The sequence below is a fragment of the Erithacus rubecula genome (genome assembly GCF_903797595.1).
Source record: "Erithacus rubecula genome assembly, chromosome: 1".
NCBI lineage: Eukaryota > Metazoa > Chordata > Aves > Passeriformes > Muscicapidae > Erithacus > Erithacus rubecula.
The window spans coordinates 42,690,500-42,833,756 of record NC_136658.1 but is presented as its reverse complement, the minus strand read 5'-3'; the positions used below and the strand labels follow the sequence as shown (position 1 = coordinate 42,833,756).

The following is a 143,257-nucleotide window of genomic DNA, read 5'->3' as shown; positions in this document are numbered from 1 at the left end:
AATTGTCATTGCACCCAGAGTGAAAGATAAATTATTATTTCTACCAGGGCAGGAATGGTAGGAAGATATTTTGAAATGATGTTATGAACATTCTTCACTTGATTGGGAATGATTGAGAGATTGGCTGATTCAAAGTGACTTCTTGTGTTGAATTTTATGAGATGGATAGTTCTGTGACTGCAGTAGGACAATGCTGACAGAATAACAACTGCAGACATTTCAAGGTAAGTACAACAATGCACAGTTAAGTTGTGATCAATATATCTTTATTTCCTGCAAGAACATATTTTTACCAGATATGATTAGTGTCTAATCTACCTCCCACACTATAGTATACATATAAAAAAAACTGGTACCAAGCTGGAGAGAAGGAAAAAAATAGACTGATGGCTGAGCATTAAATTACAACTTTTGAGAATTTCAAGATGAACCTGAAAGAAAAGTACTGAATGCAAGCATGAACAAAATACCCTTGTGAAAACTATGTTTCTTTACACTATTTCCTCATGTGTTTCAATCAAAGTGCAGGCACTACTGGTCTGCATGGCTTGGGAAGAAATTCACACCTTTTGATTAACTCAGGGAAGGCAATTTGCACAACCAGTTGATCCATTTGACTGACATTGACATTCATCCAAAACAAAGGTCACTCTCCATCCTCTTTGTGTTGAGATAAATTACATTCACTTTTACAGCAGCTGTACTGATTCCCTATTTTTTTTTTTTTTTCAGTTCCTCCCATGCCTTGCCTTTTTACTGATATGTAAACTATCCACAGTCTATCAAAAGCAGGTGAACAGCACCACTGCCCTTTCTGTGTGTGAACTTGTAGTAAATTGGTGCTGGCTAGAGGCCTGGCACCCAGCAAGCCACTCACTCACTCACTCCCTTCCATAAACTGAACAAAGGAGAGAAAATTTAACAAAGGTTCATGAGTTAAGGACCAGAAGAAATCACTTATCAAATGCCATCACAGGCAGAACAGGCTTAGCTTAAAGATTTGCATTGAACATATTACTAACAAAATCAGAGCAGGATCATGAGAAGTGAAATAAACCCTGAGAAAGACCTTTCCCCTACCCCAGTGCACAGGGAGGGAGGGAATGGGGGTTATGGTCAGTCCATCATCTGTGGCTTCTCCTGCTGCTCAGGGAGAGGAGTCGCTCCCTGCTGCACTGTGGGGTCCCTCCCATAGAAAACAGCTCTCTGTGACCTTCTCCAGCCTGGTTCCACCCCCATGAGCAGCAGCTCCCTGTGAACTGCTGCAGTGTGGGTCCATCCCAGGGCAAACAATCCTCCCAAAACTGCTGCAGTGTGGGTCCATCCCAGGGCAAACAGCCCTCCCAAAACTGTTGCAGTGGGTGACCCTTCCCCAGGACACTGCACCCCTCCACAGTGCCTGCAGAATTTTCTCCTCACATCTTCTCGCCCTGCATTCTCTGGCCACAATTAATACTCAGCAACAACTTTTTGTTTTTCTTTCTTCTTAAGTATGTTATCACAGGGGTGTTACCATCATTTCTAATTGGGCCATCTTGGTCAGAGGCAGGTCCATCTTTGGAGTCATTAGGAATTGGCTCTGCCAGACGTGGTGGCAGCTTCCAGCAGCTTCTTGCAGAAGCCACCCCTGTACAGTCCCCACTACCAAAACTGGGTCAATACAGTATTGCATGAAAGAACAAGGCTATTCTAGTAGAGAATCTTGGGGAGTTTGGCCAGAGTTTGGAGGTAAGCACGTGCAAACACCATTTCCTCGGACAACATTTGTATGTAGCTCTGGTGCAGGAGAGAAGCCTCCAAGACATCTGTATAATTACCATTGCCATCACTCAAGTTTGCCTTCGTTCTCCATCTACTTCTGCCTCTGAAAAGTTCCTCAGCTTAAATCCATAGTTGAAATTCCTCTCAGAATTGTGGTATTTCTGTGGCTTATTTTCTGTAAAGCTACTTGCTACAGTTCAAGTATGTTCTGTGCCAGGTTCCAGACTGCACCCACCCAGCCATGGTTCATCAGCCATGGTTCATCACCTGTCCTAATTAATTGTTTCAAGTAATGCCAACCTTAACATTTTTTTTGAAATTATCAGTGGTTTGGGGGCTTTTGTTGTTTTGGGTTTTTTTTTTTTTTATTTTTACAAGACAGGTCTTAATATGAAAGCATTCTGATTAATACAATGTAAAATATTCAGATTCCAGCAAGTTACTTTCCTTCAGTTTTAGAACTTTCCAGGATAGTTTTATTTAGAAACATGTTTAGATCAGTGGTGATCAGAACAGGCTGTACTTTGCACTTATAAGTGGGGCAGAAAGAACTGATAAGAAAAGGTATTTGGGAATTTAACAGGGAATTTTGTATACTCTTCCATCTCTTTTTTTCTTTTTTTTTTTTTTTAAGATAAGCAGAAGCTGTTTTACATTTCTTATAACATGCATTTGTTTTTCATGTTTAGAGAACTAAAGATCAAAGATGTGTTAAAACTTTTGGAGATCAAGCCCACCCCCAGCCTGTTTTTCTTGGGTTACAGCTCTGTATCTTCACCCACTTGATATCTGCTGTGGGGAATGCCCTTTTGAAAGTGGGTGTCTATTTTGAGAGAATAGCCATGGTTACAAAAAGGGCCCTAAATTCTGCATTCAGCACAGTAAAATGGTCTTCCTTCAAGAGCAGATATGTGCAGTGACCTTCCACCTGCAACACCACAACATGACAGTAAGTATTTTAATGTGTCACACTATGAAGAGCCTGTACTCACTAGTGAATTCACATACAACTATAAATTGTGCTAGAAAGGAGACTTCCTTTCCTTCTGTTTATGTTTAAACAAAGGCTGAGGTTTGTGGAGTGGGGAAATCTGTGAAGTTCTGAATCAGGGAGGTAGGCTTTTGTGTAAGAAGTACTGAACCCTTTCACAGAAATCCTTGGCTCCTTACACAGAGAAGAACAAGTGCCTTGCTCAGGCACCTGAAAGCCCTTCTCTCTCCTCCTGCTTTGAAAGCCTAGGCACCTCACCTTGACTTGTTATGACAAAGAGCCTTGCATTCAGCACATCGCCACATCTGTGTCACAGCACAAAATATGTCTGTGTCTTTGCAGATTCTGGTCCTGAAAGTTTTCCCTAAGACAGCTTCCACACTTCTCTGTTATGTTACAACCTTCATTGCCCGACTGAACTCCTACAGCTTCTTTGACTCTCTAAAGGCTATTTTCTCCCTTCTGCTTAATTCAATATCTCTAACATTTGTCTTTTACTCCCTGCTTTTAATTTGGAGGCACTTGGTGCTAAGAGATAAGCCTGTGGCAGATGTAATTATCCAGCAGCGTATTAGTCACTTGTTACTGCCACCTACCTGCCTCTTTTGTACTAGTGTTTCCACTGGGAAGGGAGAGATTGGAAAGCCTTTAATCTTCCTTATAATTATTTCTTCATAAAAAATAACTATGTGGAAGCTAGACTCAAAATTCAGAAGTTTAAACCTGAGACTCATCAGTCCTGTAAATCAATAGATTTTAATTGCAGAACCTACCTCATGTTTTATCTCTATTGCAGGCATCACTATGCTGACTTTTTAAACTGAAAGCAACAAATATAGTCATGTAGCCTAGCTTTTACTATTTCCTGCAGGCCTGTGTCTTCAGCTCGACCCAGGCACATCTTTCAGTAATCCAAAGCTTAAAATGCTTGGAATGCCAGAATATAAATGAAGTATAAGCTTTACTGTTTAGTTTTTGTAATACTTTTGATTCAGTTCTCTAGTTTCAATTTGCAGTCTTTGCAGCCCTTCAGCAGGCTTTTTGTCAGCTGTATCTGAAACTCATGGTGCATTTGGACAAATAGATATGCATCTGAGAACCACTAGCTCTCTTGCATCCAGGGTAATGCAGTGGATTAGGACAGACAGGTAAGCAAGCAGGTGAACCACCCTAGATCATAAGGATGCTTGGCAACACTGTCCAGAGGCTTTCTGACACTCCTGTGTAGACTCCAGTTCACAATAATCACTGAATTACTGGCTGGACCTGAAATTACTCTCACAGTTGCTTCTTTGCACCAAGCTTCTGGTTTCACATACTTCTGATATAGCACTGCTTGTGTGCTGGTTCCATTTTCCTCATTCTGCACCAGAAATAGAAAATTCTATTAGCAAGACTGATGCAAAGTGTTTCTGCAGGATTTCCCTCAGATATCCATGACCTCATTCACCTTCCCTCTGCACCAGCCCATGCTGGATCTGCACTGGCATTATGCAGCATGACTCTGGAGGCTCTGTGTCACTCTTCTCAGAGCTCTCAGTAATGGGAATGAGTGCAGGGAGACCAGGGCATGTAATGGGAATGAGAGCATGGTTTGCATGCAGTAGTTCAGGAGTTTCTGAATGGCAGAGTCACTGACTTGAGTTCCAAACTGTGCAGAGTGAATACTTCCAGACACACAGAGCCTGATTCATATGGCACTGCACTTGAGTTTAGAAGCCCAGCTCACAGAAATTGGCTCTGCACTGAGTTAGCTCACTGTCTTTGCAAGGATTAATGGAGTGATTAATCAGGAACCGGATAAACGACCCGCAGATAATTCACAGTTGATTATAGTTTCTTTTATCTGTCTCTGCTCCTGGATTGAAATTTTATGTAATGCACAAGCCAAGAGTGTTTCTGCGAAATTCATAGTGGGTATTTGCAATCAAGATCCCTTAACACAGCTTGGTATAAATGATAACTCTTGCTCAAGGGAGTATGGAAATGATGGGGTTATTGTAGGTCGGTATAAAATGAAATGATGTCAGAGTAACAGCCCAGCTTCAGCCAAAGCTGACACTGAAATTTTTAAGATCCTGTTCATTGAAGGGAAATCTTGCTCTTTTGGGGATTGCAATTTGCAGTGGTATAGACTTGTTTGGCTTTAAAAAGGAGCCTCTGAGGTGGAAAACGACAAAAAAAGCTTCTCTACTTTGCAATGAAAACACATTGTCTGAGGAAAATATTTCAATTGTGCATACCAATGTCATGAAAGGATAGACATGGCTTAAAAAGAATCTGTGCTCTCAGGTACTCTTGCAGCTCTTTATTATGTCATCCCCTGATGTTAACTCAAACAAAGATCCTATGGGTCCTACCTTTGTGATTTTGAAGCACAACTGATGGCCAACAAATTATTTTGAGAAATATCAAAACCTTAATTAGTTTCTGTGAGAAGAAAAATTACTTTTCTAAATTAACTGATGGTTTTATGTATTTGCAAATAACTGTACAGACTCCAAGAAGATGGCTCAGTTAAAGACCATGCTGTGCTAAACTAATATCACAAGGGGAACAACCTTTAGATATATTATAATAATGTAGTAAATGAGGTCAAAAAGGCCTTTAGAGACTGAAAAATAACCTATAAAAATTCACAAAAGAGCTCAGGCTTGCAGCTGTGCCTATGAGCTGCTCAACAATATGTTTACTGCTTTATCACTCTTGTAGGCATATGAAATGCCATGGTAACTATAATTTTATAGATAAACTTGCCCTAAATATCTGCTGCCAGCTTCACCTAGAATCAACTGCAGCTCAGAAGCTGGTAGACATCTTGCTGATTCTCATGACCCATTAATTATGCTGTCCCTCATCTAACCTCTAGAATCCAGTCTGAAAGATGACATCAAAATTCACCTACCCAAAGGAAAACAGAAAGTAGCTGTGTGGGGGGAGCTGCAGCTAATCACAGCATCTCACACCCAGTAAGGGAAACTTATGTTGGTGTAGGACCATCTAGATTCTAGTCCCAGTGATTTTGGGATTAGACCCAACTGAGTTTAGAGACAGCAGCTTTGGGCCCCTAGTGGACTCTGAAATAGAGATGCTGGAAATTACACTCATCCCAATCTTAGATGGATTATCAGAATTACCAGGTTGCTTTTACATACTTAAATTCCATTTAGATCTTGTTTTAAAGTACTTCATATCAGTCTTTATTCTAAAGGCTGCAGAATTAAGACAGTGGGATTCATGGATGAGGACGACTCTGTAAGAGTTATTTGACTTATTTTTGGTAATATGTCTTAACTTGTCCATAAATGTCCCACAAGAAGTTAGTGCTATAGTCTTGTGGCAGAGAAACACAAAGTGTTGAAGAAAAAGAAGCAATAAATACTCCATTTTCCAATCTACAAGCTCTTAATGCATTTACAGCAGTCGATTTCTTGCCCATTCTACTCATGTTCTTATTAACTAAGCTGCAGTCCTTCTTGGAAGTAAATATTTTATTTTAATAGCACATACTACCACCTGCTGTAAGCAACTGAAATTGCCTTTGCAATTTCAGAGCTTTTAAAGCTGCATTAGGCAGCCAGCCTCAGATTTAAAATACAGCTAGATTGTTGGCATCTCTTTCTGATGCTAATTTAATTAGCTATTCATCCAAATATTTTCTAACCCTGAAAGTTTCTTAGTTATATACAATTTGTAATATCTGGGGTTTGACAGTCTTTAAGAAGCATGGAAATGTAGGAAAAATTGTTGTAAATATGAAACTGATAAAAAATTATTTAAGCAATTATTATGAAGATTAACCATTTCCAAATACAAAAAAAAAATCAGTTCAGAAATCAGCAATTGATTCAAAATGAGCAGATTTTTTTTTAATAAATCAAGCCATGAGGGATCAAACATACTAGTTATTAAAATATTTACCTTTTTTTACCCAGTTGACTTAAAAAAGGTTAAGAAATGTGCAGGAAATCAAGATGTCTGTCACTTGTTAGAATAAGAATTTTTTAGGGACAAGGGATGCATTCTATATGGCTATTTTAGTATGTATTTCTCTGGGGTTTCTGCTCCTGGTATTTTTGTCCAACTCCAAACAAAAAGCTAATTATGAGTAAACAACTCTTTCGCCAAATCCTCAGCAGGTATAAATCCATGTAAGTACTATCAAGGCATTGGCTTATGCTGTTTTCACAATCTGGAAAATGGTTTGCTGTATCCACTCAAGATTTTGGAGGAGGAAAAAAAAAGATTGAGTCTAGAGTAGATGAGAAAAAAGGCTGAAAGGGGTTTATGTTGTATCAATAATTTGCATGTCTATATGTAGTGCTTATGCAACCTTAGAAAGTGCAGAAGGGGATAATAAGAGAAGCCAAACACATTGTCTTGCAGCAAATCCATTTTTCCTTCTAGCTTCTACAGCTTGCTTTTTGTAAAAAAACATCCTAATCATCCTGTCCCTGCTGACAGTCATTCCAGCACACGGCTGTCTTGCAGCCTGTAGGATTTTCTCTTCTCAGTCCACACAGGGAGCCCAAACCCACACCAGCTGTGGGCTGCCAGGTGGTGAAGCAGAGCAGAGTCAGCCCCATGCTGAGATGACCTTGGCTGGACACTTGTGCTGGAGCTGAGGAACACTCTTGTGGTGCTTCCATGGTGCAGGACAGTTTTGCCTGGAATGCAGCAGGAGCCGCCAGAGGCATAAGGACAGCAGGAGGTAATGGCAGCTCCCTCTAAATTCCCCTCTTCTCCCGTCCATGGCAGCAGCTACTTCCCAACAGTGAAACTCAGCAATGAAAACACTTTCCTAACAGCTGGAACATCTGGTGACACATCAGCAGACTGGAGGCAACAGAGGAGTCTGGATGCACACCTGTTAGTACACTTGACATTATAGCACATCTTGCTTCAAGGGATATAGCTGGGCCATGGGGAAATGGTTCTGTGGCTCCAGGTGTAGCATGGGCACACACACACACACACACACACAAGGGAAATTTGGGGTTAAGAGTTGTGCTAGAGCTGGGTACCTTTCTACCTCCTTGTCTCATGGCCTAGGCAGCCCCACGCTGCAGGGCTGAACACCAGTTCCCTCACCAACCCATGCAGATATTCTTTGAGGTTTTACAGTGGTCAGAGCATAACTAAGGCACAATAAGCATCTGGCCAAAAACACAGAAAGGTTTTCCCACCCCAGTGCAACCTACCAATTCGGCCATTGTATGTTTTTTCACTACATGTCCACGGCAATGACAGGAACAATTTGTTTCGTTCAAAGTGCTATTATTAATAGCAACAACAAAAATAACTAATTATTGCTTTTCCTTTTTATTTATTTTGGTTTTATGATAACTGGTCTTGTCACTTTACTTTTTCTTTTCCTTACCAATGCCATTTCCTCCCACTGTTTTACCCATTAACTCCACTAAAACTGCTCCTCTTGCTCTTTTCGCCCTTTGTCCAGGCTGGGCAGCCCCTGGACACATTTCTTGGCAACTTCAGGCATCACTTCAGGCATATCCCTTCCAAAACTGAATGTTTTCTTCTTTCCCTAATACCACTGTTCTGTTTTTCATCTTTTCCCCCCCCATTATATTTATAGACTTCAAATCTTTCAGTCATAACCATTATCTTGCCAGACTTGATTGATTTCCTCATGGTTTAGTAACTCTCAAAGCTCCCTTTTTCTAACTGTTACAATGTCAAAACATTTTGCCATATGTTCATGCATCGCTTTCAAAAGCCCCATTGCCTTCCTCCTTAGAGCAGAGCCTTTTTGTATGAATACCACCTCCAGCGGCAGCACTAGCATATGTCATCCCTGGAACAGCATTGGAACACACCTCACTTGGGACTTGTCTATCCTGAACATTGTGGAAAACTGTACAGGCTGCCTGGGATCCAGTGCACCAGGAAATGTAAAGGTCTCTCCTTCCATCTGTTGGAGGATGGAGAGAGGCAAGGCTATTTCAGTTTGCTTTACTTGCACATTTCTTTCAATGTCATGCTGTGAGTCATCCTCCAGTCAGAATTAGCTTAATAAATCGGAGTAAAGAAAGATTCAAGAATGACTACAAGCAAAGAGTCAGCTGGGGGACCCCAGGTGATCTGTGCTCCTTGTAACCCTCTGAGACAGTTCTATCGATAAGATTTTTGTGAGAGAAGAAATTATGGCTGAAAATTTTAGGGTAACAAATTAGGCTAAGGAGACTTCCCTTGTAGGATAAGATGTAATGGAGTTGCTGGCCATGCCTCCCTTTCCCATTAATGACAGTAATCCTTAACCTTCTGATCTCCTTTTGATGCAGTCTTTCCCCATTTCATTACTGACCTGTCCCTCTGGGCAGGCTGGATAGAGTGGCTGAGACCAACAGCATGAAGTTCAAGTCCAGGTGATTAGATATTGGAATGGGCTGCCCAGGGAGGCAGAGGAGCCATCCTCCCTGGAGACATTTATGGAAAGACTGGACACAGCACTCAGTGCCATGGCATGGTTGACGTGGTGGTGTTTGCTCATAGGTTGGACTCAATGATCTCAGAGGTCTTTTCCAACCTAATTGATTCTGGGTTATTCAGTCCCTAAATTAATTTCCTTCCTTATTTTCTGCTCTCCCCTCCATCTTTAAAACACATGGTTTCCAAAGTTTTTTCCTATCTTAAACATAAAGCCTAAAATTACTTTTTCTCTTAAGACCTGTCCCATATTTTGACTAACTTAATCTGGGAATAAACCACATGTTGTTCCAGGAAACAGCTAGTGCTACAAACTGCACTGTAATAGTAACAGATGCAACAATTAATTATTCAGAGTTTTTGAGCATTAAAAAAAAAAAAAAAATAAATAAAAATTGACAAATTTTGGATTAAGATTCTTTTAAATTAAGAAAAAAAAAAAATAGAAAGAGTTATTGTAAAGCAATGTCCAAGGAATCCCAACATGTCATTTGGGAGATGGAAATTAAGAAAATCCCACTTCTTTAGCAATTCTTCTTTAGCCTCTGCCTTACTCTGAAAAATCCCTGCCTCTCTGAAGAGACGCCATACCTCTTTAATTATATAGCCCATTTCTTGGCATCTTGGTGTCACTTTAGAACTATGATGTTTGTGCAGACACGTGTTTAAGTATTTTCCTTCTCTTTCTGCTCTTTTTACATGTGTCATATAATTTTTGAGGCATAAATATTTTCATATTTATGGGTACACATGTTTGGTAAGACATCATTGGCAGTGTATATGCTTCTGAAGCAAGGACCCTTTCTTCCATTTTCAGACAAATACATATACAAGATTAGTCAAGAGAATCTCTCTAATGACATTCTTTCCATACAAATATTTTTATTTTATGCTGTGTTTTGCTTTGGTTTAGTCAAAACAGAGTGGCAAATAGACTGCATTTCATTTTTATTGCTGCTGTCTCTTTTCTCCTGAACTCTGCGAGCTGTCTCCTAAAATACTGTCTGACAAGGAAATTGTTTCCACACTGTTTTGTGCTTTCACCCACGGAATCTCTCAACCAAATCCACCAAAAATTGACTCTGCTGTAAACTAAGCAGAACAGTTTGATCACAGCTAGCATGAAATAGTATCATTCAATCAAAGTCAAACCATACCAGATTGACTTTTGTAACTTAACAGGTTGGTTCAAAACGTCACTTGTGCCTAAAAGTGCTCAGAGTAATCTGTGCATATCAGATGTGAAAACTAAAATTTAAGTTTTAATCCAGTCCTACACATGCTTAAACACAAACCTTTTAAAAATGAATTAAAAATATGTAAGTCAGTAAAATCACTTCCATGCTTAAAATAAACCATATTTTTAAGCAGTTGGCAGGATAAGAGCAACAAAAATGCTACAAGCCACTGAATTTCTTTGGCTTTTTTGATGGCCTTTGATCTTTCATCTACTATGAGGATGACATGTGAACAAAATTTTTTGCTCTTGATGCACTAACTGACACAGGTTTTTTGCCTGTGTTGATTTGACTTAGCACAAAGAGAAGATGTATTTTCAGCAATAAAAGAACAACATACCTTCAGGTTTTTTAAAAAGTGGAAAGCAGAAAAGGTCAATTCTTACTGCAGATGCCATGCTTCTTCACTGATGGTGTCATCAGAATAAAAGTGATGCTCTTGCCAAGTCAACATTTTGATACAAGCCAACATGCTTCTAATTTCAAAGACATGTTTATACAAGTGTACAAAAACATAAATAACATGATTAACCAGATATATTTCTCTTATCTTTTGATTTTCTTTTTCTTAAAATGCCATTTCTATAAACACAGTCACTTGGCTTTCTTCATGACACTAAGGTAAAGGCAAATTTTAACTCTTGATATATATTTCAAATATTCTGCAACTCTTTCCACACATTAGTAATAGTCAGATGGGGCTTCTCACTGAATACATCTTGAAAGTTCTGAGTATCTGTAATCCCTCTCAGTATTCATACAGGCATAAAGAAACAAAATTATACTCAGGTGCATAAAGAAAAAGGATTGCTTTTCCTGTTTTGAATATGAAGGAGGCATGAGACAGTGAGCAAGGATGTGAGAGGTCACCTACCTCCAGGGCTTAGACACAGAACCCTAGGCTACCCAGAGGCATTTCCAGCTAGTTAAAATGTACAGGTGGAATGTCTTCTGGAGGAGGACACCTGCTTAATATATGTGTACCTATATATACCTTTATACACAAAGCTAATTTGTATATACAAGGCATATAGTGTGTGTGTATATATAAATACATATACATATACATACATATAAATATACATACATATAAATACAGTAACAAATTAATCTGTTTGTTTCATGTTGTTTTAGGATGCAGAAGCTTTAAATTTGAAACTACTTGTGAAGTATTGTTTTGCATTCTGCATTAGGCTGCTATTGGATGAAACAAATAACTGGGTCTTGAAGCAGGGTTGGCAATGCAGTGCTGCTGCACAGCTTCCACAGGTAAGTTAAAGAATGCCTGTAGTATATCAAGGCCTCCAGCCTGCTCTCCTGGGTTTCCTCTGGAAAGTTGGCACAAGTGACCCTGAAGCCTCTCAGTCACAGGATATTTAACACAGGTCACCCACATCCTGCATGTTAACATCTGTTCTAACAACAACCAGCATCACTTTAAAGAAACAGCAAATTTCATTGCATACCAAGCTGAACCACAGCAGCAGGTTTGCTGTCAAGTGATAACTGAGTAGAGCCCTTGTGGAACAGTGGATGGAATATTATCAGCCTTCATCACCAGCAATGCTCAGTGCTGTGAAAACTGACATTCTGCTCTTCATATTCAGAAGCAGGAGACAAAATATTGTTTTTAAGATGAGGTACCAAGGAGCTTAGAATCATAGAATCACAGAGCAGTTTTTGGTGGAAGCTATCTAGTCCAAGCCCCCTGAAATGAAGAGAGATGTTTCCGAATAGATCAGGTTGCTCAGAGCCCAGCACAACCCGACCTTGAATATTACCAGGGATAATTTACAAAGCTTTAGTAGCTTTTAGTTGCAATTAGAGAGGTCTTGCAAATGCTAATTAGAAGTCTAAACTCTGTCTAAGGTTTGTAACAGCTAAATCCTATTTTTGCAACTTTAACAAAATGAAGGTAACAAAGGGCTTTTATGAAACTGAACTTAGAAAACAAGAATGATACAAGGTGAAAATTCTTACAGCATTGGAACTACTGCAAATTAGGAGGTAAAGAACCAGCCTATACAAGCTGATCAGTATCTTTCAAACATGTATTTTCTCATTAAAGGTTTCACTCCAGTGGTTCCATAGTTCTCATCTTGTTCATTTCTGCACTTGGGAATGCTGACTGATGATTCAAGACCTGTGGATTGAGTACTTCATTTATTTAACCTTTACAGAGCCTAGGTAATTTCAAAAACATAGAGTAATATCTTTGCTTTGTTTTTGTGCTCAGGAAGTTAAAGTTATATTACTTCAGCAGAATTTTTCAGTTATATGTCAGCTGAATTTTCATGTACAAATATATTCCCTAGTGTTGAGTGATCATAAGATTTTAAATGTCAACTCAGTATTCATGAGGAATCTTTTATCTGCATTCAGAGCCAGCTGCTGTCAGTGATATTGGGTTACAGAGCACAATAGCCAGCCAAAAAAAAAAAAAAAAGAAAAGAAAAAAGAAGAAAGAAAAAAGAAAAAAGAGAAATCCAAAGTCATTACTTGATTTGATTGTTATTCACTTTTAAGTACTTTCATTCAACTCTGATTGCTGTAGAATTTGTCTGCTTTATGAGTGTCTTTAAATGGAGACATTGATGTTTTATGCTGCTTTAAGTGCTAACAATCATCACTGCTAATGAACACAGAATCATTAATGTCTAAATCATTCACAGCACAAGGGTGTTTCTTTCCCTCTTGAGTTTGCTTTTCCTAGGACAATTAATTTTCACATTAGCTACTATATCTGTTTCCAGTACCATCTATGAATTTTAGTTTATCCTTTGTATTACAACATTAAGTTTTTCTCTGTAAAGGTAGAATTTTTTACTCAGGAAAAGAATTTTTAGAACCTCCCCTCTATCTATAGAAATATACATTTTTATTTTGAATTTTTGTTTAATTCTTAAATCTATAACTTACCACTCTTTCAACTATTCCCTAAATGAAAGCTGATATTATTTTAGTGTAAATAACATAATACTATGAACCATGAAGGAAACAGGACTCATTATTAAAACTGACAATATTACACAATGACATTATCAAATCATGTCGGAACAAGTTAAAGAAGAAATTGTATCATCATACCTGCTTTTTATTTGGATCTTATATTTTGGATCCTGAAGAACAAAACTTTATTTTAAAAATGTTTTTTGGTGACATATTATTGTGACAATTTCAGGAAAAGAACAGCACTGCCAAAAACTTGGACTGAACCATAGCCCTAAAATTTCTAAGGAAGAAACTGCAGTGTTCTGAGAAAAATTAATACTCAGAAACTGCATTACCAACAAAAAGATAAGATTAATAGTTTTCCTGTGGGGTTGGACAGTGCAGCAACCCTTCATCCCACAAACTATCCAGAACTCTGGTGCAGCACTTGGATACCACCTAAACCAAACCATAATCGAATCACATGATTTTGCTGGGATTGTCTATTATCAAATCACTTTCCCTATTCTGTGAGCTTGGCAATTATGTAGTTTATGGAACTAAAAAAGAGCAATCTGTGGAACATTTTTTTGTCTATAGTTTCTTTTCCTCATATTTGGCTCTTTCTGTTCAGGTAGAAATTGCCTTCTTATATGAATTCTCTCCTTTTATTTCCATTCGATTTAGATTCACTGAATATTCATAAAAAGGGTGTGATAGCATTGAATTTTTAGAATCTTTCTCACAAAATAAAAATTACAACCAGCACCATATTACAGCAGACAGCAAGATAGCAGGACTGTGCTAGGTTCTGAGAGTTTGAGTAAAAACACAAATAAAAATCCTGCTCATCAGGACATACATAACACACTGCAGAAATGCTGAACTTACAGGGATCTCTGAGCAACAGAAACAGCTGAGAGTGTCTTCAAAGAGTTTTGCTTAGAGACTTTGATGCCTGATGAAGTGAGATTTTCATGTGATTGGGCATTCACTGTTCCCTCTTCATGTGAGTACTAAGCAGCAGGCTGGAGCTGGCAGTGTCACAACCAAAGAAGCCTGTATTCCTGTTTCTGTGCCTTAGGTGGATTGACTTTATGAGAAAATGAGAAAACTGAGAGAAGTTCTTTTGGCATCTGAAATATTTTCTTTCCAGGATAGGTACAGAGACTCTCTCCCTCATAGAGGCCATTGCCACCTTCTCAGGCATCTCCCACTGGAGCTTGGGCAGAGGTGTGGGCAGACAGAGGGATACCATTATTTCTTTGTGAAATTTGGATAGAACTGGCCTACTGGTTCAGAAGTTACAATATATGAATAGACACAGGCATTCACACTTTGATTGCTCAATGTTCGTTCTTTTCAGGGACCTTGATTGAAAATGTGAAGGGGAAGGAGAGAGAACAAGTAAATAATCTGCTTCCTATGTAATGAGGTCTGACTCCTAACAATCTGCAGTTCCCTTCATTTTGCCCTTGACTTCTCACTTTATGGTTAACACAAAATTCTCATAGAGAGGAAAGAAAAAAAGCAAGTCTCTGGAAAGACAATTTTACTACACACACCACTTAATACATGCAGCTTCTCTCTGAATTCAAAATAAGTTTCTTGCAAGTTCCATTAAATATATATATATATATGTATATATGTTTTAGGAAAGTATCTCCTTCATACAACTTTTCTTCCCTCACAGGATTTCAGCTGACTGTGTTTCAAGAAAGGCTTACCTCTGATAGAGAAGCCTGGCTCAGATTTCTGAGAAAATTTTTAAGTTGGAAGAATGAGTTGTGACAACATCTGCAGAATGGAACCATGTAAGACAAGAAAGGTAAAGCTGACAGTGGAGGTAGAATTAGTGAAACTGGGTTTGTGAGTGGTTCAAAGATTCTGAAGGAAAAAAACACTAAAGTGGAAAAGAAAAAAACTCTGAAGGAAGAAGAAGGAGGTGAAAGAGAACTCAGGAAAATATGAAATCCCGAGAGCATCAAGGGCCAACCTTGGTGCCTTTACCTGACTCAGGATCTTCCTGACCTGACCTCAGTATTCATCTGTGGCTGTCTCTCCCTGGAGTCTCTGAGTGTCACATGGGAAGGGGTGAAGGCTGAGCACACTAACATTTAGCCCAACTCTTCATTAGGTAGCCAACATCTCTATATGCCTAGCAATGAATAATTGTTATATACTTTATAGCTGTATGTATTATGGTGTCACAATCTCTTTACAAATAGCTAAAGGTGTCCAAAGTGTTACAAACAGTTACATCATCTGGGTACACCAAACAGGTAATGACTCAGTCATGATGCATTTCTGTGGATGCCACCAAAATCCAAACAGACCAAAAGCAATTGGTGGCAGAGTTTGAACAAAGAGAGAATTTTCAGGTATAACTTCTAAGAGGAAAGGCATTAAATGACCTGTGCTCTCCACTGCATGGTCTTTGAAATCTGGCTGTTGAAGGGAAAGGTCTAACTGTAACTGCTCAACAGGGTAATTTGTGATTTATTGCTCACAATTAATGATCTGAAATGCAAGGCTAGAAGGCCTAACTGCAAGCAAGGGCTAGCCTCCCTGGAAGCAGGAATGCCAGAGATACATGGACTTCTTGTAAGGTATAAAAGTTCCCTAAGTGATGAGACACAACCTCAGCATTGCCTTATAAACTATCCTGGAATGGGAATATTTAGGGGTGCAAGCTTAGGGAAGACCTTTGGACAGCAGAGCTGGGCTGGGGGACAGACCCACAGCTGGGCTGAGGTGCTACATGGAACCACTACCAGGATTAGTGCTGATGCAAGAGCTCATAAGGAATCTGCTATGACACCACTATGGAGACTCCATGTAGAACTGCATGCACCGGTAGAACTCTGGCCAATGCATTATTCATAAACCATTTCTCTCTTATATTTAAGCACACACACGTGTTTAACGGAGCTCTAGCTATACCATAAAAATTCCTCAACACTGTATATATCCCATTTTCAGACTGCACCCCTGTAGCTTTTGACATTTCCCAATCATTCAGGCAAAATATGGTAGCTGACAGGTAAGCTATTGCCCCAAAATGGAAACTGTGACCTGACACTCTGGAAATTTATAGGTATTTTTAACCAGCAGAAGAACTGTAGTGTGTGAAGTCTCTCTCTTTTAATTGGAGACTTTATTGGAAATACAATATTCACATCAGCCCAAGACTTCTCATTTCATCCTGTGGGCCAATGGCTGGGGCATTTATATAGATTGCTGTATCAGTCCTCTAATGATTTCTCAATGGTGTCAAAAAATAAACAGCTTTGAGAGCAGGGACTGAAACTCCCCATGGCAAATACTTCATCTGTGAATCCAGGTTAAAAAATCATTTAAAAATCTGGATGTTTACCAGTCCTTTTCAAAGAATAGTTTATGTTCACCCAGCTTTAGGATGAATTCAAGTTCTGTGCCAGCCTTGCTTTAGATATCTAACTTTAGAGGAAAAAATAAAGAAGTACATTTCTTTAAGTTAATGAGCTTTTTCTTTGCCCTTAACAGTGTGTTCAGATCCAATTATTAAAATTTTATTAGAGAGATGTCACTGCCTGAAGTAAGGTGCAAATGAGACCATATGCTGAAGTCAATAATACAGATTTTTATTTAACAATAATTGTGAGGTAGAGAGATAGATAGACATATAGATGGAAAGAAATAGGAAAAAAGAAAGTGAAAGAATAAAAGTAGAAAGGTCTATGGTCATGCCCTGTTGGATCCTGCCACAAGACTTGATTGTTGCAGCTTCAAAATCTGTTGGGGAAAGCAATGGTCACTGTCTTGATCTGTCAGGGGTGGGGAAACCCACAAAACAACATCCACACATTCTCAAATTCAGATGAGAATGCCCTGGTACCCTCTCTGGATTACTGGAGTTTCACACTGAAGGATGTAATGCTGTGGATCACAGGACACTTCAGGAGTCTTTGTGGTTTAAGACCTCACAGCTGCCTCTCAGGTCAGCCCAGCTGAGTCAACAATAAACCATCAGAAGGGGCAAATACCTTCAGGCTACTTGTGAATGTCCAGACACTTCTCCAGAGGGGAATAGCCTCCTGTGATGTGCACTGCCCTCTGCACCTGGGAGGTTGAGAGGTTGATTGTTTGAGGCATTAACCAGTCCAGTCTCTCACACAGTGTTTCACCCAGTTTGTGGGGTTTCTAGAAGCCCCTTTTTTTATAATGGTCCATTAGTCAGAGAATCAAGCAGCCAGATGTGTCTGTACAGTACAACAGTAGCATGGTCCTCCTATTCCTGGGAAACACTCAAATCACAGACTGTAAATAAAGTAGGTGGAATATATAGAAGGATGAAAGCTCTTTTATCATGCATAATTAAGAACATCAAGGAAAAAGAGGTGTGAAGAGTGAAAGGGAATCAGATTTCACTTTTATAGATATCTGTGGGACAGGCTTTCTACCTCTCAGTTTCTGGGGCATATGTTGACCTCTTTACAAAGAAGAACTCCTGGGAAGACAACCCTCTTTATCTTAGAATGTCTTCAGAGAGCACTAAGCTTACAGCTGCAGTGAGCAGGCTGAACACTGGAATCAGTGATCTGCATGACACCATGGAAGTGAGGGAAATTTTTGTATGAGTAACAAGAGAGAGGCAGACCTGATTTCCCTCTGCAGATCTCCAGAGGCTGTTTAGGAAATTTAAGCAGTTCTGCTTTGAAGCTAGATGCACATAATACTAATGGGTCAACATTTAAGTTAGAAAGATATATTCACAAAACTTATTTCTTCCTTGTGATCATCTTGAACCTGCTCACAGTATATTCATGTAAGCAAAACAGCCAGTCCAGCCTATTTGTCTTGTACACAAAAATTATTTCACACCATTTTCAGAACAGCACATACTGCTTAATTCTTGTGCATAAACTTCTTTATTTGCATTTAACTAACTTCCAAGTCATCCTGAAAAACATGTTTATTGAAATAGCTTGTCTTTCTTTTTCAACAGCATTTAAAACAAGACCTAGCACAGGATTCTGCAGGGTGCAACCCCACTAAAAGGAGTAAGTAAGGGATAGAAGAGATGCTGGGGTTGGAGGTGGTTGTGGTTTGGAGGGGGGAAATTAGGCTGACTAATAATGCAAAAGCTGTTCCTGCTTGAATACTGATGAGCCAAGTTATCTATGCTGGCCACCTGCCTAAATATTTATTTCCTGCCAATGTTTGATTGCCTGTGCTGATCTTTGGGGAACTGTTATTGTGTGAATGCTGCTAAATGATTTTAAGCTTTATTTTAATTCCTGTAAGCTTTTAATATAATTGTAAAAGATAATATGTGATTTGTGTGTTGTCTGATTGCTAAAACATTTGTGAAAAAATAAATGAGTATTGAAATTCCCAATGGAAATTCTGGAATATAGCCAAAGGGCAGATAACTGTGGGTGAAGGCTTAAGTGAACAGCAGCAAAGTGTTGCCACTGCCCTTGTTGGAGATGCACAGAGAACACTTTGCACTCTTTATCTCTTCTCAGCCTGTGTAAGAGGCAGCTGTGGTCTGTTTCCTTGGCCTCTGGGCACTCATTCTTTTGATGTTGCCTATAACTGCATGGCCAATCATGAACACTTACTATTTTTCCCACAAGCTCAAATTCTCACAGAAGAGCTGTGCCTGTGCTCAGAAACCACAAAACCCAGACACCTCCCCAGGTTTCTTGCCTGCTCCTGAACATAATCCAGAACACAGCATGTATTTTCCATGGTCTCAAGGCTCTTCTTCAAGTCAGATGCTCAGCTCAGGCTCAATTCCTCATCCTGATTAGCCAGATCAGTGGCACAGTCTGCCACTACCATGCTGTTGTCCATAATGCAGCTTGGTTATGATATTCTCCAAAACAGTGATGAAGCAACAGCTAGGATGTCCTGACCAAGGCTAAGTTTTAACATGACCAGACTATTTTAAGAAATGAGAACTTTTGCTGTATTAATGAGGAACAGCTGGTGGTGGTTGACAATATAGTTTAAAGAACTGAAACTAGGAACCTCTTCTGTTTAGTGTAGACAGCAGAATGCAAGAAATTATCTGTGCTGAGTCCTGGGAACTTCTTGTTTCTACTGACCAAGTGAAATTTCCACAGTCCATTTTCTGGATGGGGAGGAAGAGGTCTGTGTGTAAGGCACAGTCATGCCAGTGACCATGCATAGGTATGTTGGCCTGGGACAGTCTGCAGGTACAAATCCTGTCACAAATTTTGTTGTCTAGCCTTCCCATCCACTTCTGGGATCTCTAAAAACATTCCTCAGAGCCATCATAAGCATCACATACCTCTCTCTCAATATTTATATATATATATTCATATATATGTGTGTGCACACATATATAAAGATATACACTTTATATGTGTGTGCACATTTACACACAGGTAAATGCATTTAGCAGGTTTTGGTTACTGTGATTTAGAAATCCCCCTCCCCTCCATGCAATTCCTGGAGCCTGCTCACATGCTGGACAGACAATCATGCAGTTACAGAAGTCCAGAGCAGGGTCATGACCCAGCCAAAAGTCCAGCACACTGAATGAAACACAGAATTGTGTAAGTCAGACCAGAATTTATAAACAAAGACAACCAAGTACAAAACATATAATTATGAAAGCATTTTGCATTGAGAGCAAATGTAAGCATGATTTTGGAAAGATTGGATTGGCCATGTCTTCCAAAAACACAGATCAGGAAGGCAGGTTATCCAAAACACATACAGCAGAATATTTCTCCTATACCATTACATAGTAAGACCCAGGTCTCTTCCTAGTGGAAGAATGTTTCTTTATATCTCCCAGTCACTAAAAAAAGTTAAGTATTTCAGTTCTGAAGATTGAAATATTATCTGTACTGCACCTTAGATGCCTTTACTGAGTGTCTGCCAGGAATCTGTCTGAGATCTGTATGCAGCAGTTTCTCTGTTCATACAGCTCTTAATCACCAAGGGTAAGAATTTAGATAATTGCTATAGAAAAAAATACATTCTTGAGCTACCACATAATTCAGAGAGAAAAAAAGAGAAGATTATGTGTTTTATGAACTCTCTTTTATTTATTAACTTTGTTAATGATGTTAATGCCCATGACCTCATTGCTCTGCCCCAGTTGCTGCTATAGCAGTGTGTCAGGAAGTTTATTCCCAGCACCTGCTGTGTTTCAGTTACAGAGAGATGTAATCAGCAAAACTGGTTATCCTGTTTATTTCTCTTTTCTTCATACAACCATGTTCAGAGACCTGAGCAATGTGATATCTATCATCTTCATATTTATTTTTACCTTGAATAATCTTTTTTATTAGTCTAATAGCACTCAAAGATTTTAAGTAAAATAAAACAAAAAGACAAAAACAAACACAAAACAAAAACAAACAAAACAAAAACAAACAAAAATCAACCAAAAAAAAAAAAAACCTCAACATAAACCCCAAATACAAGATGTACATAACTCTGGTATTACTATATGTGAACATGTTCACAGGGCAGACTGAAGCACAACAGAGAGGTATGCAAACTAGCTGTAAACTGTATGCATAAATTCATTCCACTTTGGCAACACACAGATCTGACATATAAAATATATTATACACTAGTCAAAAGAAGCCAACTCAAGAGAGAAGCTGTGGGAGACCAAGAAGGAAAAAAGCAAGCACAAAAACTTAGCTGAGACTAGCTGTGTTACACATCTATTTGCTGTCTTTTACCTGAATACATGTATTTATGCAGCAACAGGAGCTGCTATCCAACTTCCTTTGACCAAACAGTTATTGCATTAACTGCAGGTGTTAAGATGTGCAGCTTAAAAACACAGATTTCAGAGAACACATTGCCTCTGCTTGCTGCTGTTGCTGCCACAGCAAAGTCTGCTGAGGCTGTAGCATATCAGCTACAAGAGGAAGCTTCCATGTGCAAGAATGCAGAGAAATCCTACCTCCTCCTTGGATCTGCAGTATTTATGTTTGTAAAGTCTACCATCACAAGAAAGAAGCTGTTCCTTTAACACTCCCAGATCAAGACTGGGCAATCAGATGAAAATGGTTAAATTACTGGAGCCTGTTTTCACTTTCACAGTTGGTGCAGTTATATATCATCTCAAATTGAAAACCAGCTCTTCTATTCTCTCAGATATGGCTAGTATTTAAACATTTATACACAACACTTACAGAGTTCTTTCCACTGCTCAGGAGACTGAACAACCTTCATGCTCATTGTAACTCAGTTTGGTTTATGCTGTGGGTTTTCTTGATTTGCTTTGTTTTTTCCTCCAGTTTAATGTGTAGCTTTAAAAGTCAAGCTGATAAAGAGAGTTAGCTATACTAATATCTGTTGTTCTGCAAATTAAAAAAAAAAAAAAAAATCTATTAAACTTGCACTGCATAAGTCACCACTTGACACTTTGACCATACACAAGACACCTAAAATCAGAATGGGAAATTTAGTTCAGACCTGAATCACAGAACAATTGAGGCTGGATGGCACCTCTTGAGTTCATCTAGTCGAACACTCTCTAGCTGAAGGGTCAGGCAGAGCAAGTTGTAGCTGATTGCATATTGAATGTCACCAAGGATGGAGATTCCACAACCCCTCTGAGCAACCTGCTCCTGTGTTTCACCACCTTTACAGTAAGAATTTTCCTAGTTTTAAGCAAAAGTTCCTGTTCCATTTTGTGCCCATTATCTCTTGTCTTGTGCCTCAGCTGCTGATGACAATTCTTCAAGCCTGGTATTCCAACCAGCTTTCAGTCCACTTCCCTGTCCATTCATCTAGCCCATACTTCATAAGCTGTCTGAAAATATTACAGGAAAGTGTCAGAAGGCTTCCAAAGGCTGAGAAAAACAACATCTAGAGATCTACTTTTCTCCATCAAGCTGGCCTTGTGCTATAACAAAGCACAAAATGCTAGGCAAATTATAAGAATTTAAATTAGGACCACAAAGACTTCTATAGAAAATAAAAAACAAACATCCTTCTATCTGAATGTATCTCAAAAGGTAAATTTGAACTTCATAAAAAGCTACAGAAATGCCATAGTTTATATATTCTAACTAGTACAACTCTGTACAGAACCAGACTATGTGAATTCATTCTATTCTGGGAAAGACTGAGGATAAAAGAATGGAACATGCAACACCTCACACCATACCCACTCATTTTCTGTGTAACAATCCTGTTTTTCCTTATGTTACCTTATCTCTGGCATCCTTAAGTCTTGGAAAATGTATTTTACTTTATGCATGACAGGGAGAAAAATGAACTCTGGTTTCATAGATTTGCATAATTTCTCTACCAGTAATATTAACAGAGGAAAAAATTTAAATATATTTTGTCACTAATCTGGTGACAATTATACATGTTGAAGCATTATTATTACATCAGTTTTCAAATATAATCACATATGCTGTGAACATTAATGTCTGTGGTTTGACCTTAAATTCAACTCCCATATACAATCTCTCAAGATAATATTCCCCAAAATTACAAAGAAAGAAAAGCTACATCTGTTAAAAACAACAAAAAATAATGCTAAATGTATTTTTTCTAAAAGAAAATGCTGAGGTTGATGCTTTTAATCTCCTTGCTTCTAGAAAGGAACATAGAGAAACATTATGCCTACAAGCTCCTTCACTGTTAGGTTTGCACAAGTCAAACTTAGAGTTTTCTCACTCCTATCCCGTCAGCAAAAAATAATACAGTAAAATTTTACAGTCCCATCTACTGTCTTGTGGTACAACAGCTGCTACCAGCTGGAGATGCTTTATGCTCAGTTGAACTGTGTTAAAAGGCATTTCCCTAGTCACCTGCAAATAACATTTTTTATTTTTATGACATTTTATAACTTCAAGTCCCTCTTTCGAAATAATTCAAGCTGCAAATACATATAGATTGGAAAGATTAAATGACTTTTGATTGTATTTTAACAGAAAAAATGACACAAAGTATAACAAAAATCCCACAAGCAAGCTACAGAGGTTTTTAAAATCTCTCACCAGATCATTGAGAAGGCAAAAACAGAATAGTACATCTTACCTGTTATTTATTATAGCTGACAGATTTTGACTGATTTCACCTGAATAAGTGGATCTTCTGCTTTTCAAGGATATTAATACAGACTTAAAGCATACAGATGTATTCTTTCAAAAAAGAGTAACTGGAAATTGAGTAACAGGAACCACACAGTTCTTAACTGTTTCACCAAACAGATGTATTACAGTAAAAAGGTGAAAAGCTTTCCACAATTTCTTCATTTAGTTCTGGAAAGGAGTTTGCATCCAAACTAAAGACCAGATGAATAACAGGGGGACACAAGAAAGGTAAGGCTTTCCTTCATTCATTCAAATCCCAGTTGGGTTAAGGGGTGCAACTAAAAATAAATACCAGGCAGACTTTAAAAATAGATTTTATTTAGTAATTGGAAAAATATATATTGAACTGGATATTTGGAAATAATCCTCCAATAACTTAAGAAGCATTTTTAAAAGATAAACTGATGGTTAATTTTAAAAGCCCAATCCTGCCACAATTCACAGTTAAACTGTAATGGGCACAGGAGGTTATTACAATTCTTAAGTAATTGATTTGTATTTCATACATGTTTATTAATTCATTATTAATTCATTATTATCTCAATAAAAAGTTTAGGTTCTTTTGTACAAAGGCTGTTTACACATAGGAACATGGGATCTACACAATATCATACAATCAAAGTGCTTTCAAGGCTGTGTGGTGCTTAATGCTAAAACCAATGTAAGCAAATTAAAACAGTCCAGATGAAGTTTATAAATTACTGAATTCTCTAGCATATGGAATACATACAAAACAAGTTCACAAAAACATGTGTTTACAAATTGATAGCTAAAGAATAGATAAACAGCAGAATCTCCATAAAATAAATTATTGTCTCCACTTCAAACAATGGAGGTAAGCATTATTAAAGCTAGAACAAGACAGCCAGTTTCAAACATATTTTATTCAAATAAAATTTTAGATCTCTCTTGAGACCAGTTTGTGGATTAAAAGGCTTAAATTATTTATATGATTATGTGTTTTTTCCCCCCTCCAGTATAGCTTAGCACCTTCCTGCTTCTGCAACAGTAAAATTAGAAGCCTTCCTCCAATTTCAGCAATTCCGTGTCAAGAGCCAGCTTTAAACAGACATGACAACACACAAAAAATTTAGGACAACCTCACAAAATCCAAGTCCAATCATGCCTTTGCTCCAATCTTAAAAACTGCTTTAAACTAAGTACTGATTTTCATTCTTTGCGACTCCTTCCTCCACTGAGTGTGTTACCCACAGCTCGGACACAATTTTAAATTTTTTCCCAAATGTTCTCCTGAGTGCTTTCATTTCTTCCACCCGTGAACGATCTTCTCCTACAACAACATGGGAGACACCCTCTTCAAGATGAGAAACTACTTTTGCACCATAAAAACGGAGCTCCAAGGCTCTAATTGATAGTGCATTTCCAGGGATTTTGCTTTTGGGCACATTAAAAACAGTGTAACAGTCCACATAAATGGTGCTTCCTCTGAATATCCCGAGCTGACAACTGTTCTCCCAATAACGTTCTTCCAGCTCTGCAATCAAGTCCAGAGGCATTGCCTTATTGTCTTTCATTCTTGAGAACACTTCCCTGAGCTGTGCAACATCTGTGTTTGCTGTGTAACTGTCCCCATAACAATCATACTCACGAGCAAAATGTTCTTTTGTGTCAGGAGACATGTGAATCATAAAGGCTGGTTGCCAAGGCACCAGCATTTTGCTTTGAAAACACTGAAGGAGCCACTCTGCCCTCACCACATCATATTTGTTGGAAGCAATAAGGTTTTTCACTCTGACATTCTCAGCTCCTACAATGACACAGTAAGTCTCTGGCCCCGGGTTCTGTACCACACTACCACCACATTGGGCTATTTTGCTTTCCAGCTCAGACTTTGAGTATTTTCCTGTTCCTGTCATAACACAAAACTCAACGTCTTCAAATACATTTGAAACCTTGCTTACACTAGAAAGATCAGGAGCTTTAAACTGCTCAGCTATTCCAATTGTCTTCCTCACCTTTGAAACAGTTTTCCTTTTTTTCTCATGTGGCTCATCATTCTCATCTATATGAAGGTGTTTAGATGCCAGCTTTCCTTGTGCTTTGCTTCTGAGGTCTTCTAACATGTCTGAAGTCATGCACTCGTACCATTCTTTGTCTTCTCTTATCTTCTCAATTCGGGGGAATCTCAAAGTACAGTCAGTTTTGTACATATCACTGTCAACAATCTCAGCTGCCTTGATCTGAACTATGACAGAGTTGCAAGGTTCAATGTACATTTCTGGTTTTTCACTTCCACACAAGATGTTACCAGGAGGGTCCTTCCTATTGTAGGGCTTCCAGTGTTTAGACAGTTTCAAGCCTAGATCATACAACTCTTTCATAGTATAACCAGATCCAACACGACAAATGGAGTGGAAAATGGTCGGTTTTTCATTTGGAGGGGGAGTCTCTGCAACAGCACACAGAAAATGAGACAACCTTCCACCACGAGCCCCCTTCCCCCAGTAACCACCAACAATTAAAAGGTCCAGTTCATCCATCAGTCCATTGACATATTCTGGCTTGATTTTTAACCAGCCTTCCCCACGTTTGTCAGGCTTGTAGGTGGACGTGGGATCTTTCACCATAATTCCTTCCTCTCTGTTATCTATTGCATCATTTAAAGCATCAATTACTTCTTTTCTTGTTCTGGCACTTCTCTTATGGACAATATGTATCCTGCCCTTTACCGGGGTAAATACACTATTTAAGATTTCGTATCTTTTGCTTAAGACTTCATGCCCCAATTTCTGATCATTAACCATCAATACATCAAATACACAGAAGCAGGTCTGCAGATCAGAGTCCTCCACCATTCTTTTTATGTCAAATTTGTTTCCTTTTTGCATAAAAGTTTGTGTCTCAGGATTGTAAGCCATCATTTCACCATCAAGAATGCAATTTTGTATATTGCTCTTAAATACATTATGAATAAATGGCGTTAATGAACCTTCAAGGGGCGAAGCACCAAACTGCTGAGTATAGTCAAACCCATTTCGGGAAAAATACTTGTACACATCCCCATCTTTGTGCATCTGCATACGTTCACCATCCAGCTTAGTTTCTATGTAGAATGCCTGGTTACCCATTTGTTTCTCAATTTGCTGGACATCTGCAATAGCAGCAAGCATTGGTTTAAAGGCAGAAAACAACATGATAGAAACATCACTAAGTGAGACAGAGGGATCGTGCAGTTCTCTGCAAACTTTTTCCAAATCAGTAGTGACATTGTGCAATTCAGCAGCATCAGGATGAAAAATGGAAAATATAGTTTGTTGACTAACACCAAGCTTTAGATCCTTTATAATCATTCGGATAAGCCATTTCTGTTCCAGCGCTGTACTCTGGCTAATTAACTGAAGAAGACTTTTCTTTAACTGACCCTTGTTTTTAGCAACATTATTATTAGCTATCGCATCTAAATGTTCATTGACTTGCTCTATTGTCAGTCTGCCTTGTTTTGGGCTCCTATGTTTTAGCACAAAGTATGCAATCATTGCAAAATCTCCAGCATCTCCACGTGAGCCCGTAGGCGTTCTGTAATTTAAAAGCCTTGCAGCATCTTTTCCATCTTTTGGTAAATTAAGCAGGTCAATATAGAGCTTTGCAAGCATGGTTTCTTTAATTCCATATGCCATCCTTTCTCTTTCCAACTGTGGGAGTATAAGTCGCATAGCTGGGTAAAAGGAATCTGTGACATCTTTCTCTTTTTGATGAAGCGCATCATGGAATCTCCTCCAGGAATCCAGAAAATCCTTGAAATGCTTGGTTTTCTCTGGACGAGATTTGCACTTCTGCATTCGCTCCAGAGTAATACACAGATGTGCAAAAGGCACTTGAGAGGCCACTGTTTTTTTAGGAGGAGGCTGCGAAGCAGGTGCAGAAGCCATCAGTCTGTTTTTCACTGGGAACAAAATAAAAATATGGGTTTATAAACAAAACACAAGCATGCTATTCTGTCTTAAAAAAATAAAAATAAAAATAAAAAAAATCTCTACTTAGGATTTACAGTTTTTTCTCGTTTTTCTAATTAAGATCTAGCCGCTGTCTCAAAGGTCGCCAGCTGGTTCCTCGTTTAAGGGTCAAACTCAGCAGCGAGGCTGCGGCACTGAAACACCGGCATCAGCCGGACAAAGGGCTGCACGGCAGAAGGCACCGCGCTCCCCTCCCGCCGCTGCCCAGGCAGGATCGCTCAGCGCTCGGACACCGATTTCCCGCTCCACCCTCCCCGAGAACGCAGCCCGCCCCCGACACCACCCGCCTCGGCCCTGTCCCCCGCTGCTCCGTGCCCCCCGGGCGGAGGAACCGCGCCGGGGAGCGGACCCCGCCCGCGGGCACCGGCCGGCCGGAGGACGGAGGCACGGCCACCCCAGGGGAGACTCACGGGAGCGGCGGCCGCCTGCGGAGCCGGGCGGACAGCAGCCTCCCGCCGCCCCGGAAGAGGAGAGCCAGCCCGCTGACGCCGCGGCCCGCGCTCCGCCCCCGGGCCGGGCCGGGGAGCGGCGGCGGGGCCGGGGCGGGGAGAGGCGGCGGGGCCGGGGCGGGGAGAGGCGGGGAGAGGGGGCAGAGCGGCCGGGCTGCGCCCTGGAAGCGGAACCGCGGCCGCGGTGACTTCCTGCCTCGGGAGGAAGGAGCGGCGGCTGGAGTTGCGCGTCGGGGTCCGCGCTGGCCCGAGGCCCCGGCGGCGGCCGCCCGGGAGGATGCGGCGGGTGGGTCCGGGGTGCCTCGGGTCCGCCCCGCCGCGGCACGGCACGGCACGGCACGGAGGGAGCCCCGGCCCCTGAGGCCGGGGGGAGCCAGGGCGGCGGGGGCGGCCGGCGGGGTTCGGGTTCGATGTGGGGCTCGGTCTCGGTGTGCGGTCTCGCCGGGGCTAAACGCGGCTCTTCTCCGGGGCGGCGGCAGGCGGGACATTGTCGCGGGCGGTGTGCGGCTCCTGTGCCCGCGCAGCGGGACGTGGCTGCCCAGGAGCTGCTCGCTTGACAGCACCGGTAAAAGTTCCTGCGGGTGCCTTCCTGCGCAGCCCCGGGAGATCTTTGGCTTCTTGGCAGCAAAGGCTCGCTCCGGTGTTTCGTTTGTCTCCGCTGCCCGATTAGCAATTCCTGCAAATGGGTGCTTGCAGAAGGTGGGGCTGATGGTAGCTGTAGTGTTCGTAATGGGCCAAGTGATTGTTTTGAAAAGGGTGTTTTGAACTGGGTGTTTCTCTGAAGTCAAAAAGGAAGCAATTTAACCAGCTTCGAAATTGCTGTTTTAGGAACCTATGGTCCCTAGAAAGTTCAGGTTCCAAGGTAAGGTACAGCCAGCCTTGGTTTGTTGTTGGTTTGGTTTTTTACACAGTATCAACGTAAATAAAGACCTTGAATGACGATGATACTTTGTACTGTTTGTCAGCTGGGAGGAGAAGTGTCGCTGGAATTCAAGGATAAACATTCTCAGTTATCGATGTGTACACCTTGATGCAGAGCTGTGGAGATTGGCTGTTTGCCAGAGCCAGGAGATGTGTGCCGCTTAAGTTATTCGTACGGTACTTTTTGCTTTGTTAGGAGAAGCTATTTTGTTTGTTTGTTTAAATGAGTGTCTCTGTAGGATTTTAGTACTAAGAAAATGTATTTTTCTGGCTCTCACTAAGCTTGTAGGTTTTCTTTCGGATCAATTTCCCCTCTGAAGCTAATTTTTTGTAGTTGACAGCCTAATATTTCTACTTACAGATGTCTTCTGAATAAATGTAATGGTTGTGCAAATCTTTTCTATATCTGGAGGAGGTAGAGTCTAGGAAAAGGAAGTGGAGATAAACATGTCATTACATATTTCTTAAGAACACAGAAAAATCTTTGATTTCTTTTTTTTGTTTTGAAATCCAAAGGATTGCAGTGAGTGTTGAGACAACTTTTTTTTTAAAGCTCTTTAATGGGGAAGCAGCCATTAAACATGATTGTGCTTCTTAGCACTAACTTTAAATCTACTTATGCACTAAGAGTTAGTTTTAAGGAGAGAATGTAATGTTTGTTTTTATGCACTATGTATATATGCTAAGGTATTATTATAATTATTATAATTATATATGTATATTGTTATAATATTACAGTATTGTCATATACTGTCTCTTGTGTATATAGTCCAGGACATTTCATTGTGATTCTTGAACTTTGTTATAAGATGTTTTCAAGTCATCAAATATTTCAAACAAGCATTCAGCTTGATGGGAAGAGCATGAGATACACAGCTTCATTAGTGAAGCAGTTGTAACTTCTAGGGGGTTTGGCTCTTATCACTTAAACTTCTTTCAAGTAACAAGGTAAATAGTAAATTACATGTGTAACTCAAAACAGTTTTACTCAAAATTTATAAATGGAATTGTCTTTCAGGCAGAGATGAAGCCTGGGAAATCATCACATCTAAAGGTAAATGTTTTATGATATGATTAGTGTATGAAAATAGTACTGTTTAATATTAAAAATGTAGGTAAAGGCAGATCAACAGAACCTGTGGCAGATACAAGAGTAATTTCAGCTGCCATTCAAAATGAACAAAAAACTGTTCCTTAGTACTTTAAATACACACTTGAATTTTTGTGATTTTTTTTTTCAGTTGATAGTGGTGTTAACCACTTTAAAATAGCATTAGCGCAAAATAGAATGTTGCTAAAATGCTTTGATCATAAGAGTTTGGGGTTTTTTCCTCAATTTTTATTATTGTCACTGATTTGAATTTTCAGTAGCTGCCTAGTTTTGGGACTTGTAGCTCATGTGATAGAACATAGAAGTCTGCAATAGTTCTAGGCTGTGGATTCAGCAGTGGACACGTATAGATACAGGAGTGGATATATGTGCATATATCAGCGTATGTGTGTATCCCAACACAAAGCTGAAACTCACCACTTGTAAATTTCCTTTCTGCCTTGAGAGACAATATAGTTCCATGGCAGTTTAACCCAAAGATACAACAGTAGTCTGGCTAAGTCTTATTTTCATTAAGTCTTACTTTCATTAGTGTTGACTTGGGCCTCACTGCTGTTCCTATGTGGCAATGGTGTCCACAGTAAAGCTTTGTATTTCAGCACTGTCTTCTGCTTGGCTTTTTAGCTTACAAGCATCACCAAACAAATACTTGTAGGAAGGTATCAGGATTCCCAAAGTCTGCCCTTTCTAATGCTCATTTCAGAGGAACAAGAGAAAAAAAAAAAATTATGACCTTATGCTTATTTACCTAAATTACCTTACTTACCTTTTGCTTAGTTTAATCAGTGATTATGAAATATTGTGAATGCTGTGAAATGCAATGTGACTCCTTGTTATAGGAAAGTCTTTTTGCAAAGTTACAACAATTATGTGAAACACAGTGCTGTAATACAATATTTCCTCAAAAAAATTTTTTTTTTTTTGTTAGGCAAGAATGCCCTCCAAGAACTCAAAAGGGATGAATGCTTCTAGGTATAACTAAGACATCAGCCAGTTATGGGGCTAGTCTGTGACTAGTAGTTATAGTCTAGGAACAGAAACAGTCCTGTCTAGACAGGAGATCAGGTTTGTCCAGGTGGTGGGTTGATAGGTCTGCTCTGTTTCTCAAGTTGACCACATCAGACAGCAAAGTCTAAATACACTGTGCCTCCACTCTCATACCTTTTCCAGATTATTCTGGCCCCCTAGTAGTGACAAAATTAGAGATGCAAGAGAAATGCAACAGATTCTCTTCATAATTCATGACCGAGTATTTGCATCATAAGATGTTGCATTGTAAACTGCTTGAAAGGTTTATAACTTCCCATCCAGCAAACCAAGACTGGGAAATAAAGACCAAGAAGAGAATTGTGTATGTGTGTTCTCTTCCATTATGTTGAACCATCTCAAGTCTCATACACTTCAAAAAGTGCTGACCTTAGTTCTCTCTGAATATTACTATATTAGTTTACCCTTTTAATTTCTGTCCTTCAAGTGAAAATTTTGTTCTGTTTGTATCATCTTCTGCTGTCCAAGATAGTGTTTGGAAGGTCTGCTGCTTTGAGCTCTGTGGAAAGTGTGGGTTGTAGCCTTATGGAGAATGAGATTTTTATTAGAGTCTCTTCTAGGCCTGTATGCTTGTTTGAGAAACCATCCTTTTCTGCTCTAGTGATCTCTTAATTGGTATTGAAAGGTGGGAGGAACCTAGGAAAAATTATCTTATTTTTCTTGCTAACTAGTCTTGCAACAAGATACGAACGCCTGAAAATTAATGGAACCAGTGAAGTTTCAGCTGGGAACAAAACCTTAGTAGTAATGTAATTGTTCAGAATTGCAGAATGGTCAGCTTTATTTAAACGTGTAGTGAGTGTGAAACATGTGTGGCTGTGGAGTTTGTTCTTCCTGTTAACTACTTACTGTATGTTGAGCTTTAGTTGTAGGATGCACTGGCTTTGCAATTCCAATTGCAAAGTATTTGTATATACCTATATATACACACCTATACATGTAAATATACACATACATGTATCTATGTATATATGTAGAGCAGAAGTAATCACACAGCAGCACTATCTCAGTAGTATAATACTTTGATAATATTAGCCTGCTGAAATAAAAATAGAAGTGGTGCCCTTCTCATGAAACATGGCTTATAAAATCAGCTGTGGGTATCAGTCTCCAAATAATAACCCTTAATGTACATGGGATAGCCACTGCAAAACTTCATCCCTTGAAGTGCGATTTTTTTTTTTAATTCTTTGTCTCAGTAGTTTTGCTGAACAGTGGGTCTCTTACTCTTCTGAATAGCTTGATGAAAAAGCATTTTTGGAGTTTCATTTTGTAAGAAAGCAAAGCGTTGAATAGCGTAGGTAAGGAAAATGGTTTTACTATTATCAATGGTTTTACTCGTTATGTTTCCATAGTCTTGAAATGTAATGCAGGAAATATTTGTTAACTTCTTCAGGAAGTTGTCTTAGAAATTGAAGTAACTACTCTGTATGTATTCTAATCACTGTGAGTTCTTTTCAAGGGAAGTACATCAAAAGAATTAAATTTTCCTGTAGACAGTATTTGTATATACTTGAATATGGGTAATAGACATAAAAATAATATAAGAGAACAAAGCTGAGATAACTGCTCTTTTAGACTACTTTGTATTGCACCAGTTTTATGTATTTGCAGTAGATGCACTATGTAAAAGCTTAATATCTCATTGTGTTTGGTTGATACATGAATCTTAAGATGTGACATACTTATTTTTATTTCTGATTTAATTCTGATTTTTTGCATAAAATAGAGATGGCAGTTTTTCCTGGTCAGATTGGATGCTTATATCTGTGGAATGCAAAGGCTGCACCTTTTATCACTCGAGCCTACCAAGGTGGCTGGTATAAAATGCTTGGATGCATCTCTGCATTTCAGAGTCCTTGGGAGTTTGAATTCAGGTTATTGCTGTTCTGTATCATTTTAGGAGATTATAACTTTGTGTCTAAAGTGTGACTATTTTCTGCTATATAGCTCAGTGTTCTCAAACAAGTGAGTTTGTGTTCTCTCTTCCAGGTAGTGTGATTATTTGATTCAGTGCTGACTGAATGGTTACTATAGTGTTTTGTGGAGGTTTGGCAGGTTTTGCCTGTTTCCATATGAACCAGGAGGGGATACTGTGAGATTTTGCATGGATGCTGTGAGACATAAATTTTGGTTGGAAAGAAGGTTTAATCCTCTGTCATTAGCATCACTCTCCTCATTTTATGCTTCGTGTGTGTTTTTGTCTGTTTTCATGTTTGGTATTTTCAGCAGTGCTTTTCATTGACCAGAGAATAATGCAGTTTGCTGGCTTTTCAGTTGCCTTACATGATGATAAAATCTTCTGTTCGGCTAAAGACTTAATGCAGATTACTGATCTGATAGTGGAAAATTGTAATAAATCAAAAGCAATCAAAATAGAGCAAAAATAGCTGTCATAAATGTACGTTCCATGTGGGATCTTAGTATAGAGGAGAATCTCTTCTGAGCAGTTCAGGTGTTGCTCTGCAATCACGGTTGAGATGCTGAAAGCCTCTGACCCATAGCAGTGCTGGGGTGTGTGGTGAGCTTCCACTGGCTGCAGAGGGATGTGCACAGGCTTACTGCATGCTACTTAGCAGCTTAGAAATAAAGGCTATTTTTGTTTGTGTTCTCTGAATTCTAGAGTGAGTTACATGAGCAGCTTTGACAAACTGGTTCTCTTGCTTAGTAGGAAAGTGAGGGAAAGCAGAAGTTACTCTGATCTCAGTCAAACAGTCTTCTAGTGCTGTTAATGGACTGCCTGCAGAAATACTGTAAATGGAATTTTGAAGAGTCCTAAAGCCTTTCTTTATGATTGCATTTCAGCTTGTTTTACAGAGTCAAATGGTTTCCAAGAGTTCAAAGGGAGTTTGCCAACAAATTTTATTTTAATGCTCCAATACGTTGATTTGTATTATTCTTCTGCAAGTGCAAATGCTTTAGTTGCTACCTTTTTCTTTCTCCTATATTTATATATATACATTTGGGTTCTTTTGCAGGATTTACTTGGAGTAAAAGATCACTGACTTCTACAATGGAAAAATCATGGATGCTTTGGACCTTTGTTAAAAGATGGCTACTAGCTTTGGCTTCCTGGTCTTGGAGTCTCTGCCGTATTTGTCTTTTGCCCTTGATAGTGACCTTTCACTTGTATGGAGGCATTATCCTCCTTATATTAATATTTGTCTCAATAGCAGGTATATTATATAAATTCCAGGATGTCCTGCTTTACTTTCCTGAGCAGCCCTCTTCATCACGCCTTTATGTTCCTATGCCTACTGGTATACCACATGAAAACATCTTCATCAAAACCAAAGATGGAGTTCTTCTCAATCTTATTCTGCTGAGATACACGGGGGACAATGCAGCGTATTCTCCAACCATTATTTACTTTCATGGAAACGCAGGCAACATTGGCCACAGGTTGCCAAATGCTTTGTTAATGCTGGTAAACCTGAAAGTAAACTTAATTCTGGTCGATTATAGAGGGTATGGCAAAAGCGAAGGAGAAGCAAGCGAAGAAGGCTTGTACTTAGATTCTGAGGCTGTCTTAGACTATGTGATGACTCGATCAGATCTTGATAAAACAAAAATTTTTCTTTTTGGCCGTTCCTTGGGGGGAGCAGTAGCTATTCACTTAGCTTCTGAAAATGCCCATAGGATTTCTGCCATCGTGGTGGAGAACACCTTTCTTAGCATCCCATACATGGCCAGCACTTTGTTCTCTTTCTTTCCGATGAGATATCTTCCGTTATGGTGCTACAAAAATAAATTTTTATCCTACAGAAAAATTTCTCAGTGCAGAATGCCTTCACTCTTCATCTCTGGGTTGTCTGACCAGTTAATTCCACCTGTTATGATGAAGCAACTTTATGAGTTATCCCCAGCTCGGACTAAGAGATTGGCAATATTTCCTGATGGAACTCACAATGACACTTGGCAGTGCCAGGGTTATTTCACTGCACTTGAACAGTTCATCAAAGAAGTAATAAAGAGTCACTCCCCTGAAGAAATGGCGAAAACATCATCTAATGTAACAATAATATAATTGATATTCTTCTTTGGTGGTGGGGTGGGGCAAGTACCTGCACTGTACCTTGATTTGTGATAAGTGGTAAAAGAATGTCTGTTTTTAAATGTATGTCATGTCTGTACTTGCCTAAAGAGTGAAATTAAACTTGGGAAGATCTGATATTTTATTAAGGTGTTCCAGATAATTTTTACATTTGCAGCATTGTAAATGAACCATTTTATGTCTTTCTCATACTTTTTTGGTATCTCTGTCCATATATTCCATTTGTTTGATATGTACAACAGATGCTATTAAAGAAACTTGCTACAAAAGTAGTACAGAATGTATTTAGAACATCGGGAGGCTTTTTGGTATTCACTGCTGTATGTGTGAGCTTTTTGGACAGCCATGGTTAGCACAATTATTTGTTTCTTTTAGAGTTTATTTAAAATGTGCCATGCATGAGATTAGTGTTTTATTTCTTGAAATTTTATATTATGCAAAGTGGGAAATCTTTAATGTGCTAAATAATATAAAATATCATAAATGGTAGAGTATACTTGCAGGTATACTATCCTGGGTTATTACTGGTTTCTATGGTTATGCAAACTTACATATGTCAAACTGCAGCTGAAGATGAAAAGATACTTTCCTTATTTTCATTACTATTTGTATTGTAATAGGGCCCAGAAGGTTGTATGTGCCTAACATCATGACTTGAGGGTTTTACCCAGGCAATTTCTTTATAGAAAACAGAAATAACTTTTTCTGAAAGAGATCAGTGCAATCTAAGCTCCTTTCTGCCTCAAGCTCTCCTCACTAATGTACAGGCAAAGTATTTGTTAGTACTATCTTGCTTTTGCATTTGAGGTAGTATTTCTTAAGGCAAAATGGGTGGTCATACAAGGTAAAAGTAGGTTTTTGTGTTCAGACTTTTATGCTTGTATAGTTAAATATTTGTTCACTTTATTTGTACCTCCTAAAGAAACACATTCAAGTAATTAATTACCAGAGATAAATGTGTATAGTTGTTACAGTGGCCATAATGAAAATGAGCAGATAGTCCTAGATGGTCATATCATGAGGTTCAGCAAAGGAAAAGATGGGGTCATAACAACCCCATCAACAGCCCCATCCAGCACTAGAGGCTGGGGAGAGAGGGGCTTGAGAGCTGGTCAGCAGAAAAGAGACTTGGAGGTGCTGGTCAGCCCTGGATGTAATGGATGGATGTAAGCCTGCAGTGTGTCCAAGTGGTCAAGAAGGCCAGTGGCATCTTGGCCTGTGTTAAAAAGTGTGGCCAGCAGGACCAGGGCAGAGACTGTTCCCCTGTCCTTGGCACTGATGAAGCCACACCTCAAATCTTGTGCTGAGTTCTGGGCCCCTCACTGCAAGAACGATATTGAGGTACTGGAGCAAGTCCAGAGATGGGCAACAGTGCTGGGAAGGGTCTGGAGCACAAGTCCTGAGGAGCAACTGAGGGAGCTGGGGGTGTGAAGAAAAGGTGGCTCAGGGGAGACATTGCTCTACAACTACTTGAAAGGAGGCTGTAGCAAAGTGGGCGTCAGCCTCTTCTGCCATGTTTCAAGTGCAAGGATGAAAGGAAATGGCCTTGCATCAAAGAAGGTTCAAATTAGATATTATTAAAAAAAATTGCTGAAAGAGTGTTTAGCCATTGGACTAAGTTGCCCAGGGAGGTGGTGGAATCACCATCTCTGAAATCATTCATGGGTTGTCTGGATGTGGCATTTGGGGATATTGTTTTGGCATGATTGTGGTTGTGGTTAGGTTGATGATTGTACTAGATGACCTTGAAGATCTCTTCCAACCTTGTTGATTCTGTGAACAAAGGCATGCAGTTAGCTCAGTCTCTAATGGAGTGGGAGCTGTCTAGATCTCTTCTGCAGGTTTAATTATTCATCTGCTGCAGCTGAGTTTACCTCTTCAAAGTATTTGCTTTTTAATGTAAAGAACAAATTGGAAAATCTTCCACACAATCTCTAAAGTTTCCCTTTGGATTCAAATTTTTCAGTAAACTTTTCTGCCATGTTGTCCTGATTCAGAAAACCTTCTCAGCACACACTTAAAATCTGTTTCCTGAGGGACATGCTTTAAGTCATATTTTAAGCTTGTGATTAAGGTCTCTGGTTGAATAAAACTGCTTTCCTGAACTGGTGCCTTAATCGTCATGCCTCCTAAAAAAACTATACATCCATTTGGATCTATGGATTTAAAAACATAGAGCGTACTTTTCAATTTGATTAAAACCAAAACTTTTTTCAGCCTTACAGTGATGATTTTTTTTTCCCTTGTCTTTTGGGGGGAGGGGTATTTTGGCTAGGTGTATTGGAGAAGTTTGTCTGGGGGCTAGGAGATGAGGCTGTATTTGTATAGCAGAAAGGAGTTGATAGATACAGCATTGCCTTTCCCTGATGTATTCTACAGTGAGATTTGAGCTGCTTGCATAGATTGTTTCATCTGCTCCACATTGCTTTAGAACAGAGATGGAGGAGGAGAAGGAAAATTAGCGGTCAAATACTGCTTTTCTAAAAATCAATTGATAAAGCCAAAAGAGTAGATTAATTGTTGGAGGCAGAATGAAGAGAAAGTAATTGTTTCAGAAGTTGTCATATATTGACATTAAGTACCATGGGGTGAGGGGGAGGAGTGGCATTCACAAAGCATCAGTTTCTAAAGTAACATGGCATTTACCCTACTTCTCACTAATCAAAACAAAACTCTTAACCCCAGAATAACCCTAGTATTATGTGGTACTTGTATATAAATGAAGTACTCCTATTTGAGCACACAGTTGCTAAGACAAAGTCAAATGTGTGGTGTTAATGTGGATTATGGCAATCTGAAACTTCAAAGTGGGCTGTTTCTTAACATTTCTTTTTATTATCAAGCCATATATCTTTTCACTATATTGTCTGCATGATGTAAAAATTAAACTTTAATTTTGCAGGTATTGGGTGTCAGTTGACACAATTATCATATATGCATCCTTTACACTTATGTGGTTTCTTCCACCTTTCACATATGCACAGTTTTGTTTCTCACTTCATGAGTTGGCCACTTGTGAATTAATGTTATTACTCTATTTTTCATTGCATTGGTTATGAAGTTCACTGAAGGAAAATAGGAGGGAAGTGGTGTTTTCATGAAAATATTCCACTGCTCTGCATACAATTCTTTAAGGGACAGAGGGAGGAACAAAGGGGAGGAAACTTGTTCTGACAAGTGAAGACTTGTTTTTATTTCATGGACTGTGTCATGAAAAGCACAGTTACCTGCTGCTAAAAACTGAACTGCAAGAAACATAGTAATAATAACTTCAAATTGCCAAATGGTGTGTTATGATACTGTTGCATTTATTTTATTTAATACCATTATATGTTTTCCCATAACAGTTATCCATTTGTATACAGATGTTTCCCAAATACTTGTCCTGTAGGTATAAATTCCTAGTTTGGGGAGGAGTAAAATTCTTTTCATAGGTTTGTAAGAAAACCTTAGTTTAAATATCTTCATTAAAGGAATTTTCTGCTTTATAAGAGGAGATTTAAGTTAAAAAAAAAAAATTAAAAAAAAAAAAAAAGTAAAAACAAAGTTCCCAGGGAGGGGTCAGGAGTTGAACAGCTGTAGCAGTACAGTTCCTTGTAAGGAAGAATAAAACCTTGTGTATGCACACATGTGTATGGTTTTAATTAGTGGAAATACTTGAGGCTTCCTACTAACCCAAGTTTACATTCCCAGAATTTGTTTCTGAACTGTGAAACGCAGAGAGATAAGCTGTGCTTTCTTCTGGAGAAATATTAACTGGTTTAGCTGCCCTCATGTCCATTTCTCAGGTAAAATTAGAAATAGAGCACAAATGCATTTGGTAGGCTATGGACAATCTGTCAGCTGAAGGGCAGAAGGATTAAGTATTTATACAAAATATGCATATCAGCATCTCTAAGCTAATAATTGGGTCGTGGTGAATGCTCACAGTGAAGAATGCAAGGCAAAATTGAGAGTCCAAGGTATGGTCTTTTCTGTTAGCAAAAAGATGCAGATGTACCTCCATTTGTATTTCATCAATTCTTGAAAAATAGTTTTATTTTTGTTGATGGCTGGTGATTTTGCTAGGGGCACTTCTGCCAAATATAAAATTGGTGCCCCTTGCATGTAGTGGGGTCAGCCTGATGTATCCCATTAGGTATAATTTGCAATGCCATCCTGCTTGTATAATTCAGAGTAGAACCTAACAGAAGTGTAAATAGAGATAGCATATTAAAGTTCTAAATAACACTTATGTTTTGAATTCAGAAACAGTCACTGATTATGAGATGCAAGCTTTTTATTTTATTTTTCTTTAATATATAGTTAAGGCACAACTGTCTTATAAAATATTCTTAGTTTTTGTAGACAAAGCATAAATGTTATTGTATATGTGCTAATTGTGGCAAAGTTTTACATTATCATTCTAGTTGGTTTTTACAATAAAGTTAATTTTACAAAAAAACACTTTTCTATTTTTATGTACTGACATATGCAATAAATTGATACATTAAAAGTGCTGTTAATGTCTTGTTCTAGTTTGTGGCCTGTCTTCAGTGTGTGTGAAGAGATAGTTTTGTTTGCATGGTAACAGATCTACCCCAAGGTGTCATTTTGATTCACTTACTAAGGTGGGAGCACGTGGACTGGACATCTTCATTGTTAGATGTGGCCTTTGTGGAGAGGTATTACAGCAGGGGAAAAAGCATATTACAAACATGTTTCTAAGCTTTGTCATGTATCCTCCCTTTCAGGAAGTGTTAGTAGGTAAATCTGGTATGTGGTAGCTCTCCATCACTTTCTAACACATCTTGCATTTCAAATTTTCTCTGTTGGCTGAGGGTCTGAGAGATGGTCTAAACGTTATGTCCATGAGGAAATATTTTGAAGTGTTTCTGACTAGTACACCACCCATGCTGGCAGTATTTTAAATCCTACAATGCCACTCAGATTTATAGTTAGTTCATAGAGTTGGAATGGGATACTCAGTCTGAAGCAGTTTCTACTTTCTTACAGAGAAATGCTTTTCTAAACTTATATCACCTCTGCTCCCATTCAGCATGGTTAATATGAATTACCCAGAAAATAAGGGCTTACTGCTGTCTTTTCTAAAGCTGCAAAAAATGTGTCCTCTCCTGAATTACTGCAAGGCTTATAGTTCATTTTTAACTCAGTACCTAGGAAACAGGGTTGTGGGTGTGGGGTGTAGGTGTGGTGCATTTGGACCTATTTGGAATGAAAAAAAAAACCAACCAAAAAAAAAAAAAACCACACACAAAACAAACAAACAAACAAAAAACCCTGTAATGACAGTACAGGAACAATTTCATATTTGGATACTTCATGTGAATATTGCCCCGAATTAGAAACAGGTTGCTGTTTTGTGAATTATGTCACTAAAACTTACTTGCACAGTGCTGTTTTAGAGCCTTGCATTTGCTTTTTCTTACTTGAAAATTAATAAGCAGATAGGCTACAAAGTGTAATACAAACTGTCTTGAAATGTCTCATGATGTTATATTCATTTGCTTAGTAGGTGGGCATAGGCCTTCATATCAGGCAAAACACTGTATTTGAATTTTTCTGTGAATTTGTGAGTACTGATTAAATCATAGTAAACATTCATGAGGGCATATGACCATCTAAACTAAAATTGGAGCAACCCTGCCAAGAAGGACTTGGGGATGCTGGTGCATGAGAGGCTGGACATGACCCAGCAATGTGCACTTAGCCCAGAAAGCCAAACATATCCTGGGCTGCATCCAGAGCAGAGTGGGTAGCAGGGCAAGGCTGGGTAATTCTGCCCCTCTGCTCTGCTGAGACCTCACCTGCAGTGCTGCATCCAGCTCTTGATCCTTCAGCACAGGAAGGACATTAAGGTGTTGGAGGGAATCTAGAAGAGTGCCACCAATCTGATTTGAGGGATGGAGCACCTCTTCTATGAGAAAAAGCTAAGAGAATTGGGCTTTTCCAGCCTGGAAAAGGAAAGGTTTTAGGTGAACTAATTGCAGCTTTACAGTACCTGAGGGAGGCTGCATGACAGACGGGGAGGCTTTTTAACAGGTCATGTAGTGACAGGACAAGAGGGAAAGGCCTAGAATTGAAAGAGAGTAAGTATCTATTAGATATTTGCAGGGAGTTCTTTGCTGTGGAGGTCATCAGGCACTGTAACAGGCTGCCCAGAGAAGTTGTGGATACCCCATCCCTGGAAGTGTTCAAGGCCAGGCTGGATGAAGAGCTCAGCAGCTTGCTTTAGTGGAGGATGTCCGTGGCCACAGCAGAGGTATTGGAATAAGATGATCTTTAAGGTCACTTCCAACCCAGGCCATTCTATGACCCTGTGAAATGAAACTGAGACCAAAAGCTTGCTGTCTGTTAAAAAGATCAAGAACAGACAGATAAGGTTTTGAGAAAATGCTGAACTATTGGCTTAACAAAAATTATTTGCTCCGAAGGTATTGAACATGTCCGAGCTTTACATCTCTTTTTGGACCCTATTCAGGGTATTCATTTTAGATTTTGTAGTGAGTTTTGTCTCCGTAAGTAGATAAGGAAGATACACTGATTATTTTCTGGGTTTGTTTTGAAAACATTGATGTGATTTATTTGTTTTGCTTCAGCTTGGATGGGGCAGAATAACTCTAGTATTTCTTGGAAAAGCAGCAATTTTTCTTTCTCTTAAAGGAAATGCAGCTTAGGAGCAGAATTGGTTTTACTGTATTAAAGAACCTGGTTTCACTCCCAACTTGAGATACATATTTAATAATCTGAAGCAATGAGCTGATTAATTCAAAGCTGCAAGGTGGCCGACAGAAACATAAGTAGGTTCACATACCAGGTTCAGAGAGATGCTGCTGCTAGTTTGACAAATCACTAAGGAACAGATTGTGCTGCTGGAGGACAGAAAGAAAGGAAGTTTTACAGCTGGTTTGAATTCCAGTTAACTTCTGGTGTGGGCTAATTATTTACAAAAGGTCAAAGGGAAAGGTCAGGCAGAAAACCCTTTCCTGTCTGTCCTCTAGGACTCAGGGACGGTGTAGCAAATACGGCCAGGAGGAAATAACATTATGATTTGAAAATCCTTGTCCTGTGCCCTTCATTGAAGGTCTCCAGACTGCAGGAGCAGCAGAGCAGCCACTCCCACGTGAAGGGCCATGTCTCCGTGTTTATCTTGTTACCACACAAAAGCATTTTTAGCCCATCTGTGCAAAATCTAATAAGTTGCCTAGTGTCAAAGAGGTGGAGAAATGCAGTTCTCCGTGTTGCTGCATAGCAAAGCCGGTGAGACTGAAAGAGAAGTGGGCTTCAGCTGTGTGACAGAGCTCCTTTTTCCCTGGGCAGTAAGAAGCAATTGCTGTAACATCACGGGAAGGGGAAAGCAATGGGGAAGGCAAGGGAGGGAGGGGGGTGGTGGGAAGGCTGGCATTAAGGTGTGGTATATAAATCCTGGGTTGTCTTTTTATATTTTATATGTTTTTAAAATTATTTTCTATCTGGTTCTGCTGCATACTTTGAAAGACACCTATAATAATTGCTTTTCCTTTCTGTGTCAGTTCCTTTTCTCTTTGAAAGTACTGTAATAATAATGTAAAATGTGACAGTGGCTGCAAGTCAGATGTTTATTTTGTGTAGTATGCATTTGGACTCAAATTGTCTAGGTATCTAGAGAAATAAAATATTGCAAGGAATAAAACAAGGATGGCATACCTAAAATGTGCAGAGACATTTGTGCTATCCTTGGTAATTTTGAAATGTTGAGGGAAAGAGAAAGATTACCCTTTTTGCATCTGAAAAATCTCATAGAACTTTTTGTTTTCCTTCTAACAAGGTAATTTATCAAATAAGGCTTTAACTGTTTGTATAACACATCCTTTATGTGCAAGGTATTCAACAGCTTCCTAGAAGTTAAAATAGTAGGATGTAAGATATACAGGAGAGGAGTACCCAGATATAGAGTACTTTTTGGATCCATTTATGAGGCAGAACTTGCCTGGATTTGCTACTGTGTAAGTTGTAGTTAATGGCTGAAAGAACTAATTAAGTGTTCTTGAAGGGAATGTGTGCTGTTTCAGAGGGAAATCTGTAGATACTCTTAATACAGATAGATCTCCTTATTAGCAGAAAACTATAATACAGGATTTATTCTGGTCTCCTCCAAAATAGCCCTCCTATTTTGTCCACTTTCCAAAAGGGCTTGAAATTAAATGGAAAATTTCAGAATGGAACCTTTGCTTTTTCTGTGCTCCTCTCTCTGTTCTGCACTGTCTTGTGTTGTAAGATGATACATCATGGTCTCTTTTTTTGTGATAACCACAGGGACCATTCTGTGGCTGCTTCAGAAGTTTGTGAAGCTGGACCCCTGCCACTGAAGGCATACTTTTATTGTGGCCTTCAACATGCTTGCCTGGATCTCTGGGTTGCAGTATCCATACAAGTTCCTTTTTAAAAACAAAGCACTTGTTTTTAAGTAAACTTTCATGTTTCTTCAGTAAATTGGGTTTTTACCCAAGCCTTCACAGTCATATCAAGTTCTCTTTTGTATGCTAAACTTCATTATGGGTTTTTCCTCCCCCACAAAGAAGATGCTTTTGTGGTTAAAGCACATAACTGGATTTCAGGAAATCAAGAATTCAGTTTCTGGTTAAACCACAAATTTCCTGTATGATCAGCTACTATCTCTGTCTGGGTTCCCCACAGATGTCACGTTGATCTTTTATTAGTTTTCAGATTAGCAGGACCCATCTTGATCATTTAATCTGATATACTTCATAATGGAAATGAAAAAAATTAATTACCTGCCTAAAATTACAGGACTTGTTTCTTCTGTAACATCTTGGAAGTTTTAACCAGCCTTAATTTTGTTCACAAATCCATTTTCCTGTCTTGTAAAACATTCTCACCTTTAAGAGTCTTCAGCGGTAATGTGTTAGGGTTTGGTTTTCATTTATTTATTATTTTAAATTTTGCCTAAATGCTTGTTCTTTTTCCTGGAAGTAAAGAACTCGGTTACCCAAGTAGAATTCTTAGACTAGCCAAGGTATTTTTAATAGTTTTCCTTGGCTAAATTAAAGAGGTTTTTTAGTCAGTTAATCTGAGTGTTCAACATAGCTCATCCTTTGTGTTAAGGAGTCACTATGGTGTCTGCATGGATCATGTACTATGCATGCAAATTAAGACCATATTTTCAGAATACCTTCATTATAAGGGTTTATTCTTATTCATTTGCAGAGTTACATAGCCAGGACTGTTTCTCAAGTTTTATGCAATAACATTTTCTTTTGTAGAAACAGTTTGTAAAATGCTGCTTTGAGCTGGTCTTGTGGCAGCCCCTAAGGTTTTCTGACAGCATGTGTGTCTTGTGTCCAAAATTGTTGATGTGGTGCAAACATTTGCAAAAGCATTTTCAGGAAAGCTGTGCAGTAGAAGCAGGCTGCTAACAATAGCCTGAATATAATTTCTGAGATTAGTTCCTTAGGTCTCTTATATTCATTCTGGACTTTTGACAGTTCAGTTTTCTAAGTCAGCTATTTGCAAATATGTTTGTCAATATAAAAGCAGATGCTATTTCCCCCCCAGTGTATATTTCCAAATAGTATACCTCTGTTTCAACTAGAATCTTCCACTGAGAACTTTTGTTCAGCTGAAATCATCACCTTCCCATGTCTGCTGATGAGAGGCTGATCTGAGCACTCCTTAGTCCTCTTTAGTCACACCTTAGTTTAAAACACAGCAGAAACAGCATATACTAATCTTACTGAATTTGCTTTAAGCAGGCTAAGGACTGCTTTGCAGCTCTGCCAACAAGAGGAATCATAAAAAGAGTATGTTATGACAAGACATAGTGGCAAGCATTGAGGCACTGACTCCAGGTTTTAGGCTCTGCAACTAGAATAGGGGTTTTGTTTGGTTTTGGAGTTTTTTTGGGTTTGGTGATTTTTGGGGATTTCTTTTGAAGTAATTTTGTGATTTACTTTGATGTAATTAGCAATCGGCAACAAACTAAAGCTCCCTTTGATTATATTAGAAGTTGCTCAATTAAGTACATTCTCAGGTAATTCATACTGGTTTTCATGATTGACATCTTATTGTCAGTAGTTATTGTTCCTCCGTTTTTGTCATCACAGAAGCTGTCTGAAGTTACATTTTCTTTCTAACCACATAACTGCTTATAAATCACAGAACAGCACAAGGTTGCCAACAGAGAGATCCCTTGGATGCTTACCTACAAATGCCTATTGAATTTAAGAATTTCCCATGTGTGGGCTGTTGTGATTTTCCTCATCTCCCCTGTGAAATTCTCATTGATCAGAATTATAAGCAAGGTGGAGCCAGATGTCTTACAGAAGTCCTCTATCTCACCACAATTACTTTGCCAGCCCAAATAATGACCCCATTTAAAGAGGCTGTGGAGGCTGGGAACAGCCTATTTTCTCTAGAAGTGACTAGAGCACTGCTATTTATATACCAGTCTGTTATATTCTGATACATTAATGACTGCAGAGACCTCACTGGCCAATAGTTTCTTGGTATTCCTGGACAGCCAGTTATAACTTTCATTCTCTCAGTTTCATTTTCTAAAATAGCACTTCTTTTCCAACTGTCACATTATTTTTTTATTTTTGGAACAGTCAGTACTAGGCTGGTAATGTTCTGATGTCTAGGGATACTTGAAGGCATGTCTGCTTCGTTCCAATAATTACTTATTCTGTTAAGAAAACCCTACATTAATTAATATTAAATTTACTTCAAAATGCACCCCCATTTACAGCTTAACTTAGCCTTTAAACCAGGAACAGAAATAGTATGGTATTCTATTTATTTCCACAGCAATTTCTATATAATTTCTTACAGTATGTATGTGGCTTCTAGGCAGAAGATATAGGGTATATTTTTTTCCTTTGCATTTAGGAACAGATTTACTTGTCTGTGCAGGATGTGTGTGGTTGCTAGAGATGGAAAAAATAAAGAAAAGAGTGCCTTGCATCACAACGGAAGATGATAAAGTTTATAATCACACTAAATCTCTCGTAGCCTTAAGAAACAGAAGAGGGAGAGGCTACGGAAGTTGTTACTTTATTGTTGTTCCTTCTTCCTTCTCCTTCCCAACAGAATTAACTTGATCTGAGCTACTCTGGTAGGTGCTGTCATCAGGATTTATTACACAGCGTTTGGACTGACCTGTACAAGTTTTCTCTTTTGCAAAGACAATGTTTGCTTACATGGTAAGAGGGATTGACCTCTTTCATTTTAGCCATAGTTGTGATACTGTTTATTTTTTTTTCTCTGTCCAATGGAACTTTTAACAAAGGGGTAAAGGTTGAATTTTGTGTGAGAAGATAATAAAAAAATCATATGGACATATGTGGGACATCTAGGTAGCCTTGCTGTTGCAAAGAAGTAAATTGCTAATACAGAGTTTTAAGATTAAAAGACTTATATGCTCTTAAAAGATTAATTTAAATTCAGGATTCACCTGAGTGTTTTCAGCATGTGTGTTTAACGTTTTGGTTTGTATTTAGTTTTAAATTCTCTAAATAAATATTTGCTTCTTCACCCTGTTCTTATTTCCCCCTCTCTTATTCTTTTCCATCTTCTAGTTTTCACCTCTTCTAGTTCCACTATGCCAAGTTTCCTCTCCCTGCTTCTTCATGTTCCCTTTTGCATTAATGCAGGTTCTTGAATTCTTTAGAGAGACTGTATTTATTAGCAAAGTTTAGTAAAAATCATCTCTTTTCAAGTTAGTTTGATGAACTGAATTGCAGAATTTGCATCTTTGTACAACTGAGAAACCTGTAATTTGTGACTCATACCTGGGAATGTTTTTCACTATTGTTTTTATGAAAAGACAAAAAATTTATTTTGAATAATTTGTCTCCTCTGTAGGCATATTGGCACTTTAGATATGAATATGAAGGTGTTAATATAGATGATATAATGTATATACAGAGTACATCTATATGCCTTCACACACACAGAGGCACATGCCTGTCATACATGTATATCTTTGAAGTAGCACAGGATGAAATCCTGCCAGGAAACTTTACATGGTTTCTGCACTTCTAGATAAGACTCAAAATTACCGGTGGTACTGGCTGTGCCTGAATTTAAAGATTAAGGGAAATGGCTGTAAAAAGCTGCCACATAAATAACTAGTGGAAAGTGAAAGGAGGAAGGTAGCTTGTGATAAAGTATTCATTTCCAAAATGCTGCACAGAAAGGTGAAATCAAAGGGAAGACAGAATCTTAGATGCTCACTCTGTACATTAAGTTTAATGGTGCTATCAACAGCTTCATATGACAGGAAATGATCTGGGCGTTTTGGTCACTTATTCTGGATGCCCTTAGTTTCAGAGAGCAACTGGTAACATGGATTGCACCTCGGAAGGGGACAGCTGAACTCTCCCTCTGGCTTTAGTAAGGAAAGAGCAGCGATGAAATCCGTGGACTGTGTGCACGTCATCCAACAGAAGGATACCGCCTCCTCTCCCTCTGCCCCCCCTGGTGCTGTTTCAGGCGCCACGGGACTTTTTTCTGTCACATTCCTGTGGCTTGCAATGCTCCTGTCCTCTTGTCTTGCAGCAGTGTCTCTTTACCATGTTATCATCCTGAAAACAGAACTAGAAGCCCTGCGCAGCGAGCTGATCTACAGCATCCAGGCGAGGTCTCCGCCAGACCAGCCGCTCGGGTCCCCCCATGAAAACAAGGCAGGTTCCCCAGTTTCTCCCTTCCTGCAAGTGTCTGCAGCTGGCTCCACACAGGTAAGCTGGGGGAGTGGGTTCTGACTTGCAGGGCATGGACAAATGTGGGGCTGTTCTCACTGACTGCTGCTTCTCCTTGTTAGGAGAGCAGGCTCGCTGGAACTGGCCCAGCTGAGAGTTTCCAAAAGGAAATCTGGAGCGGGAGTAGAAACAGGGGCAGGCGGTCTGCTGCCAACACAGAGGAAAAAGGTAAATACCAGCTATGAGGTGGGTTGGGGTGCTGCAGTTGGATTCTGCCTAGAGAAAATCAGGAGTGTTTGGTTCGTGTTTTCTTTATCCTATCAGTTATCTGTGCTCCTGGAGCCCATTCTGGTTTTCCAAATTATTGGTGGATGAATGGTGTTAACCATAGGCATATTCTCTTAAATGGCAGATTATTGAATCACAGAATGTTTTGCATTTGAAGGGGCCTTTAAGACCATGTAGTCCAATCATCCTGCCATGAGTAGGGACATACTGTTTAAGGTACCAGATATTTATGCTATCTGCAGGTTAAACTTTGAATGCTAGTCCCAAATCTACACGATGTGTTAGAGCTGAGAAAGACAACTTCATTCAGATTTTTAGCTGTTCAATTCTCTCAAATCAAAGTAGGGAGGGAAATCTATTAATAAAAATGCCAATTCAGTTTTCTGGGAAACATGCTCACCCTAAAAGAGAGAAGTAATGAGAACTTTAGGGAAATAAGAGCTTTAAAGAAGAAAGGCAGGCTTGTACCTGACAGAAGAGGTAGACTGCAAGGAATTCAGAAGCTTAGCAGCATTTCTACATTAATACAATCTGTCAATAAATAGTAAAATTAATAAAGGAATGCCTATCCAGTAATTTTTTTTTTTTGTCATAGTTCTCCTTTTTAAAAGGTTCTGCAAAGAACACTGAAGACTGTGCTTCATAAAAGACCTCTGATGTGTATTATAGAGTTGACATTTAATGGGATATATTTGTTTACTTTGAGGATAATGTGCCTACATTTTTCTTTTTTCAAACACGAGGCCTTGTAAGTTGAAATGAAGAATTTTATTATACCAGTTTGCACACATAATCTAGTTCCACTGAGTAACTAAAAATATTCCTGAGTTGCTAAATCAGTTCTCTCTTCTTATGTATACTTTTATATTATTTTAACTGATATCTGAAACTCTTTAGAGATGTTCAAATGGAGTAAATTATAGGCAAAGATTAAATGAAACTTTGTATAAAATGAGTTTCTCAGTGAGCAACTAACATGAAATGTATTTCACTTGAGTTTCAGTAAACTAAATGAAATTAAAGTTCTAGAGTATAATTACTGTACTTACTTCCAATATTCAAAAAAACTCCATTAATTTCGGGCATCATTTAAAACCTACAGGTTTATTCTATTTCATTAGTAGTCTTTGATTCAAGATCTTGGCTAAGAAAGATTTCGCAAACAGGACTGAGGTCATGATTGCTTAAATTGTATTTCTTGTAGCCTGTTTCCTATCACAGGAACCACAAAGCTCCCCTGCCCTCTCCACCCAAGGAACTCCCAAATAAAAACAAGTGATCTGAAGTACAAATATCATAAAAAATAAGATGTCTTCTTGTAAGTAAATTTTAGAACATCAATACTTTGCAAGTGATCCAGTTTCCTTCACAATAGCTTTAGTGTTATTGCTATCTGAGGTGAGCAGGGTTTGGAGCTCCTCAGCTGTGCTTCTGAGTAGACTTTAGACATGTAGCCACCTATGATTATACCTGTTTACCTCTAACATGTAAAATTTCAATTGAGCTACTTTTTTCTGTAAACTTTTTTTTAAGGTACACTGGCTTTAAAGTTACTTGGGATGGATGACAGAAAACACAGAATATGAACATTCATTTTGAAGGGAAAAGCTACATAAGTTGCCCTTACACAAAAATGCTTTCTGACATGAACCTCATATTTTTGTATATAAAAAAATAAGAAAAGTAAATTGCAAATCTTGCATTTATATCAAAGGTTGTCTGCTAGAATTAGCTTTCTACCTACTCTAATTACAAAAAAATGTAGCTTTTCAGAGTTCAGTAACACATTATATTTTCTCAGATCAGATTTCTCTGATGATCATAAACCTCCTAGTCAATGTTAAATTTTGCTTTAGCAGAGAGAGTTAAATAGAAGAACATGGTGTTGTTCATGGTGCTGAATCCAGTCTACTACTTGGTCATGTACACAGGATTACAGTCCCTGCATTTTGATTTTTTGACATTCATATCTGGGTACCAGAAACCATCAGTCTCCAAATTGTCCTGCAGATGTGTGGCATTCATGCTGTTAAAATGGCAAATAAATCAGATTATTGAGTGAGGTACCTGTTCTTGTCCTACTTCTGTTTGCTTCAGCAGAGTCTCAAAGTAGAGTCTGATTTCATAAATGTTGACCCATCATTTTACTTTTATATGGATCAAGTCCTTAGAAAGTTAATATTTGAAAATGTCACTGATACCTAATTGCTGCTCTTGTGCTTCAACAGAGAGCAGAAGAAAAATGTAGAACTAATATTTTGTTTATAAATAAAGTTATTGTTCAGTTCAGGGGGTCTTTAAACTTTAACCATTAAATTCCAGGAATAGATGACCCATCATTCTTTTTTCAGAACCAGCACAGCCTTTCTTGAAAATACTGAATTTATATTTTAATGCACACAAGTGGCCATGATTTAGCATTTTAATTAAAAGGACAACTGAACAGAAGTGGATTTAGCACAATGTTTCTTTTTTTTATGCATCTATGCTAGTTCATAAAACTATTAGTCATCAGTAGTTGCATGGTTTTTTGTGTCTTGTGAAAATTTCCAGCTTGGGTAGGTTGAAGAGAAGTGTTTCAAGCATCAGTTCCAAATAAAGCTGCACAGTTAGCAGTCAGAACCAGAGTTCTTGATGCAGTGAGTAGGAGGTAATGGGTGATTTTGAAATGTACACTTCTGGCTAATGTCATTTCAGGACACATTGCAGCAGATTTACTTTTTATCCTTCTCTTTACAAATTTCATGTGTGGAGGAAAATTGGTGCACAACAAAAGACCTCTCCAGAATTTTATATTCTATTCACAATTATTGATTGCATTGCCCGTGTGTTTCTCCCTAAGCTGCATGTGCACTTGAGTCTAGCAATAAGATTTAGGCCCTGTTGCCTAAGCTAAGTATGAATGTCTGGTATCATTTTAACACTCCTTCTTTGCCTCATTCTGGTGATTATTGTGGGATTCTGGTTCCCATGACCTGGGAGGTGAAAATCAGGTCTTCTGTAAATGCAAATGCAGCTGACCTGCTGGGATCAGACTGCAGCCCCCATGGACTGCTTTTACTTTGGTGTATTGAGGTTGCCCAACTTCTGGCATGTATGAAGGAGCTGAGGAGCTTTTCTATGTAATTCCACAAATCAATGAGGCAGGGTAACCTGGCATGTGACTTGGCAATTGTTTTTTTTTATTAGCAATTCTTAGGTTCTAATCCAATATAATTTGTGTCCATGGGAAGTAACCATTACCTTCCAAGCATGGTGTGAGAATTTTGCCATAGCTCTTGATAAAATTGTTGTACTGGAAAATTGGTACATTTGTTGTGTGGAAGTGTTTTGACTCTGTATGTTGCTGCTTTAGATATGTGACAGAGGGACAGCAAGAGGTTTTACAAGCGGTCCTTGACTTTATTGATCTTTGAATTGAGATGTAAGCTTTTTATATTAACTTAAGAAAACACCACATATAAAATTCCCATACCAAATATTTACAATACTTCGTATTTATTGTTTGAAGAGGTCGAATTTAAAATAAAAATAAAAAGGTAAATGAAATGCCTACTTCTTAAAAGTAAGTGTTATCCTTATTTGTTTCCTGCTGACAAAAGTCTAACTCAAAAGGAAATAGACCCTTCTATACAAGAGCATAGAAAATTGCTTGATGCAATTCCTGCAATTTTACATGAAGAATTTAATTGAATGGATGAGTGAATAAATCAGTGCTGCATGTTACACAAAACACTAAAATGAAAAATACACCAAATAGGCTCTAAGTTTTTAAACCAACATTCTGGTTTATACTGTATAATAGAAGTCTTAATTCCTAGTAAACAATTCCCTTGCTTTTCTAAATGTAACATGTTATTGGCAGTTCTGTGGAGGTCAAAATAATGCTGCTAATTATTTTAAGATATTTGTTAGATCTTAGTCATATGTGCAATTATGATGAAGGCATTTCAATGTAGGAACTGATTGAATCCATAATTAATACCATATAAAGATGTCTCCATTAAAAAGCACCAAATTAACCTGTCATCCTGGTTTCTAATGTGATAGAGTTCTTGTATCCAGTTTGTAAAAATGTACAAGCAAAAACTAGAGTAAGTTCTCTCATGATGAGGAATCAAGAAGTTAAGGGAAGAAGAACTGCAAATGGTTCAAGAAAACGCTTGTCATTTATAAATCTTGCCTGGTGTTTAAATGGGCTTTGGGAAGCCTACAGAGAACAGATCTAAACAAAAAAAGGAACCTAAATAAGCAGGTCTGGGTGGTTTTGTTTTGTTTTTTTTTTCCCAGGGTTAGGGTTTTTCCCAGGTTTTATTTCAGCAAAAATTGGCACAGATGTCTCAGACCTCAGATATCAAAACTTTAAATATTATACATGAGCTCACATATATTAAACTTGAAATTTTGATCATTATGTGAGATTGCAAAATACTGAAATTATTATGCAATTTAAATAATAACAAAATTTGCATATGAGGTAAATTTTTCTTTTACCAATATAAGGCCTTAAGTTATGGCAATATGCAGAAATCTGGATTGCTGTCCTTCAGCAAAAGATATTAGGTTTTTTTAAATGGTGACTACATTGCTGAACTAGTAGAGAACACATAATTTCATGTACTGGCTGTGGTTTGTAAAGGCATCTGGACTGACTAATGTCTTCAGAATTGTCTTCTGTTCATAGAGTAAGACAGACTCTGAAATTCCTGCCAACCCACAGCCTGCAGAGCAATTAAAATCATTGTAAAAAAAGAATGTTCATCAAAGCAAAGCCATTATATAAAGTCTCAAAAGGATGGGACACACTTCTTCTTTCTAGATACACTTTTATAACAGATAGATCTCATGGTGACACTCAGTTTAGATATTTTTTACACATTTTCAAGATATATTTTATTAATCCTGTATTTTTCTTCCATTATTAATCAGAAGTCCTTTAGACTATAAAGATGTTGCTCAGGTTTGATTTGCACTGGGCTGAAAGACATTCAATAGCAACTATTTAATGTGTGTTTTGCAATATATTCATTCTTCTATTTTACTTAAGGTAAGATTAGGGCACTTTTTGGAACAGAATTGCTAGTGTTTCTTAACAACATTTATTTTTTACAGAAAATTCCTGTTAATTTATCCAGAAAATATACTTTGTATATCCACATCTTCTCCTGAATAGTAGTAGTGTTTACTTGGGATTTGTTTCAATGAATTACTTAATTTTAGGCATGTAAGTAGTTCCACTGAAGTCAAAGTACTTGTATATACTGGAAATAATTATTTGTCAGCTTTGGATTCTGAACATATTTTTGAAGTACATTGTTGTTCAATCCTTCAAGCACTTTTTTAGATATTGTCTTTTGTAACTTTAGGGAAAATGGCCACTGTGCCAATTTCTATTGTCATGAAGGACACTACTGCATGCATTTTCTCCAAAAACGTGCTTGCTGTGTTCTATGGAGGCTTGCTCCTATCTGCATATGTCAAAAGAAAAGAGAGAGGTTGCATTTTTATAGAGATTAAGTGCAGATCTGATGTCTGTAGAATAAAGTGAAGTGATATGTTTTTTTAAAAAGTTGGAGATGACCTCAAACTGTACTGATCTTGCAGATTTTAATTACTGTGAGTGATTCTCAGCAATGCTCACTGGAGTTTCAGTGCTGCAACCACATGAAGCAGAAATCTAAACTTGCAAACTGAGAATTAGGATAGTGTGAAAAATGCCCACCAAGTTTGCAGAGCAAGTTTAACAAGAGTTGCTAAAGTTGCCACAGTTTTCACTGCTTGTGGACACTACCCACTGGTACCCAGCTGGATAGCAGCTGGTTAGTGGGAATCATCACAAACCCTCTAATTTGATTAGTGAAAAATCTGACGGCCACACTACTGGGCTCTTTTAAAAACAGGAATTAAAATTTTGTTTTAGCTTACTGAAATACTAGGGAATCAACAAATTCCATTCACTAGGAAGGCATTTTGTTCCAATGAAGAAATATTACCTTGTGAAATTAATTTCTTGATGTGCTGCATTGTGTGTCTCCATAAAATCCCATTTTAATTTTATTTAGAAGTTTATTTTCCAAAAAAACTAATTTGCTCACAAATGTGATAGAAAAATGTATGAAGTATAATATTGTTTTTAATTTTGTGTTGGCTTGAGTTTTTTATTTCTTACCAGAAAGTAGATAAATCAGATGCCTTTAAATTCTTGGTTTGAAAAATCTGTAGACTGTAACACATTATTGATGTGTATAGGAAGGACTCAAGGACACATTTCAGTGTAGGAGGCAGGAGCTTGTATGATAGCATTCCTGTCACCATAAATAGGGCTTGCAGGTTGTGTGACCATTCTGGCATTCCCAGATGTGCACTGGAATCCTTGTGTGCTGCCAGTTGGCACTGCTGACTGCTGGTGAGCATCTGGCCCTCTTCTGCTGTTTTCAAGAAGGACCCCTTAAAAAGGAGACTTAAAAACAGAAAGGGACTGATTTCCCTCCAAATCCTCTTGCTACTTCTGTGCAGCAAGAGGTTTGTGCTACTGGACACTTGGTTGCTCATGTGGGTACCACTGACAGATGCAAAAACAGGATCCCACATATCCATGGCATTCCCCATTATAGCCAAATCTGGATGGCCAAATCTGAACCACAGCCTTCCTGTCTGAAAAGTGATAAACCTAATGGAGCAATCCATGGCAGAATTTTCTTCTCTTGACTCTTAATAAATTCATTTGATCTCTGTCATGTGCAGTAAATATTACTGCCCAGTTTTCCATCCTTCAAAGTGGCAGGAGAACCAGATGTTTTGATTAAAATCTGCTCCGGGAAAATGTAGCTATTCTTTTTTTACTTTTATCCTGTTGCCTGACACTTATGCTTAGCAGGTTTTTTTACAAGAACTTTATTTCACTTGCAGATCTATATTTTAACATTCTGCAGTATTTTTCTCTGAACAAATACCTAATTTCTCATTAGTGTCACCAATCTCTACAATTTTGAGCAACACATTTTGACACACAGCAAGCTATTTGTTATGTGCCCATTAGCTTGCTGGGAGTCATCTATTTTCCCTCTTAGTCTCAGTATAGGTTGATCAAGTGTAGGTATCTGAAAACATACTGAAAGTGCATACTTTGAGAATTTATTGTGAAAGTGTATATGATTAATATTTTACAGCAACTATAAATGGAAAGTAATTTCTCTAAATAATATAGCAAACATAGCTAGAATATCTGCTCTCTATCATAGCTGTTGTGGTTGGGGCTTTATTCAAGCTTTTGCTTAGAAAATTAACAAGGTTAATTGACCTGATGATTTCTAGCTCATTTGAATTACTGCTACATAATTATATTAGGACCAGATATTAAAACAAGTATTACTTTTGCTGCTACTTGAGCCTCCACTTATCTGCATGATCTCTGAAAGTCATCTAGTATGTGCTGTGACAGGAATTTTCATTTTGCACACTTGAGTATGATCTATGTTAAAACCAATATGTTTGTTTTAAAATAAGTGGTGAGACTGCGATATTTCTTTCATGTCCTTTTTACTTCCTTAAAGTAGTTTCATAAATTTACTCTATTACTGATTTATGTTTCTTTGATTTCGAAATGCTTTCACTGTTCAGTGCTGCAGGCCTGCTTGCAACTGATTGCTGACAGCAAGAGTGATATCCAACAGAAAGGTAAGAATATGTGCCATGATTTATCATTAACTATTCCATGGGATAACTGTTTCAACAATCTTTTTTTTAACTAACTTCAAAGCAGTAACTGAGTTTTAACAGCAAATTTAAAACAAAACCCAAAAAAACAAAACAAAAAAAAAAACAAACAAAAAAAAACCCAACAAAAAACAAAATAACAAAATAACAAAAACAATGAAAAAAAATTATAAATAAAATAACAACAAGGAGGTCCCTGTATCTGGATGGCTCTTGTAAATATAATCTTTTCACTGGGGAAAACCACCTAGTAAGACTGGAAGTTCCATCTAGAAGTCAGCTTTGTTAATTTTCAGCAGGTGAAAATGAAGAAAATAACTTTTCTGATCACCCAAAATTATTTTGTCTTTCAGATGATTCAAGCATTGTCCCTTGGCTCCTGAGCTTTAAACGTGGAACAGCTCTGGAAGAACAAGGAAATAAAATAGTGATCAAAGAAACAGGTTATTTTTTCATATATGGCCAGGTGAGAAAGCTCATTTCACTTCAGCACCTGACTTTTGTAAGGATTTTTTAATGCCTCCACGCAATGAGTTTGAGGCTTTCACCTCTTCTTTCTGTAGGTTTTATATACAGATACAACATTTGCTATGGGGCACCTAATACAGAGGAAGAAGGCTCATGTGTTTGGTGATGATCTCAGCTTGGTGACATTGTTTCGCTGCATCCAAAATATGCCACAGTCTTATCCAAACAATTCTTGCTACACTGCTGGTAAATATCTGCATTTTCCTTTCCTTTGTTGGCAAATAAGCTGTATCAAATGGAATCTATAGTGTTGGGCAATTGTATTGCAGCAGTCGTAAAGAACAGGATCTGCTTTCATGGGTCTGGCTAACTGAAAAATTGCAGAATACTTTCAGAAAATACAGTTTTATATAAAGTATCAGCAACTGGAGATTATGCATCTAGCTTGGTGATCTGAACAGTTTTGCTCTCTCCATTGATTCTCTAATGTGATTAGACATTTTGGTCCTTTCAGTTAGATGCCTGAGGCAGGCAAGAGGAGTACCTACCATCCTTATTGAAAATACCAACTTAAGAGTTTAATTCCACTTTAAGTTATCCCAAGAAAATATTAAAGAGCTATACTCTTCTTTGAAGTGTTGTGTATGTATGTTAGCCATCCAATAGTTGCATACCTTACTGTGATATTTCTACTCCTTATAAAGGCATTTTTAGTCCTTGGTTTGATGAAAAAAAATTAATTCTTATAAGGTGCTCTTTATGATTGCACCAATTAGAAACACCACAAGACCAATTAAAATATTTAGTGCAAGTCCTTAAATATTTAGTGCAGGATCAATGATCAGTATATCTGTATACTCCTGCAGTAGCATTTAAGGAATCAGTGTCACAGTCTATAAAACCCCATATATCATCTTTTGTCTGTCTGTCTTTCCCCCTTAATGGTGGATTTGAAGGTTTTCTCTTTGGCAACTTTCCAGTAGGATTTTTTATTCAATGCCTTATGAAAAAGTGGGTGACACTGAGTGATGGAGTTGATTGTTGGCAAGTAGTGACATTAAACAAATGGGATGTGGCAGGAATCTAATTTTTTCTCCAAATAAAAATACATTTCAAATAGCTAACTAACTAGATACTTTGTCCTGGCAATTGAGGCTGTCCAAACATTTCCTTTAATTTTTGCTCCTTCAGTCACACATTCTGTCAACATAACCACCTTCAATTTCTATATTCTGATTTTAACCTTGTATTACTGCTCCACATTCCTAACTAGGATCTTTATCTTGCCACTTCATGATTCCCCTTTCCGAAATTTCCCCACTATTCTGTTTTCACCTGGAAAAAAACAGTCTGAGTGCTCTGTCCCATGCTGTTGATCATGTGTCACAGCAGATATTAGATGAGCTCTCAGCTCAGTGGCTGCAGCCTGAAGGGGACACGATCTTGATTATCATATCAGCTGATGTGCTGATGGCTGGCAGGAAGCAAACTTTTGTGTTCTGCAGTTGCAGTGGATCAGCTGATGTGTGGTAACTTCATTGGGTTGGTAAAGCTCATAAGACTCCTCCAGAAGTGTGGAAACAGAGTGGTCTGGGGCAGTAATGCTCAATGCTGATTATGTCTGTCTCATCAGAACATGAGGAACCTGGGTACACCACTGCTAGAAATTTTTTGCAGAGTCTGCTTAAGTGAACTGTGTTATGCCAAGTGCAGTGTGAAAATTAAGTCCATCTTCACAGAGGATGTTAAATGTCAGTTTAAAAGCACTCATCACAAGAAAAAAGCCATGCTTACATTTGCAAGATGACACATAATGACTTTTGAATGCCATTTATAAAATAGTGTATTTGAATGACTAACTGTAAAATATTCCAAATCTATTGCCAGGCATTGCAAAATTAGAAGAAGGGGATGAACTTCAACTTACAATACCACGGAGAAGGGCTAAAATATCCTTGGATGGAGATGGTACTTTTTTTGGTGCAGTAAGACTCTTCTGAAGCCCTTAATTTCTGTTACTATGCTTAATGCCATTTTCTTCTCTACCTATGCCTTTGTCAGAAAAAACATTGGATTGTAATAAAGCTGCCAATTCCCTCTCCCAATTCACCACAGGCTTTTAAGAATTTTCTTCACTTTAATATGCAAACCCAAAACAGGAAACATACCAGACATGCTTGTGATATAACCACCATGTGATTTACCAGAAAGCCAATTTATTTTAGTCAATGGGAGACTCTGGATAAGAACTATGAAACAATGAGATTTTGGCTTTGAAACAATTTGTTGTCCATATGGTAAATTAAAAGGAGTTGACCAAAATAATAACAGGACCACTGACTAGCAAATTGTTATCGTTTGAAAAGGAAATCTAAAATGAAAGTCTATCTTAGATCTGCATTATTTCATCAATAAAGTATTTAATATATAAAGTGTGGGCAAAAAACAGTGAACAGTAGATTCCTCACCACAGAATGAAATTTTTGGGTGGGTTCTGAGTTTTGGGTTTTTTCTTCTTCCCCCAGAGATACTGGGGAAGAAAAAATCCTAAATGTCTGGGATAATGAAAACAAATAAACAAAATAGTAACCACTGTCTTGCTTCTTCCTTGTGAGCAGAAAGTAAATAAATTACTAAAACCTATTAGCATTTACTAATCAGAAATCATTTTACAGGAAAAAGGACATGTAAAACTCTTTAAGAGGCTCAATCTCCAAACCATTGCTACTGAAGGAATATGTGTACATTTCTATGTAAGCAAGGCTGGCACAGGAAGAAACACAGTGAAATTAGACACAGTACTATGGTTGGAATTGGATTTCTGACTCCATAATTTCTGCAGTCATATACAGTTGTGTTTAGATATATACAGTATATAGGCATACCTGTATATATTTGAAAGCATGTATACATGCATAGGTCTTGGGCATTTGGGCACAGAATTTTATCTTCTTTTGAGCAGTTTATCCAGTGGAAATACTACTTCATATTTTTTTTTATATTTCCCTTGCTTTTTGCTATGATCCATTACATGCAATATAGTAAGAAGAAAATAAATGTGGAACCAGCCATGCAACTAAGAAAATACACTTGTATTTTAGAGGCTTTTTCTGCAGTTTTGAATACAGTGCTTAACTGTGTTTTATAAAAATATTCAGATCTGTAGAAAGAATAAACAGATGTCCTTTTTCCTTTTCTTTTGTCTGGCTGCTTTGTTCAGTAGATAGTATTTATGCCTTTTTTATCCTAAATATCGTATGGTCAAAGGAGTTATTTCACTTCTTCCCCAGTCTTAAAGAAGCATTGAAGTGCTATTGGAATAGATAAAATGTAAAATCCCTAGTAATGAATTGTACTTCATTTGAAAATATTTTTTAGGACCTGAGAATTGTGTTATATGAGATTACTTATTAAAGAAAAGATGCTCTGTCTATTGCAGTCTCCTTGTCTGCTTTTATGAATTGTGATTTGATTGATTTCTCATGGTGATTGATAATAAATAAAAGAGATTTGGAGCTCAGAATTATAAAGCATGGTAAACTAATTATCATCTTCTCTGGGTGTCGGGAAGACATTTCAGCAATAAGCATATGTGTATTGGATTTTTGCCTAACTACAGTTTCAAGATATCTGCAAGCCTCATTTTTTAAAATGTCTTTATTTATGTGTTGTAGAGCTGAAGCTGCTTTTTTTTTTGTCATCATCATCATTATTATTATTATTATACTTTGATGTGCTGAATTTGCCAAAAATGGTATTTTAAATCCTGTACAGGAGCCTTCCATGTAACCAAGGTTGTATAATACTGCATGTAGGTAAAACAACTGCTAGCATGCAGTGAGTGTTATTAGTGAAATACATTAATACATGATGCCCAGAACCTTTCACCAGAAGTCTGTTGATTTTAGTGTTGTCTGTTTATAGGAAAAACTAGGTTGTTACTGTTGCTTTCCCAGAAACTCGATAGCTAAACTTGGAAATTTAACTATTATTGTGTAAGCTTCCCCAGTGGTTTTGGTGGGCTTGTGTGTGCTTAGCTTAAGCCATTTCCTTGGCTGTATTTCTTCCTTCTGTTGCTGACAAATGTGCAAAGCTCAGAAGTTTGGAAGGGGTCTGGCACATGATTTGGCTTGGAGGAAAACTTCTGTCTTCTGAAAGAAAAGTTTTCAAAGGTGTTCCCTTCCTTAGAAGTTTCTTCACAAAACACATGGATCGTGTTTCTGCGAACCACGAGAACTCCCACATGTGTGCAGAGAGCAAGTTGACAGACTGTTCAGATATTTCAGATTTTCTGGCAATTTTGTTGCTGCCAGATTAGCTTTTTACTGGCTTCATGAGAAAGCTTGTCTTCCCAAAATTAACCTGCTTCTACACGAAGTTGAGTTTTAACAGATCAGCATTTTCTGATCAGAGCCTGAAGGAGAATAGTTCATCCCTGATCATTCTGCTAACAAGCTGGTGATACCAGAAGGCAGCAAAGTGCATCCAGACCATCATCACACATATGCTTCAGTGACTGGGAGTAAGTGAAGCATTCTGCATTTGGGAGATATTTAAATAAGTGTGATGGGCAATAATTAGAATTTAGTTGGTTCTACATTTTTATCAAGGCTGTCTAGCGTTTAAGACAGGTTTCTGCAAAAACTATGTGTACACGCTGGTTCTTTTTCATGTGGTGTCAAGCAGCAGTGTGGCAAACATAAGGGACTTTTTCTTTCCAGTACATTTTAACAGAAAGTGTGAAGTTGTATCATTCTTTCCTTTTTAATGTTGTACAGATATACAGCTGCTTTGAATGTAATGTATTAAATGTGATGTGCATCTCATCCCTTTTATATAATGTGCAGTCACCCACTCTGCCAACATATGAGTATATTTGTTACATGACTCTCCTATATCTGACTGTTTCTCAAATTGCTCAGCATCTGCCAATTTAAGACTTCCATTTCAGAGGTCTCACAGTTTTGCCAAGCTTATACTGCTGGAGCTGACAGTTTCTGTATCTCAGGTTTGTGTCTTGGTTTGAGTTATCTTGGGTAATCTTTAGCCCTTACAGTTCTATGCCTCTAAAGACAAGGTTAGGAAAAATATGTTCTTTGGAATTAATTTTAAAAATTTGGTTACTTTTTCTTTTGAAAGGTCTAGAAATTTTGCTTTGAAAGAAGAAATATGTGTAATGTGGGTTTTACTTTATTTTAAATAGAGTTTTCTTTGTTCCTTCCTCTCTTTCTTCTGGACTGTCACAGGGTATATGCTTCTGAAGAATATTTTATGCTCATGTTAAGCATATTCTATCTCTATGGAACTTTCAAAAAGAAGAGGAAAACTTTCCCAGCAGCTTTATGTCTGGATTACATCAGTAAGGTCTAAGCTTGTTTTCCAAAATCAGTCCAAACAGCAATGAGAAGGAAGTTGATGCAAATACAGGGAAGAGGGAAGCTAAATATTTGATGTAGAAAGACTCTCATGGAGTTTCCAGGTTACACAGATCCCAACAGTGATGGGGAATGGATGCTGGATGGCAGGAACAGGGGAGACCCTAGCTGGGATTTGAATGATTGATTTCTAATTCAGAAGCTTTCTTATTCATAGCTCACAACTCATAATTCATGCACCTATGAGCAAAATACAGCTGCTGGGAGAGCTCTTGTTCTTCCTCCTCTGCCATGGCACAGGTGTCACACTGTGAAGCACAAGAGCCTCCAGCTGCTGCTGCAGCCACCTCAAAAACTCTTTGGGTAAGCTGACACCTTCAGCTTGGACATTTGGTCGACACCATCTCTGGGAGTCAGCAGGTTGTGAAGAGACTGCCAGAAAAACAACAGGCAAAGATGATGGTGCAGGAGACAGCAGGCTGCAGGTGACAATGGCTGCATAAGCACCTTTAGCCCTTTCTGGCCACTGTGTCAAGCATACATGGTGCCTTTGCTTTGGCCAAACAGCACTGGCCCCAGCATTCATCAGGGGATAACATACAGCATGTGCCATTTGTTAGCCAAAATCTGAGCAGGGAGTGAGTGAAGAGTCACACCACGGGGAGTTTAGCAAGCCACTGCAGCAGGCTGTTCACAGATTTCCAACACTTTTTTGGATAAATCCTTGAGCAATATAATCTGAATTTTGTGTTGATCCTTCTTTGAGCAGGATTAAGTACAGCCTCCTAAATGATCCCTTTTCCCTGGCTGATTTTCTCTGATAAGAAAGCAGGAGATGTGAGAAATTGGTGGGTCAGAAAAGGTCCTGCTGGGCAAAGGAGTGTTCATTTCCTGAGTGCAAATGAAACACAGGTTCCTCAGTGTGGGCTTCAACAGGATCAGCAAACATTTATCTACTGAGCAGGGCAGGTTCCAGTTAAGCACAGCAAGCTGCTAGTAGTCATCAGTTACTGCATGACCTCAAACCTAAGAGTGTAAATTGAATCAAACCATGTGGCCAAGTAATAACCTTCATTCACTCTCTTGCAAGTTTCCTTTGACTTTTTTTTCCTGCCCCCCTCCCCAGTTCACTCAGTGGATAGAAGGAAGGCACTTCATCCTGTGGAAAATGGGATATTGATGGAAAGTGTTTTAAGCTGAAGGCCAGAAATATATTTCAGAAATGTTGAAAGGAAGTAGTAAATGAGGCAGAACATGCAAGAAGAGAAATTACAGTGTCCTGTTCAAATCAGAATAACATTCCCTTTCTGTCAGTGAGAGTTGGCTGAAAAGTCATGTTTACTTTCCACAGATGTTGGGTTTTTTCTTCTTTTAAGGCTAAAGCTGTTTCAGTTTTGACTTAAAACCATTTCTACAAAAAAATTTTTGGCTAATCTACAGATCCCATCTCTAGTCCTGATGAATGTCATTTATTCCAATGGCTTTGGGAAGTCGTGTATCACACCATGTATGTGAGTTCACCTTCCCAACTGTTCTCAGGGTACTTGCTTTCCAAAGCTTCTCAGCCTAAGGAGAAGTGTTGATGAGCTCCTTTGAATCTGGAGACTTCCACTTTCAATTTCCCTGGCTCAGCATCCAACAGCCCTTTTGGAAATCTAAGATGAGTTCCCTCTAGACATAATTTTCAGTTTCATAACAGTTTGTTCAGTCTGAAATATTTCAAGGAGAACATGCTGGACTCCACAAACTGTGGTTTTGACAAAGCTCTGCTTTGTCTAAAAATTTCCAGACTGCCCTAGCCTTTGCTGTAGAGTTCCTTAAACAAGATTTTTCACAGGTGGTCACTGAGTGAATGTTCCTCATTCTCTGTCTGACTGACTGATGCCCTTGTGGTCTCATTTGCAGAAGTGTTGAAACACCCAGCTGCAACTGAAATTAGCAGGAGCATGCTTTGAATACATGGAGGGCTGTATATTTATGCTGGAATCCTGGTGTGGAAATAGTACAGCAACAAATACTCTGAAAAAGCCCCGGAGGAAATAAATTCTGATCTGGAGGCAAATATAATTAGAATTGTGCAGTCAGCCAAGAAAAAGTATGAGGGAAAGTTCTTAAATCATTGCTTGGGTGCTGGACATTGTGTGCAATGAATGTGACAGGGATCTTAATGGGAAGGGCAATGTGAGAGTATATCAGCTAACTTCTGCTCCAGGTACCAGGACTGAGACTGCAAATACAACTCTGGCCCATCTTCACTATGAGCATTTAGCTTTGCATTGGAACATTTGGTGGAGGTTGGAGACATGATATCCAGGGGCCTGTTTCCATTTCCTCCACTAAAAATGGGAGCTCCATTCTCCAGAAATCTCATAGAAACTAATTAATGTAGCTGTGGAAGGGTTGGTGACAGTTCTACCTGTTCTTAGAAAGTGTTTGTCTTGACATTAAGGGAGCTCAAAAACATAATACCTGGCACCACTGGAGAGCAGACCTAGCATTTTTAAAGGGGGAAGAGTAAGAGGGAAAGTTTTGCCAGAGGAGAGCAGATAAGCACTGTCTAGTGGGAAACTGCTGTCTCAGGATTTCTTACCTAACTTTGTGCATCTTCAGAACAGGAAAGTCACAAAGATGACAGGGATTTGAAAAGCTAAACGAGTCTGTTTTGAAATAAACACTGTTGATTTTTTTTTTTTCTTTCTTCAAAGAGTAGATTTTCCATCTCTCCATGAGCAAGAGCAAAGTGAGTGGATGGGGTGAAGTGCACATCTGACAAGTGACGGCAAGTGGGAGAGGTAACTGAGATGTGGCTGTGTGGAAGGGATGAGTGAAAATGAGACAACAGCAGAAGGACTGTCATGCTGCTGCTGCTGCCTGTCTTCCCCACTGACTCCACTGCTCCGTGCAACCTTTCTGCCCTGTGTTAGGGTGGCATTTAATCACAACTGGTAATTTTTTTGAGAGGAAGTTCATGATGGGTCGTACTTACATCTCTATTCAATTATCAGTCACAAATACCAGCCAAAATTACCAATGCTCAACCTTTAAAGTAACACCAGTGATGCTCTGTTGGGCTGCTGCACTGGAAGTGAGTCAGGGCTGATGCAAACAAGCACAGCAGGCAGATGAGAAATGTGGTTGAGTCTGACATTATTTGTCTGTGAAAGGATGATGGTACAATTCCCTACCTCTTAGGCTGCCAGAAATACATCTTCCACCATCAGTGTATGCAGTGAGCAGTGGAAACAGAACAAGCATGTAGTCTGCTACTTTTTCCATCTCTTATTTTCTTTCTTTCTTTACATGTAGTATCCCTTCATCCAGCTTTATTTCACTCTGTACTCTCTTGCATTTATCCCTACAATACTCAGAACATGGCAGAAAAAAAAAAAAAAAAAAAAAAAAGGATGGGATGAAGATAATTTTGCTGCCTCCATCGTTAGTTTTTGTTGGATATCCTCACACAGTCATCACCACCAGAGAGCAGAGTCCCATAAGGACTGTGGGTGTGAGCAGTCTGTCCCCCCTGAGGGCACTGAGCCACAGCTCCTGTCCCTTTCCATCCCAGCACAATGAGCTGCTCAGGGACATTCCTCTCGCCTGTAAACCCAGTGTACTGACTGCAAACGGAAAATGGGAAAAACAAAATGGGGAAAACAGAAAGAAAAAGAGGAAAAGGAACAAAAAAGGTTCTGGAACACCAGTGCCAGTGAAGTAAGCTTTTCTGCCAGATTCTAGGATTAATTATGAGTTACTTCTAGGAATAATCTTAGAATCATAGAATATCCTGAATTCAAAGGGATTTACAAGGATCATCAAAATCCAACTCCTGTTCAGGACAGCCCCAAGAATCACACCAACGCTCACTAACATTTTAAGAATTTTGGTCACTATTTTAATGGGATTAGGCTCACCTTGTTATCAATTCTCACTTCCCTCTATTCACATACCTGAGTCTAAACATTCTCAATATGTATGTAAGCTCAGCCTGGTATGAGAAATCATAATTTATTCACCCCTAATTTCCCACCATCCTTCTCCAACCTCTGAACAGCCAAAAGCTTTGTTTTGTTTTTTTCTTGCTAACCAGGTTGAAAAACAAGGCTGGGAAGAAGAATATTTTTTCTGTGATTTAAAAGCCAATTCTTTGAGAAATTTTCTATAAATCCGTTTTTCACCTTGATTTAATATGACAGAGGCAAGAAGAAAAAGAAGTCCTTGTATTGTCATAAGTATCTGAAGTCTTTGAAGGCATTACCTGAGTGTCTGTAGCTATCTTCACATTTTCATTAGTTTCTAATACACCTTTCATTTTAGCTGAAAACCTCTTTTCTGTTTAACTGGGAACAATGCAAACACCATCCCTTTGATCCTACTATCTAATTCACATCTTTAGAGCTGGTATGTTGTTTTAGTCTGCTCAAGTACTTGCTTTTTTAGAGATGGTGATTGCTTCTATATATTCATTAGTTCTCTTCACAAAGGGATTGTGAAACTGATCCCTTGGGATACACAAACTTCCTGTCTGTGCAGAAGAGCCATGCAGAATGGCAACATTACACACTGTTGTGGCTAAACAGAGTCTTATTGCTCAATTTTCTTACCCTAAGGCTATGAGTATAGGAGAACACATCGACTTTCTTAAAACATTCAGGACAAGGTTCTTCTGGCTTACTGAAGACATCAGCATCTGCCATGAGGTCTCCATGTTTTGAGGTAAGCATCTGGTACCCAACTGTGGTCCATGGGGAGAAACAGGCACTCCTGTGTCAGTTTGACTTTTACTTATGTAAATGATTCATGGCTGAGGTGAATCATACCGAAAATTACTTTTTTTTCTCTGTGATTAAAAGACACTCAAGTTAACACCTCGCACAATGTAGCCATCCAAATTTAGAATAAGCAGATTATGGCATATAAAAACAAATTAAAGAGGATAGTCTTCATGGCATGATTTATAACTTGACATTTAAGGGGATTAACAGATCAAGAGCAGCCTGGCTGAAAAGGACTTGGGAGTGCTTGTGGGTGAGAGGCTGGACTTGATCCACCAGTGTGCTCTTAGAGCCCAGAAAGCCAAACATGTCCTGGGCTGCATCAAAAGCAGCAGGGTGAGGAAGGGAATTCTGCCCCTCTGCTCTGTGAGACCCCACCTGCAGGGCTGCATCAGCTCTGGGGCCAGCACAGGCAGGACATGGACCTGTTGGAGTGAGCCCAGGGAAGGGACACCACGATGGTTAGAGGGATGGAGCAGCTCTCTTGCAGAGACAGGCTGTACCAACTGACATTACCCAGGATGTTCTGTAAAAAGGGAATGTATACAAGTACTCTCAACTATTTGTACAATAGTCTATATATGAAAATCAATTTATTTGAATCTCTCAATTACCTTTAAATATTGGCCAACTGCACAGGTGCAATAATTTCTCTCTTTCTCTTTCCATATTTTTAAATTTTTATTGTATTAATTTATTTTTTCTTCTTCTGAACAAAATCAAAAATCCCAGTCATGTAAGACATGCATGGATAGTTATAGTACTGCTTTATCTTGACTTTGCAGTCAGGCCTTTTCTTTGCATAGGAAGAAAGATTCAGGTCTCCAGTACTGTTTGGGGATATCCTCAGCAGTGGCAGTGGCAAGTTCTGCCTCTGGGTCTGTCTATTTGCACCTGCAATAGAAAGGCAGAACCTTTTCCTCAATTCTGTTACAAAATCCTTTTTCCTACCAAACTGAGACCAGCTGCATTCAACTCAGCTGAGCTGTCATACATTTATTTAACCCATAGACACAGATCTAACTTCCACTACCCACTCATCCAGCAGCAAAAGCTGTCCTGGGACCAGACTCACTGCCTCTGCAGAGGCCGTTTCTTCTGCACACCCTCTGAACTGGCCATGCTAGTCCAAGAGACACTTTTAGTGAACTCCTGGGTAGAGAGATACACAAGCACTATAAAAACTGAACATGTTACCAAAGTACTGGAAGCCACAAAACATGATTCAGATGAAATGCAAGTCATTTTAGTCCCAGTACACGATTCATCCCAACTTCACAGAGCTACTTAGGCAGCCAAAACTGTAGCAGAGTCTGCAGGCTTTTGAATCACCAGAGGTAAATCTTCTTCACGTCAAATGTTCTGCCAACACATATACCCCAGGGCAGCTAAATGGCACATCTCAGAATCACAGAATTCACAGAATTCATAGAATTCACAGAATGACTAGGTTGGAAGAGACCTTTAAGATCCTCTAGTCCAACACATGCCCTAACACCTCAACTAGACCATGACACTGTGTGCCACATCTGGTCTCTTTTTAAACACATTCAGGGATGGTGACTCCACCACCTCTCTGGGCACACCATTCCAGTACTTGATCATTCCTTCTGTAAAAAACTTTTTCCTAGTACCCAACCTATATTTCTCTTGGTGTAGCTTGAGACTTGAGGATCATATTCTGTCATTATGAAAGAGACCAACCTCACCTGACTACAGCCACCTTTCAGGGAGTTGTAGAGAGTGATAAGGTCACCCCTGAGCCTCCTTTTCTCCAGGATAAATACCCCCAGCTCCCTCAGTCATTCTTCACAGGGTTTGTGTTCCAAGCCCCTCACCTTGTTCCCTCCTCTGGACACACTCAAGTGTCTCAATGTCCTTCCTAAACTGAGGGGACAGAACTGGACACAGCACTCGAGGTGTGACCTCACCAGTGCTGAGTACAGGGGGAAAATGACCTCCCTGCTGCTGCTGGCCACACTGTTCCTGATACTGTCCAGGATGCCATTGGCCTTCTTGGCCAGCAGGGCACACTGCTGGCTCATGTTCAGTCGGCTGTACCAGCACCCCCAGGTAGTTTTGTATGGCAGTATTCATTTGTTTGATCTGCTACTAGAATTGCTAACAGTATGGTTTGGTATCACTTTAACCAATTCCAATATAACTTGAATATAGAGCCATACAAAGTCACTCTGTACAGGCATTGGACTGGAACCTTCAAAGAATATTTCTTCTCATCCTAGAACAGCATTATAGGACAGCTGGACTGCCCTTAATGTGACTGTTTTTCACCATTGATCATAGAGTCTAGAGGGCAGGCTTTGATGTGAATAGTTAACTTTTTGTAGTGAAACCCAGGTGATATGAACCCATTCTGTGGTATAGGAGGAAACATCAGTGGATTATGTCTTCTATTGGAAACTATGTGGACAATTAATTGAATTACAGCCTTCTAAGTGTATTACTTGCATTACTTACTAGATGTAAGTCAACCTTAGACAGTTATTGGGGCATATGAATGACTGCTCTACCCCAGACCAGGAAAGCACTTTTGAAGTACCTCTCCCACTCACCCCCACCTCCTCAGTTTGGCTCATGTTGCAGAGCAGTGGAATACATGAACCAGGCTTCTTCTCAGTACTGCATGCTACAGGACAACAGGTAAGGCTCTGCAATTGCTCCTGGGCATCCAGGCCTTGAAGACCTAGAGTAGATCAGAGCTCCAAGAAATAGCATCACAACATCATTGTGCAATGGCTTTCAGAAAGGTGAGTATGGATCCCCTGTACTCTGAGACACACAGAAATCGCTAGAGGGAGCCCTTTAATCATTTTATCCTGCATCAAACCCCACTAACTTGGGCCTTCAGCTCGGGCTTTGAAGCACTTCAATTGCATCACAGAGCATTACTGCCTCTGGTACTCAGTAAAGAGAATGAGGGAAAAAGACAGGAGTATGCAAGGCTTCTGCAAAATTTGTAATTCTTTCCACATTCTGAGAAAATACAGATTTTTTAAAGATTTCCCCAAGAAAACTTGCTAGTGCCAATTCAGTTCATTGGTTGGGAACAGAATTAGCTTTGCCTAGACATTTTAAAAACATCACCTTTAAGTAGCACCAGTAAGAGGGAATGCCCTCTTCCCTCTCATATTTCCCTCCTTCAAAGATCAAACACCAAAATGGGCACAAGTTGTCACTCTGAAAATCTTTAGACCGCAAGAACAACCCTTCTTCATTTAACTTCCTAGCACCATAGGTGTGGGCAGTGGCAATTCCCAGCAGCCAGCCTTCAACAAGTGTTGCTCAGAGCAGCAAACTGATCTGGCTCTCTCTGTGTTTGAAGAGGGTTGTGTAAAAGACACCAAAGGCATATTCCTGCAGTGTAACTGCAGACATGCATTCCATTTTCTGCTTAAAGAAAGCTTTCCATTTTATTCTAAATTTAGCAAATAACATAGCAATAAGAGCTTGTGGTTTGAACTTGCAAGAAGTCCTGGAAACTCAACAAGGATATAAGAATTGTGAGGATGGCCCCAGCTGCAAAAGAGATTCGCTGTCAACAAGGCCCTGCAGGGATTGATTGCAACCTGGACAGCAAAACCCAGGAGCAGCTCAGAAGGTGTTTCTTTTTAGAAAGCATGCAGCAGTAGAGGGCATCAGACAACAAGAAATCCTGTAGACCTTAATGAATCCTTGCAGTGCTAAAGGCTCAATGAGGGGAATTGGAACTAGAGAGGTGCAGACTGGGATTCTGCTGTGCAGGAAGCAGACAGAGAGAAGTCGAAGCAGGCACATCACTCCTGTGCATGTTGGCTGTAACCACTCCAGCATGCTAATGTTGTGGGAGGAAACAGGGAAGGGATCACCTATGGTGCTGTATCTTGCCTCAGAGGCACTCCATTAGCAATCCAGCCTTAGCACTGAGCATTGCAATTGATACCTTCAGCTCACCACAACATCTCCCTTCTCTCATAAGATACGACAATGGAGGGAACTCTCTATTAGTAAAGCAAGATTGCTGTTGGGTAATGACTCATGCTGTCCCAAAACACTCAGTACAAGAGGACTCTCATGAGAAAAAACTCAAGAAAGTAAGCACTGGCCAGCATGTAACCTTAATTTGTCCCTTTGAGCGATGGCTGGGAAACAGGCAGCACTCAGAAGTGAAGCTGAATGACTCATTTTCTGAAAAGAAAATTCAAGCCTCTTACTGGCATTTCCTCCCCACCCTAAAACTATTTCTCCCAGCGTGTGCAGAGACAACAACCTCACTGCAGCATGAACTCAGGATTGCCATAAAGTGAAGAAATCAGCTCAATTTCTGTTTCTACAACAAAAAACAACTGCTCCGTGAGTACAACGATTTTCTCTTTTCCAAGGTGGAAGTGAGGAGAGGTTTTTGGGAACTGTTATTTATAGTACCTTTCACAGGAGTGCCTCAGACTTGAAGGAGATCATTCCTGTCCCTTGAGAGACTGGTGCTTTAGGCAAAAAGAATTTTAGCTGTGTCTGTGGCGTTCCCCAGCCCGACCCCCATGCCCTGTGTGAATATCAGAGTTGTGCAAACAGCAGGGGAAAAGGCAGCTGGAGACTCCATGACAAGCCAGAACATCCAGCTGCTTGGAGCTCTGGCATAACAAGCTTTTCCTGTGGTGAACTGTGGGACGTGCAGCCAGGGCAAATTTCAGGACTGCCTTCAGAAACGCTGCGCAGTAGCAGCATGAAAAATTTGGAATTGTTTTAAATCATCGGTCTGTCAGCTGCCTGCTTTGCACATAACTTCACCAGGTACTGTATTCCTCCCTTACTATGTTGGAAAATACACAGGAAAATGCTAATGGCTGTTTGGATTATTTTTTTTTTTCTTCTGTAGATAAAAATATCTCAAGGAAGTTTGTAAAATACTTTTCCCTTTACAACAACATTACTCTCATACAAGGCTATGCACAAAGTGAGAGCTGCAGGCTATGTGTTTACAAGTCTGGGTTTGCTTTTATCTGTATCAAGTCTACAAAAGAGGAATTTTTAAAGAAATTTTCACAGATTGAACAGCACTGAATTGAGTGGTATAAACTGTGTGACTTTTCACTGAGTGTTGCCAAACTGATGCCACAAATGCATACTATTTTCAAGAAGAGTGTATATGAGTATGTCTAAAACTGTGAATATTTTCTCTTATGGGATTTTAGTATCTTGTAAGTATTTTGTTGGAAAGGTAAAGACTGACTTAAAACTTTGAATCAATACAGGAAAACAGTTGATAAAATATAAAAGATATGCAAGCTATAACCCCCAGGATTATTAAAATATGTGAAGAAAGGGATAAATCTAAATTACTTTGGGGGAGGGATTAACAATGGGAGAGGGAGGAAAGAGTTTTGTTTTAAGCTGAATTCAGTTCAGATAGCAGAGAGGACTGTTTGCTTGCAATTTCTCTGCCTGGAATCCCATCACCTTCCACTGAGGAAATGGCTTGACAGGGGTAATACCAGTCAGTTTAATAAACCAGTAGCTGTTTTCTGAATATTGCCTGCTATTTTACAGGCAGCTTCTGGGGAAGCTCAGCCTTGAGATCCAGGCTGTGCTTTAAATCAGTGTCTACTGTGAAACACAAGCAGTCAGTGACAAACAACTGCACAATTAAATCTGATTATTTCCATCTCCCTTTTACTTCAACTGTTTTGGAGGCTCATAAGATGTAAATGTTAGAGATTGCTGAGGTGCTCTCTTGTACTTTTCCTATAACAAGTCAGGATGCAGCAAAGGCACAAACTCAAATACAGAAACTGAGTATCTCTAGGCAGCAAGGCTGCATCAGCTCTGGAGCTTGTAAGCAAGTGTTTGGATGGCAGTTTTCTAAGCACAGAAATGTATTTTTTTGCCATTGAAGCTTGTAGTGTTGATGGATAAAATGCAAGAACTGTGGATATTAACTAATCTGATTAATACATAATTTCTGGAAAACAAAAATAAATATGAAGCAAACATAATTCATGAAATTGAAATGCTTGGGACACTTCAGCCAGGTGTGGGAGCAATTTCAAAGAAGTCTCTTTTAAAGCTTTAGAAAGAACCTCACTCAGCCCCTACTTCAAAGTCCTCAAATAGTTTATCTGACTGTCCTGACAGTGAAAGGAAAAGCCCCAGAGAAACCTCTTCATTCCCAGATTTAAACAACAGGAGGTCACACATCCTTCCAAGAAATTATAGTTGTTGGAAAGAGATTACTAGAATTTCTACAACCAAAAATACCTCTTATAAGTCTGAAAGGAAACTTAGCACATTATGTGAAAAAGCACAATGCTGCTACTGTCTATGATTATACAAAAATAAATTATATTGAGAACTGGATTTTAAAACACATTTTTTCCTTTCTGAACAATAAGTAATTTTTATATAGATGATTCATGTAAGAAAATAGAATTATTTTGCTGTATTGAGGTAACTTTACACAAAAAGAAAAATCCCTCTAATAAGTGAAGGGCTAGCAATAAAAATAACAGTAATGCCTTTACTCTATTTCGGGTCTGATCTGAGGTGCACTGGAATAAATAAACAGAATGTTAACAGGCTTTGAGTAAGATTTTAATCTTTTTTATTTTTATTGCAGTTGCTACTAGGAAGATGCAACTATGACAAAGTACTCTTGGATTTGAGCCCTCCAAATGCAGAAATGATTTGGCAACTAACATCTCATCGGTAAGAAAAAAATCATGAGTTACTATTGTATCATACTTACATCTAAAATGAGTGAAGCTTAATAATTATGTAATACTGTATTATAAAAGAGAAGCACTGTTTATCTCACAGTGGGATTTTTGGTTTTTTTTCTGGTTATTAACTTTTTTACAATCTGGGCAAAAGTTATGTCAGAGGAAATTGATCCCATTTTCATCATCCCAGAACAACTCTCTATAAACACCCAAAGCCATGAAGCAAAATCACTTGTATGCTATCTGCTACATGTAAATTCCCACATGAGACTGCTCACAGGAAACTTGAAAACAATCAGGAAAGGAGATTTAAAGTTATAGTCCTGACATTGTCCTCTTTGTTGCATCAGTTTGGGTAAATGATAACCACCCAGCACATCCTCAGAGTGGTCTGGTCTGCAGTCAGAGGGTCTCTGGCCATGTGCAGGGCAGTGATGGATGGCCAGGTCACTGGCTTCTTTCCCTCTTCTGTGTTTCAGGTCAGCCCTGGTTACACCCCTGATTTTTGGTCTGCTTCTGCAAGCACCATGCACACATCCTTCCACTGTCACACAGCCAAACTTTGTCCTGCTGCTGGCTGATGACCTCGGCATAGGGGATGTAGGGTGCTATGGGAATGATACCATCAGGTAAGGAAAGTGACCTTAAGGGTGAACACAGCTGGTGTGATATTCAATGTAAACCTGAAATCCCCTGCCCAGGATGATCTCATAGCCTGCAGGGCATCACCAGGGCCAGCCCTGCTGTGTGGTGCTGCTTAACTATGACACTCATTCTTGTGCATTCCTTAATTGCCTAACACTTAAAAAACAGCTATACCCAAAGATAGTAATATTGTCCCCTCTTTCAATACTCATTACTTCATTTTAATTCTATGTTACCATTCTTTCCCAGTCTCACATCAAAATACAGTTAAATTACTTCAATGAGCAACATTACCAGGAAATATTTCTCTTTTCAGCCTCAAGGACTGAATTTGCTTTCTCTTTTAAAATTGTGCCACAGTATTGCCTGCTGGCTTGTAATGTTTGAACAAAACCAAATTTGCTATGATCCGTCTCCTCACCCAGCAAAGTTCTTGGAATCTTACCCTGAAAGGCTTCAGTCAGCAAGTTCCTGACAGGCAGCTGGTGATCACAGGTAGCTGACAGGGCTCTGCAAAGCCAGGCCTCCACAGCACCATCCCCAAGGCATGGACTTCCTTTGTACACATTCAGGGTATACTAGCAGGGTGCCTAAGTATCTGGGCTCTCTTGGCAATTGGTTCTCAGCAGTGCAAAGAATGGCAGGATTTTGAAACAGGAGTTCGGGAAGCAGACCTAGTGCTCCTTTGAGGAGGAATGTTTGTCAGCTGAGATGGCAATTGTGCTGAAGGGTGGAACTACACCCACTGCTCTGCCAAGTTACCCCGGGCTGCACCACTGGCCAAAGGCTGTACAGAGTAAGACACCTTGCTGCAGATGTTGTTCCCTGGCAGCACATCTTTGAGGGAGGAGTTTATAACAGTATGAGTACAAACCAACAAAACATTCAGGATCTTTCAAAATCCTACTGAAGGTTTTGCCTTCTTGTGAGCACCACTGAACTGATAATTGCAAAAACAAAATTGTAAAACTGAGTATCAATCTAATTTAAAATAGAAGTATGCACACATTGAACTGGGAGAGGACATTGTATTCTGAAATGTAAGATATTATCTTGTCTGTAATTAGTGTGCTAGGCAAGCTTGTTTTTGTTGGTTGCCAGCTGCTTGAAAAATACCCTCTTCTCACTTACTTACCCTGTGGCTTAATTCATGTTGGCATGAGAGATTGCCAGTACAGTGTGAAAACATGCAGGATTTCTTTCCATTTTTCTCCCTTTCCCTTCATTACAAATGTCATAGAAGTACCTTGTTAGCTTCCTTATCTGTACTGTAAGTCATGTAGCATCTTGTCTAGTCAAGCACTGTCACCCTGTGGCAACTAAATTGCCATGACACTGGTACACTGAGGCTGATACAACCTTCTTTAAGAAGCTAGTGCAGGAAAGGCAGCTCTGGAGGAATGAAAGGTCTTTGCTGTGAGGGTGGTGAGGCACTGGAACATGTTATCTGGACAAACTGTGGGTGCCCCATCCTTGGAAGTGTTCATTGCCAGGCTGGAGGGGGCTCTGAGAAACCTCATCTTGTAAAAAGTGTTCCTGCCCATGGCAGAGGGGTTGGAACTTTGTGATCTAAGGTCCCTTCCAGCCCAAACCATTCTACAGTTCTATGACTCTTCACAGGACATGGAAAACAAACAAACACACAAACAAAAACAAACAAACACACAAACAAAAAAAAACCCAAAAAAAAAAACCAAGAAGGGTCGTCTTCAAATTAATCCAGATACTGATTTTCAATAAAGAAAGAAAAAGAAAAATATTTCCCAATCACTTGAGAAAATTAAATAAAGGTAAGTATATAATTTCTAATTTCCTTGAAAGACTCTCTGGATGGTATCTGGTGGCACTGGTTGCACTTGCAGGACCCCGAACATCGATGGCCTGGCAGAGGAAGGAGTGAAGCTGACCCAACACATCGCTGCAGCTCCTCTCTGCACCCCCAGCAGAGCAGCTTTCCTCACTGGCAGATATCCCCTCCGATCAGGTTTGCCTTGCAAAGCCACACAGCCTGAGAACACTGCTTTATTGCTGGAGAGAGCAATGTCTTACAACGGGCACAGAAAACATCAGGGTGTGCAAACAGGGGTGTCACAGACACTCCTCCCTCACTGAGACACACGAGATGTCAGATGGGCTAAGTATCTTTGAGGTGGCTTCTGTATTTGTGAACTGACCTGGGAAAAAGCAGAGCAGAAAAGAACCAGCTCTGCAGAGCACCCAGTGCAAAATTTTGGTTATGTTTTGGTGCTCTATTATACAGACTGCAGCCAGGATGGAGTTAGAGCAAAATTTTACATTCAAAAAAGTCATTGCACAAAACATGAAGAATAGTAACAACATACTTACAAAGCACTAGTTAAATTAATTTTTATCATAGGTGTCAGATGTCAGAAGCAGCTCAGCCCTGCAGGGAGCAGAGTAGACCTGTGCAGATGTGTGTCCATTCCCTCCAGTCAAGGGGCAGAACGAGTCATTCATGGGAAAGCTTCTTTATGTATCTGTCAAAATTAATCTGTCCTAGGAGATAACAGTTTGACGGCAATATTATTTTTCCCAGTTGTGTTTTTGAAGAAAAAACACTATCCTGTCAAACTGCATCCCTGAGATGAAGAGGTATGGAAAACAAATAGCTCTATGTATTTCTAACAGCAGCCCTCAAATGCTTGTTCTATTGCAAATTATCTTCAGAGCCTTCATTCCTGAGGCATTTTGAAGCTGCTGTGTCATCCTACTTTTATCATGACAGCTCCCACTGAGACTGGTAGTTTGAAAACACACAAAGGCTTGCACAGACCCTTTCCCACTGTAACAACAGGGCCAGAGATGTTCAGTGCCACAGTGACAGACTGAACTTTACATAGCAAGGTACAATGGGGTTATGCCAGGATAAAATGCTAAATGGGAGAGTGTAAACCTGCAGGTGGAGAGAAGATAGCTACTCTGGTGCTCAGAGATCAGATACTGCCATGCCACTGTGCAAGAAACCCTGAGTTCCCTGGCAGCCCCCAGTGAGCTGGAGTATGAGACTGGCAGGGGATGAAGTCTCCTTAGGCTCCTCCCTGCCCTCCATTCACACTAAGCAATGCATTTCATACACTTAGGTGCCTCTGTGCATATAAAATCTCCTACACAACCGTGTCATTCCAAGTGAAATGAAATTAAAGAAAAAAAAAACATGAGATACAAAGAGGAAAGAATAGCATTATGGCGAGTCTTAGCTCTTTCTTAATCTTGTCCAGGGTCTTAGATTCATTTTCCCAAACAAACAGTACTAGGACAAATGTTTAACACTATCATTTCAATGAAATTGGAATAAAAAGTATGTTGGATGAAAGTATTCAACCCTTTATACTCAGATTGGTTTTTACTGCATTTTTAGGGATGGATGCTGTAAATGATTACCGTGTTATTTTTTGGAATGCTGGCTCAGGAGGGCTTCCTCCAAATGAAACCACTTTTGCTAAAATACTGCAGAACCAAGGCTACACCACAGGACTGATAGGTAAGGGGGCACTCCTCTCCTAAGGATGTTCTTGAATGTGTTTCACCTGCACATCTCACTCAATTTGCTTTAGTTAGTAGCTGCTTGTGCTTCAGTTGGAATATTTTTATTTCCTGATTAAGAATAATATGTAAAAAGAAACCCTGACCAAAAAGTACCTCTCTTAAAAGAACAAGCATAAGATAAAGATGGCAATTTTTACCATCACACCACTTTCAAGTACAGCTGTGGTTGTTAAAATTTGTACCAGAAAATGTTATTAATTCCTGATTATTATACCAGGTATAAGATACTTATCCCAATACTTCATTCCATTTTAAAAAAGTAAAAATATCCATGCCATTTAAATATGCATGATGATGTTTTACACAGTTCAGAGCAAATTCACACAAAAGGGAACAGCTGCTAGTGAAAACATTAGAAACATTTAATAGTGTCACAAGATTGGGCCTTTCAGAATCAGAAACAAAGCAATTTTTATTTTCTTCAGTCACAGCATGCCACTGTAGTTCACCAAGATTTCAATACAGCCCAAAAACACTTCTTTATTCAGCATCAATGTGACTTTCATTTTAATTTATATTTTACAGTGCTAGTTTTTAGTACAGTTGTAACTTTTGGTCATGGTCTTATTTCAAATAATTATTTGCCACATAGTTCCACAGATAAAGCACAAACAAAACTGTCTGATTCTTCAGCTATTTGCCATACCTCATCTGATCATGTAAAAATGCCAAAATCCAAAAATGCCAAAATCCAAAATCTGTATCTGGCACATAAAAATATTAGCTGCACAGACCAACTGAATTTATTAATAAAACTTCAGACTGCAGAGATAGATTTGCATTTATTCAACAGAATAAATCTAAACCACATGGGACATAACTAAAAGAACCCTCCCAAGCAATTTAAATTCTACATTACTGAAGCTCCATCTCCTCTTAGTTCTGTAACAATATAATTTTACTTGTTTTAATCAGCTCATAAAGCAGACTGTGCATGCTCCATCTTGGTTTCAGCATGTTACCACAGGCAAAGCAATCAGATTTGTCCCCATTCTCCCACGGAATTGCTCTGCAGCAGAGTTGTGCTGCTTGCCTCCCAGAAGCAAAATGGGGAGGCATTTTCCCTGAGGGCATCTCAGCTAAAATCACACTACAGGTGCCAAAAGCATCACTTAGACTATCCAGATTGATGGATATTGGTTAATTCACCATGGGGGCTGATGGAAAGCACCAATGATAGGTGACACACAAAGTACCACAAGAATTTTACATTCAAGTCATGAAGCAAAAAATCTTAACATCTACCCATGTCACCACAGCTGAATGAGCACTAAGTAGTCTCACCTGAATTGTTTGTGATTGTTTTGCCCTGAGCACAACCAGTTTAATTGTAAAGTTAAATCCTATTAATAACCTGCAGCTTGAGGTGATAATGAGATTTTTTGTTGGGAAATGCTTTGAAAGCTCTTTGTAGGCAGAAAACCAATGCTGTATAACTAAAGCCCTCAGAGATTAATTTATCTTAATTATACACTTAGTTTAGCTTCTGGAAATTTGATTCTGTTCTAGTGTGTCATAAACCTTTATCAGCCTCAGCTGGAGATTTAGGTGTTGGAGTGCATCTGAATTCCAAGAATCTTTATCTGTGCCTGTATTTATGCCCAATGCATCTATGTATTGATTACAAACCTGTTTCAATCAACAGCTGGCTCTAAATACGTCTGGAGGTAAACTGAGTAGAGATTTTAACTGAAAGAGATTAATCCACCTATGCTAGAACTTCCATTCTTTCTTTATACTTACAGCTGAGAAGCAGCAATTTTTCTCCTCTGGGGCAGTTTTTCTGCTCCTATTGTAATGTACTGCAATTCTATTGAAACCTACCCAAGGTTGGCTGCTATACACCTACTGATAACATGCTGAACCATTTCTTGAGGATAACATCATCCTGGAAGTGCACAGTTCCTCTTTCTACAATAACAGCTTCAAATACATTTTCAAGAAAAATTATTAATGTCCATTTTGATCTGACATCCAAGATCTGTATAAAATGCAATTAAACCTCTGATGAGTAGTAGATTTTGTTCACTCAATTCAGACATTCTCAAAACTCAGTGTTTGAACCAACAAGACAATTTGTTATGTCATTATGCAAGTGCTTCACTAGTCTGTTTTAATAGACTGGAGGGGAAGCAAAAGCATGGTTTTGATGTTCCATTCATGATAGAAGTTGACATGTTCATAATGAAGAACAAATTGTGTTGTAAAAGGTGTTTCTTCTGATACATGAAGACTTCAGTATCTGAAAGAAGTAGACTTTGACTTTTTACAATTTAATTAAACACAAATAAATAGCAAAAAAAATATTTATAAAACAAAGTCTTTTGCTCTCATTCAGTATATGGAGATACAATGACCATCAAAGTTATTTACAAATTTATTACTTCATAAGAAATACCGATCTCCTGAGCTCAAGTTTTTCTGGAACCAATGGTTTGTCTGGCAAACTGTTACATGACCTGCCAGTTTGACTACTCTATCCATAGCTCCCCTTATCAATCTGGCACCAACACTGAGTGTTGCCATAGTCCTGACATCAAGTGTTTTAAAACCTCCAAGGAACAAGTCTACACAGCATTTTGAAGGTGAAGAGACAAGAAAACAAGGTTATTTTTCCCTATGCTTACAAAAGGACAGCTTCTTCCTATTTGATACTTTTGACAGATAGCCAGGAAGGCCATATATTTTTGCTCAGTTTGGAATTTTTATCAATTTCCTTTGTTTTGTTTTTTTTTAATGTTTGATCAAAGCTGCAGGGCATGGATATATATATAAAGAGCACCAATAAATGCGTTGAAAATTTATAAATTTAGATGTTTACTTTAGTCAATCCCATTATATAACTATATATAGAGATATAGATATAGATTGATACAGATATAGATATAGATATAGATTAGATAGATAGATAGATAGATAGATAGATAGATAGATAGATAGATAGATAGATAGATAGATAGATAGATCTAGTGTATGTATATACTACTGGTGTATTTCTGGATATGATGAACAAATTATGACAAGCAGGAAAGAACCAGCTACTTTTTGAGAAAATTTTTGCGTAAGGAAAAGTCCATTCTTTTCAAATATTATTTCTTTATATTTAATAACATCTATTTTCAGGGAAGTGGCATCTAGGTGTTAACTGTGAATCCCGCAATGACCATTGCCATCATCCTTTAAAACATGGATTTGACTATTTCTATGGGATGCCTTTTACACTAATAAGTGACTGTGAGCCAACAGAAACACCAGAGATGGACAGAGCCTTTAGAAGGAAACTCTGGATTTCCACCCAAGTGATTGGTCTCATTACACTCACTGCTGTGCTTGGAAGACTGACTGGCTTGATTTCAGTCCACTGGAAAACACTGACCTGCCTTGCTGGGTTTAGTCTCCTCTTCTTCATATCCTGGTTCTCAAGTTATGGATTTGTACGGCACTGGAACTGCATTATGATGAGAAACCATGAAATTACTGAGCAGCCAATGGTGACAGAAAGAACTACATCCCTTATCTTGAAAGAGTCTATCTCATTTATTGAAAGGTGAAGTGGACTTTCTTTGAACACAAATTTCTTGGTTCTTGCACATTTTGCAACTTGTAAGCAGCACATTCCTTTTTCATGTCTTCATAAATTGTTATTATTTATACAATATTACATAGGATTATATATAGTTATTTTTATTCATTTTAAATAATATCAATAATTATATCATGTAATTGGAAAGAAAAAAAAAGCTGCTGCTTAAGGTTGTCTCTTATTCCTAGCTTCATTAAAACTTACCAGTTTCCATGGGTTGTATTGAATATTTCTAGGCTGTATTTAAGAAATATGTCTACCTATCAATGAGACCAGCATTGCAGCTTTAAGGAATTTCAGGTGATGTCAGAAATGTATGTGTGGGCCAGGGAAGGAGAATCAGAGCTGTGATGTAGCCTCATCATATGGACTGATAAGTGGGTAACAGCTGGCAGGAGATGAACCTGCTGCCTTCAGTAACAGAGTGGTGCTTTGCAATAGCAGAAAGTGGATCTTCAATCTGGAAGTTTTCTATCTGTGATTCAGGGTAGAAAAGGGATAATTTTATATACATCCAAAATTATTGTATGAGATCCTAATCACTGGATTATATCATTTTACAAAGTAAGGTGTTTCTGAAGGGATTATTGAAATATCTATTAAAAAAACCCTGTATTTTTCACTACAACTGATCTGCATTGAGAACCTTCCTCCCTAATAAAAGTGTTGATTTCTGTTTTGTAGGAATAAGCACAAGCCATTTCTCCTCTTTCTTTCCTTTTTGCATTCCCACACCCCTCTCCTCACCATGGACAAGTTTCTTGGGAAGAGCAGACATGGTTTATATGGAGACAATGTGGAAGAGATGGACTGGATGGTGGGTAAGTCAACACAGCACATAACAATATCTCCAACTATCTAATACCTAGATCTAAATATTTTTTTTTATTAAAATAACAAGGAAGATGATAAAAGCCTGTACAACGTAAGTATAAGCATTCCATGAGCTTCTGTCAATCTTGTGTGAGCACTGTTAATTTATAATGTTGGTTTTTACTGTCTTCAGTCTTAGGCCAAATGTTCACTTTTTGGTTTTCTTTTTGGTCAAGTGTTTACCAGTTTTAACCATGTCCCATTAGCTCCTGTCAAGGAGCTCTCCTGTTCTTCTTATCAAATATGTGATAATTACTTATAATTATTTTATTATTTTCTATGATTAGTAAAGACCAGGCATTTCAGCCTCTTATAGCCATTTCTTAGTAGGATACATCAGCTGGTGATAAAATAGATAAGCAAATTCATTTCAGATGAAAAAAAAACAGGTTATTTATTTATGACTGCTGTATTAAGCAGAATACTGAATATTTTTCGGCCACAATCATAAATCCAGAAATGTTCATCAGTGTTATCTGGTATGCCCCCCATGATAAGATTCATGTTATTTTTCAGCCTGTTTTTCTAGAGGGGAAGGGGAATTATTTATCATTCAGTCATGATGGACAAAAAGTATCCACAGTATTTGCAAAAGAGAGAAAAGTCAGGTACACATACAGGAAAAATTTGGTTTCAAACCTAACTGTCAAACCTTTACACACAGCAAATATAATTAAGGACATCAGAAACAGCTCAAAAATTACTTTTAAATTTAAAGACACTTTGTTATTAATGCATATTACATCCATGCAGTAATGAAACACAAATCCTAACTGTGATCTACAACAGACAATATAAGATAAGGGTAAAGGTTTTTTCCATATTTTTCATGATGGCCACCACTGATGCAGACACTAACTTTTGGGGCCTTAGATCATAATTTCTTTCCATATTTTACAGTACATGTTAGTTTTTGCCCTTGATAATACAGGCCTCTTGTCTGTGACCGTGGTTCTTGCACTCCTTGTTAAAATACCAATCATAAAGTGGTTACAACACATCACAAATTTTCTATGCTTTTAGAGACAATGAAATCATAACTACAAATATCAATCTTAAAAAATCTTAAACAATGAGCAGCCTTAGGTTGATAAGAAATTACACTGGTAAATGTTTACAAGTCAGATATTAAAATTTATGCAGTATGAGGGATATTTTTGCTTTTTTAATATACACATATTCTTGTGTTTACAGGCCAGGTTCTAGATGCTATCAACAAGGAAGGCTTGAAAGATACTACACTGGTTTACTTTGCCTCTGATCATGGTGGATGGCTGGAAAGACAAGAAGGGGAAAGGCAGCTGGGTGGCTGGAATGGAATATACAAAGGTAAGAGCTGTCAGGAACAGTGACAACCCAGCAACAACTAGTAAGAAACTTAGGACACCACTAAGGCTTAAGTAAGATTGTACACTCAAGAAGTAGCATTGGTTTATCACCAGGAAGCAAATATATCTAACATAATTAGACACATAACAATATAAATTCTAACTTGGGCAGGTGTCCTTTATAAGCGTGAATTCTCAGATTGCCAAGGTCTGATCTACTGAACACACTTTCACTAATCTCAGTAGGAGCCTAGCAGCAAAAGCAAAAGAGTAAAGAAGGCTTATCAAGGTAGCGTGATAATACAATAAAATTAGTGCCAAAATTCTCTTTATTTTAAATCAACCTTTTCCTTTTTTTTTTCTTTTTATGTAACAAAAGGTGGAAAAGCTATGGCAGGATGGGAAGGAGGAATCCGTGTTCCAGGGATATTTAGATGGCCAGGAGTGTTACCTGCAGGCAAAGTTATTGATGAACCTACAAGCCTTATGGATATTTATCCTACATTAGTTCATTTGGCTGGAGGGACAGTGCCCCAGGACAGGTACAAACAAAAGCATCTTTATTCCTCCTTCTTTCCCAAAACAATGGCAAATCTAGCTTGGAAACACATGCCAAGAGTTTGACGCTTTCTTTCTCAGTCCTGCTGCTTTTCTAGGCGCATCAATGTCTACGAGCTCAGTCACCTCTTCTCTACCCTTGAGATTCACCCCCTAGCATCCACCTTCTGCAATGCTCTTTCTTGTCCAGCTCCAGGGGTGTGCAGGAGCAGCACAGCCGTGTCCAGCCCCTCAGCCCTTGGTGTTCTCTCGTGCAGGGTGGTGGATGGCCGGGACCTGCTGCCGCTGCTGCGGGGAGCGGAGGCGCGCTCGGAGCACGAGTTCCTGTTCCATTACTGCGGCGCCCACCTACACGCCGTGCGCTGGCACCACAAGGACAGTGAGTGCACTGCTCCCTCCCACTCACACTCGGGCTACAGGAGGGCACATTGCTCTAACACATGTCTTCTGGGATTCCATCTTTCCACGTAGTTCAGGGGTAATGTGGTAAAGAGCTTACTAGCACTGCCTGTATTGTACAGCAGCAGGAGAAAATAAATTACTACATTAACTAATAAGTGTAGAGCTGAAGTGCATCCAGAAATGAACTCTAGAAAAACATTCACTGAAACGTTCAGATTCAAATATAACAGTGTTATAACCAGCCTTCTGTGATTCTTTCTTTCCTGCCAGCTGGAGCTGTCTGGAAAGCTCATTATGTGACTCCCATCTTCAGTCCTCCCGGAGCTGGGGCCTGTTATGAGAGAGGATTTTGCCCGTGCTTTGGGGAAGGAGTGACCCATCATGAGCCTCCACTGCTGTTTGAGCTCTCGCAAGACCCTTCTGAAGCCAACCCTCTCTCTGCTGACACAGAGCCCCTCTTTGACACGGTCATAAGGAGGATGGGCAGAGCCATCGAGGAGCATCGCAGGACGCTGGCTCCAGTCCCACAGCAGCTCTCTGTGTCCAATGTGGTGTGGAAGCCCTGGCTGCAGCCGTGCTGTGGAACATTCCCCTTCTGTTGGTGTGATAAGGAGGATGACAATAAACTTGCTGAACTATAATACTTTCTCAAAAATGTATTTAGAGTGTTTCCTTTGGGGGTGTTGATACATGGGTCATTTGCTCCTCTAAACTGAGCCTTCATAAAATAATTGTTCCAGTGAATGGCACAGTATTTAGTAATGGTAGCTTTAAGCTGGACACACAATTCAGTCACCAGGAAATCTGCAGGTAAACAAAGACCTACAGCTGAAAAGCAAAATTTATTTTATGCTGTGACTTCATGCATTTCACAGACTGTTACAATTTAACCAGATGCTCCATCAGTGGTACTGATGAGAAAGGTGCTCAGTCTTACTGTGAAAAATTCAAGACATTCACTAAATCCATCACTTTCACATTTTCTGATTGCTGCTACTTCCTCCATTGTTAGAAATGTCTGGGGGTTTTTTTCTCATTTGAATATATTCTATTTAACTGGTTCTTTCTTGGAGAGGTTTAAAGGTCTTTTCATATTCAAAGCTTAAACTGAAATTACTGTAATCAGATTGGAATTTTTCAATTTTCTCAGTCATTTTCCAAGATATCACTTCCATTCTCAAGACAGTTTAGTATGTGAGATTTTTATATCCTCTCCTTTACATATTTAGAAATGTACAGGTATAATATCTGTGAATATGAGCCAACAGTTTTTCTTGTGCTGAAACACTTCATAGCACTGTAGGGCATCCATTAAGACTAGAGGGTACTGGAAAACATCTGAGCCAGGATTTGTCCTGGACAGTGGTGTTAGCACATGAAAGCACAGTGATCATCCCCTGCTGATCTCCAAAGTGCCATGGGATCAACAACCATTCAGGGCAGAATGGGAATTATACTTGGAGAGACATCAGATAATGATAAAGGCTGCCTTGAAAATAACATACTTGGAAACAGCTAACTAGCAAATACTAATCAGCTTACACACATGCTTGCCCACGTTTCTGGTATTTTTTTTTTTTTCCTACAAGCTTCATGGGCTATTATTTCAGTGCAAATAATTTGGTAAGGCTGGCTTTTTCTGCTATATTTTTCTGCTATAATCAGTTTTCATCTCATTGATTTATGCTGGTCACAGCCCACGATGACATGGATAGAGTTCAAGACAGGATTTCAAGAGCATCTTATAAAACTACTAAGATCTAAATTTGGATACTGAAAATGTTTTTAAACATAGTAGAAAGAAAAAATTTGAACGTGAAAATTAAGCTGTTTAAAACATAATTATCTCTTTTCATTTGAAAGTTGGACATAAAATATTTGTCTGTTTTACTGAAAGGAGATCTGTGAAGAACAAGAAAAAATAATTCTCCAAGTTTTGATATTTTATGATTGTTTTTTATTTGTTTGCTTTTGCAAAATAGGAGCAATATTTTAAGCTGGTTTTGAACTCTACTCGACACACATTGGTCAAGTGCTCCAGCTTGAGTTCAGCATGTAATCATCAAAAAGATATCAGTTTTCAGTATTTCAAGCTAAACTTCTTTGGACACCATGATAGAATATTCTGATAATTTGTCAGATTTCACAGATTAATAATTTTGTCCCTGGACATGCAAGTTGGTATCAGTGCTGTCTACATTTGAACACTACCTCAAACAAGACTGCCTGTGCTGTTAAATAGCATTGCAGGGACAAATCAAAATATCATTTATCAATGGCAGTACCTGGAAACATCAAAATCAAGATTATAATTTTAAAAATTCACACAGTAGCTGTCATTACCATGAAACTGAAGGGACACAATGTTGCCTCATAATTTCCACTATGTGTCATAACATCAATGTATTTAAGAAATAATCATTTTTTTTCCTATCTAAAAAAAGCAATTAAAAGTTATTCTTGTAAATTACTAGTAATATATAAAGAACAAACTCTTGTCCTACTTTTCAGGATTTCACTTTAGTTTGCATTGGTTCGTCACTGGGGCTTCATTGTTTTGATCTTGCACACTTGAGCATCCTTCACAGTTTGTTGATAGTTTTTTGTTATAAAGGATTTTACTAGTCTCAGCAGAAGACTGGGATACCTGCAAAATTCAAACATGAGCTAATTACAGAGCTGACTTTTTACCATTAAGCAGGTAATTTATTTCTTGCTAGTCATTGCTACAATTAAGGAATTATTTATAAAACAAATTTGTAAGTATTTTTTAAAATAGATGCTCAATCTACATTAAAGAAGTTGAGAAATCAAGAAAAAATGTTGACAACCAGGAGATAGAGGAGTTGTTTTATTTCACCCCTTTTCAGTCTTTCTCTGGAGGCCAAACTAAAGGTGCTGATAACAAATAATGCTTTAAAAGCATCATATCACCTTACTATCCTTCTGATGATGGCAGATGGCCAGAGACACAAGATGGAGGAGCTGGACAGAGTGAAATTCAAATTCATGCTTTGGAAGCATCTCACAGATGTGAAAGTTGGAAATGCTGTGATCAAATCTGCCTTGGGGTAAAAGCGCCAAACCCAAACCCCTACCTTCTTCATAAAGTCTTTGCAGAGTGGATCCTTTCCTTTCGTCTTGCTTTGTAATCCAGGAATTTTCTGCTGCCTCCTGAATTCTACCATTTCTACCTAGTTTTTCCAAGTCCCTCAAAAGAAAAGGGAAAAAAAATTAAAATCTTTCTCTTCATATTTCTGAAGCTTCCCTTTAATATATTCTCCCTAATGCATGCAAGCATCTTTCTCTCAACAGTGAAGCTTGAACATGAGCTGAAACCCCATTCCTTGCACTCTCGTTCCTTTGCCCCATTTCCCAGCTACCAATTACCTTTTTGGGCAGAAGATTTTAGTGAAAATATTGCAGTAACTACTGCTACATGCTGATAATATTTAAGACCCTAATGGTCCCTTTGATTTCTGTACACCACACCCACCAACAATGCTGTGATAACATTGTAATTATCAAGGTATAGTTAGTAAATTCTGTTTTCTCTTTCTTGCCATAGTGTTTTTTATTAATATTTATTTTGGCCTTTGAGCAAGAATATGTCTACACCAAGAATTCCTCTCCTGTTTTCTGCCTTTCTTTGAATAAAGCCCTTATTCAGTGTATTACAATATAACACCTTTGTACCCTGTTCTTAAACCAGTATAATCACACAGAGCCAGTAAAAAAAGGGGTCCAGTACCCACACAGGACTGGAAAGATGCATGGCAAGCCAGACTGTGCAACCACATGTGCATTAGTGCTGGAAGAGGAGAGAATTCACAAAGAGAGGAACTGCAATAACATAAGAGGGAATTAGCCAGGCTGCCAGGACTGCACACACCAATGCACAGATGGATTGGACAATACCATGATGGATTTTCTTTGATCCCAAGGGAGCTGGCTGGCTCATTCTGCACTAGGCAGGGCTCTTGCACTTCCATCCACAGGGTGGTTCTCCCCACAGTGAGCTGTAGCAGACAATCTCACTGCCTGAGATTCACCAGCTTTCCCTCAGCTGCTGCTCTATCTCCTCTATCTCTTGCAAGTTACAGCAGCTGGACTTCCAGCATCTGCTTTAGAACAATTCTTCCTCACTCAACACACGTTACCAGGGGAAAACAGGGAAACCCTCCCCTGCAGCAGGCAGTAAATGAAGCAAAAGCCTCTGCCTACTTTTTAAATGAGACCAACACCTGCCAATTACTCTAATATGAGCTGTGGTTTTGACAAACCCTCCTTGGAAGCAAAGAACAGAAAGCCTGAGGTGAAGAAGGAAGTGACAACAAAGCTCCTGCAGTAGGTGAGCATGGAGTAAGTAAAAGACTGGGGTGTTGTTTGAATTTTGGGTTGTTTGGGTTTCTTTTTTTTTCTTTTTGGTTGAGTTGTTTTGTTCTGTTAAATATATATATATATATATATATATCCTCCCCCCAAAGACTCCACCCTTGCCTATGTTTTTGGAGACAATTTCTTTTTTTCCTTCTTTCGATGGAGCTGAGCCATCTTTGGCAAGAGAGGAATTTGCCATCAGCGCTGGGACCCTGGGGCTCGGGTGGGAGTGGCTGCCAACGCCAATGTATTCCCAGGCAGATTCCCCCCACTTCCCATGGGACAATGCTGGTGAAGCTGGGCTGGAACAGCGAACTCTGCCCTACAGAGTTTCCCCTCTTTTTTGGGTGCCAGCCTCCCTCCTCCCACTGTCATTCTGCTCTGCCAAGCTCTCAGCCTCCACCTGCCGGTGGAGCTGGTGCAGCAGCTCCTAAGTAGTAAAATAAATGTGTGATTAGGGTTGCAGCAGTGTGTGATAGGGAGACTCAGCAGAGTAAATAACTAACAAGTTGTGCTTTCCTTCCTTTGTGAGTGTTTCAAACCAAACTCCAGGTTTTGGAGGTTATTATTATTATTATTCACAGGGATAGATACAAAGCATGATTTACCTCCAGCTTGCTTCCCTGTGTTCTTCATTCTTGTTCTAGCAGCCATGCCCCTATTGATGCTCCTTTAATCTCATTCCTCTGCCCTCTTTCTGTCTTGATTTTCCAGTTGTGCCCTGTTCATGTCCTGGCTGGAAGGAAAGTTGTGTGTTCCTAGGTGAGTAGGTTGATGTCAAAAAGCACAATTAGATTGTTTAGACCAGATACAAATCATAACATGATGATGCTCAAGGTAATTTACAGCCTAGGACCAGACCATTCCTTTCTGCTGTTGCTCTCAAGGCAGGGTGCCCATAATAAATTTAAAAATTTGGGTTACTTGCCACAAGAGTATTACTCACTGACAATGCACAGAGCTGAGTGGTAATGTAATCATGGTACCTGCCAGCAAGGCTTGATATTTTCCAAAAACTGTATCCCCCTAGTTGAAGCTGCTTCCCTGAGAGTGCACAATGGAAAGGGGAGAAAAAAGAGGCAACTGATAATCTCCTGCTTTTGGCACATCTGCAAGGGCATCCCTTGTATTTTGTTTAGTGAGCAGCACCTGTTTCTGGCTCACCAGCTGCAAGTACTGAGAAACTGGCTTTGCTTATACCAGCTGGGAGTTTTTAATTGCTTCTCTCTGTCCTTCTCTACTTGTTGCCTCCCCTGTTCTGAACATCTGTATACCCAGAAGCTATGGAAGGAAGGAGTGAACAGGGTAGAACAGTATGTGGCATAACATCTGTCAAATGTGCTTCCTTCAGAGCCATAATGTAATGTGAAATTAGCAATTTAATTACATTTTAATATACCGTTTACTGAGATGAAGTTGTTCTGAAGCATGCTTTTGTACAGGGTGAAAAACAAGTGTCTATTTTCAGCCAACAGCTAAGCAGAGAGAGACTTTTGTAGATCACCAGTAAATATTTCTATATATGTAATATTTTAATTAAAGAATTTTGAACTTTTTAAAAATAATTTTGTTAAATAATTTGGAGTTTTTGCTCTGGTTTTGCAGCAGTGTGCAAATTATTTCTTTCACTATCTGAAGTTAAACAAAGAAAACAAGAAGGCAAATTCTTTTCTGTGTGTAATTACAGGCCTTTAGCTTAATTATTGAGGATTTGTTCCAAATTTTTCTGTTGGACTTGGATCTTCCTTAGCATTTTTAAGAATGAGAAGTTTCTTTCACTCTTGTGGATTCTTAGTGAGTGGTGGCTTTACCAGGCTTTTGGGGATGATGATGAAACATGGGACATGCTTGGCTTCAATAAATATTTTGCCAACAAGGAGATATATTTAAAGTAGAGGTTGGTATTTTTTTTTATTCTCTGTAAATTTATCCTTTCTTTTTCTCTTCAATTCAACATATCAAGAATGATTAATTCTTATCCAAGAATACATTCAACAAGTGAAATAGAGGATGGGGGAACTACCTAATGCTAAGCTACAGCTGGGGAAGAATGGACTAGTTTTCCAGCTTGAAGCTTGCTTTCTGTAAAGCAAAGCTGAAAAAAATAAAAAAGCTCAAACCAGAGCCTACACAAGGGTGCTGCCTAAAGAAAGTTGTTACCAATCCATATTGAGTTAGGTCCACCTACTTCAACCCCATAATAAACTAAGCAAAACTTTTTCAGCTAAATCTCTTCAAGTGGCTGTTGAGGCAGTTGCAGACTTTGTGGTATTTCTGATTTTATTGGAAGTTGATTAAGTCTTCATTTATGGTTGACAAATTTGAAGAAAGAAATGGTAGAGCAGTCATGTGCAGTAACAGCTGCCAAAGAGAATAAATTTTGGATAAGGTTTGCAGATTATCAAAGTTGTTTAATGCCAGTGTGTCCACACAAAATTTGCTGACAGTTTCTGCTGTTTGGGCCTCTGTGAGGTTTGGTCTCATTTTGCAGAAATGTTTAGGCTGGATTATTAGGGTCCTATGACCTCTTATGTGGAGGTACCAGACTTAATAACTTCTGGTTATACCTTTAAAATACTTTTCCTGGACAGCCTGTTTCAATGCTTTAGAACTCTTTCTCTGAATAAATTTTTTCTAATATCCTGTCTAAACCTCCATTGGCACAACTTTCAGTCATTTGCCTTTGTCACTTGTTATTTGGGAAAAGAGACTTGACTCCCACTTCGCTACAACCTCCTTTCAGGTAGCTGTAAAGAGCAATAAGGTCTCCCTTGTAAAAAGTTAGGAGGATTGATTGAATGCCTCTTTTACCTCTGACACCACGCTGATCACTGTGCCTGATCTGTTGCTTTCTATGAGCTTAATTTATTTTCAAGATTGCATTGCTACATTGCAGAGCCATTTGCTGCCATTCTCTTCAGATTGTCAAATTTCTGTCTCTTTCCTGAATACATTTGTTTGTACTTGGACAAATTAAAATTGTGTAGCTTGAATTGACCCACCTGTTTTTGGTTTTGTTTTTTTTCCCAAGAACCCTGGACTCGAATAGTTTTCCTTATGCTCCATTTGCTTTAAGTTTTTGTTGTTCCTTTATATACCCTCATTTAGGAAATTAAACTCTAATAAAAACTATGTCATTATTTCCCCCCACTCCTTTTTTTTAATCCTTCCCTGACTGGGAGTGCCACAGAACTAAAATTGTCTCTTCCTTTGTACAAGCCCTCACAGAAGCAGCTTCCCTGTAAAATCTTGAAGGAACAGACTTCCTGAATAGGAGGATGCTGTAATTGATAATGCTGTCTGTCATTCTCTAGATGTGCATGGAGCACAGCAATATCAACTTAGAACATAATTATAAAGAAAGCATAAGCACCAATTTTTATAGTTTAGTAGGGTTTTTTCTACATCTGATTGCCTGCACCAGTGGTTTCTTATCTGTCCTCAAGATCATTGTTAATAAGGCACTGTGAGCTCAGTTATGATTTAAGTCCATATTGAGTCTTGTAAACAAAGTTACATAATAGTTGTCTGTATTTTTCTGATGTTTTGTATTTACCTGATTCATTAAGCAGATGTTGAACAATCACTTAGTAATACTAGCTGCCAAATTATTGTTTTTCTTTTAATGGTTTCATGTTTCTAAGCAATGAGATCTGTTTATTGAGTGGAAGTTTTTGGCTATGTCTCTATCATAATTTCCAGAAATAGCATTCTAGGGAATTTGAAAAAGTTTACATATGTATGTATCATATGTATATTTTATACTCTTTCTTTCACTATCAATTTTAAAGTTTACTGATGTTTAGTAACTAAACATACATGCAGTCTTCCTCCATGGATTGATAATATGGAAAAACAGTCAGTTGGAGCTCTAAGCATAGTTATTTTATAGTGCACAATGCTGCTACTTAACAACTTACAATATGGAACTGTAAGCAGTATGCTACCTGAGATGGAATTTGTCCTTGACCCAGTCTTAATCCACAAGCAGGATCACCACAGGGATCAGCAAATAGAGAGCATTTAATACCATGAGAAAATAAAGCGCTGAGATGGGGCTGAAGACATAGGTAAAAGCAGATTTCATAATTTGAGCTTTTTTTTTCTTTTCTTTTTTTTTTTTTTTTATATGAGACAAGCAGGGTTGGAGAGCACTCTTCTTGTCCCCATCTTGGAAAGAAGAATGCCTGAGTGACTCAAAGGGCCTTTCAGGGACTTCTTATTTCCAAGGTCCTTTTAGAGACCTTCCCCCTGCAACTTTAGCTGAATGTATTAGTGATCTGAAAGAACTCATTGTGCCACTGTAATGCCCTGCAACTTTTAAGAGATACAAGACTGGCAAATAGATTTTTTTCCTTCCCGAGGTCTAAGATAGAAGTGATTTTATGAAATTTTTTATGTGTCATTTCAGTATTTATCTTCACTACAGTCACTCAGAAAGCTTGTCAAAGAGAGAAGGAGCTAAATGAATGCCAGTGTTTGCTTTTAGAATTCAGACATTTGTAAAAAGCTAGGAAAAAAAAAAAAAACTTTAAAAAGTTTTTGCTGGCTAAGAATTTGCCTGTATACAGCAGAGAGTAAACAGCAGCTTTCTGTGCTCAGGTGCAGCAAAAAAATTGGCTAGCTGAAGAGGAAGAAATATTGCTTGGCTGAACCTGCAGAGACAAAAATCAACTCCCTTCTGCTTTGGTGTTACTTATTTACTTTTCCTTTTTTTGTTAGAAAAAATTAATTCAGTGGAAGACAATAAGTAATCATGGTTGTTAACTCTGTGTGAAGTCACTAACAAAATTGGTGAGAAACAGAATGTGAGGTCTTTGCTTCCAGGCAGAGTTTTGCTATCAGATGAATGTGAATGTGTGGGCCTTTTAACTTTTTTTTTTTTTTGAGGTTGGAGGGGGGTGGCAGGAGCAGTGCAGTGTGTTTCAGTTTGCATTTTTAACTCATGCCAGCAGCTACATGAACCTACCTTCAGTAGTGAGCACATGGTGAGAAAGATGTAAATAGTCAAAGGAAAGTTTAGTCATAATTTGGATAAAAGCCAGTGAAAATCAATACTTGTGTTTTTTCAAGTCTTTGCACCACAAGCATCACAAACTGTTAAGCAGTCATACAGATTGAGTATTACAGACAAATTGATATGAATAAAAGTAGCCTAATGTGACAACATTACAAAACAACTACTACAAAAATAACTGAATATAACTGACTATTACAAAATAACTGACTAGAGTCATAAGTGGAAAGAGGTGAAAAAATAAAAAACTCTCTCCAACCCTGGTTATCCCTGCAACTGGATTATATGACTCTGATAGTTTTAGCTGCTTCAGCCTTCCATCTCACTGACTCCCAGTGATTTCTCTAGAATACAGCATTAAATTCAGCAATTGCTGTATTCAAGTAGCACAGAGTACCAGATAAATAAGGCTCCCCTAAGTAATTGCTCAAGACCTTCTGATTTGTAAAATGTATTATACCAGAGTTAAGATCTGAAAGAAGGGGATGGGTGGTAAACACTACAAACAAACACATCTTCAGCACAGGTATGCCTACCTTTCTAGGCAGTGAAATCAGAAAAAGTAAGTGACAGAAGAAATGGAGAACAAGCTAGTCCTTTCACCTCATCTGGAAGGCTGGAAAAGCTGTGTGGGACAAACAAAACCATTTGTAGCATATCCTGTTATTATTTATAGCATCTCTTCTAAAGCAATAAAATAGAGCAGTGACAGACCTCATAGCAATTTTCTCAGAATTAACCAGATAGGGAATATAGAGGAGGTAGGCACAATGTTGTGCTAGTATTTCAACAATAAGGACTTTGTACTCTGCATGGAATTTATGTAAAACATGCAGAGCTGTTCCAGTTTACTGGCTGTTGCTGGCAGGGATCCCAGTGTGTCCATGCTGGAGAGACAGGGAAGAGAGAGCAAGAACAGGAGTGAGCTCCTGATGGCTTTCACCCACACACCTTTTAGAGAATCAGGACTGCTCAGCACATCCAGGAGCAAGAAGGATTTTGGAACAAAAATAACTGACAAGAGGGTTTGTTTTCCACGTTGTTAAAAGGGGTTGGCCTTTTTTATTACTCCTGATGATCATTTTATTGTGGCTTACTGGCTTACAGAGAGAACTACTATCTGATATATTCTTAGATTTCTGTAAGAGGTTGCTGAATTATAGAAGCTGCTGTTAGATTTATAAATTATGTTGGTTTTTTTCATTTAACAGCTAAGGAAACTGGTCAAGCCCTAGGGCCCAGCAGTGGGCTCATCACATCCAAGTGCTGTCAGTGAGAGCTCTGCTTTTGGAAAGAATTAAACCCTCACAGAGAAATGTGAATAGGCATATTTAAATTGTGGTGGGTTTTTTTAGTAAGTGTGGTCATTCTTGTAGTCCTTCAGTAAGAGAAGTGCTCCTAAAATGCCTTGAAGTAAATCAGATAGTGCCCCACCCATAGATATTTAGATCTTTTTAATACCACCAATATGCTTCAGTTCAAGTTCACAGTTTTTCTGAGGTACTCTACGTAAGTTTCTGTGTAAATAGTGATGTGCCTGCTATGACCAGCTGGCTGTGATGCAAGAACCTGTGGGGAGAAAGTGGAAGACAGCAGAGCTGTTGTATGAGCTTGGAAAGCTGATCTCTTGACACAGCTTGACACTCGGGAATCAAGGGGTTTCTTAGCTGTTCAGTTCTGTCTGGTTCTTTCACTCCACTACAGATCCCAAGGGCTGATCCTCAGCTACTTGGTGTAGACTGAAGATTTTAATTTAGTAGTTTTGGTTTAACTATGTACTGCAAGCTCTTTAAATGTAATGCTGCCTAACAGTGGCTGGGAAGGCAGAGCTCTGCCTGTTATTAGAGCACTATGAAGATAAGGCCTTTGGAGGGGGTGACCAGAGCCATCAGTCATTCTTTGTTGTCACAGGTTTATGGCTTCAAGCACTTGCCTCATCATTTTCCCAGCTCTGTCCTATGGGACCAGAGCTCACTGGGGCCTTGGGGGAACTGCATCCAGGCTGTGGCTGTGAAACACGACTACACTGCCATCCCAAAAAGATTGGAGATCCTAGTAGCAAATCCTTTGCTTCATATTAATGCAGCCTGCTTTTTTGATAGTGGCACCTGCATCTTGCTTCAAACAGCCACTGCATTGAGTCAGAGAGACTTTGCTGCCTTCTCATTAACTTCTGCCCCACCCACTGGGCAGGAAGGATGAACTTTCATACTGCCCTTTGGGATCTCACCAACAGCAAAGGGAAACATCAACACGGTAGAAAATCCCATAACTAACACTGATCAACTTTGCTGTATTTTTTTGTTGCTTTGTTGTTGTTCTTGGGGGATTTGCTGTTTGTGTGAGGAGCTCTTTTGTTGTTTGCTGGGGATTTGTTCGTTTGTTTTGGTGGTGGTGAGTTTGGAGTTTTTTTGGATATTTTTATTTCTCTTGTTGTCTCAGCCACAACCAAACAAGAATCTAGATGTTGCTTGGAAAAATCATCAATGGACTCCAAATTCTGATTCTTTTAATACTGTTTTCCCGATCAGAATAATCTGATCGGGAAAACAATATCTGCAGTTTTTTTTTCTTGTGGCTCATCCTCTGAAATGCATAAGGCAAGATTAAGCTCTGCTCTGGGCAGTTTGATATTCCTCAGACTAAGGAGCTAAGTGAACTCTTGTGTACTAAAAAAGCAGATAAAAAGCCCTCAGAAAATGCTGTATTTTCATTTTTGGAGAAAAAACTCCAAGTCTTTCATTAGTCAAGATAGAACTTTTCAGTTCTCTGTGTTTAGAAGTGACTCTGTGTTTACAAATGTGTCTTGAGTTGTTATAGAAAGTAAATGTTCTCGTTACTTTCAATCTGTTCCTTGGTACAACCAACATCATCTTTGTTCTTGTGCTGTTTTGAAATCTAAAGAAGTGTGGAAAAGTAGGGATATTGCACGGATGAGATATTTCAATTTTTTTTCTCTCTTCTCAGTTATGGAATGAATGTCATCTCTAAATTAGCTCAGTGTACTCCACAAACTGGCACATTTGTCCCCACTGGAGGCAGTTTATCATTTACTTTTGCTGGACTGTTTGCACAATTCCAGTCACCATTATGTGTAGACCACTTAGGTCATTCACAAAGAAAACAAGTGTGTTTCCCAAGCCATTTCTTCTTCTAAAGTGACTCTATTTCAGCAAGCAGAGAAAATCACTTCCACTCATAAAATTTGCCTCACCAGAAAAAAATAAATATTTGAAAAACAAAAAGATTCCTTCTTAAAGTCCAGGTTGACTTCATAGAGTCAGCAGCTAGAAAAACTGGCTTGTTAAATTTACAAATGGCATTAAAGTTTGGAGTCCTTTAAGGAAATAGTCATAAAGGTGTTTATGTTTCTAGTAACCTCTAGTTGCTAGGAGTTTTTATTAATAATTCAGATAGAAACACCTTCTTGAATTCACTAGATGGTATCTAAACCAAAGAACAATACAGCTCCTTGAACCCCCTGACAATATTAGTTTCCAGGATGGATTTTATTTGACGTATTTTTTGTAGTTTATAAGCTCCCAGAAAAGGTTAGATTCTTTCTCTTAAGTTGTTCTGAACTTAAGTGAGATAACAGTTTTAGCTCATTTGTAAAATGTCAAAACATTCCTTTCAGTGAACACCAAGAGTTCTGTGAATGTATTGAGTAATAGGCACCTCTAACACTTTTTAAAATCCATTAACATTTTGCCTTCTTTCCACATTCTCACAAGCCCCCCTGTAATTAGCAGCAGCTGGAAAAAGACCAGACCTTGCAAAACTGCAGAATCACCAGAACTTCTGGGTTCAGATTTCTTTCTTTTCCTTTCTCATTAGAATTTATGTGGCCAACTATGTACCTGTTTCACAAAATGGAAAACTGTGAAGTTTACCGGGAAAATCAATGGTAAGAAAAGGCATTCACTGAGGCTCTTTCCAGGATTTTAGGTGTTGTGTTTAAGAAAATGTAAGCAGATAATCTCACATTTTCTCTGCTACCATCACCCCAACTCAATGAGGATCTAATAGTTTGATAGTAGCTAACACAGGTTTGGTTCTATTGCTATTTCAAAACCTAATGTAGTATCTACTAATGAAGAAGCAGTCAGATGTGTTCTAGCACATGTATTTTACTTCAAGTGAGCATTCCAATTGCAAATACTTTGAGCAACTAAAAAGTACAGAGATATTCTTAGAGTCTCCTAGGAAGAGAACCAAGTTTCAGCCTGTTGCTGCACCTTGATTTTGCAGATGGTCCCATGGCTTAAGGAGCACTTTCCAGACACTGTGTGTCACAGGGGCTGCAGTAGATGCCACAATCAAGCCTTTGCCATAACGACCAGCATGACTCCACACCAATTAATTTTATGCTCCTTTCCCACTCATTCCAGGAGCCTTAACAGGAGCATCCTACATCTCCATAGAGGGGGTGCCTCAGGACACTTGTAATTATCTAATCACTTATTCTACTGGGAACATCTGCAGAGATCGGTGCAAATGTCAATAAAGAAATGCAGACACAAAATTCCTGTGTGAAATAATAATAATAATAATAATAACAACCACAATGACCCCAGAAAATGATACTAATGTTATAAAACTCAAAGACTTCTGTACATATTCAGGAGCTCCATCTGCTGGCGCTCTTTGGTTCCTGTTTGCACCTATACTGAGTCCCCATAAAATTTTAATAGCAGTTTAAAGTCTATTGTAAAACTTATAATTGTTGTTTTGTAATGTTACCTCTTTACTTTTGCTTTTAGGAGCTACCTGAACATTTGGCTAATTTTATGCCTGTTTCCAAAACGCTGTGTATCAAATCCTTCAAAACCTAACTTTTTACTGATACTGGCTGATGATCTTGGTATTGGAGATGTGGGTTGCTATGGCAATGATACAATAAGGTATGAAATAAATTATCCCTTCCTGGTGAATTTAATTTAAAAAAAAAAACCAACCAGTGATACTCAGCATTAAAATTCATTATTAATTTATTAGTTTATTTAGATAAACTTCTTCTCAAACTAGGTACAAAATGCATGTTCTACAGTAATTCCTACTGAAGTCATAATTACACAGACATGCTTGAGAAATTTTCTGGTACTTAGAACTGGTACTTAGAACTTAGAAGTCCACTGTACTTGCCAGGCATGAGTACAATACATAAATTTCAATAATTCCAGAGTTGAAATGTAAAGAAATTAAATTAGAATTTAATATCAATTAACAACTCCAGTAGACTTATTATGAAATGACAGATCAGTCAGTCTATGCAATATATTTATCCCTTGTGCAGTTATCAATCTGTATATAGATAGATTGAGTGAATTATGTGTCTTTGTTCTAGCCTGTTATTGTCTTGGATGTTGTGTTGTGAGCAGACTCTTGTTCCCTATGCTGCAGGGAACTTTGGTGTGGACATGCCTGAGATACCTTGTCTTTTCCCCTTCATTTTTTTAGTTATTAGTAAAAACATATACCCCTGGAAAAGTAATTTCTAAAGAGACAAGATATCTCAAAAATACATATAAAGCACAGCACTTTTCTAGCTGAGTTGTAGGTAAACAGATTTTTGTAAATTTGATGGTGACATGCTCAACAAAACTAGAAGGAGCAGTGTGCCATGAATTTCTGTGTAATATGTTTTTATCAGAGATGGGATTTTTCTCTTTAGGACCCCTAACATTGATGGCCTGGCAAAGGATGGAGTGAGACTTACTCAGCACATTGCTGCAGCAGCTGTCTGTACTCCAAGCAGAGCTGCTTTCCTGACTGGCAGATACCCCATCAGATCAGGTTGGGCCTCTCTCCAATGGTTTGCTGCAGTTAGTCTAGTCAGTGTTGATATTAAAAATCCCCTTAAATAAACCATATTAAAGAACAGCTAATCTTGGGATTTGAAGTGTCCATTTCTCAGTGAAATGGACATAACATTAGAGATGACTAATGATTTATTTCTATGGGAAAATCCCCATAAAAAAACACATTATGTGTGCCTAAATGACAACACAGAAATGGACAAAAATCCAAACAGTACAAAGCATCCAGAGGTAGAAAAAGAAATTAGAAAATAGTGTGATGTTGTAGGTTCAGTGGCACTAGGATTATATTAAATGTCATATTTTTAATATTCTGAGAAAAGTTTTCACAGTGAAATGTGTCTGACACAAATAAATAAATAGTTCTCAGCAATTGTGTCTTAAAACAGATTTACTTCAGCCATGTAAATTTATGACAGAAGACTTCAGCCACTGCACACAGCAGTAATGATCATTGTAGCTTCTGATGTTGTTCTGCCTCGCTTAAGGAGAAATGTAATTAATCATGAACTGTATGTTTCAGAAGTGTGCTCCCCTAACCCTGTAAGCCTTTTGTTCTACATAAAGCTTATTTGCTTCTTCTTTTGTTTTCTTTTTTTTTTCTTTATATCATATTTTGATAGAACTTTGACTGTAAGAAGTTGCCTAATATCTAAATGTATCTTCCTGCCATTTGTAAACACCCCAGCATAGCTGAGGCATCTGCATTGAACTAGCATATGATGACATGGAACTTGGAAAATACATAATTTTGGAGATCAAGCAGAATATCTTAAGACGTAGGAAATGGCTTATAAAAAGGCATTAGGCAAAGGCAACTGAGTCCCTTTCGAAGGCACAAGCTGAGAAGACTGGATATCTGAAATCTGGTTTGTTTTGTTTTAAAGACTATTATTCCTCTCTAGGCATGGCATCCAGCACTCAACGGCAGGTTCTCTTCTGGAATGGTGGTTCAGGGGGGCTCCCACCAAATGAAACTACTTTTGCCAGAATACTCTCCCAGCAAGGTTATTCTACAGCACTTGTAGGTATGAGACAAAGAAAGTTGTTGCCTTTTCATTGTTTGCTATTCTAATTAGGTTACTTCTGTAAATTCATTTTTTTGTCAAAATGTCCAGGATCAGTTAAACTAGATTTTCTCGTATGCATGACTTTCAAAATCAGCAGGGTTTTTATAGCACTATCCACAAATCCAATGTGAGGGCAGTGTAGCTGATAAATCCAAAATTAGGTGTATGTAATACATAGATACACGCTGAAAATGGGTGTAAATTCAAAGAAAAGAAATTTGTTTGCCCAGTGCAGATTGCTTTAGGAGGAACTAACATAGATACTCACTGTTGTATTAGAGCAGAAAAATGTCATCTGCCAATTGGCACAAGACACCAACCACAGTGGTCTTGATTATATCAATTTCAGCACAGTGGTGTTAATGATACTGATTTCAGCAAGGTTTTTAAAACTGTCTCTCATAACATCCTTATAGGCAAAAAGGAAGTGTGTACTGGATGCATGGGCAGGGAAGTGAACAGCTCATCCCAGAGGGTTGTAGTCAGTGGCACAGGGTCTAGTTGTCACCAATGGTGTCCCCAAGGGTCAGCACTGAGCCCAGTATTAGCTTACTCATTAATAATGAAGATAATTGGGGGACTGAAGCATCTCTCCTATGAGGAAAGGCAGAGGGAGCTGAGCCTGTTCAGCCTTGAGGAGAGGTGGCTGAGAGGGGCCCTCCTCAATGAGGATTCAGTGTCTGAAGGGGTGGTGCACTACTGCTCCCTGGGTCTGTCCCCATTGCACACCAACTCCTCCCATGGCTGCAACTTAACTAGGCATACATGAAGGCACACTCTAATACTGGATTCATATTGTTTTTTATTTCCAGGGAAGTGGCATATGGGTGTGAACTGCAAAACTCGCCATGATCACTGCCACCATCCATTAAATCATGGTTTTCATTATTTTTATGGCATGCCTTTTACCCTTGTGAATGAGTGTCAAGGCACAGATGACCCTGAGTTGGCCAAGTCTTTGCAAGATACATATTGGTTTTACACTCAGATGATCATCTTTGCAGTATTCACTCTTGTGATTGGAAAGCTTGCCAATTTATTCCCAGTAAAATGGAAAATAATCATCTGTCTGGCCATCTGTGGTCTCCTTCATTTCATCTCCTGGTTCTCCAGCTATGGTTTCACCAAGTACTGGAACTGTATCCTGATGAGAAACCATGACATCACTGAGCAACCAATGGACCTACAAAAAACTACTTCTAACATGCTGAAGGAGGCAATTACATTCATTGAGAGGTAATCAGCAGAGAGGAGTAACTTGTGTGGAACAAGTGATACAAAAAGGTTCTGGCCAAATACTGTCCCTTCTGCCAGTAGAAACAGAAAAATGATCTTAGGGTTGTGAATGGACTGTCATAGAAAGTGTCATATGAAGTTAATGTTTTACAAACAGGAGAGTGATAATGAGTTTTGTTTAGTTTGTGGGGTTTATTTAGTTTTTTTTTTCCCCAAATGTGTCCTTCATTTATTATCAGTAACCTCAATTGTAATTGAAAAAAACTCTTAAGTCTTTAAAAGTATTTGTGTGTTAAATCTGGGCATATCAATATTTCTGTCAGGACTTAGGGGTTTTTTTAAGTAAATTTGAGATAATATAAATTCCTTCTCATACACTTGGAGCATAGGTAATCTCAGGCTCTTAGGATATCCTATCTGTCTTGATGTTGAGGCCATATGGTTTCACTGTGGGTGTCACATCTGCCTTTTCCATGAGGACACCTCATATGTTCAAAGATGCACATCCATGTTTAAGTTTAGGCAAGTGAGTCCTGTTCTCCTTGCTTGCAGGAATGTGTCAATCTCTTGTCTATGACCTCTTCTAATTGCTTATTTAATGTTTGGCACATGTCTAATCTGAAAATGGAAAAAAAAAAGAACCCATTTCTGTCTGTTTTGGTCTTAATGTAGAAAAAACATCTTTGAGGGGTATGTTTTAATCTCTTCTGTCTCCCAAAACCTCAAAGCCAAAAAGATGACAAAATAATTTTTTTTTATATCACAACAATATATTATATATTGAGAGAGTAACTGCAATACCCCTGTTATATTTTGGGTTGAGTGACAGTTTGAAGAGAAATGACTATTGTTTTCTTTTATTTCAGAAACAAGCATAGACCATTTCTTCTCTTTGTTTCCCTTTTACATGTTCACACCCCTCTCATCACCACAGAGAAGTTTCAGGGTAGAAGCAGGCATGGCCTGTATGGAGATAATGTAGAGGAGATGGACTGGATGGTGGGTAAGTGTGGGTCTGAAAGAAAATTCTTCATTCACTTGCACATGGAAAAAACATTAAAGGGCTGATCACCAAGCTCCCTTTCAGCATGTGTAAAAATCAGTGAACTCACCTTGGTTACACAGCTGGTTTCTGAGATTGTCATACCATAACCACACAATACCTATTTTTTATTTTCTTTAGATGAAAGCTTAAACTTTCCTTGCAATTATTTGTTCTTCATCTATTTTTAAATTACATGCTTCTATGCTGAAGTGTTAAATGCAGTCAAATAACCAAATGTGTCCCTGGTCATGTTGGTAATCAAATGTATGATATTTCTCCAGCTCTGGTCTTAGAAGATGCTTTTGAATATTATGTTATATGATAATTGTTTTGTATACTTGCTCAAAAAAAAAAGAAAAAGAAAAAAAAAAAAAGAAAAAAATTATCAGAACCCTCTCTTAGCTAGAAATCCAAGGTAGAAAGTTATGGAGTTTCTCTTAATAAATTGTGTGAAGTCAGTGAACACTCAGGTCAGAATCTAGGCTCTTGAATACCAATGGGGTTAAATTTCAGAGTGGTTTAACTTGGTTTAAATACCTAACCTTTACTTAGTTTTTCCTTTTCAATGAGAGGGACAGAGAGAGAGACAGCTACTGTTTGTATTTTGTCAAAAATGAAGACTCTATTAATAAACTAATTGCCTCCTGTCAAGGCCACAATTTAATCCCTGAACCCTTTTTCCCCCAAAACCATGTCTATAAGATTGTAATTTGAGAGAAACCTGACTGCTTTCAGTGGACAGGCTGAAAACTCCTGAAAGATCCAGCTGAACCAGGAGACTCAGCCATGCTCCTCTTTCCCCTTTTGGCACCAGCCACCTTCAAACACAGGCTCTGTAAGCAGAGCTGGATAGCAGAAGTCAAGATATATATATAAAGAAAGTGTAATTGAAACAGGATAGCAGCTAGTGAGGACAAAACTCTCCAGAATCATAGTGAAGACAATTCTTGATGCAGAATCTACAGAACAAAGCTGACAGACTATTCTGAGTGGCATGAATAAAAGTATCACTCATTTATTTTCCAATTGATTTTATTTCTTATTTTCCTGTTTTTATGGACACCAGGAACAAATGTTATAAACATTCATCAGCTTTTTCTTGGGTGCTTACCGTTTCATAGAATCATGGAATATTCTGATTTGGAAGGGACCAAACAGGATCATCAAAGTCAGCCCAGGAATGACAGTGTGTGCCTGAGAGCATTGTCCAAATGTTCCTTGAACTTTGTTAGGCTGGTCCTGTGCCTGTTTTGCTGTGGAGCTTATTCCAGTGCCCAACCACCCCACTGGGTGGAAAAATTTTTCCTGATATATTACCTGAAGCTCCCTGGCACAGCTTCATGTCATTTCCTCAGATTCTGGCACTAGTCCTCAGAGGGAAGAGATCAGTGTCAGCCCTTATATTATCAGTTGAAAACTGCAATGAGGTCTCCTCTCAGTCTGCTCCTCTCCAGGCTGAACACATCAAGTGACCTCAGCCTTGAGGCTTCTCCTCAAGGCACCTCATCATCCTCATGGCTCTCCCTTGGACCCTCTCTAATGCCTTTATACCTTTCTGAGATTGTGGCACCCAAAACTGCCCCAGCACTCAAGATGAGGCTGCCCCAGCTCAGAGCAGGACAATCCCCTCCCTTGCCTGGCTGGTGATGCTGTCCCTGATGTCCCCAGGACAGGGTTGGCCCTCTAGGGCAGGCAGGGCACACTGGTGACTCACATTCTTTTTGCCATCAACCAGGACCCCAAATCCCTTTCTGCAGTGTTGCTTTCCAGCATCTTCTTCCCCAGGGTGTACACACAACAAGGATTGCCTTCTCTCAGGTGCAGAGTCCAGCACTTTCCCTTGTTAAACTTCACATGGCTGGTGATTGCCCATCTCTCTAATTTCTCAAGGTCTCTTCGTATTGAATGTGGTAGATCATAACAGAGCTCATTCAGGCAAATGAAAGAATCAGTCTTACTGAATGTGAAGACCTAAAAAACTCACTGCAACTGCTGATGTAATTATGATGTTTTGCTTTGTTTATAGGCAGGCTTCTGGATGCTATTGACAAAGAGGATTTGAAGAATACCACATTCATTTATTTTGCATCTGATCATGGAGGATTCTTAGAGGCTCACAGGGGAAATTCTCAGTTGGGTGGATGGAATGGAATATATAAAGGTAAAATTTTAGTAGTTTGTATATGCATAAGACTTCCTCTTTAAAAAAGATCAATAGAAAAAATATATCCAAACAGACTATATTTAATGAACTATATGATGGGATTATAATCTTGAATTGTAGGGATGAAACAAAGGGCATCAGCTATTCATAGGTATGTGGCTGAGTAGAGGGCTAGACCACTTCCCTCAATCTGCTGGCAATGTTATTCCCAATGCACACCAGGATTCCCTTGGCCTTCTTGGCCCCAAGGGCACTGCTGGCTCATGGAGAGCTCATTGTTCACCAGGACACCCAGATCCTTCTCTGGAGCTGCTTTCCAGCAGGTGAGCCCCAGCCTGTAATGGGGCATGGGGTTATTCTTCCCAAAACACAGGACCCTGCATTTGCCTTTGTTGAATTTCAAAAGGTTCCTCTCTACTGATTATCGGTGCCAACACTGGCAGATGTAATGATGTCTACTTTTCTTACTATAGTTCTCCAGTTTCTCACCCATCCTATAAAAGCTTCTTCTGGACTCTATATGACTGGCTTGCAGCACAGTGACAAAAGCTCTGTGGAAATGAAGATCTGTGGTATCTCTTGTATGTGCTTTCTCCAAATTACTAAACCTTGAAATGCCACTGTGACATCTTGGGCAGCTTGGCACTTCTGTATAATGAAATCTGAAGGCTGCATCCATCACATTTCCCTACAGAAGAAGAGCCATGTGCTCATTGACCTTGCTCAGCATCACAATGCACATTGTCTAGTACTAAATTACTTGATGAGCCGCACAAGCCGTGGTTGATACAGCTGGGATCCACCCACACAAGTCCTAAATTAGCCTTTAGTTCTTGATATGAAGATTCCATGTCAGTAATAGATGCAAAAAGGCCCAGAGGCTGACTTGAATGGCTTAGAATCTGATCTAAGGAACTCACTTCCACTAGCTGAATGTAAGTGTATTAGTAACAGGAGAGTCCAGAGAGGAAAGAGAAATGTGATTAGGAAGTTCAGGATGAGAGGACAATGATGAAATCGTGCCTGCTTAGAAAGAAGACAAGAGGAAATACAATATCAATTTATGTATCAATAGTAGACATACCTATTTATGTCCACATACAGCGGAGCAGGGGATATCCCAGTGAGACAAACTAGCAAGATTAAAAAAATACAGTTTAATTAATAAATATCTGTAAAACTCACTCTTGCTATTGGGAACATATTGAAAACAAGCAGATAAATAAGACACACATACAAATAATAAGAACCACTACTGAATGACAGTCTACTGTTTTCCAGGATTTACTAGGTTTTAATTGGAGATGCATGAAATATTATAAAAGTTTTAAAGCATTTTCATATAGAAGTGCAATAAATATCTGGTATCTTCTATTGTTTTCTCTTTTTGACACTTCTACCCCTTCTATAACAGGTGGAAAAGGAATGGGAGGATGGGAAGGAGGAATCCGTGTTCCAGGTATAATTAGATGGCCAGGAGTGCTGCCTGCAGGGACAGTTATTGATGAACCTACAAGCCTTATGGACATTTATCCTACAGTAGTTCAACTGGCTGGAGGGACAGTGCCTCAGGACAGGTACAGAGGTGGCTTCTTAAACCATATTGCTTCTCTTTATTTAGAAAGAAGCTGACTGTGTCATGCACCCACATGATGTCACACATTAAATTCTCTTTGTTTCTAAATCAGGTAATTCTCTGCTTTCTTTCTGCACAGCTTTGCCCATCTTGTCTGCTTATGTGAAAAAGGCAAAGAAGAAAACTTTTGTTTTATCATTTAGCTAACTCAGTTCTCCTATTACTGAAAAGAAACTTGGTTGATTTTGGACACTAGGATAACTGAAAAAGATTTCTCTAAAGGACATGAGAAAGTGTGGATGGCTAAGCCATTTCACCAAAAAGCATAGAAGTACTGCTAGATTGCAACTAAACCCAGTCACAGTTCAGACTGTAACTGAATTGCTAGGCAAATTCAGTAAGTGGCTTCTTTATTTTTTAGTTATTTTTACAAAGCCTGGAGCTCACAGAGCTGCCAGCAATTTCCATTTCAGGTGGCAAAATTAAAACCTGTGAACAATGTCTTCATTGTTGTTATCACTTCCAGGAAAATTACAGTAATGGTGCCTGATATCCCCAGGCAGGATGTGTGAACTAGCTGTAAATTCAATAACTTCTAGTAACTGCTAATTACTTGTCTCCACACATTCACCCAATTAAAATCTCAGGGCTCATTAGCTAAACAGTACCTTGGTTTAGTGATGACACTTGAAATCTTAATGCTGCACACATGGAGTGAGTACTGCTTATGCTTCAGCTGCAGATTTAAAATGGTTAAGCTGTTTGGTGACTCTGGTGCTCCCCATCAGGGTCATGGATGGGCACACCTTGCTGCCCCTGCTGCAGGGGACAGAGCAGCACTCCAGGCATGAGTTCCTGTTCCACTACTGCGGGGTGTTTCTGCATGCAGTGCGCTGGCACCAGAAGGACAGTGAGTATAAACATCCCCTTCCTGTGGGTCAGAAAGGATGTAATACCCTCCAGCTTCCAATAGAATGTAATGAAAAAAAAAATATATATATTTATATATACAAGTACATACACATATATGTGTATGGAATACATTGTCTCAAACTCTCAGTTCTTCTTCATGGCCTCATTGTTAGTTGTCCTGCCTCGCCTGAGATGAAGGAGTTTGCTTGCTGGGAAGTGGAGCTTCAAGATGTCTCACTGTTCTTGGAGATCTCTCTTTGTTTCTCTGTAATGCACACCATTTTTTGGGAACACAGAAAGTTCCTGGGCAGAGAAAGGGATATCTGACTGCCCCAATTCCTGGATGATATTCCTGCTGGAAGAGTCACACCACACTTCTTAGTGAGAGGCTAAATTCATACTCCAATCAAATGAGGCATTTGAAGAATAGCTTTTCAGGTTCTCTTGATGTTCTCCTTACCTAAATTACATTGCTTGTTCTTCTAAGCTACATAAGGTCTACTTATGTAAGGCCTACAACATTCAGATGTCAAGTGGATTTTGTGGCATTTCTTGTTCCATGTGAAAGCCATATGCACATCTAGGTTTCTTATGCATGCCTTTCTACATTTTTTCCCACTGAACTGTTAATGGCAAGTGGCCTGGAAACAATGGCATGTTCTGCATATAAAAGATAAATCAAATATGTGGCTCAGCTTTCAGCCAGGCCAAAAATTTCAATTCTTTGCTCTAACTGCATTTTCTTCTAATTGGGCTGGCCAACAGAGTCTGTTTTAGCTCATTGACTAGTATGTCACCCTCACATTACATGTTTATTATCTGTTAGCATCTGTCTCTTGATCAGCCTGGATATGAAGTCATTGTGTCTTGATGTCACCAGGCAAGACCTATCCTTTAAAGCCTTCACTGAAGCCAGAGAATCCTTTGTTTATATGTTACAGTCATTTCCTCTACCTCTCCACCATAAGTCTTATTAGTGACAGTCCATTTATTTGTGCTCGTTAAACTGATTGATTGTTACGAGATGGGTTTGAGACATGTTTGGATTGAAGCAGCAGGTTTCCTTTCCTTTGGATATATTAAATTAACACACTGCCCCAACATGCACAGGCACCCTTCAGATTCTGTCAGAGCTACTTCTGCAGCAAATTGTATATCCCTATTTGCCTCTTGGAGATGAGTGAAACCCCCACTGCTTTTATCAGCACTGATTTCTTATTTTTTCTTTTATCCTTCTGTAACCCAACTGTAGTTAGCTCACCAACACAGGTTAATTAAAATCAGAAAATCAGCCTCACTATATCCTTCAAAGTGAACTAACAAGGACTTTTCTGTCTCCCACCCTGCAACTCCAGGAATCATTTGCTGCTGTGAAAAGTGAATGTTACAATTTAGCAGAATTAGAACAATTCTCCACAGACACTCTACACTCCCTACTCCAGATTGCCATACAGTGTATAAATTATAAAGAATTCAGCTCAATTATTCATGGAAGAATGACTATTTAGTTCAGTTTTTCTGAACACAGATCACAAGTTCCTAGGTACATCTAGGTAAGTCCATCTGTCCATCTCAAGCAATAAATGGTTATTTTAGCAATATCACAACAGCACTCCAACTAGAGCTAGATACTCAGAAAAAATGCATGTCCCAGGGAGTGCTTGTTTAACTCCGTGTATCAGATATCTATGCTGCCTGACCAACAGACATAAGAAGCAAATCCCATGCTCTGGGCACCTTGATATCACAGAGGATGCTTGCACTTCTGTCACAAGACAAACATTCCTTTACTAACAGGACAGGGATACGCTTGAGGATGCAGAGCACATCCAGCAAGCAACAAAGCAAAGAGACAAACAGACCTAAGGAGTATCTCTCTGCCCTAGTAAGCTGTCAGAAAGTTTAAAGATTTCATCTTATTTCCAGATCCATGAAATTCTGGAAAGGTGGAAAAGGCCCATAAGGATCATTAAGTTCAACTCTTAAGGAAATGACCCATCCAGGGATTAAACCCACAATCTTGGCAATATCACCACCATGCTCTAACCCTTTTTCTTTCAGAAAGCATTCTTCATCCTTTCTTTCACACTTTCAGAAATGGAGATATCTAACATTTATCTTCATTTTCTTACACCAAAACATTTCAGAACCATTGAGACAGCATCCCTCCATAAAAGTGCAGAAGCAGGATGTAGAAACTGTGTGGTAAAAATAAAGAGATACAGAGCCAGCCAGCTAGCTAGCAACTGGATCTTTTAATCTGAGATACTGCCTAAACCTCAATATCTGGTATTTGTTCCCTTTCGCCTTTTAAGAAGTTTTAAAATTTTATTTATTCACAAAATATTGTTCAAGTGTAGTGGTAAGCAAGAGACTGAAGAAAAAAGCTGCAGGCTCCAGACATAAACAACTCTGGACACAAGAGAAGAAAGGGAGAAAAGTTCAGCTGGCTCCATTGAACCATAAAGAAAATTCCATGTAGGGACAATGCAGTTGTCAGCTCAAAGTTGTCAGCACAAAAGTGACTCCAAGTGGTGAATGTGCCCTTTCTTCTTGCCTCTTTTTTCAAACATAGAGTCTAATTGCTGTCTTCTTGCTGGGGACATCCTCACCTCTGAGTTCATTGCAGTGCTTTCTAAATGTGGGGTGAGGAATAGGAGAAAAAGGAGGGGGAAGGGAGAAGTAAAATATCCTGATGAACTGCAATCAGCTGTAGTCCTGGTAACTTACCACTTTTCCACCACAAGTTATAAACCTGTGCTTATCCCATGGTCAATACAAGGGCTTGATGAAGTACAAGCTCTAAAGCTGTGAACTATTTGCCTTTTTCATGTTAACTTAAAACTAGACTCCAGATTTTACTGTTTTAAAGGCCTGCAATTACCACCCTTTTTGGAAGTGTGCTGGAATATGAGCAGAGGAATAAGCTGTAGTCAGTTTCTGCCTAAATGTCCTTCTTCACTCAAATGTACAGAGCCAGAGGAAGAGCCACCTGTAAATACATACACACAGAAACTGGGGACTACATTGTCCATTCCCCCACCTCCCTCCAAGAAGCATGAAAAGTTTTAGAGGGGAACAAGAATGTGGCAGACTCTATCTGTACTGAAAATACTGAACTAAGCATCCATATACTGCACATGCACAGAGCTGAGGTGTACCCATGAGCCACAAAAACCATTTGAATCCCTGCCAGCCTGCACAACACCTTTTCCCTGCATGCAACAACCATGGCATAAGTTTCCCCTTGAGAGCTTAAATATGGACCAGCCTCTCAGGGACCATCCCCCAGCTCCTAATGACATTAAGCTGTTCAAATGTGCTTTTTCTGTGGCAGGTGGCACTGTATGGAAAGCTCATTATGCTACTCCAGTATTTCAGCCAGAAGCCTCTGGGGCCTGTTTCAGAAGAGGAATCTGTCCATGTTTTGGGGATGGTGTAACCCATCACAACCCTCCACTGCTGTTCAACCTCTCACAAGATCCATCTGAGGCAAATCCTCTCTCAGCTGACACTGAGCCCTTGTTTGACACTGTAATGAGGAGAATAAGAAGAGCTGTGGAAGAGCATCACAGGACTCTGACTCCAGTCCCTCAGCAGCTGTCTCCTTACAGTAATATATGGAAGCCATGGCTGCAGCCATGCTGTGGGACATTCCCATTCTGTTGGTGTCATGAAGAAAATAACAAAGCATAGTCTAATACCAAAGGCAAAGTACAGTTAGCTTTAAAGAAATTAATAGTTTTTCACATTCACATAACTGCAGTCATAAAGAGATTGAAGATTAAATTCTACTGGGATAACTAAAAGGGACATTAGTTATTGTTTTTGTTCAACCTTTTCTCTGACCCACAGAAATTAAGTATGTCTGTGGTAAAAAAAAAAAACAGAGGTCATTTGTATAATCTATCCCTCAAGTGAATAATGCATGATTAAATACCAAACAAATGAATGAGCATTTCTTTTCTTACTGACTTACAAATCAAGCAAAAGATGACTGATAAAAAAGCAAATATTTAATACCAGATGTTTGTGTAGGAAATATGCTTGTTGAAAGAACAGGACCAAAACCAAGAGACTGTCCCTATTCAGGCCTTATGTTTTTATTGAAAATTAACTTGTTTCACAAAATTGAAAGGATGATGACAATGAAAAAAATAATGAAAAATAAAATTGCACATTTAATTTGGAAATATACCAAAACACATTGGCCTCTCAGAAATGAACATCTATTAGTTTACAGCAATCTTTTGCTTCCTCATCTGTACATTAATCGGTTATGTAAAAATTCCCAGGGAAAACTGAACTGACAAATATGTTTTAAAAAATTAGATAGCTAAAGTTAGCATCTCAAGATCAGCAGCAAAGTACCCAGCTATTCTGAGAAATTAAAACACAATTCCTACTGATGTGTTTTACACATAGTTAAGTCATCTCACTTGTGAGAGCCTTGAAAATCATCACCCTGCTGCCTTGAGAAGACTGTAGAATTTGGGACCCTTCTATGAGACCAGTTCATAAACCTTCATGTCCCACTTGAGTGACAATGCCTCTGATTTCATAGGAGTGCCATTATGCCCCATGAAATATATTCTTTGTTGTGTGAAAAAACACTTTGTTTTCAGTAGGAGGTGTTAAAAAAATTCACCTCACAATCTAATCTCTTCTGTGTACAGGTCATCTTCCCCAAGCCAAACAAGTGTCAGCACTCTGTACAGTCATTAGGGAAAAGGAGGGAATTAAATTACCTAATCCTCTCTTGCTGCCCTTAGGTTAAATAAATTCATCTCTCAAGATATAATCCTAACCATGCTCTTCCAGGGATTTTGTGCCAAATCAGATTTTCAAGTGGAGGTTCCTGTATTTTTTTCACCCCCAAAAAAGTAGATTGTGAGCAAGAGACTCAGATTCAAACTTCTAGGTCCTCCTGAATACTGTATATTCAACTCCTACTATACCGGTAACAGTCACCCAGACTTTAAAAAATATCAAGGGATGGTAAGAGCTCCAGGGAACTCCTGATTTACATCTCAGAGTGCTGGGTCAGGGGTGTAGTGAGTTGCTGCTGTTTAAGCAGCATAGGGTGTGACCATGTTGCAGCACCAAATGCAAGTATCCAAAAAGCTGACCAGGCATTTCTCCAAGTTATTTGCCATTTCACCTTTTCTCTAAAAGATCACCAAGAGTTATATGGAAAATAATAAAATGTAAATTAAAGAGCATGCATGATAGTGAACTGATAACATGCCTCAATGTCACAATTGACAGAAGTATCTAAAATGTGTTTGCTCTTGCTTCTTGATAGTGCTTAAATCTGCACTAACATTGCTGTAAACTCACAGATTTGCCACTTTTCTGTGGCTGACGGGCTGAAACCAGAGCAGCTGCATTTCACTGGATTCATGAAGGGAGAAAAGAGCATAAAAGACACATTTTAAAGCCAGTGTGGCTGATTCAGAGATGAAGGACAAATCCTACTGTTCAGTGGGGAACAAAGCCAAAAGCTGTCCAGCCAGTCAGTTCAGTAGCATCTACATTATCAGTTAAGTATAATTTTTTTTCTCAGTTCACTTCACTGGCTTTCCCACTCACCCACTCCAATCATTAGGTTAGATATCAGGAAAAAGCTTTTCACGCACAAGGTGGCTGAGCACTGGAACAAGCTCCCCATGTAAATGGTCAGAGCACAAAGCCTGAGTTAAAAAGCATTGGGACAATGCTCTCAGGCACACGGTGTGACTCGGGAAGTCCTGCACAGGGCCAGGAGGGGGACCCAGTGATCCTGCTGGGTCTCTTCCAACTCAGCATGTTCTGTGACTTAGACACAAGAGCATGCCCAGTCCCACACTGAGCATTTACCAGGAGGTGGGATGGTGTTCAGCACTCAGTCAGCATGCAATCATAGATCCAAACTTCAGGAAGCCAGACTAGGAAGGCCAGTACATCAGCAAGACCCAGGACTCCATTTCTAAACACAGTGTGAAAAAATCACCCTGTGTAAACATTAAACATTTGTCTAACATCTCATTCCTCTGAAAATTAAATTTGCTGAACTGCTGTATGGAGTCAGATGCTAAGGAGACACGTAGATATCCACGTTGCCTTTCTGACATCCAAACAGATAATTTTATCTTGGCTGGCATCTGTGAAAAACCAGAGGTGCTTTCAGGCAGGAGGAGGAAAAATTAGGGCTTGCAGCAAAGAGAACTAGCTTTTGTCTACTGTTAAAAGACCTCAGCCAGGTACAGGGAAATGTGCTTTTTCCACACAGAGAGAGGGCAGACGCTGCACACAGAGGATCTGCAGGTGAGAAGGAGAGTAAAGTAATGGGAAATTGCTGAATAGGCTGCACATCACTTCAGAAAACAGGGGGGACAGGAGAGAAAACTATTTTCACTCCTAAGTTCCTTTCATTGTCTAAAGCTAAATGTATCTTAAAATGTATAAATTTTGAGGAGACAGTGGTAAACAGGAAAAGTAGGCTTATTTTACCTGATTCATGCAGATCCTAGCCATGGATTGGTTGCAAATCTCGTTGTCTGTATACACTTTAACAAGAATAAATCCCTGCAGAACCTGTTCTTCTGATCTTCTGGCAAATGTATATTGCCCGTAGAGCAGATGAACCTAACATCACACTCGAGTTTTCCTCATCATCTCTTTCACATAAAATGCATTAATAGGCAAAAAATCTGTCACAAAACCTTCCTGAATAACACTGGAAGGAAGGAACTCTTAATTCAGTTCCATAGGTTTCCTTGAAAAATCATCTATAATGATATTTTTCAAAATATATTAATGTAAGAATAAAGCCTAAATTGTATGCTCTCTTCCTTCTTTTCTCATGGTTTCTCCCTTTGCAAAAAGGCACAAAAAGGCACATAAAATGGCCAGTTGGGAAAACCTGAGACAACTTCCCAGTCTCCAAGCCATTGTTAGCCATACAAGAATGCGCCTACACATGGTTTAATAGAGACACCACAGAGAGGGAAATATTACTCTGTAACAAATGAAATTTGTTTTAGTGAAAGAGCTGTGGTTCTACTGTGTAAATCTTTGACATTCTTGTTGTATGAAGCTGACTTCCACTTAACTCGTTTGATCATTGTTAAATGACATTTGGAATTGTTGCATTAGGCTGACTCAACAGAGTAATTGTCAAGTCTCACAGGAGTGAGACAATAAGCTTCTAAGAAACCTCACTTCACCATGTTTAAATATTAGACAGCTGCTTTGCTCCCTGCTGGGACTCAAGAGAGTGCCAGCACACACATCATAAGATCCCATCTTCTAAGGATGCAAAATAGCTGTGTAACAAACAAACTGAGAAAAGAAATTTGAGCTAAAAATTTATCCAGCTTGAAATTCCCAAGAACTCTGAGTAAATTTGAGAGACATTAAATGAATGACCAAGGAGTAACAAAAAGCCTTTTGTTCACAACAGATTGTAGGTTAATATATACACTCTCAGGCATGTATATAGTGTTGAACACAATATTACACTAGATTTTTGTAGAATGTTTTGATTGTAATGTCACATCTAATCAACTCCATTAAAAAACTCAAATTTATTCAAAACCTCATTTCTTATTGAATCACCATACTACTGCATTGCTAAGATTTTTTGAATGCCAGAAAAGAAAACAACAAATTGAATGCCAGAAAAGAGCAAATTGCTACTCCCTATGTTGAGATAAACGGGGTTACTAGAGGATCCAAACAACCCTGGCTTCTGCTTTGCCATTTGTGTAGAAGCTGTAAGTAAAAGATTTGGAAGCACAATGAATTTATGGAGGTTTGAAAAGGAAAAAAAAACAACCATCCTCTAAACTAAACAAAACATAAAACAGGTACCCCATCATGACATGCAGTTAGTTCTGTTCCAAATGCTAAATCCTATGAGAAGGCTCTGAAAATACTATTGCTCTAAAATAAACAAATAATTTGTTTCACATTTTTATCATTGTTCAGAATGATGCACAGTGCCATAAAATTGAACAAACACTTCTCCTAGGCAGTGAATGCTATGCCATCCTGGAAAGTATTAAGATAATTACAGCTCAGAGACTGGCTGTCTTGGAATTTTAGGGGTTTTATCCCTCCAGTTTGTTGAAGTTGAAAGGCTTCTGACAACAGTCAGAGTAAAATTCAAGAAAACAGTTCTTACAACTGTATTTTTTCCCTTTATTAATATAACTGTCAGTTTTCTGGCAGTTATTATTTATAAGTTTAAGTCAATTATATATTACTGTATTTTTTATCTACTTCTGCTATAATTATGGTATGATGTAACCACAAACCAAAAGTGTATACCAGGTTGCAAAATATAACTTGAGTGTCACAGCACAAAATAAACTATTTATGAGCCACCCAACTTAGGATGAACATAATTTTAGTGAAGCATTTTTCAACCAGTATACTGACAATGCACACAACTTCAATGAGCAGTCTCAACTGACCCCATTTTTGGAGGCTATTTAAGAATTTACTACCATGCATTTAATCTCATATATTGGGTGGATTAAAAAAAACAACCAAACAAGCAAAAAAACTCAAACCAACAAAAATTCAAACCACAGAAATAAAATTCCAAAATAATAGAAAGAAAATTGAGGGGAAACTGGAATGTAAGATTTGAATTAATGAGATATGAATTAAGGAAACAGGTCCATTCAATGTTATGTTCAAAGCCATAGGAATCAAACCAGTTTAGATTAGGAAAGCAACAGAATCAGATCCATTAAGGAATAGATAGGCATGCTGCAGACTTCCTGGTGAACTGTTTGTAGGAGCACACAAAAGTATCAATCACCAGCTACTAACCCAGCCTCCCATTCAGGGACAGAAAAATCAAGGTGAAGAAAACAAACAAAACAAAGTACCAGCTTTAGAAAAATCACTGCTGTGGGCTGACTGATATAGGGAGACAAAGAAAAATTATCTCCCAAGAACAACCCAGATGGAAATATCCTCACAAAACACTAGGCAATAAGCAAAGGGGTATTTCAAGAACACCAATCTTCTTTTCCTGTAGGCTAGGAAAGTCTATAAACCCACATGTCTAAAATTTTCAAGAATTTTCCTTTTGTAACACCCACACTATCTGCTTCTTATACATAAGGAGCACCCAATCAAATGGCAAATAAAAGCTGTGGATAACTCCAAGCACATGACAGAAGAATCAGCATGTTCTGTTTTAAACACAAGTTGTCCTCTCTAAATACAAAGTCTACCACACAACAGTAAATCATAGTCTTGTCTTGTTTAAAGATGAAAAGTGGTACCAAAAAGTTTATATTTCTTAACTTTCTTTATCTCAAAAACACTTCAGGCTATACCACAGTTTAATGTGGGAAAGAAATTCTAGGTGAAGCTTGGTAAGACTTTTTTCCCAAGACACATTTCTACTTTGCAAACCTCAGTGCTGTGGTTCATGGCCACATGCAGCCTGAAACACCCCTCAGACCTCCCTGTGACCCAGGATTTCAGAACTGATGGCCATATAAAAGCCCAGAATGCTGCCTGAAGCACAGCACTGGTTTCACATACAAAATTCTCACTTTTCACACCCTAGTGGCAATAGTTGTGTGCTAGGAGCCACTACAGCACTGCATTCCCAGTAACTAGTTCAATTTTTTGTGTGTGAAGACATGACACAAAAATTAGGGACGGGCTTTTAACAGCTATACTTTTCCATGAAATGCAATAAAGCAAGTAGTGTTTGCTAATTAAAGAGATACTAAACATTATAATTATGTATGTCTGGAGAAATAATTATTACTCTCAACTTTTAAATCTGCTCAGCAGGTAATGCTAATGTCTCAAATGCAATTAAATAAAATTAGAAAAGAAATTAAAATAACTAGTAATTCACAAGCAATATTCCCTGGCACAATGTAAACAACCTATAAATCTTCATTGTCTGATAAGCATGACTTCATATGTCTTTTCCATTTCTTTTATTTCCATTACATTATTGCACTACAATTCTATGCAAAACATTGTACAAGCCACAAAGAGTACCACTATAACAGTTTGAAATGTACTCAATGACACATTTGACTACATTCATATGCCTGTTTTTAAAAGCTTTCAGTCATTTTCTTTCCATAATCTAATCAACGTACCAAATAAGATCTAGTAGTTAATGTAAAAGGTACATCTGCATGAAGCATGAGTTCACATTGCTGGCTACAGCTCTATATAGTTTTCAAAAGCTGTTAGGACTGTTTATAAAACAGAGGACACTCTCTGCAGTGCCCAAGGAGCACTAAGAAATAGGGGTGGAAGATCAAACGCCACGTGAGTAAGGGCACACCGCAGCTGCTGTCGTCTCCACACTGTGCACTGGGCCACAGCACCAAGAGGTAGAACACACACACCTGTGTCAATGTGTGAAGATTACCTACCCAGGACCACAGGCTGTCCAGGGTGCCAAGGTTAGTCAGAGAGAGAACTGATCTCAATTTCTCTGCTGCCCTTAAACTCCTAACTCGACCTCGATGTTTGTATTCAATGGACACACCAATGGGATTCCCCATTTAAGAGTTTAAGGATAAATGAGAGCTAGATAAAATCAGAAACACCCTACAAAAGTGAAAGCAAATCCACTAATGTGAATATTAGGAAGTAACTCTAAGATATTCAAAGATTTTTTTTTTCTTCTTCTTCTTTTAAGGGACCTTTTGACTCTTTCATTGTTTTCCTGATTTGCACATTTATTCCCTGCCCCACTCTCTCATCCTTTTTGATAGGAGGAAAAAGAAATAAAATTTTACTCTTCCCTCCTATCCTGCTATCCTTTTTTTCCTGCTAGCATCTATGCATAATAGTACATCATTGGTTTTAGACAGAATTCCAAAGATATTTCATTAGATATCTCTCTGCCAAAATTTATGTAATTAGACCAAAACGTTTCAAGTCCTGCAGAAGTCTTATTCCAATATTGAGAGAGGTTACAAATAACTGTCAAATTTATTATTGTATTAGCATAACAGTCACAACTCTTTAAAAGGTTTTTGCTTTGAAAGAAAGTATTTTACTTGTTTGTTAAAACAAACTCATTGAGATGAGTACCCGAATACACAAAACATTCCCCTGTAAGTGTCCTTAATATAATACTGTCTCATCAGTCGATTTTTTTATGGAATTATCCTCAGAAATTTTTTGGTTCCCACACACAGTTATTGTTTAAAAGATGTTCAAAGGGCTTGTTTACTAAAACAAGTGCTAATTTTGTTTTCAGTTGCACTCAAATTGCCTGCAGTATGGGGCAACAATGCTAAGCCAAAGGCCTTTATCAGCTGCAGCTTGAAGTACTGTAAACAAATTGATATAAAGCACCAGAAGGCTTACACTGTGATGTCAGCATTTCTTCTTCTGACCACAAAACTCAGAATATGCAACTAACACTATACAATATTTTAAAAAGCATCAGTATCCTATGGCAATAATATAAAAGGTTAACGTACATTATCACTTTGTCTTAAAGAGTTTTAAAACATGCTTCCACAACTTGTTACGGACCAGTTTCCTATAAGTAGGTAGAGCATCCACTTCTCATTTAAAATCTACAGGATCCTCTAATCCTAAATTGTTTAAATTAAAAAGTTTTGTTGCAGACTCCTATGAGGTCAGGATTTCATTACTTCTTTCTCATATTGAAGTCTACATCATGGTCACTCTTGAAGGTGTTAGTTTGGTTTCAAGAATAAGTTCTTTTTATTTAAATATTTTAAATATTTCTGAAAGTACTTTGGGAATAATCTTAGTTTGGGAAAAGTTCAACCTCCAAAAAAATCTTAAGTCCCAACATGTTTCCTACATGCCTGGGGTGCACCAGGAAAGAGTAATCAATTCATGGGAGCTCATACTCAGAAAGGTACCATTCATTATTCTTTAGAAGGCACTGTGTAAGAACAGTGAAGATGAGACACATGTAACAATAAAGCTGAGGCACATTTATCAGTTGAAAACCAAAAGATTCTGTATCTGTTAAGGCCCCCCAAGAACGTATGAGGATCCATAATAACCTCTAACTGGTGTCACCTAAATGGGTTAAAAACAGCCAAGAGTTCATGAATTTCATTTATAAAGAAATCTATCATGATGGGCATTACAATACACCCTGTCTTAGTGTAAAAATGCATCCAACTTCTTTTTGATATGTTCAAAAGCATCTTTCCCCATATAGTCCATGCGCCCTTCCTCCCATTTTCTCTGTTCATCTTCTGGACTTGGCTTTGCTGGTATGAAGTGAATAGACAGCTCTGAAATAGAATGTGCAACCTCGTTCTGTGGGAAGAAGAGTGGGAAAACAGTCATTTGGTTGTTCTGACTTCAATATTGTGAATAAGTTGAACCTTAAATTACAAACTTCTGCAATGTACACTCACAGTTAAAACAATAAAATAAACAGTATTCAAACATTCACTCCTATTTTGATAATGTGACCTCATTGTCCTGTGGTTTTACTACTTTCTATGGCATCTTTGAACATACCAAACATTTATTTTGCTGATCTTATCTCAGATCCTGGCATACTCAGCAACAATACAATGAAAATATTACAAATGCTGCCTGGATAGAGTAGAATATCTGCTACAAGGAAGAATTTATTCTTTATCTGTTCAAATCTTGTGATGTCAAGGACTTCATGTGAACATACACTTGTAGAAATTTTGGTAATTTGCTTTATTTGAACTCCAGTGAGATCAGTATTATTTAGCAGATGTGAGACACATTGTTTAATAAATTAACTAGAAAAATGGACACCATTCATTATAACAACAGCTAGTTCATTTTGAATTACACTCCAAAATTGTAAATGCTGGTTCAAAGTCAAGTCATCATAGGTGCACAATTCAAAGCAAATTATTAGTGATAATGTCTACCACATAAGAGAAAAACTGTGTCCACAATTGACCAATGCCAGCAAAAAAAAGGAATATCCCAACAATTATAACCTGTAATAAAGATGAAACACAACAAGGACTAATCTAGGCAGCCACTGAAAACCTGTTTTCAGTACTGCTCAAAGAGGTCATAATTCATGTCACAATGTAAATAAAACTGAAATCAACTAGAAAGGCTTTCTAGTGAAGTCCTCACAAATTCAAGGTAAAAACCTTTCAGAATAGAACTTAATGGACAGTAATCAATGTCTTAAACTGCCTAAATGCCCTGGGATATCCATTACATCTGCCAGTTTGGGGCAGATAAGGCATAGGATTTGTGCAAGACAAGGTAAGGTATTTCAAGCAGCCAAGGTGTTGGCAAGTTTTATCAACAGCTTTGGGAGCCATTAAAAAGATGACCATAATCATCAAGTTTTCAGAAATTCAGTATTTTAGCTAGGGCCCAAACACCCCTGGCTGCACAGGAGCTACACTTTTGTTTCTCAGTCTAAAAGTATTTCCCCAGTGTCTCAGAATCATACAAAAGCCCTCATTAGAAAAACAGCTGTGTTGTGTACCTTACAAATCCCTGGTGCCCTGTCAACCCCACCAGCACCAAGTCTGTCCCTGTTGTCACACTGCCCACATGTGCAAGTGCCCATAAATGCAGTGCAAGATCACAGAGGAAAGCCTAGTCACTCAGGCTCCTGCACATTCCCTGTCCACTTGCTTGGAAACAACAGTTCAGCAGCTTAAAAACTCCACAGCAAAACAAAACATAACAGAACTAACAAACACAAAATACCCGAACAGCTTTGGTTGTGTTAGTACTGGAGAACAAAAATTAACACCATGCATTGATTACTCGAGGGTTAGCACAGGAAAATACACATTTAAGAACTCAAAGTTTTGAAAAGAAAAGTAAAAAGGGATCACAAAACAATATTGGAAACAGTTAAGGAATGAGATGGCTAAAAGGTTAAGGAATGTATTTGTACATTTTATTATAATTAGTTGAGCTTTCCCAAAATTGCATTGGCAGCCAAGACGCACATGTAGTCATCAACAGGAGTTCAATGCACAAAGCTACATGTACCATTTCTGAGGTTTCCTGAAATGCTGGTTGAAATACAGGTTGTTCTGAAGGTCTGTCAGGCTCAGAGAGATGGAAGCTAGAATCTCTTGGCTCGACTTCACATACAGGTTGCTAAAATACAGCCACTGAGGTTTTATTAGGAGAATACTTTCCCATAATTTCCTTTTTATGAGAATTCATACAATCATTTTCAAACTTGGGGTAAGGTAAAGCAATGGATGGGAGGAAAGCAAGGAAACACATTATCACCAAGGAAAAAATTAATGTCCCTCAACTTTAGCCATCAAAAGTGGCATTGAATCAAAGCTCCTACTATAATCAATCTAGGATAAGTACCTCCAGAGGGCAGACCATCTCATCCTAAAATAGGTTCAAAGTGGCTGTCATTTTTCAGTGACTGTACATACAGCCTGGGAAGCAAGCTTACAGTAGATTCCCACTATTCATGAGGCCAAACTTCAACAAGAAAAATCTCATTTTAGGATAATAGCTTGCTCTCACATAAGTTTTTTATATGCATGAAATAAAAACAGTACAAAGCATTCCACAACAAAGATAAAATAGATTGCCCAAGAAACATTGTCCCAAATATTTGCTTTTGACAGATAGCAAAACATAAATGGACAGACCCCATTCTAAAGTATTTACCCCTAAAACAATCCCACAAGACTATTGAAGCTGAGTAACAAGATATTCTGAAGTAAGAATATAACCAGGCTATTACTTCCCAATTAATATGGTCTTCTGATAAGCCAATCCTAGTAATCAAAATACTAATAGAAACTTAAATTTTAATGAAACTACTTTATGTGAATGTTGTGATTTTTGCCCAACGTTATGATTTCAGCCCAAACATCTTGATAATGTGTCCCTATTTAGTCTGAGCCATTCCAGTGAAGTCAGATGCATAAGAAAATACATCCTTTGCAAATAAATCATTCTTAAGTTATGGAACTGGAAGGTTTGTCATCTTCCTTCAGCCTCTTCACATTCAGAGGGGAAAGAGAAGAAGGGGGAGGAAGGGGGGGAATGGGAAAGGAAAATTAGTTTTATTTTATAGAGTAATATAGTTTGAATAAACAAGGGAAAGAACATCTTAAAAGTTGTCTTCGTTATTCTAGACTGTAGTTTCCAAATTACAATGCACATGACATTAGAACACTAATTTTATTTTCTCCCAGCTGTACCATGTGAAATGTTTTATCATGCAATATGTAATGACTTACACCTGCAGAGGCATGCTGCTATTATATCCAACTTAATTCCTGCATAAAATAAGGAGATTCAGGGCAACAGAAACACACAAATACAAGAAAAGTGACCAAAAAAGCAAAAAGACTGCAATATTCTTTAGTGGATTTTTTCAAGACTCTCCTTGTTGCTCAAGTCACAAAATTTGATGAAAGTCAAGAAATTTGAGGAACAGGTTTTTAGGTCAACACCTGTGGGGAAAAAACTTTCTGCAGAGGAATGGTATGAAGATTCTAGTTTTAAAAATATTAATTCACAAAGGTATTAATATTCAAATTATTACTTTTGTAGCAGATTTTTTTATATCACATTTGATCAGGTACTTAACAACTTTGAATAAATAACCTCTTCTTAAAATGCAAAGGAAACCCTTTCGACTTCCAGACACATCATACATGGATTACTAAAGATTAAAGAAAATAAATAGGCTTTAGGTTATTTTTAATGCTGGTGAGAAAATTCAATAGCTACAGCTAAATTGAATGGAAATTATGATCTTCCAGATCAGAAGCATAATGAAAGAATCTCCTTTTAGTGTAGTTTGAGTAACGGGAGTGAGAGGGAGAAATGACACAAGTGAAAGTGTAAGCACTGAAAAAGGCTGCCCAGAGAGTTTCCTTCTCTGAAAATATTCAAAACCCATCTGGATGCAATCCTATGCAATCTGCTGTAGCATGGAGGGGGTGGGACAGGTGGCTGTATGGCTGTCTGATACACTGGAATAACCAAGGATGTAGCCATGGGGGTGGAGGGGGGTAAAACTCTTAAGCCAGTGTTGCTGCTGAAGAAAGGCTCATCCAGGTGCACTCTAGAGTTAATAACATATCAAAGTGGGAATGATGCGAAAGAATTTAAATTTTACATGTTGGTTTGTTGTGGGATGAATCTCTTCAACAGCATTGGTCTGTCAGGAAGTGCAGTTTGGATAAACAGTAGCTACAGAAGTAGCAAACACAGTGGATCTGTAAGAGACAGTCATCACCTGAAAACAAGCAAAGTTGCCAGAATATGTTTTGTGTTGTGCTTTATTTAGTTTAACTGAGGGCTGCTTCCACTAGAGGCTGTTTTGCCAATTCCCTTGCACAGAATCTAGGGGTTGTATGGTTTTACAATGGATTTCTTCATTTGCTAAGACACTGAAAGGCTAAGTATTTTTTTCTCTTCTAGTTTGTTCTTCCCAACAGTAATCTCAAGATCAGCTTTTGCCCATGTGAGTGCTGGATTAGATGTAAGGAAAGGGTGAGAAGGGGATCACATATCCTTGCAGTGCTTGCTCTCAGAAAAGATTGAATAAATTGCTTTTCAGTATTTAAAAACATCTGGGAAGTAACCAAAAAAGCATAGCTTTTACTTTTCCTTCATTTGCTATGCTTCTTAATTTTTTTTAAGTGTATCAAATGCTTCAGCTAATAGAAGCTCCTCCCCCTAATCCCGTTTGTTGTCAAAGGAGCATCTTAATTGTTCTGCCCAGGAAGCCCCTTAATAGCGTGGTCAGTGCTGTCTTATCTGTAAAATACTTTGCCTGAGGTTGAAGACAATTATAGGTCTCTTAGTGAAATTAAACTTCCCAGATGGTTGTCAAATGGATAATTGACAAGCATTACTTCTAGTGCCTCGCTTGGGCTTTTATTGATGATTTTATTAACCACTGGAGCAATAATTTAAGTTCGGTCTTCCTTGTTTTTTTAGAGCACCATGGATGCTTTAAATTTCCTGTAAAATGTCCTACTTGCTTTGCTTTGTCACTATTCAAATGTTCCACACTCATGGTAGTTGCACATTCTCCATCAATAGCTATAGCTGGTGTTGGATCTGCCTTCTATTTCAGCAGTACCTTGTTTTCCCCATGGGACAATAATACAGATATTGTGGTGTTTATGAGGAGCAAAGACAATATCCAGTGGTCACACTGTGGAATCACATGTCCAAAGGGGCACAATTTCCTGATGTGGGCTGATGCTGCCCACATCAACTTAAATGTAAAACCTTATGCTGTTCTTGCACTAATACTTTTACAAAGGGGCAGTTGACATCACAGCAGGGAGCTGATCAAATCCAGGTATTTCTTTGAACTTGTTTTGCCTACCTCAAGTTGAAGAGTTTTTTAAAAAAGTAGCACAAATATGTCTGTTGCAATCTGAGGTTTCTCCTTTGCCCCAAGATCACCCCAGAGGGACACGAAGGTGATTCAAACCCTGGTTTTCTCTGAAGCAGCCAAAGAAAGATTGCTGGAGATGGTTTTCTCTTTTTCCAGGGATTGTTTATTATTTCTTATCTCAGGGACTTTTTGCCTGGCCAGCAGCAGTCTGCTCAGCCTGGCATCCATGGTGGAATCTGCCTGGTGAAGGCAGGGCTTATCTTACATAGTTTATACTGTGTATTACATGTTTATAAAATTTTCCCAATACAGTATAATTTTATTAAATGGCCCAGCCCTGACCCCATCCAATCTAAAATGCCACTGTGTCACCCAATATGAATGACAGGGGGAAGAAGTAGGAAAATGTGTCCACGCCCCAAATTCTCCATCTTGGCCACGTGTCCCTTATCATAAACATTCCAAAAAATCTATTTATCTACGTTCTAAAAGTCTAATTTATACTTTACTAATTTTGGTGGCTTGTTTCCATTCCCTCTATGTTGGTAATTTTCCCCAGGGGTTAGAGTTCAGCACCTGAGACACCAGGGTCTCACTCAGGAGTCTTTGAGACCCTCACCAGGGGGGTTTTGAGACCCCCAAGGAGGCCAGGGGTACGCCCTGGGCTCCCACAGTGTCTCCATAGGAAATGGTCTGTGGAATAAGATGCTCTGTTACACAGACATTTATCCTGGGGAGAGTCCAGGCAAAACATAGTCTGCATAATACCTAGCAGGAAGGTGTTCAGATACTTCCATAATTTTTGGCATAATGTATTCCTGGTTTAAAGCCCTGGGGTTACATTCTCTAATGATTGCTTATGAAATTGTTGTAAACCACCCTAAGGCCTTCTGCGTGTTCCCATCTTTCCTCCCCTAGCTGCAAGTCCCACACTATAGGTTGTTGGTTGCATCACTGCAATTGTGGCTGCAGGGAAATCCATACCTGCTTGCCCAATCCCCAGGAGCTAATTACTGTTTTCCAGGATTAAATTGTTCAGAGACTGTGCACTGACCCAAATCACTGCCTGCCTGCAAAGGCATTGGCAGTTGTTGAGGCATGAGAAGGGAAAGGATGGGTGTGGGAGCCATGACATCCTCCTTTCTGGCAGAGTGATTCCTATCCTGTCTGTCCAGCTGCTTTGATAAGATGCCTAAGGCTGTTCCTCCATAATCACTTCATTGGCAGCTGAAGAAATTCCTCTGCTTCACCACAGCACCTAGCACTCCTCAGAAACTCCCCTTCCCTCTCCCTGCTTGGGTGGCTGTCCATGAATCAGGCTGGAGAGAACAGAGCTGACACTTGGAAGACAGCCCTATCCATAGGTGCAGAGTGGTGTGGTTTGTTCCTGGCTATGTATGCTGCTGTGGCTGGTGGGAGTTATTTCAAACCTTTAGCACTTACATAAGCACATGATTCTCTTCTCCTTTTCTAGCATAAGTCTCCTGCTCTCCAGAGCAGCAGTTAAGGCAAAGGCAGCAGGAGTGGGGCATGTTTTGCCAGCAGACCCCAACCTGGACTCTACACAGCCCCCCAGCTGAGCAGGCACTTGGGGGTCAGGAACTGCTGTGTGCCTGGTGCTATTCCTCAAATACCCTCCCTGAAACCACTGTTGTGATTTCCCCTGTCTTCTAAAGCCTGGGCCAGGTGCAGTTTCAGGCCCCTGTTAAGGACCCCCAAGTCTTTTTAGGTGAAAACACTACCTTGTGTTTGCCTGAGGCACAGCTTGGGGAATTGACAGCTCAGCCAGCTCTTGGAGGAACTCACCCAGACGAGCCCCTGAAGCTGTCATTTGCACAAGATTTTCTTGTTGGGTCTTGAGGGGGTCAATTGAGTTTTTATGTCAGGTTCTCTCTATTTAAGCCTGTCAGCTCTGTGAGACTGAAAATACCCCAGGGAGGGTCCCAGATACCCCAGCCCCTCTGAACCCAGCCCTTAGGTAGTTAGGATCTTGCCCCACTATGCCAGCCAGGTACCTCCTCATCACTGACAGGTGTTTATGCCACATGCACAACACCACGTGGGTGTTTTGCAAGGTACATTCCTCAGGGGGAACTGATATTCTTTTTTATAACCCATGCACAAAGTCCAGACACCCTTGGACAACAGCAGATAACTGGATTGCTTTGGTTTTGGCAGGTTGAACCTTAGCTGTTGCATTACTTACAGTGCTATTCTTTAAACACTACCCTGTCATTCACCTACTCTGACACAATAGGATTTCAGAAACCTCCTCATTTTTCCATGTTTTTCATTGCAAAAGCAAGAAGTTGCTGATAATGCTTAATATGTTCCTGCTGTATCCCAGCTGTTTCTGCTTTTGACCAGATCTGTAAAGTAAAGTAAAATTTAAGTCTCCACAACTGTTCCAGTCCTCCACAGAGGAAGGACTGTATCTGGTGCTGCCCAGGTTACTGAAACAAGTGTGTGAGTTGTTCTCACTCTTTAAACAAAGGAGGTAATTCCTACACCAGGACTTCTCCCAAAAGTGTTGCAGAACTTATATCAGGCTTGTGCTGCCACTGCAGGAAAGAAGTTGGCTTTCTGATGCTGTAGTCTCTGTTCGTGGATGTGCCCATACTGGAGGGGTGATAAAATCAAAAGGTAACTGTGAAAACTTAATTAAGGCCTGAGCATGTGGAAAAGAATCTTGTTTTCTTTCCCCTGTTAACTGAAAGCCTGGCTAATGATCAACAGTGGCAGCAACATTTATGCAAGGTGTAACAAGGTAATGGTGTGGGCATTCTTGGTAAGGAAAACAAATAGTATTTTTTTAATATACCTTTTTTTCTGTTTATTAGATTGAAAAAAAAAATTGATTTAGGTGCATAAAATGAAAAGGGAAAATTAGAACTAAGAGTCAAATGTTTGGGGAAGCACAGCAGAGAGTCCTTCATGACAAGCCAAACCTAGCCAGGCAGGAAAGACACACCAGAAGGGACACAGAAAGAGGAAGAAGCCTAATCTATGGGAGCAGGACAGCCTCCAGTAGGTGCTACTGAGGGTAAAAAAGAAATCAGGGGAAGTTAATTTGGTTCTGTAGCCGGTTCTATTTGACTGTGCTGCACCCCACTGGCAGGATGTGGAATGCTTCTGGCTGGCAGGGAGCCCAGCTCTCCGGGCTTGCTGCTGCAGCCAGAGGCCAGAGAACACAAGCTGGAGACCTGCGGGAGTGATCTGGATGTTTGTCACTGGTTAGAGGCAGAGAAAAATGGCCGCTGAGAAAGGACAGGGAGAAGGGGAGTGACACCTGCAAAGGAGGTGAGGGTAGGTGTGGTATCCCTGGCAGGACATGGGCAGGAGGCAAGAGCTGTCTGGGCTGCTGGGCAGGGGAGGGGTTACCTCTGAGAAGTGTCACAGTCAGGAAACCTTTCCTAGAGAGCTGTCATCCTAGTTTCTTGGCCTTCCTCAGCTGGGAGTAAGCTTTGGAGGAGTGGTTGCTATTGACACTGTAGATATTTAACAGAATTTTATCTCTTAGGCTTTCAAGGATACAAAAAACTAAAAGGAAAATACCTCATCCAGCTGCCTTGATGAGGAAGAAAAATTCCTCATCAAATTGCTGCCTACAAAGCAAATCCTGGGGATTGACAAATCTGCATGCAGTGCTGTCTACACCACTTCCTGACAGGATTTCTCACTGGTGCTGACCATGTTTTAATTTCCCAAAACCACAGTGCTCTACATATTTTGCTCTTTTTAGGGACAGACATCCATCCTCAACTTGTATAGTAGCTTTCAGACACAAACACAACCAGATTACTGTGACTGAATTCCCTCCTGTTCACTAGCTCAGCTTTCACCTCTTGCCACAGCTGTATGGTTGCACCCTGGTGCTGTCTGCTTCCACAGCTGCTGCCATCAGCTTGGATTGTCAGCTGATATAGGAAACCCCTAACCTGAACTACATTGTTCTCTCAAGTGTCTTTTCCCATAAGCTCTGCAATTCTGCATTACCTTTCTGTATGATTTGAGGGCAAGAGATCCCAAGAAATGTTTATCCTGAAACAGCTGGGGAAGAGATCAGCTGAGATTTATACATTGATGGCAGTCAAGGGAAGATAAACTCCTCAACCAAACAAGCTGAATAAAGTATTTGCTACTGAAGGCAGTTGTGCATGCTCATTGCCAGGCGATTTTGCTTCATGGGCCACCATATATAAAGCCAGTAGACGTTTTATCTCTGCCAGCTGGGCAGGCACCAGCATTCTCTGGCCATGTCTCCCATTCCAGCAGCAAAGTCAAGTTGCATCCCAGAGCAGCTGAGTCACAGACACAGGCTCAGTTACTGTTGTTGCCTTTTATAGTGACTACATTTAAGAATTATCCTTAAATGCAGTTAAAGCAAAAACCAGGACACAAAACTGAGGAAATGCCTGTATTCCTGTGTTCCTCTAATGGCAACTTTGTCCTTGCCTTTCGTGAGAGCTGTGCAATTTTGTCATTATATGCTGGTTACTCACCACACATTCATTTTGCAGGACAGATGATGTGCTGGGGCAATCAGTGAGACCACTTGGCAGTGGTCTTTGCTTTCCTGTCTGTCCAGGTCTGTCAGGTGTCCCCAACCTGAGCAAGCCTGTCCCTGGTAGCACAAGTCTGTTCCCACACATGGGTCTCCCACAGCAGCAGTATTTGGAGCACCACTGCCTCACACCAGAAGTGACTGCACCACAAAAAAAACCCCACTCATGCCAACTCTGGCACCAATAAATCAGCTCCTCTGCCACTTCCAGGCTCAGTAATAAGCAGCATTTATAAGGGTCTTTTCTTTAAAAAAAGGAGGGGAGCACTTTTCAGTCTTAGGGGAGAAGTGACTCTGATGCAATTATGCGAATGAGAGACATTCCTGAAGGTTGAAATTGCAACTCCCTAACTTAGAGCCCGGAGAATGTGGACAGGAGAGCTAACCATGGGCAGAATTCCCTCAGGATATACTGAGCCAAGGGATGCCTGAGACAGAAAAAAAAAAAAAAACCATAGATCCCAGCTCAGCACACCTTGTCCTCAGTAGGAACATTTACTTCAGCCCTAGCCTCTGCTCAGGCCTTATGTGAGGAAGGTGGAGATTCTGAGCAGTTACTGCTTCCACTCCTGCCCTTGCCTTGCTCTGAGCACACAGGGGCTCAAGTGCAGAAACCAAGCCCTGGTCCTGCCTGGACAAGCTGGATGCTCCCAGTCAGCCAAGGACAGCTGGACCCTGCAGAAGACCAGAGGCACCTGCACATCTCAGCATGTCCTCCTGCAGTGACAGAGGCAGTCAAGCTGGCAAAGACTGAGCTAAGTCCCACCCTGCACCACTTTGCTGAGACATAGGTCACCCCTTCTTCATCCCGCTCCTTAAGGATTCAGGCAACAGCACACACATCTGTCTTCCAGTCGCCCCATGGACAACTGAGATCCCTGAGCTACCCCTACCTCCATTTTCAGATTCTAGAAGCTGCCTGCTAAACACCCTCAACACCCCCCACCAACATTACTAACTTCTAATACAGAGCAGCCTCAAGCATTGATACACCACTGAACAGTCAAAAGATTAATAACATCAGTTTTTATTCCAAATGAGACAGAACTACAGAATACCTTAACCCCTCCTGGTCTTATTTCACAGAAGCCTATAAAACACTGGACACACTAACTTACCATTCAAACTGTAACAATCAGGGATAGGATGATGGCGCTGCTGAAGGGGTTTCTTCTAAACAAACTAAAGTTAATGTTTAGGAGTTAACTTTCTTCTACAATACTCAGCTTTGTCTTCAGGTGCTTAGCAACAAAAGCAAAAAAATAAGCCTGCTTTAGAACAGCAAGTAGGAGTAAACAGAGTATGGAATCATACAAAGAAAAGCAAGACTTTAGTAAGGTCTCATGCGGCTTGATGGGGGTGGTGCACGATTTGGAGGAGTAATTGCTATATCCAAGTAGTCTCCTATCTGGAATTTCTGAGACTGCAGTGTCATGGAATCATCTGTGCCCTTCCTGCCCGACATGGTGCTGCCGATCTCCTTCACCCTGTGAGCAGGAGAAGAAAGGCAAGTTAGTTATCAGGGGCCAATATCTCCAAATGTCCAAAACACAAACTGCACCGGCCCATGACTCCCCTCCCACACCACTCCCTGCACTGCACACATGCGGCTGTGTACTCAAAACACTGGGGTTTTTCTCTGCAGTTCTGGGTGCACCAATAAAAGCCACACCAAATGCTCTTTCTGACAGCACAGAGGAGCCTTCTACCCTTTTATATTAAATACTAGTGAGAACCCCTTACCCACTGCCGTACAGACAAAGCACAAGACCCCACCAGATTCCAAAGAAGGGTATATCCACTGGATGCTGACAAAGAGAAACACGTGCAAAAAGATCGCTGCTCTAGCTCAGGTGCAATACATACTAGGAAAAAAGCATTATCTCAAGCTGGAGGGTCATGTTCCAGTTACCAGTACAGCAACCAAACCCTTTAAGCACACAGGTTCATAGTTTTTGGAACACATTTACAGGGACGGTCATCAAGCACCATTTAGAGGTTGTGGCGGTCATCATGCAGAACTTCAGAAGTTTGGTATGTGGGTTCTGGACTTTAAATCAGTGTTAATGAAGAATAGTTTGCAGTTCTGGTGCCCAAAGTATTCTATTAACTCAGAGAAGAAATGCCATTTACCTATAGCCAGGCCTCTTGAGATCTGTGAAAACAATTGCGAAGTTGAAATGTGTGCCCTTCTTCCGTGCTTCTGGGTAAACTTCTTTCACTAAGCTGGTCAGCTCTTTCAGAGTTGCATCCATCCTAGATTAAACAAACAAACCAAAGTGCTTCACACTCTCAGTGGAACAATAAAAAAGTCCTCCCAAAACATTTAAGATGGAATCAATACATTGCTACAACTTTTCTTTGCCTTGGCATAGTCTATGTCCACAGTCACTGATCATAACACCTGGGAGAATTCACCACTTACTGCACACTGGAGGCAACATGCTCGAGTGCAAACATGTCTGATTCATTGCCATATTCAGATTAATCACTTCATCTCTGTATATATTTCAACATCTGCATTTCCAGGTTTCTCTGAAGTATTACCGTTTAAAAAGCAGGAGCTTTGTTTTGTTTTTTTTTTTTTTTGATACATTCATACAAGGTCCAGTGTAAGTTTCCTTATGTAAGCTGACATCTATATTAAAATAAGCTTATTATTAGAGCAAATAAAAGAAAAGCAGAAAAATAAAATAGTTTCAATTTCTGCCCTAGCAGGCAGCACTCCTTTACCCAGGTTTCAACCAGAGCAGGGCTAAAGTCCATGTCTAGAATTTCAGGAACAGAAGTACTCAGTCATCTCAAGTATAGTGTCTCTAATCATACAGACTGTGCACTCATTCCAAGTTTCAGGCAACCAAGGAGCAGTGTGTTGACAGACAATGCCCATTCTGACTTCTGCAGATGGGAAACAACTCAGACACCACCAACAGCCTGGTCAGAGTCCATTAATCCCACTTAGAAGTAAATTAGAACTGCAAGCCTTGGTAGCCACAAAAATGGAGTTATTCAATTACACAACGTATGAGTTACAAATCTGGCAAACATCATAAGGGCTTAAAAAGCAGCATAATTCCTTTTCAAAGGCATTCTTCAAAATACTACAAACAAAACCTAATGTGTTTGCAATGGAGATTCAGGCCGTTCTCCAAAATAAATTTGACAGCAATAAAAAGCAGCTCTGGTTAAAGCACTGCTACCTGGCAATGCAAAAAGAAAACTCATTATTCCACTCTCAGAAGGGTCTGGCAAACCATTCACACATTTCAAGCCTTCTGTGACAACTACTACTACTAGATAAATAAGGCTGTTGGAACAAAATATACATCAGCATTAAAGGGGAACCTCTGCATTGAGCAGATGTGTTGCAACAACCATCGCCACAGCACAAGGCACCGACTGCATGCAGCAGTAACTGGGCACTAAGTCTCAGAGATGGCCCCTCGCAGCTGCCAGGGCGCAGCCAGAACAGCTCCACACCGGCGGCAGAAAGTCCCCCGCGAGTCCTGCTCCTGCACAGCTCCCTGTGGCCCGGCGCAGAGGAGGTGCCGCTCACCAGGTGTAGATCTGCAGCTCGCTGGAAGGCACGTTGCCGCGGGAGAACTCGTCCATGCGGTGGTGCCGCCCATTGTTGGTAGTGAAGACGCGAAGCAGCAGCGGGCACGTCTGTGGGATGAGATGGGGATGAGAATGAGGACTGGGATGGGAGCGAGGGGCCGCAGGAGCGCGGATTATGGATGAGAGGCCGTTCGCCACGCCCCCCCCCCTCTCCGCCGTTGGCCTCACGTCGTCACTAGACACTCAGCACACCCCCCACCCCCGGTGTCCCCCCGGAGCGGCCCTCGAAGCGGCGCGGCACCAGCACCGCGCACTCTGGACACCTTCTCGCGGTCGATCGGCTTCTCCGGCTCCTTCTTGATCTCCTCCTGCGTCACCCGCGACTCCACCGCCATCTTGCCGCGCCGCTCCCGGATGTCGCGCCGCGCGCCGCCCATCTCGCGAGAGCAGGGGCGGGGCGGCCCCGGCGGGGCTCCGCCCCTGGCCCGAGGCGCCGCCCTTCCCTCAGGAGCCGCGGCTCTCCCTCAGAGCTGAGCTTTCCGTGCGCCGCTCTGAGTAGCACCACGGTGAAACGGGCTAGCGGGAAATCTTCTCAGAAACTAGTTTCCCTTCATATTGCATTCAGGGAAAGGCCAAATGCATACCCTTCCCGTTTACTTTTTTTCTTTTTCTCACAAGTGGAATCTTTTATTAGGATAAATTTGAGTCCGCGGTTGTGTCTTACAAAATTAGCGAGACTATATAATACCTATAAAAGGATACAGAATACGTGGTTTTGTGATAGCTTTTTTCAAATGTCCAGAGTTGCTTGTTACTCGAAGCGGTAAGGGAAGATGGGCTCATTTGTTTTCACAGAAATGACCCTTGGATTATTTCGCTCCGAATTTATTTCTCATTTTGAGAGTAAAACAAAATTAAGTTTCTCTGTAAAATTAAGCAGAAGCGGGCTTGCAGGTGCACAACAATCACATATCAGGGCTCAGGGATTTGCCGAGGCTGGAAGGGAGCTCTGGCGGAGGCTGCCCGCTCCAAAGCCCTGCCCGAAGCAGGGTCGGCAAGGGCTGCTTGCTCTCTATCTGCTCCGGCTCTCAGTCGCCTTTGCAGTTGAAGAAGAAAGGGGGGGGAAAAAAAAAAAAAAAAAAAGGTTCATTTCTTATGTCATTTTGTGCCCTTTACCTCTGGTTCCGTGGCGGGGCATCGCTGGGAAGCCTGGCTGTCAGTCTTTGCTCCTGCCCGCCAGGCATTCCCACACATAGAGCCGTCCCTGTGAGCAGTCCCAGCTCGCCCAGCCTGTCCCCACTCCACACATGCTCCCACCTGCCATCCCTCAAGCCGTGTTTGATGCTGTTACTGCGGTGTGCCCGCGCTCCTGACGCAATTCCCTGTCGGTGCTTCCAGCAGAGAGCAGCCCGTGTGCCGCCGGAGCTGTGCCTCAGGCTCCCGCTGTGCGCGGTGCGTGCCGGGCTCGGAGCGCTCAGGGCGCCTTGGGGCTGCTGTCCCGAGGGCCAGCCTAGCACCACAAGTAAGTATTCTAAGTTCTGTATTCAAGTTCAAGTATTGTAAAGGAACAGCTGTAACAAATAAAGCATATTTCTGTTACCAATCTGAGTAGTCCCTTCTAATAGAACTTTTGGAGTACATTATTTATGTGAAAAATACCCTAGTGGGCCTGAGTTTTTAAGTAAATTAAAGCATTAATTAATTTATTATGCATTAACTGGATCAACACAATTTATTTCCAGTCTAAAATCTTAGATTCTTATGTCACGTGTTTGGAAGCAAAGGTTGAAAATTATTTGGAAATGCAAATACAAGTGCAGTGGTGCAGGTTTTACTCGGGATGGGGCTGTCTGTTTAAACAAAGCATAACGCCATAAGCTGGGTTTCCACAGGTTTAGGCTGAGGTTTCACGTGTGCTGGAGTTGGCCCAGTTGGTCCTTGCTTTTGCCAGAGGAGGGGGATTTAGCTGCCGTTGCTTGTCCTTAGCCACGCGATGGGATTTTCCCTGCCTTCTGCCAGGCATGACTCTCACTAGATGCTTCCAAAAATAAGTTAAGTTCTCCAATTTAAGAGAAAACTATCTAGTGGGGGCTGGTTCTCTGACAGTTAATTTCACCCGACACTTTCTAAACTGATTCCACGATTGCTCGACCTGGTGCAAGGCGAGTGGTGGGAAGTGCACGTCCAGGAGCAGCTGGAGGCGGAGGGAGAGAATAGGATTGGAGTAAGTGTGTCCCTTTGGTGGAAGCAGGATGTTTCATTACTTCACCTTCCCTTTTCTTTAGGTTTTTGGGGGCGAGAGGTTTCTTCTGCTTGCTCAGGGGCACTGTGTGCCGTGCAAAAAATGTCTGTACATGTAAACACACATACATATATATAGGGCACGCTGTAAGGAAATTCAAGATCCTCGCCGAGGTGGTGAGACGGGGTAAGACTGCATAGGAGCAAGTCTCCAGCCTTTGTTGTTGTGAAGGCCCAAAATATGACTCGAACTTTTCCAGCTGTGAATGCCTGTAGAGCAGGAGACAAGTGGTTTGGAAGCGTGAATTGCCCCTTTTAGTACTGTTAACACGCGTTCTTAAGGAAGTGGTTATTTCAGTAGCAAACTGTGAATTGTTTGTTGGGGCATCGAGGACAGGCATGAACGAGATGGCGAGTCGGTGCCACTAGGATATGGGACCGGCAAAACTGCCACAGCCCTTTAGAGAGGAGCACTGTGGGTGAAGGAGCCCGTTAGCCTACAAAACTCACTGTGAGTAACTTGTGACTGAAAGGGAAAACCAAAAGGAACAGGTGGTATGGGGTAACTTGAAACTTTCTAGGAAGAACGGAAGGATTGTAGCAAATAACAAATGTCCTTGGGAAGATACAGAAAGGTAATGGCATAGCTGTTCCTGGGGTATCAACCATCGAGACAAACCTCCCAGGAACTAGAAAAACTGTAGCATGACCAGAATAAGGCACTCCAAATTACTACTTCCAGGTTCCCAAGGCTCACAGGACTTCTGGCTAATTGGTTGTGTTTCTGAGTTCTTTCTAACCAGGACTACATACAGCCCTTTAGTTTTTCTTGCATGTGTATCCCATAAACCCTGTTTGATAGAGGACTTGGTCTTTATCTTGATTGTGAAAAGTTCAATTACCCTGTTCTGGCAACAGCACAATCAACTTTCAAACATCTTTACAATCAATTGTGAGAGCAAAGTCTCAAATTTTATGAAGTTTCTACTGCAAACCAGCTTTAACTGGTGGAGGAAGAACACAAGCACAACTTCTTTGCAAATGCAATCATGGGTATTTCCTATATTTTGTCATGTTTGTGCCATAGGTGTGTTTTTATGTTCAGAATGCTCTGTGTGCAGTAATTTCACTACAGTGTTTTTATTTCCTGTGTTTTGTACCAAAGTTGGTGTGATTTTCAAGAAGCCTAGAGTCCTGCTAGACAATTACACTGTTTTCATATAAGCTCCAGTTTCTGTTCTGTGTTTTGAATTTAGATGATTTGGGCTCACAAAATGCACCCTAACTCTTGGGCTTCCATGGTCCTGTTCAAACTGCCTGTGAGGCAGCAGATGAATGAGTCAGTGCAGGACAGACTGGTGGGGCTGGGATGTAGAAAAGGACTTTGGCACTGGAGGTGTAGAGTCTACAGAGCCTGCCGAGGCAGTGTCCTGATTCAAGACTTAGCTACCTGGAAGGAATCTGTACTTGTATATAATTGCATATGTACTTTTCTCTTATTTTTATTTTTTTTTTTCTGTAAAGTCATCAGAAGGACCAAAAGGTAATAAAAATGCTTTCAGGGTGATTAACTGCTCTACAACATTGCGAAATGGTTTAACTGCTAATGTGGCAGTAGCAGCAGTCAGGCTGTGCAGGCTTGTGCTTGCTCCAGGCACACAGAGGCAGAGCCACTGCTGTGCCCTGTAAACAAGCTGCCTCATACCTGCCTGTGTAAGAACTTGATTAAAGTTGAAAGTGCCAAATGTTATGATCTTGCCATTCTGCTGGAACCATTCCACATCAGCTGTTTCCTAAAAGAGTATCCTCAGGATGCTTTTTTTTTTGTTTCAGAAAGACATAGTCAAAGAATAATGTATTAGATAGATAAGTGTTATCATTCACATTTTTGTTACTTCTGTTCATTTTAGATACCAACAGCAGTTTGTCAGAAACCTGCAGCATCCACATACTTTTGAGAAAGAAATAAATTTGTCAGATATGCTTACTCTCGTTAGAAATATTCTCATAAAGCAAATACATTGGATTGTACTGTAATATTAAAAAAAAACCAACCAACCAAACAAACAAACAAACAAAAAACCCAAAACAATGGAAAACCCTACACCTGTGATTTTTATCTGAAGTCAGCTGGGACTGATATTGGACACCTGGGCATGTGAGGGATTCAGAAGAATGTCCACACTGCTCCTGAGTTCTGCCACAGGCCTGTGGACAGTGGGGATCTGTCTTCCTTGCCTTATGGTGCTGCTGTTCTCAGTGGGCAGTGATAGAGGATGCAGGATGTGACCCTGCCTGCATCCCCTGAGCAGTGTGAAGGAGGGAGCTGGAGAGTCACAGCACTTCACGCTGATCCAGTGCAAAACTGCTCACAATCTAAATCAGCAAGAGCGTACAGCTCATCCAAGAGAGATCCAGCAAAAAAGTTGTAATGACTGCTTGAATTTCATCTGGAGGTGATCAGAACTGGAGCTTGTAGTTCTTAGCAGAGGAAAACAGACTTCAGTTTCAAGAAAAAAAAGAAAAAATATCTCCTGGTCTATCACATAGAGATGTTTTCTTCTCTGTACAAATACCCGTGAAGGTGAGATGGTGAGGTGTGCTAAATATTCTATTGATTTTTCTTGGTGGAGTTGTAGACTTGGTTACAAAATATAAAATTAAGGAGGAAATGTTGCCAGAATTTAAACCTGGATTTCATTAAAACGTGTTGTCATTTCTCTATAAAATACATCTGTTACAATATTCCAGAAATTTTAGACACACAATAGAGTAATAAACTGCTTTTATAACTTGGGTAATACTCTACCATAGATTCCTGATTTCCCCCCTACCGTTTGTCTGAAATTACCTCAGTACAAAAACGTCCATACATTGTGAGGGAGGAACAAATGGGTTGTCATTTCAATAAGTGGAAATTTTTAAATTTATGTATGAGATGTGTTTTATAGAGAGGACAACCAACACTGGAAGTTGGTCAGACTGCAGATAGGACAGCAGCATGGGTCCCTGCCTGTGCTCCCTGGGAGCTGTGTTTCCTGGTTTTCCTTCACTGGGTCAGCCCTGCTGCTGGAAGCAGCAGTGAGAAACCAAGCCACTGTGAAGGCTACTTTCATTGCCAGTGCTTTCTCCAGTGCAGATGCTGCTGCTGTCCACTGAGGGAACCTATTTTCCCTGGGGACACAGAGACTGTCTGACCCACTGCCCCTCTGCTGGCTGCTCTAAGGCAACAGCACTGTCTTCCAAGTACCCTCCATGGCAAAGCCAGCGTGTTCCCTTGCAACATCAGTAGCTGGAAGACATGTCCTTAATAATGTCTTCCACATTTCCTGTGCAGACAAATCCCTTTCCTGCCTGCTTCCTGGATTAATGTGATGCTATCCTTGAACAGGACATGAGAAGGGGAGGGGGTGAGTGTCTCCATCAGATAGACAACATTCCTGTTCATGGTTTGGTAGGAACATTTCCATGAGTAAGTGTTGACAGATTAGGTTGATGGTTATTGCAGTATCTTCCCCCCCAAAATTTTTCTATTTTCCCTTCCCATGGAAGAATCCTATTAAAGTACTTAAACTTTTTCTCCTAAACAGAAGAATCCAACATACACATGTTATACGCAGCTCACTGGCTACACTTCTCTTTCTCTTGCCATGCACTCCTAGAAGTTTCCAGTCTGTGGCACACACTGATCCTATGAAAATAGTAAATGGATAAAGATGCACCCTGCATGCTGAGAAGTATTTCCCTCTCTGTTTTCTGCCCCAATATGATGGATCTTAACAGAAAGAACCTCCCATGTCTGTGGCATTTCACACTGATTCTGCAATGGTGAGGGAACTGTTGACAAGGAAATCCTCTCCGGCAACCCCAGTAAGAGACATGTTTTTTCTGGCTTCCTTCTGAGGCTCACAGAGTCCCACAAAAGGTTTATGGGAGCAGTGCATCCTTCATAAGAAAGGATGATGTCGTGCAAGCCATTACGTATGTCCTGCCTCCAGAAGCTCCATCATAAAGAATCAGGCAAAACTTCCAAAATAAGTAGTTCCATGTGGCTGTCCTTATCATGCACAAAGCAAAGCCTCAGCACCTTGAGACAGGTCAGCTACCTTGCAGAAATAGCTTTTGTGGCTCAACAAGAAGGTCAGGACACCTTCTTTTTTTGGTTTCTTTTGTGTTCTTCTTCTGAATGACGAAAATGCTCTGGCTGTAATAAATTATCCATAACATTTTTAATAGTTTGATATAAACCCAAATTCTTCACTGGATGCTATGCAGTATCAATTAACTCTAACAATCTTTTTCAAAGAAGGATACTGACCATCTCTGGGAATTTACAATATGTGATGATTGAGTCCAGAATGAATTCTGATAGCTTGGTTACCATTAGATCTTCAGAGAAACGGTACTTAGTGGAAACGCTGAAATAATCCTAATGGTAGTGTCAGAATAGTGCCAGTAAGTGCCAGTTCTGCAAGGCAGAATCACTTTGGCTCCCACAAACAGTAACTTCAGAAGGTCCAAGAAAATTTGTGCATACCTATTCCTTAGACCAAGAAAGAATAACCTCTCTACACACCACTGGCAATGGTTATCAGCTGTATTATATTCCATTTTGCACATGGCAGGAGGTGCTGGGAAATTGCAAATGTAGGAAGTCTTGCTGCAGAGCAAGGGCCCCAGGGCCCTCTGGGGTTGTAGATAAGCGACCATAAGGGCACAGGAAGAAGTGCACACAGTGCCCAGGGTGCTGGCAGAAGAAATCATGTTCTGCTTCTACATTTCTTGCTGTTCCTTTCCTACCTGCTCTCTTGGCAGAGCTGGTCGTAATGAGCTCTCCATAGAGTTGTTGCAATGAGATAGCTTAGCAAAGGCTTCATGCTTTAAGAGTTTCCAAAAATCCTGCTGCTCTTGCCTGGACTGGGTGAGGAAGGGTTCACACAAGCAACTGTGCTGGCACATCAGTGGGCCAGAGGGGATGGTGATAAAAGGCATCCTTCTTGCAGTGATTCAGCTGGAGTCAGAGGATGACATCTGTCCATAACCTGGTGCTTTCAAATGACAGGCTGTATGATGTGACAAGTTATGTGACAGCATGACAGACTGTGACATTTCAGATTGCTATGAGCAGCACTCTTTGTTTGTGTTCACTAGTTGTATAAGAAAGCACAGCACTCCAAAAAATAAATGCCTCACAGACTTGCTGAAGGGAAAATTCTTGCAAATGAAGAAAGGGAGAGGAAAGATACTATTTCAGAAGTGGATAGGGGAAAAAAAATCTTGGGTCAACACTTCTTTACAGTTAGTTTTATGTTTTGTAATCTCCATTACAAAGCTAAGAATAATTCAGAACAATTTCTATAAAACTTCAGGGTATAGAAGAGAAGGAGAAATGGCACTTCTACACCCCTTAGATTAGATTTCTTCAATGTGAAGCAAGATAAAATAAGCTCTATTTTATTTGGGCTTAAGGAATATAAAGGCATAATAATTACCAGCTGATACACCAATTTAATGCAGGTGTTCAGAATTCTAAAAGATAAAGAGTGATAATAACTGAGAGTTACCTTTAAAAAGAGATGTTAGAATTTTCAAATTTAAAAAACACAAATATTGGAGAAAGAAACCCCCATTGTATGAAAGGAATTGAAACTCTCAAATACAAAAAGTATCCTAATTATGTTCCCAGAGACATGGATAGTTTCCCCTGCCTGTTAAAGGTGAGAAATTAATAAGCATACAGGTTTGAAAATTTCTAAGTGAAATATTAAGAACACAGGGCACAGTTATTGCTAAATTCTTACATACACATTCTGCTGTATCAGCTAGACCTTAAAATGTTGAAGTTCAGCAGTCTGGCTGCTTCTTTCAGACTTGGGTCTGGCTTCACAAAAAAAAAAAAATGGAGCTGCTGCTCAAACATGTTTCAAATGGTCACATGAATGAGATTCAGAAAGGATTTCAGCCATGGCCAAAGATGAAATTTTACACTGTCAAAGTTATTAATTGATTTCTGGTTAGAAACCATAAAGACCAGTCAGAATGAGAGATTCATGTGCATCCGTCCATCTTGGGCTGCAAAAGAAGTGGGAAGATTTCTGTATTTGTGCTGTCATAGCTGTAGTTGTTCTTTGAGCTGTAGCCAAACAATGTAAATGATGTGGCCAGCAGAGGCATTACACATTTTTCGTTTTATGTTTAGATGGCAGATGACATTTTTGGTCAGTCACGGAGGAGTTCCTATCACATTTGTATTCAGGGATGCCTGGTGAGTGCTTTTTCATTCCACATTGTTTGAGTCTCTTGTCTTAAGCTGGTAATTTTTGGTGGTGTTAGGGTGGAAGGCCACCAAGAATGAGCTGTGCACCTGCTCCTGAGAACTCCAAAGTTCATCCTCCTCCTGCTGTCTTGTAGGCTGTGAGTTATACAGCTCCATTAGCTCTGTACACATGCTGACAGCTGAACTGCAGGGGAATTTACAGTTTCTTCAGGCTGCCTGAATGAGTCTTGGCTTCTTGCTGGGACAGCAATCCATGATCCCAGCTACCAAAATTGTGAGTGGCTTCATCACTGGCTAGCTGGCAGAGATAATAGATGGGAAAAGGTAGTTGAAAGCAGCTGGACCTTGGCAAGATTGAAAAACATCAGGTGCAGTTGTTATTGGCCCTACCAGAGTGTCACTGATGGAGCAAGGCTGCAGGGGCATTGCTGAAATATGGGAATTACACTTTCTGCACACCATTTCCTGGCCCAGCTGGGAGCAAAGCCAAGACTATGACAAACAGCAATGCAATCTTTTCCTAATATCATGGCTTTTAAGACTTCCATAAAGGATGAATCCTGCTTTCCTGAATGTAACAATGCATACTTAATCCCAAACCACCTTTTCTTTTGCTGCCAAAAGAAAAAAAAAAACCCCACCTTTTCTTCTGCTGCCTCTTACTTCTGAGGGAGGAGTGTGCAGAGCACCAGGCTCAGTATTTGATGAACATGTGAAAACCTTCACTTGCTGTAGTGTTGTAGCAGAAGAGGAATGGGACAGGCATGGTGCAGCAGGGTGTCCTTGCACAGGGAATGTGGCCATGGCAGGTCCCTGGGGAATTTGAGCCAAGGCATGCAACTGTCCAGCCACACCAGCACAGCCATAGGGAACAAACTGGGGTGTTAAACTCCTCTCACTGCATAGCTGATTCAGCTCCTGCACTGTCCTCGTGCAAGGAAATAACACATTTCTCCCCTGAAATTATTTTGTATTTCCCTGAAGGGTTCTTAAAATATCCACAACACAAAGCATAAAGGAAAAACTGCTGGAATTTGGTCCTGCTGAGGGTAAGATAACAATGTGAAGGATATGAGGCAAGGTACCATTTCATTGTGCTTTACTAGTGCTTGTAATTTACATCTCATCACTTTCAAGGCCTCTGCTGGCAATATTTCCTTCTAAGAATAGAGCTTAAAGGTATTTTAAGAATTCTAGTTGTTGTGCAATTAATAGGGTAACACTTTGTTCTAAGTAAAAAGATCTGCTGTTTTGAGCAGCAACACTATTTTGCATGTAAAAAGGGGGGAATGGGGAATGTTTTATTGCCAGCACTTTTCCTTACAGGGGGATGAATCACTTACATTCTTGGCAACCAAGATTAAATTCACAAGAATGCTCAGTTTGATCAACTTCCTTCAAAACACTAAGCTCAAAGTACAGAGGAAAAAAGAGAAAAAGAAACTTGGATGGGCTTGGATGTGGAAGACATTACAAGATGGACATCCAAGCAGGAAGACAATAAATCTAGTGTACAAATTGTTTTGCCCAAAGCAAAAGTCGCTGACTTGCTGTTACAAGAGGGTCCAGTCTAAATTAAGAGAGTACTGGAAGGGAAAAATAAAACAAGGAGGAAAAGAGCCAGAGCTCGGAGAAAGAAAAGAGAGAAAGAAAACCCCTGCCGATCTGGCAGATATGGCGGATGTTGTGTCAAACATGAATTTATTTTCTAACAAAACACTGTGAATTTTCATGAAAAATTACCACCCTTCTCTTCAGAATGGAAGATTGTGCTGAGAAACAAAATATGAGAATACAGTTAGTTGAGTTGCAAGGAAAGTGCCTATGTTCAGACTGTTGTTTCACACAGCAAAGGCTGAGGGTCGTGGTGGGACTTCTTAGGCAGGAGCACAGGGTGAACCAAGCAATGCCCTCATTGCTCCTCTCCACCTGTGCAGAGAACCAACCTCACTGAGGAAGGGGTGGCACTGAAAATGGTCCCTTTTAGTTTTATTCTAATAGATTCTTTCTCAGCTGGATTGGTTGCCTGAGCTGGTTCACCAAGCAGCCACCC

At 39.5% G+C, this 143,257-nt stretch overlaps 6 protein-coding genes and 1 long non-coding RNA gene across 25 annotated transcripts; 4 read left to right on the top strand and 3 right to left on the bottom strand.

The window, feature by feature from the left end:
- Positions 1–24,433: 24,433 nt before the first annotated feature.
- LIG4 (DNA ligase 4) lies at positions 24,434–27,943 on the bottom strand. Of its 2 annotated transcripts, none has more exons than XM_079311447.1 (2): positions 27,847–27,943; positions 24,434–27,366 (listed from the first exon to the last, which is right to left on the bottom strand). In XM_079311447.1, exon 2 carries the CDS (start codon positions 27,350–27,352, stop codon positions 24,614–24,616), a length of 2,739 nt encoding a protein of 912 aa, XP_079167573.1. In that variant the 5' UTR covers positions 27,353–27,366; positions 27,847–27,943; the 3' UTR covers positions 24,434–24,613. The 2 variants fall into 2 exon arrangements, with proteins under 2 accessions (XP_079167573.1, XP_079167574.1); XM_079311448.1 differs by having other exon boundaries at positions 24,434–27,418; positions 27,847–27,923.
- A 60-nt stretch (positions 27,944–28,003) lies between these two features.
- Positions 28,004–39,535, top strand: ABHD13 (abhydrolase domain containing 13). Of its 4 annotated transcripts, none has more exons than XM_079311414.1 (3): positions 28,004–28,171; positions 29,825–29,860; positions 33,943–39,535. In XM_079311414.1, the coding sequence occupies exon 3, from the start codon at positions 33,978–33,980 to the stop codon at positions 34,989–34,991; it is 1,014 nt and encodes a 337-aa protein (XP_079167540.1). In that variant the 5' UTR covers positions 28,004–28,171; positions 29,825–29,860; positions 33,943–33,977; the 3' UTR covers positions 34,992–39,535. The 4 variants fall into 4 exon arrangements, with proteins under 4 accessions (XP_079167540.1, XP_079167542.1, XP_079167541.1 ...); XM_079311415.1 differs by having other exon boundaries at positions 28,069–28,171; positions 29,829–29,860; XM_079311417.1 differs by lacking the exon at positions 28,004–28,171 and adding an exon at positions 28,295–28,983.
- Positions 39,536–42,016: 2,481 nt separating this feature from the next.
- Positions 42,017–59,711, top strand: TNFSF13B (TNF superfamily member 13b). 4 transcript variants are annotated; one of them, XM_079320704.1, is made up of 7 exons: positions 42,017–42,278; positions 47,577–47,755; positions 47,839–47,944; positions 55,625–55,681; positions 56,074–56,186; positions 56,284–56,434; positions 58,076–59,711. In XM_079320704.1, the coding sequence occupies exons 1-7, from the start codon at positions 42,245–42,247 to the stop codon at positions 58,186–58,188; spliced, it is 753 nt and encodes a 250-aa protein (XP_079176830.1). In that variant the 5' UTR covers positions 42,017–42,244; the 3' UTR covers positions 58,189–59,711. The 4 variants fall into 4 exon arrangements, with proteins under 4 accessions (XP_079176830.1, XP_079176829.1, XP_079176827.1 ...); XM_079320703.1 differs by having other exon boundaries at positions 47,343–47,755; XM_079320701.1 differs by having other exon boundaries at positions 42,017–42,337; positions 47,343–47,755.
- A 10,825-nt stretch (positions 59,712–70,536) lies between these two features.
- On the top strand, positions 70,537–84,784 carry LOC306804583 (arylsulfatase D-like). Of its 3 annotated transcripts, none has more exons than XM_079311375.1 (11): positions 70,537–70,685; positions 72,946–73,034; positions 73,528–73,677; positions 75,556–75,677; positions 77,073–77,195; positions 80,384–80,807; positions 81,528–81,664; positions 82,911–83,045; positions 83,424–83,586; positions 83,860–83,981; positions 84,275–84,784. In XM_079311375.1, exons 2-11 carry the CDS (start codon positions 73,009–73,011, stop codon positions 84,643–84,645), a joined length of 1,773 nt encoding a protein of 590 aa, XP_079167501.1. In that variant the 5' UTR covers positions 70,537–70,685; positions 72,946–73,008; the 3' UTR covers positions 84,646–84,784. The 3 variants fall into 3 exon arrangements, with proteins under 3 accessions (XP_079167501.1, XP_079167503.1, XP_079167502.1); XM_079311376.1 differs by lacking the exon at positions 70,537–70,685 and adding an exon at positions 70,933–71,123; XM_079311377.1 differs by lacking the exon at positions 77,073–77,195.
- Positions 84,785–84,792: 8 nt separating this feature from the next.
- On the top strand, positions 84,793–111,176 carry LOC306804548 (arylsulfatase D-like). 10 transcript variants are annotated; one of them, XM_079311295.1, is made up of 12 exons: positions 84,793–86,501; positions 86,888–88,366; positions 89,099–89,146; positions 98,165–98,305; positions 99,076–99,197; positions 100,126–100,248; positions 101,103–101,526; positions 102,393–102,529; positions 104,598–104,732; positions 106,150–106,312; positions 107,100–107,221; positions 110,561–111,176. In XM_079311295.1, exons 2-12 carry the CDS (start codon positions 88,362–88,364, stop codon positions 110,917–110,919), a joined length of 1,779 nt encoding a protein of 592 aa, XP_079167421.1. In that variant the 5' UTR covers positions 84,793–86,501; positions 86,888–88,361; the 3' UTR covers positions 110,920–111,176. The 10 variants fall into 10 exon arrangements, with proteins under 10 accessions (XP_079167421.1, XP_079167419.1, XP_079167415.1 ...); XM_079311293.1 differs by lacking the exons at positions 84,793–86,501; positions 89,099–89,146 and adding an exon at positions 97,239–97,308 and having other exon boundaries at positions 86,514–88,366; XM_079311289.1 differs by lacking the exons at positions 84,793–86,501; positions 86,888–88,366 and adding an exon at positions 97,239–97,308.
- A 7,076-nt stretch (positions 111,177–118,252) lies between these two features.
- Positions 118,253–122,925, bottom strand: LOC306807166. The gene is made up of 2 exons (XR_013775645.1): positions 121,216–122,925; positions 118,253–119,517 (listed from the first exon to the last, which is right to left on the bottom strand). It is a non-coding gene; the product is annotated as an uncharacterized lncRNA (long non-coding RNA).
- Positions 122,926–130,139: 7,214 nt separating this feature from the next.
- On the bottom strand, positions 130,140–133,163 carry SAP18 (Sin3A associated protein 18). The gene is made up of 4 exons (XM_079303041.1): positions 133,010–133,163; positions 132,685–132,794; positions 131,262–131,384; positions 130,140–130,615 (listed from the first exon to the last, which is right to left on the bottom strand). Exons 1-4 carry the CDS (start codon positions 133,121–133,123, stop codon positions 130,459–130,461), a joined length of 504 nt encoding a protein of 167 aa, XP_079159167.1. The 5' UTR covers positions 133,124–133,163; the 3' UTR covers positions 130,140–130,458.
- Positions 133,164–143,257: the final 10,094 nt, after the last annotated feature.

Coding starts and splice junctions, on each gene's coding strand:
- SAP18 (XM_079303041.1), bottom strand. CDS start 133,123: ATGGGCGGCGCGCGGCGCGACATCCGGGAGCGGCGCGGCAAGATGGCG. Junction 131,385..132,684: donor GAGCTGCAGATCTACACCTG/GTGAGCGGCACC, acceptor TGTTTAATCTAG/GATGGATGCAACTCTGAAAG. Junction 130,616..131,261: donor CTCAAGAGGCCTGGCTATAG/GTAAATGGCATT, acceptor TCCTGCTCACAG/GGTGAAGGAGATCGGCAGCA.
- LOC306804583 (XM_079311375.1), top strand. CDS start 73,009: ATGATTTGGCAACTAACATCTCATCG. Junction 81,665..82,910: donor AGAGATGGACTGGATGGTGG/GTAAGTCAACAC, acceptor TTGTGTTTACAG/GCCAGGTTCTAGATGCTATC. Junction 83,046..83,423: donor CTGGAATGGAATATACAAAG/GTAAGAGCTGTC, acceptor ATGTAACAAAAG/GTGGAAAAGCTATGGCAGGA.
- TNFSF13B (XM_079320703.1), top strand. CDS start 47,429: ATGAAATCCGTGGACTGTGTGCACGTCATCCAACAGAAGGATACCGCC. Junction 47,756..47,838: donor CTGCAGCTGGCTCCACACAG/GTAAGCTGGGGG, acceptor TCTCCTTGTTAG/GAGAGCAGGCTCGCTGGAAC. Junction 55,682..56,073: donor GAGTGATATCCAACAGAAAG/GTAAGAATATGT, acceptor TTTGTCTTTCAG/ATGATTCAAGCATTGTCCCT.
- LIG4 (XM_079311447.1), bottom strand. CDS start 27,352: ATGGCTTCTGCACCTGCTTCGCAGCCTCCTCCTAAAAAAACAGTGGCC.
- LOC306804548 (XM_079311286.1), top strand. CDS start 95,600: ATGAACTTTCATACTGCCCTTTGGGATCTCACCAACAGCAAAGGGAAA. Junction 98,306..99,075: donor TATGGCAATGATACAATAAG/GTATGAAATAAA, acceptor TTTTCTCTTTAG/GACCCCTAACATTGATGGCC. Junction 106,313..107,099: donor GGGACAGTGCCTCAGGACAG/GTACAGAGGTGG, acceptor GCTCCCCATCAG/GGTCATGGATGGGCACACCT.
- ABHD13 (XM_079311414.1), top strand. CDS start 33,978: ATGGAAAAATCATGGATGCTTTGGACCTTTGTTAAAAGATGGCTACTA.